Here is a 144,179-nt window from a genome sequence, read left to right on the forward strand (position 1 = left end):
CACCACACTCACTCATGCACAGATGTTGAAAACAGTTATAGTAAAAATAAGAAATATAATAAAAAAAAGGGTGTAATTAAATTATTTATTTTTATGGAATTCACTATTAAGTTTGTTATGGAAGAGCTGGGAACCCTGACAGGTTAATTAACTTAAAAAGGTTCCCAAATCTTACACATTACACATTATAATGTAACTCCAAGTTGCGTTAAATTAAGTTATGTTAATAGTACCCAATAGGTTTCTACAGAGAAACAAGGCCTTAAAAGAAGAACCAATATCGTGAATAGGAGTTGGTCTAATAATCTCTTTAGCCTATTCATTTCATATATAGACCCAATAATTATATACTACTTACCAATAAAAAAGCCGAACGAGCATATGAACCTTAACAAAGCAATTCTTCATTTAATTGTATCAATGTTTCACGTTCAAATACACAACCTTGAGATAGTACCTACTGGTGTGAAGGATAAAATTTAAAGTAGAGCTTTCATTTAGCGCTTAGGTAACCTGGCAATGAAGAAGTAACAAATAAGGTGTTTTCTGGTGCAGGTGTGAATATCGTTTCATAATACGTAAACAATGTTTTGAATTAGTTCAACGCAAAATGTTATAAATTATTTATCTAAAATGTAAGAAATAAAATACAAATTGTGTGGGTGGAGTCCAAAACCCTAGGCAACTGACAGACTAATTCTTTGTTGAAAAATCCCTGGCGGATTAGTGGTAACGCAAGGAAATGGAAAACACTTATGTGCTTGCTAAGTAAAAATGCCGGAAATACGCCAAACTATTTGGGGCATATACCTACCCATAATTCACGGCCACGGTCATAAAATTATATCTACCTATATTCATTATGAAATGACAACTTGTCGCAAAAAGCAAAAAGATGATCTTTAAAAAAATCTGATTTAATGTTAAATAACTTAGCGTTTTACCTGTTAATTAAATAATGATGATAATCTAAATCATTACGTAAATTTGTCCTATAGGACTTCATAAAATTATTTATACAGACTACTTCCAAGTGAAGTATACTCAAGCCATTCTATATTATTTTTATTTTGTTCATACTACGTAGTGGAAATATATTGATCGCTAAGACGACCTACAATCACATTGCCATAATTTTATGTAAGGTGCTTATACTCCATCAACAGATAAAGAAATTCCAATCCTAATATTGTGGCGGGAATTGTTTTTCTGTTTTTACTTTGTATACCATAGCTTACGCAAGTGGAAAAGCAGTGTCTTAGACATGTATTTGATTTGTAAACATTGTTACATACTTCGAATTGTTTTATGTCCCTTATAATTTCTTTAGTTCCCAGTTTTATTTTTATGTTTCGTGATCATTTGCTTTTTCTAACAGGCAAGTCACTTACTTTCAGCATTTGTACCTGACACACACCGTCGACTTTTTAGGTCTAAGGAATGCCGGTGTGCTCACGATGATTTCCTTACCCTACAAGAGAATGTTGAATGCGCACAGATACATTTTTGTACCATATTCTTGCAATAAATTATTATTATTATTAGAAAGTTCAGTGCACAGCCGGGGGTCGAACATATGACCTCGGAGATGAGTGTTGAATAAGACGCTGAAGCCACTAGGCCACAGTACAAGTTTTATACAAGTATTTATATTAAAAATCACATTATACCTTTTTTACTTTCTTTGTACTGTTCACAACCTGTTTCCTGAAAAATTAAGTAAAACCTTTAAGATATTTTTAACCATTTTTTTATTAATTTATGACTAAAGGTTCCGCGCCACGCGTTTAATCATCTATTATTTGTTGACAATACGAATTCATAGTTGCATTATCTGCTGATTAATCGTGAGAGAGTCCCTGCAATGGTGATATTTGTAGACAATGTAATTTTTTCTTATTCAACAATGTGTGGTTAAGAAGTTTTCTCTATATACTTACCTCATATAGAAAAATGAAATAAAAAGAAACTAATTCATAAGGGGCAGTAAATTAAAATTCAGAATACACCTATCTTTTCCAGTATCTTCACCAAATTCAAGGTAACCTTTTGCTTGGTAGCTTCATATACGTAATGACTTCACAGGGTATAATTATTATAACAATCATATAGAGTTTAATAAGCTTTGTATCATGCATAATTACAAAACTATATAATACTAGATGACCCGGCAAACGTTGTTTTGCCATGTACCTATATTATTTCTATGAAACATTTTTTAGTTCAATAAAAATAACTATCTGCTATAATAAAAAATAAGGGGTTAATCGTAGATGGGTGAAAATTTACACACACATTATAAAAAAATAAAAAAATTGTCCAAAAAATTTAAATAAAATGTTAGGGGTGGACAACCCTTATCACTTAGGGGTATGAAAAATAGATAGTAGCCGATTCTCAGACCTACTGAATATGCATATAAAATTTGATAAAAATCGGTTGAGCCGTTTCGGAGGAGTATGGTAAGTAACATTGTGATACGAGAATTTTATATATAAGATATATGTGTAACGTTGACTTATTCATTCATTGGCTACAGTCTGTCAGTCAAGAATATAACTGTAATATTCTTATTATGTAAACATAACAAAATATACCTTGGTAGTTAAAAGAACGTGCATAATATAATATAAAACATATATCAATATAATAATAATTTATAGGAAAGGGTTATATTTAAGGTTAAATCGAAAATTTTAAAGGACATGTACAATCCGGAAGTCTATACTATGACGTTTACAAAATTTCCAAGAATTGCAAAAACTCTTCCTTCTCTTATACTACGTCTATACATTTTTCACTTGCATTTGCGGAAAGTTTTGGTTGACTCAGCAGCATTACTTACCAAACTTTTCGTGACAATTATCAAAAATATTTTGAAAGGCGTTCTATAAAGTTCTTGCGCAGATATAATTGAATAATTAAAATTTGTATTGTATCGCATATGACAGCTTCTATGAAAAGTATAAATACCAAAAAAAGTAATAAATAATAACATCCTTCCTATTTTAGAACCTACTTCATAGTTTTTAGGCACACGTCGCATTAGTGTAATCTAATTTAATTCGAAATGATTTTATTATATACTGCGTATTACCCCCGTCTACTTCAACCAATATATTAGGCAAGATTATGATACTGATTTTTTCGCCACAAGGGAATCCAATCTAGTAAGAGGCAGTAAAAGTATACAATTACTACTACTAATATTTTTCTTTTACTTATTAAAAAACACTAAACCAACGCGCAGCTTGATTGATACAATATGTGAAGTGGAAAAGCCTTTCAGTAGGGGCACAGCTGAACTTGGCTCAAAGTTATTCGTAGTGCGAACCGCGCGAAACGCAATCGTCTTTTCGCGTCAGGATATTTACGATTATTTTTAGCGATCTTTTAAACGTATCTTCTTGCCTGAATGTTGGATTTCATAAGTCACTATGGATCGTTGGATGCTAATATTATGCGGTATGTATTTTTATAATCTTTAACAATATTATCCCCATTAATTTAAATAATTAGTAATTTAGTAATTAATAGTAGAACAGCAATGATAAATAGTGCCTTTATTTGCAATAGTTGAATAGTTATTTTTTATAGATTTAAATTTTATTTTAGTTACCAAAAAGTCGTTTATCAGCGATAAGGTTTTTATACAATTTTACCTGATAATACTAGCCTTAAACAGAGTAGCATTATTCAAATATTTGCCTATACTAAATTTCTAATAAATGTATGTTATGTACGAATTTGTTGATTTTAATAAGAGATATATCGATGTTAAGTCATGCTACATGGTCTGATTAATTTATGAAACTTATACCTTAGGACTGCAAACTTACTTATATATGTATTTAGACATAATATATTTAAGTCTGATCTACTTAATATTTAATTTTCCAAATGAGTACAAAATAAGGTTATTTATGAATGTTAATGATTTTTTAAACTCTCGTTTTATGTAAGACGCATCCACGGCGAGTGAGAAATTAGAATAAACTAGTTTAAATATTGAAATTTGTGGCAAATTTTTGGCATGACATTGCTTACGACAGTAATTGATTTTACGGAGGTAACATTATAGTTTTTAACGAAGTTTAAGCCAGCAATATTAATTTTACGATAATATATAATTTATTATTTAAATCCCTCATAAAAAAATCAATGTATTACAATAGCCATCTCTTTCACTAATACGAAGGCTATCAATATTATTGAAAAATATAAATATTCTTGATATTATATTAGTTAACATTCTTAAGGTCTTTACTCAAATTGCTACTACAAATACATAATTGATAAAGTAAGTGCGCTGTTACCTTGTTCCAGATTTCTTTTAATGGCACATTGCGTTTTTGTCAGTTTTATAAATAAAATTAACGAATCTAAATCGAAAATAATTTGGCCGAATTAAACTCAAAAATGTTTTGTAATATTTGTTGACACGATCTTTTACGTAATTTATCGTTCAATGGAATAAATAAACAATATATATAATATACATATATGTAAATGCAAAGCTTTAATTTAATCTTTGTCCTTATAATTAGCACCACTGCCTCCGATGTATTCGATAAAAGGTTTTTCTAAATTATAGAAGAGACAAATATGATTATCAAAATAATCTTAATTCGTTAAACAGCTCATGCTTGAAGTAATATAACGAGACAAGTACTTAAATGTTACTTTTAATCTATAAACGCAAAATTAGCCCAGTGTTTGTATTGCAAATAATGTTGAGAATAATTTTTGTGTGCAAAAAAGCATATGTAACAATGTTAAGTAAAACATCGAAATAATGATCATAATATGGTTACTATAAGTGGTAACATAGCATGAAGAAGCTTCATTTAATATCCAATCACTGACCAATTAATGGGAAAGTATGGAATTATACAATGGAATCGCATAATAATTAAACGTTAGAGTAATTTGATTAAAACAAGTCGGCCAACTTGCTCTCCACGCATTTATTACAGCATTGATTACGTTATATTACAATAAAGGTATTATCCAATTCGATTTGCGATGTGTGGAAATGTTTTTAAAATAACTTCACTTGACTATGATTGATCTATGTGATGAAATATATAGCAGAATCATTATTTATTTCCTTTTATTATACATGTTATGCGCACCAGGAACTATTGCAGACTAAAACGCTTTTACAGTTGGTCTTGTGACCAAATAATCTTTAAAGATAAATTGCAAATCGGTTTGATTTAAGATTGAACAAGAGGTGTGAAATTCAAAATTAAATACACCTTTACAAAAATAGACTATCAATTAATCAAGTATCAAATACAAAATAAGGTTTCGTTACTATTTTTATCACATTTTGACTTTATAAAAACCCGGAAACGGACATATTTCAAAATTAAAATAGATAATTACACTACAAAAACAGAATCTTAAGAATTTGGAACTACACATTACATAGAAGAAATTCCTTTATTCCTTAGTTGAAAGTAAATTGGCTGAAAAATCCTAAGGCTTTTAAGATTATTTAATGATTTACGGTAAAAACTATATATTTAAGTATTATTTACGTCGTACAAAGTAAATTTGTGAGAAAACGATTGATAGATATAATTGACTTTGAGAAACCTCCGCTTTCACTGTTCATAGCAATATGCGACCTCCATAACCTCCGCGATTATCATGACGGTAATGCGTTATTTGATACGTATAATCTTTTGCTAATGCTTGTAATTTGTACTTTCAAATTTTCATATTTATAATACCGTTCTAAGCATTAAAAATAAGTATTTTATTGATTAAATTAAATATACATATAATTTTTTTCATACAATGTTAAGTAAAACATCGAAATAATGATCATAATATGGTTACTATAAGTGGTAACATAGCATGAAGAAGCTTCATTTAATATCCAATCACTGACCAATTAATGGGAAAGTATGGAATTATACAATGGAATCGCATAATAATTAAACGTTAGAGTAATTTGATTAAAACAAGTCCGCCAACTTGCTCTCCACGCATTTATTACAGCATTGATTACGTTATATTACAATAAAGGTATTATCCAATTCGATTTGCGATGTGTGGAAATGTTTTTAATATAACTTCACTTGACTATGATTGATCTGTGATGAAATATATAGCAGAATCATTATTTATTTCCTTTTATTATACATGTTATGCGCACCAGGAACTATTGCAGACTAAAACGCTTTTACAGTTGGTCTTGTGACCAAATAATCTTTTAAGATAAATTGAAAAAACGGTTTGATTTAAGATTGAACAAAAGGTGTAAAATTCGAAATTAAATATACTTTTATAGAAATAGACTATTAATCAAGTATCAAATATAAAAATAGGTGTCGTTAATATTTATGTCACATTTTGACTTTATGCAAACCTACTAACTAAAAGGGCCGGAAACGGACATATTTCAAAATTAAAATAGATAATTACACTACAAAAACAGAATCTTAATTTGAAACTACACATTACACAGAAGAAATTCCTTTATTCCTTAGTTGAAAGTAAATTGGCTGAAAAATCCTAAGGCTTTTAAGATTATTTAATGATTTACGGTAAAAACTATATACAGTAGAACCTCTATAAGTCGAACATCAAGGGAGACGCCAAAAAATTCGAGTTATAGAGTTTTCAACTTATGGAGGATTTCGACTTAGGCGGATTTTGATTCGACATAAAGAGTTTGAGGTTTATTCTTATAAATTTTGAGTTAGAGAGGTAAAATAAATAAAAATTCAACTTGCAGAGGTGACAAACATATTTTTATTTATTATAAATCAAGATTATTTCAAATCATTTTAAAATAAAAAATATGGTTCGAGCACTTCTAATTTTTCAGCAAGACTCAAAGTTTTTAGTTTACGTTTCACAGCACTCATGTTAACTGTTGTACTAATTGATGTGTATTGCAGTAGAACCAAACTACTTCTGACAGTATTTAAGTCGAAAACAAATGACTGGCTTAGCTAAATTTCAAAGGGAATCAAAATTGAACACCTGACACAAAGCAAGCAAACACGTGTTTCCATGAGTCATAAATTTATTATTGTATACTCCTAAAATGTTTTCTAAGAAACAATAGTGTACTCACATTGTCGGCAAGTTCTTAAAGTCGGTAACTTATTTTTGTTCGAACAATAGAGATAATAAATTCCAAATGATCAAGTTGTAAAGGTTGTAAAATAACACGTTCCTATGTTCGAGATACAGAGGTCAAATTTAATTTTTCGAGTTATAGAGTGAAAATATGTACCAAAATGGCTTGGAGGGACTCGGTGATTATTTCGATTAACAGAGGGTCAAGATTTCAAGTAATGGAGGTTTTGGTGTTTTAAGGGAAGGGAACAAAACATTTTTTCGAGATTTGGAGGTTTTTGACTTATCGAGGTTCGACTTAACGAGGCTCTACTGTATTTAAGTATTATTTACGTCATACAAAGTAAATTTGTGAGAAAACGATTGATAGATATAATTGACTTTGAGAAACCTCCGCTTTCACTGTTCATAGCAATATGCGACCTCCATAACCTCCGCGATTATCATGACGGTAATGCGTTATTTGATACGTATAATCTTTTGCTAATGCTTGTAATTTGTACTTTCAAATTTTCACATTTATAATACCGTTCTAAGCTTTAAAAATAAGTATTTTATTGATTAAATTAAATAAACATATAATTTTTTTCTTGTTACCAATAACTATATTCTCTTTTATTTAATTGCATACAAATATAGTGTTTACAATATTCTTAACTTACGTAGTAATAATAGCAATAGAATTCAAAAGATTGGTCCCCGTTAGCAAATTATTTATTTAAGGTTTGTATTCATCCATTTAAAGTGTCATTATGTAGGTTAGGAGTGTAAGAAATATTTGTGTATTTTTGAACAAAGCAAGCAAGCAAATAATACATATATATTATTAAGTCGAAAGACATAAATCGAAAGTAATTTCTAAACAGAATCTGAGGTTTATTTAGACCGGTTAGAGTGAATATTAATTTTGTAACTGTTTGACAATGTCAGAACTAAATATAGAAATAAACTTTCACATCGTTAATTAAAAAACGTAACGACTGTACTCGCATACGTCCTTAAATCTAAAATAAAATATCGTTAATTCAACAAATGAATAATTTATAGATCATTGTACCATCATTATATATTTCGTTTAACGTTGCCACATAATTGGTGGCTAATAAGCTTTTTAGGAAATCTTATTAGCAAGCATTTAATTTTCTCCTATAAATAAGTGTAATTAATTTGATTTAGCAAGGTTTGCATAAACGACATTTGGTATGGACTTACCACATCCTACGTTACAGTGTTCATCAATATGCACATAATTAATAGATAATTAGATGTATGATTTCAAATTCGAAATCTAGAATTTTAGAGAACTATATCAAGGAGTAAAGATTTTGATTACTTCACGAATTCAGTTATTGTCTCAATAACTAATAATGGTCTCCAGTATCTTTATTGAGACTGCCCATACGCAGGATACATATCCGAGCGCGTGTGGGCATAGGAACACAATTCCTACACACATTATAATGGGTCCTACCCAATCTACTACTAAGTAGTAGGGTGGATTCGTTTTCGCACTTAGACGTACATTTGGCCCGTTGTCTAATTAAGCCAGCCGAGCTCCTTTCTTCCGAAACTCAGAAGTTTCCCTGGCACCTCGTAGGTTTGACTTGGCTTGGTATTTTAATGAGGACTAAATGCGGTGAGCGTTTGGTTCCAATTTCTAAACTTAGGGCTGCTATTTAACTTTTGTTTAAGAAAAAATACTCAATAATTAATTAACATAACTTAAGAAAGGACAATGTTGCATGAAAATCCTGTTGCTTTTTATGGCCCACAGACTGCGGAAGTATAAGTGCTCGTTCAGACACAGCGGGAACCGCGCGATTGTCAGATCGTGCGGTTTGAACCGCAAAAATGGCGACTGTTCAGACAGTGGCGGTTAGTTAGCGATCAGTTTCAAGATGGAAGTCGAAGAGTAACTAACGTGTCAGTGGTTGATACAGAAAATAAAGAAAAGGCAGATTCAGAGAGGATCTTAAGAGGATAGTAACACTATATCCCAATTTAAGAATGTTTGAGCGAATTTTTTTTGACTATTTGAGAATGTCAATAAAATCTTTTGATGAACTCATTGAACTAATCAGGTAAGATATTTCAAGCTCTGAAACACATATGAGGGCAAGCGTGTTATCAGAAAAAAAACTCTCCACTTTATCAATAAATAACTCACGGTCCTCTTGTTATGACGTGTTAATCGCGCGGTGCCCGCAATGCTAATGAACGCTGAGTAAGATCTTCATAGTAATAGAACCGCGCGGGAGTATCGCGATTCTATTTTCAGGCGGTTGGGTTGCGGAAACCGCGCGGGTATGTCTGAACGATTACTTAATAACTCATACAAATAAGACCCGCGCGATTTCAATGCGATTCTGAAATCGCGCGGTTCCCGCCGTGTCTGAACGAGCAATATAAGTAAAATGATTGAGATGACGTCTGGGGGCCATAAAAGCAACAGGATTTTCATGCAACATTGAACTTTCTTAGGTTATGCTAAAAACCATGCAAATACGTCGAATTGTATACCTCTTTCTGAATTTCTTTAATTTTGTCAAAACATTCTCATTTTCATGCAGCTAAAAATAAAATTGAGCCTTTAATTTCCTACTAAATGAACAATGTGATAAACTACATATTATGATTATACATACATACATTTTACAAGGAATGCCATTATTATTTTGCACAAGCGACCTGGAGCATGTATGGGTCAGCAATTTTGGGAAGGTAGGTTGCATTTTTAGTCGTCCTTTCGATTTTTCAATAATGTTGATATTTCAATTTATACATAAAACAATTTGTAATATTTTCTTTGCAATGAGATAATTTCGGTTAAACCAGTAATTAACTTCCTAACTGAAATTGGATTCTCTGAGACGCTCCGTTGTTAATGGATTTAAAAATATTACTAAATATGTAATATATGATATGTATACTTTGTAATATTAATATCACAAAGAAAATAAATACCTATTTATATCGACAGGAAACAATTTATATAATCGTGAAAGTTTTTTTGACATCCGCAGTATTAAACCTACTTAATAATTACGAATAAGTTTTGAATCTTCGCCTTCCTGCACTCTCACCAGGCTAACCTGTTCTTGACGTTTCACCAATTGCTCTTGAATTAGTATTAATGTCACTTGTTTATAGGTGAACGTAAGATTTTCCTAGTACTGAGGCTCCGTTTGACTAATAACGTTGAAATTAATGGGACTGATTACAGAAGAAACTCATTCACATAACCTTTAATTCATCATTTAACTGTTTATAAGTTATTTTTATTTCTTCATAGCTTTCTTATGTTTGGACCAAAGATTTATTAAAATACTGTTAAGAGCTTATCTTAATATATATAAATTACGCGTCACGTTGTTTGACCGCTATGGACTCCTAAACTACCGAACCGATGTCAATCAAATTTGCACACCGTGTGCAGTTCTAACTTAGTTGATCTAACTTAAAAGATAGGATAGCTTACATCTCAATTTATACCTGCAATATTATTTTATTGTAAAATATGTATTTATTATTTGATAGTCACAATTCTAACAGATAACGCTGTGTTGAAAGTACCAACGTTTCAGATAAGCTACAATTTAATGGCATTACCACCAAAAAAGCATGGTGGTCCCCATGACTGGTGTTCTCCTACCGTTTCCCTTAAATAGTTTACCACTATGTGATAAAAAAGAAGAAAAACCTTATCCACAGCAACGCTTGGCCGGTTTGCTCGTATATTATATTGAGTGCCGTCAAATCACCTTTAAGTCCCTTACGAATCGTCATCTATTGATGTTTTGGTCTATAGGTTTCACTTACTAGCTTATAACAAATGGTTTTCTTTCCGTTAGTATATAAACGAAGTTAGTTAAAAGGAATTATAATACTTTTCATCTTTACCAGAATAAAATATTAACCCCATACTTATTTTAGTATAAACTAGTTGACAGACGATGTCTTGTACACGTCTTAAATACAAACACATTATATAATTATCAAATCTAATCCATTTTCAAATACATACACTTGAGCACACATAAAATGATCGGTCAAGGCGTTTAAGAGGAATTTCATTACAAATGTTTATAATAATGTGACGTCTTCCAGGCCATGTTGATAGTGTTTTGTTTTTTTAAAATGAAGAGATACAGGACTATAGTGTAAAACAAAATAGGGTTTGTACTTATATCTATGGTAATGCAAACGTAGCTGTTAATTTCTCACGCCTTCATAGTTGAAGGCCGCTTAAGTGACTTGCATAAATTTGGATCGGACTTGACCGATATTATTATTATTTTATGCGAGATTTAAACGCTATATGCAACTATGAACAGGTCGTATTGTAAGTTTTTAGAGTCGATAAAAAATACATTGAACCAAGCTAGTGCTACTTTGGGAAATTGATAGTTTAACCAAACATTTTCGGTTTGGCTACACTATAAACGCACTTTTTTATACTGTTGGAAACCCTAAAATGTAACGACGGAAGTGTTTTATAAATGAAAATAAATAATTGTGGTAATAAATTGCTTGATTCGGTAAACTGTCTTATAAATTACTTTTGTGCAGCACGCGAGACATCGAGACAGTTTTGTGTCATTCAATTAAAAAAATAACTTTATCAACGTAACTTGAAAGTTGTAATTATTTGGAATATTACCAATTTTTGCTCTTAATACCAGTAACATGTTTGTCGTCCTCCGATCCAAGTTTCCATATTTGGATCTCTGAGTGAATACATTTTTTCCTCGCGTCTATTAGACAGCTGTAATATCCTTGTATGACCACTTGCATTATTTAACATGTCTGAGCTGAATAATGAGTCATTATTTATAGTAGGATTTAGTTGACCTAATTTTACACGTGCAATATTTACGTAAATACGCAAACTGCAAAAGTTATCATGATTCTGTATTAAAACAAGAATATAGACTTTCACTGCGTTCTTTAAATTCTATCGTTTCGCGTGCATTGAGAAATAATTCTAAACATTGGGATTTTATTTTCCATTTTTTATTATCAGTCTCATCTCATTCTTTACAACGTATATACAATAGACAGAAAGAGACGCAAGAGTGGTTTAGATTTTGTCGCCCTTGTAGTAATTAGAACAATATAAAGTCGCAAATTATTACGAACTCTTCATAGATGTAGTGCGTGGACAGCATCACGCTTGACGGAGCATGAGCCAAGGCTAAGGCCTCGGCATAGCTTAAACCACAATTTTCTTGCATATCCGCAAATTGTAACACAATATGTATTTTGATAATATATTATTCCTTAAAAACAAATGCCGACCTTCAGGTATGTGCTTAACGGTTTGTGTTTAATGTTTATTCGATTAAGTTAAAAATAGAAAGTCTTATCCGTGAATACAACTAGAAGAACAAGCTAAGGACAAAAACATGCTTAGTTAATCACAAAATTTAATTTTGGTTCTGTAAACTCTAAAAAGCTCTTAACTATTGCAATATTGCTTGTAAAGAAGCTGGTAAATTGATTGCGTTTCAGCTGCAGAATTCATTGTTGTTTTGCCAATATCCTATATTATTATTTCATTGCTATAGGCCATATCCTAATACCTCTAGTATATGGCTTTTTGCTTCGAAGGATAGAGGGAGAATTCTAAATTCTAACAATTAATTATAAATAGTTTAACTTATTATTACAACATTGTGTTGATGTTCTTTTTACAGTACTTAATGAAAATTAATATGACATTTGCATGCATATTACAGTACAGTTACAATGAACGATCTAAATGTAACACATTCTTACAATTAAAGAATTTATTATTATTAAAAGGTCATTATGTCGGATGAGAGAGATGTAGATTTAAAATTCATTATGTGTAGTCTATGACATGTCGGCTTTCGTTACGATGAAGGAACTCATTGTAAGACAGATACAAGAAAATTCTTAGTGCACAACCGGGGTTTGGATCCCGACCTCGAGATGTGAATCGCTAGTTGTACTGTTCTATAGTATCTTGTTCTTTGTTAATTAATATAAGTCAACAGTTCTCACGCGCTACACCACAATGTCATGTCAACGTAGATATTCACCTTGTCTGGGAACAATGCTATTAAACAGATAATAAGCATTCTATTATTTTATTGTCTTGAAGCATATTGTTCAATTAAAAGTTTTAATGCAGGAATTTGTAGATACACTAAAGTCTAAACCACCTAATTAGTGTTTTATCGCGGGCTTTAACTTACTATATAAGTTGTAACAGAGATTGTGCTAATGTTAATTTAACTTATCACAACTTATTATGATAGTCAAAAATAGGTATATCGTACAATTCAAGCTTCGCCTGGGCTTAGATACATAATATCTAAGAAAACTCTAGTCAATCCCAGAACTGTTGATGTTCAAGAGTCAAAGACACCGGTAGATACATTAGGTAGGTAAGTTAGAACCTTCGTCACCAATATAAGCATAGGGTTGATTTTGATTCCAATATTATATTGTGTTCAATTCTTTTGCAAAAAAAGATGCGATAGTATAATTAACACTATAAAAGGATATTTTAATCTTAAGTTGAAATATGATCAAGTGACAGGCGCTCAATTACATACATTTAGATAATAACAGACAACGGCAAATTATACACATTCAAAAAATGCTTCTAACATAACAAGCTAACATATTCTGTTGCTATCTATTAAAAAATACCAATACTGACACAATCTAATATTTATGAGGAGCAATTAATTCAAAATATAAATAACGTCTAAAAGCAAAACGGACATTTTAGCGACAGTCTCGCTGACCCACTTAGAAATTGCAACAGCACCCGCCATGCTTGACGACATGCCTCTCTCCTGGCCCTCCCTACACAATTAAAGTTACCGCAGCCGTGTTTCAATCAGATATATTATAATGGACATGTTAACAACCAGAAGTAATATAAGGTTTGATTTCGTAAGATAAAAAATGTCATTTATGTTGGGAAGGGCTTAACGTAGCGGGTACATAATTTGTATCCTCTGCATGATATTTGGCCATATTTGCAGGGCGGGGAGAACACATATATTTTGTAGAAAACTAATCTAAAAACAACAACACAAATATACAATATTTAAAATTTTCTTAACCTACAAACTATTTATAATAATAATAATTAAACATTAATTAATAAAAAAATTAAACATTTTAAAAAGTTTGGTCCTTGTGGCAATGTACCTTTAATACTGGCAGCATTCCCTCGCTGTATTGCGATACTTATTCGTTGACTGAAGATAGCACCAGCTCTGGGATCACCGGTACTATCTACCAGGTGCCATGTATTTTATTTCAATACGTTATGTACTGGAATTTAAATTATTATATTAAGGTGTTCGTTCGTTTTGTAATCCAGTTTGTACTCTCTTGAAAAATTGAATAAATAATTTCACGCTCTAAGTGTCTACGTCGATTCAGATATGTATCTGTAAACAATAGTGTTGCGATATTCATCACACAAATAATACATTTTGGAGTATGTGTTCGGAAAAAGAATACTGTTTCACAAACACTATGTGGTAACAGTAACATGTTCTTTAATTACATATTTGCAATCAATTATATACGTGTGAAGGTTGGACTTATTTAACAATGTATGAATTTCACGTGTGTTCAAACTAAAACCATATTATCTAATAATGTTTTGTTTGAGTTGTTTATTGTAGATTATTTATCAAAATTTTTGTGATGCATGTTTGGATGATGCCTCGATGGACATTTTCAGCAATTCCATAGAAATCTTTCGTCGAGTCGTTTTAGCGACGTTGCCTGCTTTGCTTTGTTGTTGCCATTTTCTTTTGCCTGGTTATATTCCTACATAATTGCTATTTATGTATTTGCATTGAATATCTGCGGATGGTCGGTGAACCCATGTGACTTCTTCGATACAGTCTCCTCGGGAGTTGTAGAGAATCCTTTAAGTATTTCATTTGTCTTGACTTAATGTCCTATAAGCCCTGGATGGGGCAAAGTACGTCAGAATTGAACCTCCATCGCGTTCGGTCTTCGCATTTCAACCGCTCCCACTACCAGCTTCGCTTTATTTTTTGGACAAGCCATAAAATAATGACAACTATAGACACCAAATTTGAAATTTAGATTTATAACCATTTATTGTAATACACATTGTGTTGCCTTGTTAGGGTATTTTAAAAATGAATAACTCTTCAATAAGTAAAGTTCAAATTCCAATTCAGATACTAAAAGTTTAGATACTGCCGTAATACCGAAAGTGTATTTTCTTTGACGGAAAGTTGTTTACCGTTTTATATACCAGGCATTTATGTAAAATGTATGTACTTTTAAAACATGACAACAAGTCACGTAGCTATCTATAATTTGGATAATATGTAAAACTTTAAAATAATTTTTCGTTATAGAAAATACACTACTACTATCACATCAGTATCTAGATATTTTCAATAATGTATAAGATAATTTGTATTATAAAACTATCAACTATTCGTGTTCCTGTTTGGCCTACCTATATGTTAATTTTATATAAATATCTATATCGTTAGAATTCTGAATCATAGAAACATTACGGAATTCCATTTCTATTGGTCAAGTTATGCGAAGAAAGGCAGTGATACGAATACAAGCGCTGCATACTGAGCTTGCGACATTCAGTGGACAGTTGCATATCTCGAGGTTATGGTGTGCTTTCAAAAGTCAATGTAAAATATTATAGAGCACGAAGCTCCTTGACTTGAAATTTAGTTAAAATATTAAGTTGCCATAACTTCAGTTCTCTCTCGACTTTATTTTAATAAGAATTTGGATGGAATATTAAACATGCCTAGGACATGATTACAATAACTATTTATATCGGCAATATCACGAGCTAAGGTGGCTCCCTTGTACTAGCTTAAAAACTTTATTACGGTAGGAACTCAACCTATCCGATATATTTAACGAGTTTGACTAAGGAAGCCTATAACCAGGTATGGATCAGACATATTTCTACATCATCAATAAAACTATTTACTCTAATATAAGAAAAAATTGTGAACCATTCATGGCGATTTTCTTATAATTTCCGTAGAAGTATATGTTCATTTTGACACAATAGTGTATATCTGAGATTTGAATGACACTTATTAAGTCTTATTATGATAAACTGTATCTCGTAAAAACTGTATCGATACCATCGAAAAAAATATTGAAATGCCCAATATGCTGGATAAACTTAGATCTTAACATACATTTGCATTTAATATTCGTATATCACTACACGTAGACAAAAACAGTATAACATCTTATTTTCTATTGAATGACAATTTATGCTGAGTGTGCACTATGCGAAATATTCGGTATAATTCGTGACCGGTGAGGCATGGCTACACAATCTCACCTAATCAGTAAACACGAATCTTACGCAACCTTTGGCGTCACTGTGTGGTCGTGTTTCGCTTTCACCCATAATAACTGCTTTCTATAATTTCGGGTGAATCGACTAACATATGACAAATAGTTGTAGTCATATTCGGTGGTGAGTTACGCACAAAGCTCATCACTTACTTGTCCCTAAAAGAAAAATTATGAAAGACACAGATGTAATATAAGACCAGTACACATTGTAGCGCCACTTCTTTAGTTTTTTTTTTTAAATAATTAAGTAAAGATTTATTTTCAACACACAAATATACAAAATTTACAATATTCTTAACTTACATAGTAATCTAATAATTATACATGGATTAATAGAATAAAAGAAATTTAAAAAGTTTGGTCCCTGTTGCAATGTACCTTTAACCACACCACCACCTTTAGCATGAGCTCTGGGGTCACCGGTACTACCATGTTTTCCAGGCGCCAAATTAAACCTTTAACCACTTGAAACTTAAATGAATTAATTTTATTATGTAATTAAAAAAAAAAAAAAATTATTTAACAAATTGAGCATTAAATCTGTCGGATGTTTTTTGTTTTGGATTTAAAAAACCTACCATTACAGAGAATGATGAATGAGCACGCTACAACAATGAAAATAGTTAATAGTTATAAAAATTATTGTCTACAAGACAATGCAATGTTATGGTCTGTAATTAGGTCGTTAAAAATATCTACAATTGCAATAGATTGTTTTCTAAAGATAGCATATCACGCTGTTTTATATTACTTGCGTGCAAATAATTTCCCGTAATACTTAAAAAGTGCAAAAAAATACCAGACTTGCAACTGTATACATTTATTTTGTTACTTACAAAAACATGATAATAATCAAATAGTAGGAGCAACGGGCGGCTGTATCGCTTGCGAGCGATCTCTTCCAAGGAATCTTATAAAGAAAAATAAACTTAAATATAAAGTACCACTTCCACTAACTATATAAGATATACAATAATTTAAAAAATAAAGAAAAGAACGAACAACGAAAACATGTAAAGGACACATGAATCATGATTAAAATTTTTGATTAAGGTTTGAAATTAGCTTAGTAAAGTTAAAGTTAAGTTGTTTTCCTACTGACTAATAATTTAGATAGAGTTGTTGCTTGTTTATTACATAAGTATAAAAATTTTGTTTATACTTAGGTATGTTAAAACAGTTTGTCAAGATCCACCTTGATTTGAGTTGTTCATACCGTTTTATAAATAACACAATTTAGGCTGCTAAAATTAAGCTATCTATGTCATCATTCATATAATCAGTTAACAAGTTTTATGGGAAGGAATCACCACCGAAATGTAACAGTTGAATATTTCTCACGCGGATTATGTAACAACCTCTTCCTCTTGGATACGCCAATCACCAATATTTATTACCCAGACGCATCCTGTACCTAATTATATCAAGATAAGGTCTGTTACTATTTATGGTTCTATACTAATCACGAACGGTTAGGTAAGATATAAAAAATGAAGATAAAAACTGGTTCGTCTTGATTGACTTGTAGATATCATAAGCATTATAGTCATAACTTTCTAGCCCCTTAAGAATACATTAGAAAATGATTATGTGTTTGTTGAATGATTTAGATCACGTTGTTTCTAATCGTTCTTAGCATACCGAACAACTTATATAAAACTTATTGTTTTTGCTTTACGCGAACATTGCACATTTAGATAAAATTCCTTATAAACTAGACAGCGAGAGATTATCTGACAAATGAATAATGTAAAGCGAAAAGGTATGTTAATAATGTAATAAATTTAATCTAAATATACAACTAATTCACTAAACATGTTATTAAACGTATTGAATAAAATTTTTATTGTATTAAAATTTTTCACGGGACATTCTTTGGTATTAGTAACATTAAGAACAAGGGAAAAATAGTAGAATGACCTACCAACTGCACTGACTTGGCTATATTTTGACTCAACTAGAACGCCCGCTTATTTCCAGATTTTACCCTTAAGAGTTTCGTGAGGGTGACGCATTTTGGTCAGAAATATGGATTTAGGGAAACAATACAAACTAAATTGTATATTTATAATAATTAGAGAAATATGTGTGCGACCATTCGGTATTTTTAAATTTATTTACAAGTTCTAAAACAACGTGTACGCATAAAGAATTACAAGAAAATATGACATCACAAACTTAACACACTCATTAAAAAATAATAACAAAAACTAAGACATCTCTAGTCGGCTAAGGAACATACATACACACTACATAATTAATGAAAAAGATATTCGTTACATCTGAACCTTAAACTAAACTAGGCCCAAGCCTTCGGACCCTATGAAACATTTTTTTATGCGCACCATTAACATTAGTTGCGTACGGCGAAGGAGAACATTGAGAGGAAACTGGCACGTCTTTGACCTTAAAATCAACGGCGTGTTCACAACTGCCTTAATCCAATTGGGAGCTACGGGACTGTAGACATTAATTCTAGAGAATGGCTTAATAAAATCGCGTCTTTTGTTTCGTGACTGCAACTCAGTCAGATCACATTTGAATGCCGTGAGGCTTATAAGACATTTACGAGTCACGATATTCCAAGTTCATGGAGTATTAAGTAATTATGATAATTTATAATCGTAAATCAATTACTGGATGCAACTTTAGTAACTTTTTCTTTATTTAAAGCTACTAAATTATTATTATTATTTCTTTATTTAGTACTATTTCTTATGTACGAAAGATTTAACTTCTTAAATGGAATATGTATATTGTATACTCTACGTCGCTTAGCTCGTCTTCTTAAGTTCTTCCTTGGAATCGACCCTGCCTCTATTATGTACACATTTTTTACCCAAAAACTAATGGTCATACATTATACCGAGACTGTCAGTTCCGTGAATAAAAAAATATCTTAGCATTTCTACTTTTGGTATAAACTCGAAAGTATTTATTAATATTAAAGCCAAGTTAAACTAGAGTAGTCTTTTTTAATACAATTAATTTCTATAACCTTTTAATATAACGTAAATCGTGCGACTGAATTCGCGTAATGTAAATGACAATCGATTTTGACAATACAATATACACTATCAAGTTTAACACTGGTGAAAGTTGTATCAAAAGCGGTTCAGTAATCTATATATAGTACAACCATAGACATTACTTCTCTACTTTGTAGTTAAAACACATAACCACATTCGTGAGGTAATATTTAAGTTTAGCCTAAATTATGTTTCGCCTCAATTATTTTAAAAAACAACATTGGGTCTAACCTTGCTAAGTCCGACAATTGTCGGTATACTTTCAATTCCGCCATTCACGGATAAAAAATATTTATTATAATTAATATAATATAGAGCACGTTAGCAGAACTGAATTAAAAATATAGACTTGAAGATTTTCTAAATATATAATTAATTTGAATAAGACTCAACGTATAGATTAGTATATGGTTCTTTAAAATGTTAGTGTAAAAACGAATTGTAATAATGGATGCCCCCTATGGTCCTCATCATTTCGATTTCACCAAACTATACTTTCCTACTGAGCAGTGTTGGCCTAGTGGCTTCAGTGTGCGACTCTCATACCTGAGGTCGTAGGTTCGATCCCCGGCTGTGCTACAATGGAATTTCTTTCTATTTATTCTTTTAACATTTGCTCGAATGGTGAAGGAAAACATCGTGAGGAAACCGGCTTGCCTTACACCCAGAAAGTCGACGGCGTGTGTCAGGCACTGGAGGCTGATCACCTACTTGCCTATTAGATTTAATAGTGATCATGAAACAGATTCAGAAAGCTGAGGCCAAGACCTAAATAGGTTGTAGCGCCACTGATTTATTTATTATTTATACTTTCCTAAAATAAATGAAAATCATTAAGAAATATTATTATTTAGTTTAATTCGAACTAAAAGTATCCTTCAATATGTTAATAAAAGTTTAAGAATTTCCTCGCTTGCTTTAATATACCATGACCCTGTTATGGAAACACCTGGGGTTTTTAAAACAAAAACTCCAATATAGAACCTACTCCTTTTGAAAATAAATAAAATAATTCCCACGGTAAATGTGTATAAATGTTATCGTTATTAGGTTGGTGACGACTAAGGTTTCCGCAACAAATGGATTGACATTTAACAACTTGGATACGGATCTTTGTATTCAGTCGCCTTTTCAAGGCTAGCTAAATTATCTTAACTATAAATATCTATGTTATATTGCGAATATTTCTAGACGGCATACGATGTAAGAAATATCTACACAATCACTAAGTACTCTACTGGCGTGACCATACTGAAAATATTGCCAGGGCCTAGGCATGGTCCAATGGTAGAGTACGAGTTATTTTATATTATCCTAAACATAAAAGCGAATATCTGAAATCCAAACTCCAGCGTTATATTTATACCATTGTATTTTTAAGGCATAACAAGTAAATCGTTCATAAAGTAACATTCGCATTCATAAAGTAATGAAAGCGTTGTTTGTTTCAGTTATGCCAGCCTTTGTGACTTCCGTTACAGTGTTATCAAACGGAAATAGTCCAGAAACTAAAACAAGACATATGCTAATAGAATCAAACAAGTTCAACCCCATAACACCAAGACCAGAAAGCGTCATCAAATACAAAACTAATAAGGTCATCAAAAGTAACTCAACCAAAATAGGAATAAATGAAAGGTATCGAAGGTTAATACCGTACATGACATTCTATTATGCAAACGATATAGCAACTCCGTCCACTGTGCCACAACAGGATCAAGGAAAGTCAGTTGAAGTCGATAAGGCAGAAATTATCGAGACTGGCAACATCAATCCTAATCAGAGAGAAGAACGAGTAATTAATTCCTTTCTAAGACATAAAAATATACCTAGGTATCAAGGAAATCGATTGACGCAACACAATATCGCATCAGCTAATCCAGGCAAATTGTACTTAAAAGAGGTCCCTACATTTTACCAACCATCAAATAAGTACACTCCAAATTATAATCCTCTTTTAGTTGAACACGATTTCCACGAAGACAGAGAGCGTGAGTATGAAAAATTCATCGCCAAACCTATCAAAGCCCCAAGTTCACCATTCACACAACAAACAAGAAAACCCTTTTTAAATTTTTACCAAAATGATGATGCTAATGTACAATATTATCTATCAGAAAAGGAGGTTGCACCAAAATATAAACTGATTCCATACGAGCAGTCACCTCCAATAAAAACTTTCACACAATATGAGAACGTAGAGCCAGTCAACCATTACAACGTTCAACATGCTCCAAAAGAACCTATTTATATTAAACCCAGGCCGAAGCCAACACCGCCACAATTTATTTACATACACGACAATGAACAATATCGGCCGAAGAGACCACCAACCACAATATCTGAAATGTACTATGAAAAACAAACTCCTGTAGCACCACTGGCAGAACCGATTATTGAAAGTGGATTTCAACCAATCTTAGCATCTAGGCCTCTATCAACCGAAAGACCACAATACACTCCAGTATATCATCAACAGCCACCAAAATTGGAAAGGCCACCAGAAGATGTTGTAATTAGAAAGCCGAGTTATCAATATATTTTAGAAGAATCGTCCTATATACCAAAACCAACGCACAACGAAAATACAAAAACAGCAAGTTTAGCCGACCTTCTGAATTCATTACAGATAAATAAATCTATACCCAAACCCATAACAAAGGATAATGTCAGTGCATCAATTACAACGTTACTTCAAGTTTTGAATACTTTAAGAGCGCAACAGAATGAAATTGAACCACCCGTTTTAAGCACACCTAAAGCTTTCGAAGCTCCACAATTAGTCCATACTACCCCAACACCTGTTTCACACGCTGCAGTGGAACAACCCCCTCAAGGCGGCGATTTTGAGGAACCTTATTTAGCACAAGTTAATTCGCCTTCCCAACATTTGGACGGTATGTATGTGAATACTTGTTTTTCATTGATATAATAAAAATGTAACTATACTTGACATATTAAATTTCAGAATACCCATCTAGTGGAAGCAGCCAGCAATTTCCTCAACCCATACATTCTGATGAAGAGGGCGGGACACCTGGACGCCCTGGAGTGGACTATCCGATTTTGACCGTTATTCCGCCAACGAAATTCGACTGCAAAACCCAACGGTATAAAGGCTTTTTCGCTGATCCTGAAACACGATGCCAGGTATGACAAAAATGCATTATAATCTTGTTTAAGTTACAAATAAGATGCTTAAATAGGTTCATAATTCCATAAGTTCATTTTACAGTAAGTGCCCGAACCTTTTAGCTTTAAGGTCCCGGTCTGCAGAAACAATACAAAACTAATCATTAATGTACTGTCTGAGTTCTGACAGAAAAATTAACAGTTTAAACTATGATTAAACGCTTTTTGCAGGTCTGGCATTATTGTGACCTCAACGGTGGGCAAGCGTCGTTTTTGTGCCCCAATGGAACTATATTCTCACAGGCTGGTCTCACATGTGACTGGTGGTTTAATGTCCGTTGTGCGTCTACAGCTCAGCTTTATGTTCTGAATGAAAGTCTTTATAAATTTATCTTACCCCATTCTCCTAAGTTTCCTGAAGATTACAGCGGTCCTTTAGTGGATAAGTAAGTTACAATTGCATTATTATGACTGTTCAAGGTAGGACACGTACAATACGGTACGAATAGGTTAACGCTTTTTGTGCACTGTAAAAAAACATCGTGAGGAAATTGGCATGTGTTAGAAACAAAAATCTCCAACATGTGTTTTATCTAACACTAGCAGACTCGGCCAAGCGACGGTAAACTCGGTAAACTATTCAAGAGAAACGGCAGGAGAACACCAATCCATCATGCTTTTTTGGTGGTTATGCCATTAAATTGTAGCTTATGTGAAACGTTGGTATTTATTTTGATAAGGATAAATACCTAGGTACGAATAAAGAGCCGTTTCTAGCGGTTGTATTTTAATAAAAAAATAAAAGGACGCTTATTGTGACGTAACTATAATAGATAGAGACTTGCTGTCGCGACATTTTTTATAGATAGTGATGTGTTCTGAAAAATTTTAATACATCATTTTGTTCTATCATTAATAGTTTTCGCAGTTCACGCGATTGAAGGAAGTTTTTTTGTTTATTTTTTTACACCTTGGATAAGATTATTCAAGTTTTAGTAAGCATCCCTAATGAAAATGAAACATAGCCTATGTCACTCGGGAATAGTGTAGCTTGGCAACGGTGAAAGAATTTTTGAAATCAGTCCAGTAGTTTCGGAGCCTATTCATTTCAAAAAAACAAAAAATCAAATCTTTCCTCTTTATAATATTAGTATAGACATGCCCAAAGATTGACTAAAATACCTTTTAATTGGATACTCACAATCATAACGTTTAAATTCCTGGTGTGTTATATTTATTGAGGTTTGACTGAATTATATTACACGTAAATGTTAGTGTTAAGTAATTTGAGAAGTGATAGTAACTTCTGTTAAAACCTATATTTAATTTAATTATACATTTGTAGATACCTAACCCTAAAATTCAAGGAGATGGAAGAACAGTTTAAGAAAAATAAAAATAAAAACGCCGCCTCAGAGAAAATAGATAACGAAGACGAACCTGACACTATGGTTCAAGAAGAAACGAGTACAGAAAACAAGAGTGATATTGAAGGAAGAGCGATAGGTAATGGAGGGGTTACTATACAATCTGCTGGGTCCAGCGGTAACGTGGAAAGATTACAAGAAAAATAACAACAAATCCATTGAGTCATTGTATAAATATAAATTTGTTTCACTTTGTAATTGTATACACTTTGAAAAGCATTTTGATACTGACCTGTTTAAAAAAATCGTTTCCAATTGGTAGGAGTACGAACTACGAAAACAAAGCTTATCAACTACTCAATCTATTACGAACTTATCAAGATTATTTAGGTGAAAATAATTTGAAAAAATAATCTTTTAACACAATTAGCCATTAGTCGTAAGTCAACTGTGATTTAGTTACAACCTATTTATAAGTTTGAGTGTGTACCATGCCTGGATGTATTGATATAGATTAGTATTAGGAATTAAACTTGCCATATTTCGCCATGTTTAATTCGAATGTAAACCTAAGTTAATTGTTTATTTACTCTTGACCTAGAATTGTTAGGTTCTATTGCCTAATATTTGCTTAATTGGATTTTGATTTTAGAACTTGAAATACAATGGGAACACGAATACGTATATATTCAAATATCTCCTTTATATATAACCTAACCATGAAATTACCGTGTGCGTCTACTACGTATGCTTCGATGAAGTTCTTGTACAATTCAGTTATTTTTAATTTCTTAGCCCTCCAACTTTCCTGATTGTATTTTTGTATTATTCTTCAAGGGAATGTTAAATAATAATTGTACGATGTGTGTTAATACTAAGTTCAACAAGAAGTACCAATTTTAAATAAATAAACTTTAACTATCGCCAAATAAACCTAAACTTTGAAAAGTGAAAAATCTTTCTTGTTACCATAATCATTTGACATACGCGAAACGTATTATACCACTCAATAGGATCCTTCATCAATGGAGCATAAAATTTTCTTCGAAGAACTTAATCTAAGAAATTTGATAGGTTCAACTGTACGAATCGTGTAAAAACTCCATATTAAAAAGTTACCCAAAACATATGCTTTGAGCAAGTACATAATCTCTTAGAAAAGAAGGCACAAACCACGATTCTATTTTTCATTTTTATATAGAGCTATAAAACAGCAGATAATCAATATTTTTGTATCTACGTTTTATTCGTTTGATTGTTAAAGTGTTATTTCTTTAAAGGAATAAGTTGTGTGCATTCCTATTTATTTTCATTAAATAGCTATAAGTAGTGTGCAATGTTTTAAAAATTGTTAATTAATTACAAACATGACGCGTGTATCTTTCCTAAATCGGTGCAATAAATTTCTGTATATAGTATTTCCTGTGTTTAAATGTTTAATGAAAACACCTTTCCATTTCTTACATTTAATGACATATTTACAAAATGCTGGTTGCCTTATAACTATTATAGCAACATTAACATAGAATAGAAACATCATCTTAGAGTTTTAGTTGACACAATTGTTTATTATTAGAGTGAAAAAAATGTTGCCTATTCCGTTCTATGAAACCTTTGTTAACTACATTCTTAGATTGGGACTCAACATTAAACACTTATTATGTATTAAGAAGATTAAATCTGACTATATGGATGTATCGAATGTAATATTGAGATCTGAGAAAGATTTATACACAAATGATAGCGCGTCACGACGCACTTTATTCTATACAATTTGAACGACATTGGACCGATATAAGCTAATACATAAACACCTAATATAATGCAGTTTTTGCAGATAATAGTTTTACAAAAATATAATTTGGAATAACTTCTTAAGAATTTTTTTGTAAAATTGCTCCGTAACACGATACGCACATTAAACATGATGTCGGAGCAAAGAGTATACATTAATTTTGATTAATTTATCTAAATATTTACAGACCAAACTCCCCAGTTTACGTCAATCACAAGTTGTTGCCGTTTCAGTCTTAGCGTTTCATTCCCAATATTTAGCCAATAAATAGTTTCGCATGCTTCAAAGTTACATGTAAAACACCGATTATACATCTGTACAAAATTAAGTTTAGTAAACTCGTGCCTATAATACAGCAAATCCTTTAGATCTAAATTAAAGTTTAAATATTTTTGCATGTATATAAATAAATTTTATTTACAATAATTATGTCCGGATAACAGAGATCAGATGGTTAATACATGTGTTCCAAGGTAAAGTACTAATTAAAAGTTATCCATATGAGATATATGTTAACAGTATAAAGTCTGTGATCCTTACGATGAACAATACAATTTAATATATCGTAAAATTTAAATAGTTTTTGCAAATCATAGTATTTTTAATAAATTGTTTAGAAAATTGCATATTTACATTTTTATTCGTGAAAATGTATTTCTCAGTTGCAAATTATTTTCCCCTTGTGAAATTATATAGCAACTCATACTCGACGCAATTATGCTCGCATTCGTAAATTTTGAGTATTCGAAAAATATAACACAGCTTGAAACACTTGTATTCTTATGTCTACTTCGTTCATAGCAACCTGTGAAGTTCACAGCGCCTTCAAACTGGTGATTAGCAATTCGTTAATTACCCTGTTAATAACACACACTTAACTACAGAACATTAAACAGCACGAAAACGTGCACTAACTAACAAATAAGCCATCAAAATTGACAGATCACTAACAAAAGAGCAAGATAGAGGTCGGGTGGCGTCGGTTGGTTGTTTAGTGTTTGAGGAGAAGCGCGGCATGTTTGAGGCGCAGATGAGAGCGCAAGGTGTCTATACGGCTGTAGGTCGCCGGGCAGTAGGGGCAAAGGGACCGCTGGGCAGTGTGCGAGTGGAAGTGATGCCAGCGGTTGGAGACCTCCTTGCCGCAAGACTTGCACCGCCAGAGGGCGGTGCTCTCGGTGGCCGCAACGAACATGCTGTGATACGAGTACTGCGCCGCTGGCACCTGAGGCCGCTCTGCAATAAACGCGCTTGCCCGTCACCACGGCGTACAGTCTTATTTCTAGGCTGAATACTTAGGCGACTTTAAATAGGACTTTTCTTAGCCGATACAATAAAACGAGTAATTTTATGAGGAATAATTTTAAAGTGTGTTGCCATTAAAATATGTACAAGATCAGAAAACTTTTGGCTATTTATTGCTCGATTCCTTAAGACTAGTTTAGCAATACCTTCAGTTGCGACATCGAATTAGGAACGCATGCATTTGTTTATTACAACTAGAAGCATTGCCGTAATTGTAATATGACGGCAAACTGTGTATAAACGATTTGCCATTATATTATGTATATACTTATATAACACTTCGCAATGGGATGGAACATGTGACACGCACAACTGAAACTACACGAATTGTAACATACCACAATTTAATGTAAAAATTAGTAATAAATACAACAGATAAATGCAGGAGTTTGCAACATGTTAAAATTGCATTACATAACATCAAACAATGTGAAATAAAAATTGCATTAACTGCTTGCATAAAACAAAATTATTTAAAATTAAAGTTTTAATGGAGGCATCAAACCAAGACATCAAAAATATTTATAAACAACAAATCGCTCATAAAAATTGAATGTAAAAATATAACAAGCCCGACTTCGTCAGAGCTGCGTAGATTTGACGCCCCCGCTCCTATTAGTATAACACTATTGTGATACACGACACTATAACAAATTGGCTAACGTTAAAATTAATAAACAAAATAGAACATAACTAGACCATTGCTATCCTGAATTACCCAGAGCTAATCCTGCACTCCATTGATTCAAACAAGATCACATCCTCGCGATATTATTAAGGTAAAGTTTAATATAATATAAATTGGAATAGTCAATTAGGTTGGCCAAAACAGTGACTAGGTCGATAAGACCATTCTCATAAGACTAATTTTAGTAATTCGTTAACCTTATGTTTAAAATTCCATATGGCATAAAGTAAGCTTTCATTAAGTTCGATTAATTGTTTATCGTATTATTAAGTTGCACACTTGCTGAAAGCTGAAAAAAGAGATCAAAGGGAGATATATTCTGAGCCAAACGATGTGATACTCCAAAATATTCTGGCCAGACACTATCATAGTATCCTAACCTAAAATATCTAAATTAATCTATGTTACTAATGGATTTGCTTTAGCAAATTCAATATTAAAAAAATTGGTCTCGAGTGACAGTAAATATTTAAAAAAATGCATTGACGATTAGAAGCGTTTAACGCGGAACGAAAGGGCAGACTCCCGACCGGATAGCTATGATCTATTCCAAATAGGATTCGACTTGCGCGATTATAAATTATTAATTAAACAACTATTACGATTGGCAGAGACAAACAAGCTAATCTTAATATTACCAGCTATAAAACCTGTACAATGCCGTAACCCAAACTTCATTCGCTATGTAGACGTAGAAATTGAGAGTAGATCACTTATATGTAAATACAAATAGGTAGGTATCCTCTTTAAAAGACATTAATTACCTTTAAAATATCATTTAGTTTGGTTACGTAATTAAATAACTAGTAATATTGCACTGAGTATGAAATGCTATCAAATTATAAGCGCCCACAATATATGAACGGATATAAAAATCTTTGATAATCTTAAAAATAAATATAAATCTTTGTGGAAGTAACATTTTGGTTATTATATATAAAATCCGTAAGGAACGTTGGAGCTTAGTGCTTATTTTCAAGTGGGCCCCTATATTTAATAGATTGTATAATCTAGGTACGAGTTATGACTATGTTAAAAAATTGCACAAGTGAGTTGTATGTTCACAGCTACTAATCCAGCAATAACGCCACTTAGCTATTATTCGTCGGAGAATCACGGCTATTTGGATGCGGTACATCAACATTCTTGGTTTGGTAAAGATCGATTTATACGAAGGGCCTCTTAACGAACAATTCATAATATGCATTAGTAAAATTCGAAGAGGTCTGAAAAAATGAATAAAATCTCGAGTGATACTGTAATCTCTAGGTGTGTAACGTATCTCTACCCGTCCAGCAAGATGCGACCTCAGTTGGATGCTAGATGCCTTACATTTACGCAAAAAAACTAATCATAAAACATTAATTAATATTACAATAGGAGTCGAATCGTAGCGTAACACCCTTGGTTCTAGCACCATTCCATTTTATCACATTTCAGTTACCGTACCACTCTAAAGTGTTTTGCTAAAAATGTAACAATCTTATACCTTAATTGAGAAATACATATAACGCTAGGTTAGTCCCAATCGTAGAATGCCGACGTGAGTTACTAAATGCAACCTCCGAAATCCAGCCTACCTTAACGTAAGACAGAGGTCTTGGACCTCAAGCACCGTACAGTACAACTAAACACCTACCAACGATTAAATTATAGAACACCTTAACATCTCCACTCAAATATTAACTCTTAGCTTCAACGCAAATAAACCGCTCATGTTACTATTAATGATGAATCAATAAAAACAAACAATAAAATTATATTAAATCAGACAATAGAATATATCTAAGTATAAAAAAACAATCTCCGTAAATAGATCAACTAGTTTAGTATAAAAAAATCTTTTCGTATGATTCCTTAGGCGCTATCCATAATACATCACAAATCCCTAATTTCTCCATCTTTCAAAGGCCTCATAGAGTTAAAAATGCATCTACACTGAGATTCAGTCAATATTTATATGTCGATGACCAACGACAGATCACAATCTCTTGCCAGTTCTTTATATTCTTTCCCGATGTCGTTCCGTACCACCCTTAGGATATATGAACATAAATATAATTAGCTACAGGAAACTCATAATTTCCTATCTAATGAATAAATATAATAAGACGTTCGGCGAGTGTCGCCGGGGCCGTCCATAGCCAGCGTCGCTTCGCGGTCGAACCGCTACTCGTATAAGTGTATATTCTTAATAGCTTAAGATGTATATATAGATACAATATAAAAATAATATGGTAATAAAATTAACATCATATTATTGCTTTTGCCCGTTCCCGTATAGCGATTGGTATAGAAAAAAAATTTGCTTAACTACTCATATAGGTCAGAGCGTCGCAGACGCCGACCGATAAGATTATTCCGCGGAGGAATCGAGTTCCCGCCGCGAAGAGTCACACTGGGGCAAGTCGAATGCACAACCAAGACAATACTAAAACGAGAGGCCACCGCCGACGAGCGATAGCACTGTAGCTTAATCCTAGATAGGAAACGCGAGACGGTCTGTTAAGAGTTTGACACGCGGAGAGTCCGACTGGCGGGGCGCGCTCACAGAGCGTCGAGGCCGAGCCAGCACATGGACAATCAGTCGAAGGAGCCCTCGAGGTGATTGGCGAAGAGCGGCGCGTGCGGCGGCTGCGTGGGCGCCGGCGCCGCGTCGAACTTGCGCGTGTCGGGGTTGTAGGCCGGGTGCTTGAACTTGCAGTGCGTGCGCAGGTTGTCAGAGCGCGTGTACGTGGCGCGGCACAGCGGGCACTCGAAGCGGCCCGGGAAGTGCACGTGGTAGTGATTCCGGATGTGCGTCACCACCTTGCCGCACAGCTTGCAGCGGTGCAGGTTCAGCGCGCCCGCCACGCGCTCGAACGTGAGCCGCATGTGCCAGCCCTTCGAGCCTGCAACCAGCCGACTGTCACTCCACCGAACCCCGAACCCCTCAGGCTCACCCACGCCCGTCGCGTCCCGCGCCCCCAATGCCGCAGGGCCACGCTTTTATTTTATACGATATTCGACTTTTGTGTTGGCCCTGCCGCACTTTAAGGGGAGCGGATATTTAATTTATAACATTATTTATATGTTAAACACGTTATAAGAAATACAGTAGAATTTAGGGAGTAAAATTTACATATATCAAAATGATTTCCGTTTAAATTCTACTGTAAATGAACTAGTGAAATGGAAATATACTTAAAAATATAACAAAATTAGCACTATATGAAAGCGTTAAGAGTATTTTGTTAGAGCTATGCTATGATTCTCCTAGCGCTATGAAGCAGTTTATTTGTAGTAAGAGATTCAAATATTTAGCTGTACTTAGCAGTTATTGTTTAGAAATTATTCAAGATTTTCAATAGATTCATGCAGAAATGAACCGATAATGCTGAAGAAATGGTGTTTAATTGTCTGTGATAATTGTTAATTATGAAACATTATTAGTAGCTGTCACCAAGCTGAGTACACAAGGCAGCTCTCGATAGATCTGCTATCAAAACAAATAAAAGCATGGAAATAAGGATGAAAATGAAAAGAAAAGATATAAATAAAGAGATATATTTGCAACGAACACACATTAACGATTGTCTTACATACAAACAAATCGTAAAGTAATGATAATAAATTAATATTAAAAGGTACCTGAATACAAAAGCAAAATCAGTCTTTGACACAACCGAAATATAGGTGTCTTTGTTACAATCACTACGAGGAACAGAGAGAGATCATCATGATTAATACTAGGGGGCCAGATTTCATTATGTATATTCAATTAAAAATTAAAAATCAATAAAATATTCAAAACCCAAAAAATCTTACTCGAATGATATCAGACCCTCTTTAACACGTTGAGTTTGTACTGTAAGTATCACATACAATAATTAATTCTAAGTTACATAATTAACATTGGTTTAGAAACTTTGGAATTCAAGGAAATTATCGCTTTATTTGGCATGATGAATATTAGTATTAAAGCGAATAAGTTAGTCACGTGAAAACCTATGTACAATTAATTGGTTAGTACATGAGAGAGATAAATTTTGCTAAAACAAACCACACCTTACATCTAATAATTATAATTAAGTTTAAGGCTGACGAAGGACTCGATTAGTACCAAACAAGCCGAAGGTTAGAAAGTTAAATTTTTGGTTTCCCACAATGGTAACTGCCTACCTAAGAAATTATTCCTATCAACTATTGGTCTGTATATTGGCAATATTATTCGAACCTAGAACAGAACAGTGTTTCATACGGAGATGTCGTTTGAGATTATCAGCCCGCGTCAGTATGATGGGACACAAAGGGCACTTGTGCTTTTCGGGATTGTGAGATTTCATATGTTTCTTTATATTTGTGACACGTTTACCGCATACTTTGCACGACATCGGCATATTATATGATTTGTGATTCATTGCAATTTTAAACGACTTCACGATATTCTCTATATTTGTCGCGTTCTGGGCGAACGCGTCACGTGGTTTATAGTTTTCGTCGCCATAGCTTTCACCTGCAAGATATTACGGTGCTTGACTGCTGCATAGTAACTGTATAGCATGCTAGCACTTCAGCCTACGGATAGGCTTCTACAAGGCACTCCAAACGTTTCAACTCACTTCCCTAAACCTATCTACATGCAGAAAACGCTTTGTCTCGTGAATTACGACCTACGTCCCTCGGGGGCGCCAAATCGACAATCGATATGAATATTCACACCGATTTCTTCAATTGTTAAAAAAAGCGAAAGAAATGAAATTAAAAAGCGCTTAGTATGGTTAGTGCAAATTAGTAAGCAATGGCAAATCATGCGAAGGCAGAACATGCGATTACAAATGTTTAGGACGAATTCCTAATCATTTATAAATTAATGCAAATAAAAATCATAATAAGCGAGATATCTTCGTTATTGGACGTTCCGTATTGCAAATGACGGTCAAGTAATAAAGCGATAAACGGAACGTTATAACGGAGCGATCTCATTTCAATTCTACATTTATCGACCACCAAACAAGCTCGTTTACTTCAATATACATAATTATTTTGACTTTGATGGTAATTCATTTAGCTTTGTACTGTCTATTTCAAGGGATATTGATATTGTGTTTATTAAGCAGCGTATTTAAAATATTTAAATTAACTAATTAGCTATTATTCTTTCCAAGATTTATTATTTATTTTTTCCGGTAATAAATTATGAAATATAGATGAGAATTATGCATGTTAGTTCATTCCAAAATTATTTTATTTATTTTTATTTCTCGTAAGATTTATAAGATCTCTTTAGACTGACTAATTTTTTTTTTATATAAAACATATTTATTATACATTTAATTTAAAATGATTAAGTGGGTAATTGGAGGTTTTACTTGCCAAAAACTTAGGATAGTGGAATATAAAACTGCACATGATATTTCCTTAGCAATTACTAGAAGTATATAATGATTTAGAACCATAAAGACAGCACAAAGCTACAGGACAAAAAGGTATGTTCTCTTAGTAAACGTGCTTCGGTAGATGCACTTACCATCAATGGTGTCTGTTTGGTCAGGGTGAGGCGGCATGATCTGCTCTGTGTCGTTGCATTCATTCGCGAGTTGGTGTGGAGTGAGCACCATAGCCATCTCGTTTATGCGTTCCATTGTCTGGAATGTTTTATGGCAACCATTAAGCCGCTTGTGAATTATAAAGATACCTTTACTGCATTTTACCATGGTAAATTTTAAAATGTATTGACAAATTTCACGAAAAATTCAATTAGACATTTAAATAATACGTATGTATATTGCATAATATATTTATAAAACATAAGTAATTATGAAATTAAAAAACGACGATCCAATTATCACGTATTTTTTTAAATAAAGGTATACTTAACTAGAATTTTTAAACATACACATTAATATTTAAATAAAGCTGAAATTACAGACGACTGATTTAAATAATTATTTATTCATATTTGATTTGGCAGTTCTTGAATTGACATATTAAGGTTATTAATTTACTAATTAAGTCAGTTTTGTACTTTATAAATCACCAACACTGAATCTAATTTCAGACAAGCTCATTAATCTTTACTTAAACACACAGGATTAAATAGGTCAACTATATCCAATCGGAAATTATGCAATATAATTTAAATTAATAATTATTATACAGTTAGAAATGGATCTGCAAGACAAGTTTTGTAATACGTGTAACCAGAAGCAAGTCCGCATCTTACCGGCAGATGAGTCTGGTCGTAGTTTGGGGGGTGCATCGTGTGATGGTAGGGCGAATCCGGCTCTTGTTTGACGAGGGGCGTGTGGGCGGGCGATCTTGCCGCGCGTCCGTGCAACGCGTGGGCGGGCGGCGGCGTCGAAGGCTCCGAGCCACTGCCCGTTGAGCCTTTGCTGTTCTTCACTTGACCCTTGACACAGGCAGAAATTGTAAGGCCTTGTAAAGGAAAAGACTGCGCGCCTTGGAGCGAAATCATAACCTCAAATTTTGTAACATGCTTACATCTCGTTTAGACATCCATATAAGAGAGATTTTTTTTAGAGAACTCGACAACGGTCTGTCTACTTCTCGTAAATTAAATGCAATAAATTATCGCGAATTCAGCTGATGCTAAGCGGAGATAGGACCTTATAGGGTGCCTATTTACCCGCTACATAAAATAATCTACGCTAACTATGGACGTTATGGACAACGCGCCGGATGCAAAAAGCTTATTTAGTCACGCGTGACTTACACCAAAGCTTGTTTCTTCGAGTGCAATGTTATAAAACGATATTATGTTATGAAACGATATAGAGACATGTATAAGGGCGAATCTAATGCGTGATTCTTTAAAAACGGCTTTGTGACGTAATGTGCATTTTAGCAAGGAATTTGTTACTCACATTTCATAAAAACAAAAGCTAAACGACCTAAATCCGTTCTAAAATTACAGCAATTAAATTAGGCCGCTATACACTCAATGTATCTTTTATTTGGGTTTATATAAGAGCTTTAATAAAACAGTTTCTTTGTATATAATAGCCTAATTTGTGTTATCGTTTTGAGAAATATCATGTTTTTAAAGAGAAGAAGAAAGAAGAGAAGAAAGATAATGTGTGTTACGTAAGATAATGACGTTAAAAATGCCATCCTAATTTATTTTAATGTTGAATTAAGACTACGTAAAATTCTACGAAATATTGTAATACAATGTTGTACGAGTCTATTTCTGATCCTAGATTTTAAATAGAACATACAGTTAGGTACTTTTCTCGATACTGTTATGCTATGTAAAAACCAGTTACATCCGCATCTAGCGTGTACCTTCGCTCAATAAAAAACTGAGAGATTTATTTTACATATTAAAACCAAAGTGGAAATGTTATCTAAAATATGGATTGCAAAATGCAAATGTGTTATTCCAATTCTATTAGTTGTTTACTTAATTTCAGAACGAGTTTAACGGTCGTTTTTAATGGATTTTGAAATGGGAAACTGTCAAAAGCAAATGTTCTATATAACTCGTAATTTTCGAATTTCGAATTTAAATCTCAATAAATTTCCTTTTAAAATTGCCCTATAATTTATATGGAAGAAACATATTTTTATTTGTGTATACAATGTAGCAGATAGAAACATATCTGGAAGGTACCGGAACTAAAAAAACAAATACATCGTGGTCGTGAAATTCTTGTCATTAACCACTTACTTCGTATGGACGATAAGATAAATCGATATCTTCTCTTGGCACAGTGGAGTTCTTCCTCCGTCTCTTTTCGGCATGGGGCGCGTGGAGCGCGGGCTGCGGAGCCCCAAGAGGCGTCAGCGGAGCCCCCGCCGCATGCGCAACTGGCGGAGTGGCGAAGTCCCCACGTGATGACAGGTTCTCCGCACTCACGGATGGCGTTGACCGCTCTTCCGTCTATAAATATGAGTTGTTTGGTGTACATTTTATTTGAAACCTTGTTCCTTTTTTTAGCTAAATACGTTAACGTTTGGCCAAGCTCAATTCTAGAAAAGAAAAATCATACTGAGCTGAAATTCAATGGCTTATAGCGGATTTCGCTTCGATTTTAGATTTCGATTCGATTAATAGAATAGGTTCCTACATGTACTACAATACGTTTAGACTACGCTTTTCAATCCGAACGCGAACGCAGTCACGCGTGTAATAGTCCAAAATATATCTCAATATACTTATTAAACAAATGAAGTACGAAATATTGTGTTATATTCATTTCTATATGATGTTTGCATACCGTTAAGGGCAATAAAAAAGGATACAAGAAAAACATGTACGAGCAATATACGGTATTTTGAACGATGCGAGCGGTAACGGCACAAATGCATCTTGCGCCGGCATCACGAAATCTACGTTCTTTACGCTAAGCTGTAACTACGACCGCTTGTTTAATACACATAACGGATTTTAAACATACTTTGATTTAAAACGGCAATAACTTCATTACTGGCTTAGGTGTAATTTAGAGCTTTTTCTAAAACGGGAAAAGATTAAATTGTTATACACGAACATTATCAACGTTTTATGTTTTCGATCTTCAACAGTTTAGCTTCATTTATATTATAAATAAAAAAATATAAATATTTTTACTTATCTGTGACAAACTAAACATTAATAAATAGATATTTTCCTAAAAAAGTGTACACTCAAATCGTTTCATAATATTTATCAAGGGCAAACGAATTAATTCCTAAGAAGGTCCGGTTGTGTTAAATGGCAAATTTTAAATATTTTTGCATTAGGCAAGAATTAGAGACGATTTCGTATAAATATTAAGACAAGGTTTATTGCAATACACGAATCTTAGATCATACTTATTCGTACCAATTACAAAACTACTAAGTTTAAGTTATTATAAGTATTATTTTCTATGGTAACTGAATTAAAAGTAAATTATTTTCATATAGAAATAAAATCGAAACAAATTATTTAACTATAATCTATGTTTTATAACCCCGCGTGTTTTCAAAACACTATTTGCTTGCGCATTGATTCAGTAACGCTAGGCTACTGATTATTTGTCTTATGTCTCTAACTCCTGTCAATTTTTTTAGATTGAATTTTGACATACTTAGCGCAAAATCTCTGAATTAATAACCTGGCAGATTTTTCTACCTATAAATGGAACGTCTTAAAAACGGACGAGATGTGTCAAATAAAGAAGAATATCAAGCAAACAGATGCTGTCTTCTGAGGCCAAGACTCATTAAGGGTCGAAGCGCCAATGGGTCTATTATAGCGGGCCAAGTTTATTCTGACCCGCATCAGGCAGGCAACTCTACCTACCCTCAACTCTCAGTTGGTATTGAGATAAAAATTACATAGAAAAACTCGGTATCGTGATCGTACCGGCACTACATAACCATCAGTAAAACCAAATCATCAGCGACAAAATTAGACGACGCTGTCTCAAGAGGCTCAACTTGAAGTTTAAAATATTATTTTTAACTTTTTTATAATAATAGATACACATTACACCATATACACGACGAACGTTATGTACTAACGACAATATACTAATAATTTGCTTGTTGAGGTGTGTGGGTATGTGCAATGTGTGTGTGCGTTTTTGATTAAAAAACTCCTAATTTGCTTATTTCCTTCGAAAGAGATAATCTAGAAAGTCGAGGCTCACGTACTGCTTATTATATAGATTAAAAATTTATTTAGAGCATGGTTCGTACCTAAATATGAGCACAGACGAATTCTATAATCGGGTACAATTAAGTTTAATATCTTAATCGATTGGGGCAGTCAATATACCATGTAAACCATATAGAAACATTATCTCTGCTCTTATCCTAATTAATACAAGAAAGCGCGAATTTTAGCGACATCAAATACGACAGTCACTTGAACCGGTCCACAAACGAGTCTGTAGTAAAATGCACGTGTTTATGCATATACTTTGCATACTATCTGCTTGAAAGCTATCTACCATAAATTATAGTTTTTTTATATCGATCAGGTATAACTGTTATTGACCCGACATTCTATTGGAAGATTGTGAAGTCCCCGATCGCATGTGTCTTTATGTACGCGATTTAATAAAAAACTACTGGATTTATCACTAATAGATATTCCTCCTAGGAAAGTTGCAGTCTATAATCCATTATGGTTTCATTTAAGTGTTGAAAGGTCGCAATGCATTTTGGCAAGGTTTATTATCCAACGTACAACGGTATTTTTTAAATTAAAAAAAAAAAAATACCACGCGGGCCGTGCTTAATAACATGGGTAACATATTGTATGTATTTGAGAGTATTCTAACGTCTCTCGACTTTCTAAAATGCGCAAAAAACATTTGTTATCTGTCACCAGACACCACTAAAATAAAACGATATAGTGAATATATTATTTATATTTATATATAAATATTCCTCATAGTAAACTCTTGTTAATTAGAGTAAACGATGTTTAGTACTTCGACTAACCTAACATCATGTTTTGTAATAAATAATAACTCATCCCATGTCATGTGCAGCAAAATGGTTGCATTTCCTTACAAGCATTGATTAAAACAAAATAGGCGAGCGTAGCGGAGTTTCGTGCCATTTCTTCTAGACCGTTCTACGCCCTTGATTTGATAATTGGCAGTGGCGATTTATAACGGTAAACATTTACAAAACTCTACATTAATATCTGATATTTGTTTTGAATAATCACATGTGACAAATAAATATTTAAGTATAGAAAAGCGATTTACTATTCAAAATAGGCCGAACGCTATTAAAATATTTAACTACAAACTGTAGCAATAAATTCGTATAAGGGTCATTGTGCTCTCACCAAATCTTCAAGGCCACTGTACCTACGAAACAACGCCAGCGTGCCAGACTCGTCTGTCTGGCACGCACTATTCTGCAAATTTACGTACACTCGCGTGGAAAGTAAATCCATAATTTCACATTAAAATTTAAAAATATAATAAAAATTTAACATTAATTTCACGAATTTAATAATTTTCATAAAAAACAATTATTATATATTTAATGTGTGTATAACTCAAATGTTTCTTTGGCAGAATTAGGAAAAGCTAGTATCTAGTACACCTTAGCTAGCCCTTGAAAATATTATTTATATTTGTACTGAAACTATTTCATTCTTCATGGCTTTTGTCAACGTGTCCAACTAATTTATTTACAATTATAACATACAATTACGCTGAACAGTTATATTTTTAAGCTACAGCCGATGCAAATGAATGGATTGTATTTAACTAAACAAACACTTTTTAGAGGGAAGATAATAACATTATTACAGTTTATTTCAATGACGAAATCACGGGTTATACGGAAAAGTCCTTGTAAAAAAAAATTAGCATTTTGTACAGGACAAACACTTTTGTTAACGGCTGTACCAAGGCAAAAAAATTAGAAACCTCGTCCTATCAATTTGACAAATAGACAAAGGCGCTACATACAATACTTAAACATGTTCGATTCGTCGTGGCTTATTTCTCTTAGTTATGCTAATAAATTCTGTTCAAAATAATGTGTCTTTGTGTTTGTCTCCTACGCCCTTTTTAATTACGTACAAAAGTTTATGACCAAATAGTAAGACAAATTGTATAAAAATCAAAAGAATTCTGGCTTTAAAAAGGTTATAAGAGTTAAGTGAACAATCAAAAAGTTTTCGCGCCTAAACGCCGATTATGACGTCATTAAATCTGTCATCGTGCAGAAATCAAATGCCGTTCAAGAATCTGTCAAAACCATAAGCAAATCAAACAATTTTTTTTAAGATTGTTTAAGGTTGTTTATGGCCTTAAAAACTTCAAAATTTACCAAACAATTATTAAGCATTATTTAATTTAGATTAAAGAAAATTAAATAAAGAATTCCAAATCCCAATGTACACCGTTCGTTTGTTAATAGAAAAAAAATTGAGACCGTCAAAAGAAGTTTATAAATGTGTAACTTACCTTAGGGTGTAATGTATTATTTTCTGTTAAGCCCCGTACTTGTAAGCTTTCTGCAGTCTTTAGGAACATCGGTAGCATATTTTGGCCAACATTTACCTCTCCCTGGAACAAAACAAAATATTAACTTACAAATAAGAAACTTATTTGTAAACTAATTAAATTTCATACAGATTCGTCATTTATAGTACAATCTAAATAAATGCATTGAACAAATTTAAAAATGAAGAAATTGAATTGTAATCGATTTATTTATATACGAAGAACTAACAGAAAGCCCATATAATTACTATTATACATAGCTGAAAGTTGAATGAAACTTTGTAATTATAAGTAGAAACAGTTACCTTGTACATGAAGTCCAGTAATGACTTTATTTCTGAGAATTTCACATCTTTTAGGAATATAATTGGATGCGGATGTGAGTTTTGCATGAATATACTTTCGAAATAGGGGGAGCATGCTGAGAGTATCGTCTGGTGTGCCTAGAACAAAATTGGAACATATTAATACTAGTACCTAAAAATATTGTCTCAAATGAAACAGAAACGAATTAAATCATAAAATAAATGATGATCAGTTAGTTAAAAAAATCGGTGAAGACGTAGATCTTCCGCTGTAGTCAGCATAAATATTAATACTCTGTGATACAAATTGGATATCACTTAATTTTACATGATACAGTTTTCGATTCCCGTCGAAACAATAATAGTATAATTGAATAGAAGTAGGATTTTTTCACATGCTTATCGGTCGGTTACGGAACGAGACCATTGCCAACGATCATTGCCAGTAATCAAGTCATTATTGTTGCTTTAAAACCTTAAATTGTACTAGGACCTATGTCTCCATTAATTATAATTGGTTTCCGTAAAGCTGCGCATGCGCAAGCACAAACGCTAGCTTCCTACCTACCTAGAGATCCGGAAAGCAATAAATTATTATTATATTTACTCGTTTTAGAACATGCTTAAAAATTTAAGATTTCTTTGTTTTATTCCTCAATAGTGTATATAATTGATTAAAATTATAGTATATCACCACATCGACGAGTTCCGTGAAGTGTTTAATATTATGTATTTAATCCTTGTTTTGAAAGTTTTTAAATATGTGGAAACAAATATCTCCAATGCGGCCTTAATACATCCTAAATTTTGATTAAGTATGAAGTTATTTCTAGCATACAGAAATAGTATATATTATAATTATTATAATTGTAAGCTACAGCTACAAAATAAAAAATACTTTTTTATTATTTATCTTTTAATATTATGTGACTAAACCTACCAGAATAATACTACCTTACCAAATGACTTACTTCTATTATAGGTACGTTTATAATAGTATTTTAAGTTGATAAATGAAGCCTTAAAAATGATTAGTTTATAAAAAATTTTGGATGTCAATCTCTGGCAGTGTTAAAATGTTTTTTTTCACTATTTAGGAAAATGTTACCAGTTTATATACTTAAAATCATTTAAATTTTGGAATCAGCCTCGGCCAATTGTCAGTATATTAATACAGCATAAACAAACAAAAATTAAGACAAACTATGCATGAATATGAAGGTCTTTTCTGTTAAGAACATTATGGAGACCTTGTCTCTTAAAATATTCCTTTTGCACACATTCATATTATAATTAGGTAAGTTTAGGAAGTATATTTAAATATACCTATTTCATTTTTTTTACAAAAAATTATTAATGAGGCATAGTATTTCAGCATACAATGAATGATAATCTAGAAACACTAAGTTTTGTCCTTGTCACTTGCACATCTATTATTCAAGGTTTTGTTATTTAAAATTGAATACAAATAACCTTGGGTATAATGGGGCATGATATATTATTGCGTTATTCATTATGTTCTAAGACAAGTGGGTGATCATCCTTCAGTTTGCCAACCACAAATAATTACTATTCAGCAGGAATCAAACCTAGGATTTGTATATGCCAAGTTTGTTAACCACTAAATCACAGAGGCTTCTTGAACTGCTTGTTTGAATTTTTTTTTAATGTATTCACTAGTAGTATCTTAATTTCCTCTCAAAAAGTATAACATTCTTGTACACAACATTACATGTTAAACTTAGTCATTTGTAAATATAGAAAAAGAAATGACTGCCAAGTGTCTTAGTTTACAGAGAAGGAAACAAAAATATTTTCTCAAATTATTTTCCTATTTATTAGGAAACTGCTTATTACAATCAAGCATTTAGAAAATACATGTATCATACAGAGAAAGTTAAGACATGTTGCCTTCTAATTGGGGCTCAATTTATCTTAGATGACTTTACATCAATTTATAGCTCTAGACCCTAAAACTTGCCAAACATGTGGCATTAAAAATTAGAAAGTAAAAACATGCAAGTCTTTCGCAGACTCCTATAACTATTCACTGATGACCTACAAAACAAATTGCATTTTATTAGCATAAACTTTCCTTATAAATGAGTTTAAGAAATGATCTTACATATCATTCATGAAAAATTTTATCTGCCAGGAAGCTAGTAGTTTTGATGTGGTAGCTAGAATACAATCTTGTAAGAATAACCTTGTACAATTAGCAAATATTTAAATCTACAACGTAGTCTGCCTTGACTGGAATTTCGGTGATTTCTTTATTTTGATACTTTATTGCAAAATTGTTACTATACAATCAAATATATTAGAAGTAAATAAAAAATGTTTATTACAAAAGCAGTCATGAAAATATTTTATCTTATTCTTTATTTAATAAGTAGTAGTAAAAATATGTTAACAACATTAATCAATGTTTGTTTACTATTGAATGCAATTTGTTATGACATAATGATTGTAAACAAATGACATATTATAACAGTATTTCAATTATCTACTAATTGATTAATATAATTTTAAACTATTGTAGCCAAGAAGTTTAGGATTAGTGTAACAAAATATGTTTTTATAGATTAGAATATTACCTTGACTGTTTCACCATCACATGCCAGTGTGACATCACATAGTGCTTCTCTCTGTAAAAGGCTTGCTAGGACATCAGTGAGGTTGTTTGGGTGATTGTTCCAGCGCAAACAAAATTGCTGGTCCATTGTTGGTGCTAATGTCAGTGACCGTGCTGCAAAAAATGTATATATTAGCAACTAAACATTACTCTCATCTGATACACCAATCGCAAATGCCAAAATTAAGTAGAGCCCCAAACCTTCACAGAACTGAAGCCAGCTAGCTGTTAGATATGTTACGAGATCTAAATAACTAGGCACGTACCTATGTTGGTTATCAAATTTGCACTGTAGTCATTAAGCAAAAATTGGCGGCCATAGGGCCTAGATAGTGGAGCGAGAGATAAGTGACATCAGCGGCTCGAATTAATAGGGGCCGCGGGCAGCGAACTTACTGTACTCCACATTGACAGTTAGACCGCCGAGCGCCGACACATATCTACTTGTTGCATGCACTAACCGAGACCCATACATTATGTAATTTAGCTTCCAATGCTGGCTGCGGGGCCACCGACCCTACAGGACGCTAAAACCTCTAGCTGTCTATAAAACGAGTTTACGAAAGTAGTAGTACCATTAGCCAAAAAAATCGCAACATGCTGACACCGTTATTTTCGCCAAGCTGGATGGGCCAATTGATAACTTTGAAGCTGGTTTCAGAAATTCCTCGAAGCACCACTAATAATATTGTCACTAAACACTCCGCGTGCCTGAAAATTGATGACGGAAGGACGAACGGGACTTCTGATCGCGTAGTTGTGTCAACTTTTGACTATTAGTAGCGCCATTTGTCGATCCCGTATCTTAGATCTTAAAAATATGAACAAACAGCAACGAAAATTTTTATAACACACAATTAATGCACTAACACGAGTCGAAAACAACTGCTAAACACACTAAGTCAATATTTCCTAACTCACCATTTGCAAAAATTTTGCCATCACAAACGCCACCCGACCCCTACCTTGCACTGTCTTTTTGACCACACACACATCTCGATTTCCGTGTTCACTCACGGCACCTCACGGCCTTCGGAATATCTTTCACATCATAATCGGCCACTATTCGCAAAGCGAACTTCATACGTAACTATGACGCGGTAAATTTAAATTTTGCACAAATTTTAAACAATTTAATTAATGGCATAAAACTTAACTATATCTTTATTAGTAGGTATTTAGAATTTTTAATCAACTATTTGATGAAAGTCGTGTGCTACAGGATATTTGCAACGTGTGAATGCGTTTACCTTGACGATAGCCGACAGATTAAAATATAGGTTATGTTTGATGTGCATAAAATCAAAACAAATTTGACACTAAAGATCTGAATATGTTGTAAAAATATTAGTTTCTGATTAGTAACATTAAAATGAATCACACTAAACTTACATTAAAAAACATTTAAATTACGTATTAAAACAATTTATTATAGGTTAGATTGCCTAGTGTTGTGGCCTTGACATTTTTGTTATCGCGAAAGATTTGCACATCTCTCGAGTTGATCCGATCTAGTTGTTAGTACTCAACGCCATCTATACGCAACAAGACTAAATGTTTCTAGTACACAGACTACATACTTTTGTTTTATTTTTGGACAGTTTAGATAGATGGCGCCTCATGTACGGAGAATCTTCAAAGTATTAATTACCATTTTTATATTTTATTTATAAATTTGCCTACTTTAAAAAGTAATTTGTGTTAATTTATTATGGTTTATTGTAAACAATATGTTTTTTATAAAACATGATACCATCATTAAGCAAACTTTTATTACTTTTGTAAATATTTGTTTCATCGTATAATAAAAAAATAAACAAGTAACGGGCACTTTAAGACATTTCTTTAAATTGACTAGATTTAGAATTTTTCATAAGTTTTCGATGAAATTATAGGTAAAATTAAATAATAATTTCGGCGGCTGTTTGGACATAGAAACCAGATTGGTGACCTCATAATTACGGGGCAATGAACTAGGCAATAAATCAGCATCTGGCCTTCTAGTCCTTTATAGAATCCGAAAACAAGCAACTAATCAATAGGTACGTACTACTTTTTTTTGCCGCGTAAGTGAAATACGATTATTTACACAAACATGTGTTATAAGCCACATTCGTTTAATAATGTACCGTTGCTAAATTAGATACCACTTTCATCTTATAAAGAAATTGTAGAGATTTTTATCGCTTAAATGCAATAAGTTCATCAAGGGAATGAGAGTGGTGTATCGTGTCACTCGGTAATGTAATGCAGTGCAAATGAGTCAATCTCGACGGGCCGGGTCGGCACACACTGCTATTAGGAAATCGATTCGTTCTCAACCCCATCGACATCTAGCCTCAACGATTTCGATTGTCCCCGTAATGGGCAATGTTCATTTAATCAATTATTAAATTCCCTTTGTGGTTGATACGTTCCTAATTCAAATACGAATAGACAATATGCACACAATTCTGTCATGACATTATCTGCATGTATTATCTGTGATACCTGCAATCTAATAATGACGTGAGAGGAAAGTCGTTTCGATGCACTTAGTTTTCCAATCTAAACAATAGGAATTCAACGGGTGCTCGGCCCGCGGGACACCAATCTATCTCTATGTAAATTATGCTGGAAATATGCGACTTGCGTTCATCACGACTCCAGGGCACGCGGTGACAGAATGTTTCAAATTAAAAGGTTTTTGACTTCAACTTAGATTGCAAGGTCGTATGGATAATCAGCTTAGTAACAGTAACTGACGAAAACTACACCTATGTATAGAAGGAAGTTCCTTTCCAAAAAGACAAAGAGAAAGAAGAGCAAGAGAATTAAAAACTATTTACGGCCAAGAAATGTTAGAACCAGTAAAAATAAAATTATTATACTATTAACTTACCAATTTGGAGTTGAGATTAAGAAACATTCGCAAATGCAACGCAGGCGCAACATAATTAAGTGGTTGGTCTTGGAAAGCGTATTTTGAAGTTTCATTTTCTTCATTCTTCCCGGGTCTTCACTCTTGAGTACTAAAGCTAGAAAATAAAAGATACATTGCGCACAGCATACATTTAATAACATTTGTGTAGATTAAGATGTGTTCAAGTATTTTGTTATCTGTAGAAGTTATGAATGAAGAATATATTGTATATGTTTAACTTTAATTGAAAACATGTCAAATTCAATATATTTCGAACTGTGTAAATGATAAAAAATAATACAAGCTACTTATTTAATCAAAATAATGTCTCCGTTATTTAACGTTATTTAACAAAGAGTAAAAATTAAATATATTACAAAAAATCTAAGTAGTAGGTCTATATTTTGTAGGAATGTGATAATATGTCCATCGAATAATTCAATAACAATGATTATAACGGATGTCAAAAAGAAATATGATTATTATCTGTCGGCGCCAATTAAGAAAAATAATATTGTTTAATTAATTAGTAGAAACAGTATCACGACGTATTTAATATCAGCTGACCTGTTTCTTACGTCAGGTTCAAACTTTTTCTAAGCTCAAAACTCAGTACCATTAAATAAAACCTATATCTAATACGAGTACCTTAATCAAGAGCGCGCATTAGGCTAGCAAAATTCATAGTTTCACCCGCGCGTCTCCCTTCGCCCACTCTAGTGACTAGTGAAACAAACGTATGCCTGAGTTCGCGTGAGATGAGAGGTGCTTTTTATTTGAATAACTCGTAAAATATACAGTATTTAAAAAATATGTTTTGGCTCAATAATATTCGCCATAATTGAATAAAAACGAAATTAGGCAACAGTTAGAGGTGACTTTGTGTTTTTTTTTGTATCGGGGAATTCATATTGTATTGTGTTTTTAGTTAAAGTCATCTAATGAAATTATAGTGAAGGATCAATACAAATTTATTGTTTTTAGTTAAACCATCACATCTAGCCCACAATCAAATCTACGATTAGTGAATTTGGTTCAGGTTAGGTTATTATTTATTCCCTAAACATAATGTATTTGACGATGAGCAATATTTGATTGCGGCTAAAGATTTATTTGAGATACGGTCGACGGTACACGGTCTAAGCCTTGATTCACAGTCGAAAGCCGAGAACTAGTGCGGATTATGACGCCTATATGAAGTATTGAGACTGGCTGAAAGAAAACTGCACTATATGTAAACTTGTAATTAAATTGTAAACCTTTTTCGGGATTTTTGAAGTCCGTTTTTCCGTTGTTTCTTTCTTGGTTTATATTTTCGTTCTGATTTAATAATTAAAATACTTTGTATAAATAAGTATACTGTATTCCAATTACATTGCATTTACTATCACATGTCAAATTTTTAATTTATTAATTTCTCCGGTAATAAGGCACATTTTTTTTTTTTTTGTGATTAAACATTTTAGTCCAAGTATTCTCATTGGTTACGTAACTATTTCTCTATGAAATTAATATTACAAATGTGATGTAAGTGTATGTATAGTATGTGCAGCTGTGTCATGTGTAAAATATTTATTCGCATCGCAGTCTCCATTGAAACCTGAAAATAAACAAAACATTAATCATAAAGTCAATACCTAACAATTATTGTAATTGATAACTGCGTGTTAAACTACAATTTGTTGTTAGTACAAATAATGACGGGTCATAAAAAAATATTACATTTTACACGAAACCCGTATTTAAGCAAGTTTAAAAGATAACCTGCAATTATGGTCAATATTTAAATATAGAACCTTTTTGGATATTGACGCTGAATAAAGTTTTTTATCAAATTACTATTTCATACGAGTCCTAACGTTGACGCCATGTTGTCTAATTTACGAATATGCAATTTAATTTTGAATTTACGATAAAGAAAATACAAAACATTCCTTTTTTTTTCTCGTTGATACTAACAGACACGAGCGGTATTATTATAAAACGTTCCGAACCAAGCCTAAGTAATATATAAGTACATAATATATATTATTTAACAAAACTAAGTAATATAAGTCAATATCTTTAGTATAGCGGTAGAAGTCTTTTTACAAAGTTTTTTTCTGAAATGGTACATATATTATTTTTGGTTAGAAACATATAGAACGTATTAAACACTTTAAAAAAGACAAATGAAACCGATAGGCGACTTTGTTTTCTACTATGTAAAGTTGAAGTTTACGAATTTGCGAACTAAAAAATAAAAGAATTCACACTAGTTATTATTTCATATAGTGTTTTAGTTTCCTGTGTAAAACAATAAGAGAATGCACTTCATAAGATCTCAAAAAATATTTACAGCTAAGACACAGGACGTAGAGTTTGCTGGCATGAATTTTTCATGGCGATAAGGAAGCCAATGAGCGCGTCACTGCGTCTAACACACGGAATAGCAAAATCTTTTATTCTAAGCTTGAAGCCCTTAAACTTGTTGAAATACTTAAGAGTACTATTGCAAAGAAAATATGCTTACGCCTTATTATTGTCATAAGTTAATCTTTAATTGTAATTTGATACAAATTAAATATACCTACCTATTTATTTGTAAATATGAGACGTTACTGTTAGCCGTTGGTTTGATAATCTATGGACATGGGATGCTCTATCGTCTATGCTATGCATTTCTGATTGCGTTTTGGCGGGAACGGGAATGAAGAGGCTCGAATGATGGACAAATAGTTTTTATGACTACTTTATTTAACGAGTTGTAGAATTTTGCGTTTCTTCGCGCATCACTATGTTCTTATTTTTTTTTGCAGTGAGGCATTGTAAATGATTTATCAAGACTTTAAATCTTTGTATTGGTATTAGATAAAACAAGCACCGTTTAAAAATATTGCATTTTCTTAACCCTCATTTTTAACAGGATTTTTCAATAATAAAATGAGGTAAAGTTGATTACTGTGTTAACTTTTGTAATTGCTAACTCGTTAAAAGAAATAAAGGGGTAGGTGCAGCATTCAAATTGGCTTATTTAAATTAGATACTAGGGTTGAGAGTTTAAGACAAAACCTATTGCGCTTCTGAAACGCACTTGAAAGTTGAAACGACGGACAGATTTATACTTTAAAAAACTACATAAATATGGTAAATTGACACATATAATAAAGAAATTTTTTTTCAAGAACAATTTGCAGTTTTGATGGGCGAATATAAGGTATTCACGTTGAACTTAAGTTCTTTACTATAAAAAAATTGACAACTATATTTCTTTAACAGTATTATACCTACTCATTGTCCCTTCTATCATATTTGGTAAAATCTTTGTGTTACTTATCTCTTCTATTTTTATTTTTACCTGATATATGATGGAAAGTATTTATTAATATAAACGCACTAATAAGTTTTTGGACTAAGACACGTTTCCTAAGGTATACCTTATCCGTACAAGATCTTAAATGCGATTATAGAAAGAAAAATCCAGTCAGAACTCGAAAGCGTGACCATAGGGTTGAGAATCGCACGCCTAAGCCATACTTGGTGCGAAGCAAAAAGACCAAAGTCCGAAATCAACTGGTCTCAGTGGTTATTCAAAGCGGTAACCGGTACGTACTTTGTACGTTTACTCGACTCTTAATTTACAAATTAAATTTACACTATGTAGAATTGAAAGCAATTAAGGCTTTATGTAACCAAGGTTTAAAGTTAGTTAAAAGAGCCTGCTAAGCTAAGGCGGCTCGACGGCCTGCTTTTAAAGAAATTCACTGACATAATTTAAAAATGTATTTTGCTCGTTTTAATAAAAGACCTAGGGTATAGTAAAACATCTCAGTGTAAATTCAAAAGACTACGAACAAATTTTACACTTTTAGTTACCATTTTTCGGCTACAGAAATTAGTGGGCGACTTTGTCTGACAAAGCTTTAAAACTGACATAAGATTTTGTATCGTATTGTTGTTATAATTTCATTAAAATTGTACAGTGTTGGGCACTGCGAAGTTTACTTTGAAAGTTTTACGTAAATTTGATAAGAGCGCGTTCAATGCAATCTTTCAAATTTTTATGATATTTTGTTTGATTATAATTATAATAGGTATATTAGAATAATATACATTAATGTGTTCATTTCAAATCCTTTTTTAGGGAATAACCATTATTAATATCTTATCATATAATTAAAAGAGCGTATAGTTAATTAATATTAATTATTTACATTTAATCTGCTTTAAAAATCGCGCATTTTGTCTGATGACGTCACCAAAGCAAAAATTATAAAACTACATCCTCAAGATTATTTTATTATTACTTTTAATTCTCGTTATTACAAATATTACTTTGTATTACGAGGTAATTTACAATCCACAATTTTTTTGCATTTTTATATAGATTTTGTTTTGACTGTTCTTCAGTCGCGCTGGTGGCGCTGCACTACTTCCTCCACTCTCCCCTGTCTTTGGCAAGCTTCTGCGCCTAGGTGATGGCAAGACCTGAATGGGCCTTTACTTGATCGGTCCAGCAAGTAAGTGATCGGTTTCGAGGTCTGGTGCCCTCCACTCCGCATGTCACGATAAGTTTTTCTAAATGTCAAAAAAACAATCCAGGATGCCGACTATCCAATGGTAACGACGTGTCGTAACACGATTTTTATCTGTAACCATCTATGGACACATTTTTTTTACTATTAGGAACCCCTAATTATGATATTTCCAACTTACAAATTATATACTTCAACAATTATTGAAAGAACTAGTCTTTTCAAAATTCAATAATACGTCTAATTCAAATTCACGTCAAACTTGTCTAAGACCTTTGAAAAGCAATTTAAAGACAGACTGATTTATAAGTTGTAAAGATGTAAGACATTTTGAAGAGTTCATTTGCTAATAGTTTTTAACGGAACTAAATTTTTCTTATAGATGCAAGTTCTATTCAAAAATGTAATTAAAGGGGTCACAGAATTGACAAATTAAAATTATTTATATACCTGTGTGTATCTAGAGTAAAATTAAAAATTCTTATAAGTTGAATACCTCAAATTCAAGCAATATAATTATCTTTGCTGAATTGCGATATTCATACACAAAGATCACTTTGTAATATATCATCTAGGTATTTCCAAACCAATGCCATTTAGTGTCCTTCTAGAAAAGAGAGTACCAATTCTTAAAAGGCCGGTTACGGACTTATGATCCCTCTGGCCTTGAGAGTATCCATGAGAGGCGGTATCACTTAACATCAGGTGGGCCTGTTTGGCCCCTGTTCTATAAAAGCCCCAATTTGTGACTGTTATTTAAGATTATATAATATGATAAGGGCTAAGTATCATAGATACAAAAGTGGTCGACAAGAATTGCAGATCGGAAGAAAACCTAGCTTGTGCAGCTTTTTTAATACTCATCAACTCACTAGGAAATAATATTGGGTTGCTACCCCAATATTATTTAGACCTACTCCTTCACTGTTTTGTTAAAACCACGACCATCAATCGTCGGTATGGCTTTGGGAGATTTTTGGGACCAAAATTTAGCTTGTGTTAGTAGAGTAGATTTTATTTATGGTATGAAACTATTCTAAAATCTAGGTTGTAAATAAGAGTTCGATATTTGTTGAGCTATTCGTTTTTAATACTAGTAGGGCATGTCTAAAACACTAATTGCTATTAATTCAACAAAACGTTGTTGTTTAAAAAGACAATTTTGTATTACAGTCTGTATTTATGCTATTTGCTTCGATAAAATTTCATCGAAGTAAGTGTCAAACTTTGAAATTAATACCTTCAGTTTTTCTTTTGATGCATTTATTGGTTTTAAAACTTGGAATGTGTTCTATTATTAATTATAAAGTGTTACTAGTTAGACTATAACATATCTAAGTATAACTTCTTTAACGGGACTGTTAATTTTTAACAGAACTTCAATTTTGTTTCCCTTGATACACTATGATATCAAATAGCGTTTCTAGTTTCATGTTAAAATTTTTTATTATAAATAAATATTATAAATAATTATATATAAATATAAATAATTATTTTCTAGAGTGCCATAATTTGATAAATGGACAAACTGACGGTAAACTATAATCTATAATTTATTTTTGGTGTACGCGGACACATTTAAATTTAAATTATTATGTCAACGTTTGGAGTGCCTTTCTTAGCCAGCCATAGACTGCCAAATCAAGACCGATGTTTGATATTTTGATAAGTTTACTGAAATGTTGCTATATAAACATAGATCTCTAATAACTAAACTAACTAAATAAAAATATCTCTACGATGCGAGAAAAGAAAATTTCATTTTTATATACAGTTTTTATTAATATGCAAATATTACATGTGTTAGCCTTGTGGCTTCAGCGTGCGACTCCCATCCCTGAGGTCGTAGGTGTGAATACTTTTCTTTCTATATTTAACACTCGCTGGTACGGCAGAAACATGGCTATTCCTCACCATATTTTCCTGCATTTCTTCGACTCAAAAAGTCGACGGCGTGTATCAGGCACATAAAGAGGGTGTGAAGTATACTGACATATAAGAAGTTGTCTTGGTAACAAACTTGTTGTAAGAAACATATGAAGTTGATTAAAAAAATGTCTTACAGAAAAGTATTATATTTTTTTAATATAAATAAATCCTTAAATCTTGATCTATCTCTTTTATCGACTCGATAAAGTTATCACCTCCTTTTAGAAAAAACCAATGATTACGAATCAGATACGATAAGATTTTTATATTATATTATCAGGTTATAATATACAAAAACTATATACATTAAAACATGTCTCAGTGTTTAGTTTTACATTTTGTATGTAACAATTGAGAGATAGAGTTAGCAAGTAGACCGTTTAGTTGAATAAATATTGTTCAAACTGAAAATGTCCTGTAGCGTTTGAGCAATTATTCAAAACAGCCACAGTAACATTCCGTTACATTTAATCGCTTATATATACACATATGTATTATACATATGTATTGGTTTAGGTACCATTTAACCGACTAGCAGTAAAGCAGTGTTAGCCTTGTGGCTTCAGCGGGCGACTCTCATCCCTGATGTCGTACGTTCGATTCTGGCTGTGCACCAATGGACTTTCTTTCTATGTGCGCATTTAACATTCGCTCGAACGGTGAAGCTAAACCGGCTTGCCTTAGACCCAAAAAGTCGATGGCGTGTTGCCTGTTAGATTGATCATAAAACAGATACAGAAATATGAGGCCCATACCTAAAAAGGTTTTAGCGTCATTTATTTATATTTGTATCATTTATCCGACTAGGAAAAAAGAGGTTATATTGATGTATTTAGGTGGGATGTAAATTACATTTAGCCATGTACTACTAACTATACGTAACTATACTTCCAAGGACGTATGTACTGAAAATAATCAAGTATAGTGATTAATTAAGGGAACATACAAGTTTAATCTTAAGTAGATTTTATAGTATCCAAGCATTATTTACAAGGGACATCGGAGATCCTAGACCAAAAACAATGAGGTAGATCCAGGGTTATAAAATATGTTTTTGTTTTACCTTCAGTATAGACTGATAATTAAATGTTTTGTACGTAAAATGTCGCTTAATTAGGTATTTAATTTCAAGTTTATTTTTAAAGTGTATTAAATCACCGTTGATAAGCTGAGTTGGGACGAGTCATACAAAAAAGCAATTTCATTCTGTAAGTCTCAAAGCGGCAAATAAAGTACTTGACGAGAAGCTGTTGCAATTTTAGAAACAAGATATTTTATTAACTTACTTCACTTTCAGGCTAGAAGAACCTTCCTCAATACGATTGACACATTTCTATATCCATTTCTAACAGAGCGATTAGCCTATTTCCCGATACTAAGGAACGACTTGCGGTCAGAATAAATTAATAACCTTAAAAGGCAATTGCAAGTAAATCGGTAAAAAATGGTTTATCTAAAATTCTTATATACCTACATACTGTAATAGATGATACGAGGACTGTCAAACGAACACTGGCTGTGTAACAATTTTGTGCATTGTATAATTTACTTTGTGATTAAGTAATTTAAATGTAATGCAATTTGAACGTAAAAACGACGCCATCTTATTAATAATGGTCATGGAATAGACACTAGGTACCTACTCTATTCCTAATTTAAAAAAATCAAATTACGACTATCTTTGTGTTGTAGTTTGTTTTTATTGCTTGTTTGATTTTTAAAAATGGAATAACTCTGTCGAAATTTCATTGTTATTTAAATATTAACGTCTGTGGAAAGTAGGTACCAATAGACCGTGAATGTTTTATAATTTTACTTGAAACTGGCATAAAGTTAACTATTGCCATAATATATAAAAATATTTTATAAGCCTCATTTGTAACTACTATGTGGTATTAAAGGAATCTCGATGTAACAACATCATAAGCCTGCTTTAATCCATAGAGTGGGTAGAGCATGAAGAGCGCTCATTCGTCGCAAACCATGTAAACCACAGTCGAGTTGACAACAGTTAATATTAGAGCTTAGTGGGAACTTTCGTTCGAATTTGGCAAAATCGCATAATATTCTTTGGATACCGGTTTCATACGTTCTCTCCGTTACTGTATTCAATACAGCAGATTATGTAACAGAAATACACTTCTGCTCTATTGGGCCTGAGTTGCTCCTAATCACTTAATACATTATTATTATTAGATAAAATTACTTCTAACGTAGCTTCATATATTTGAAGAGGTTAGTGCTTAGTGGTGACTATTTTATAAGAAGATAAGTAAAAAAATTAAAAGTGGCGCAGTTTTCTAATTTAGTCTTTTCTCAGTAGTAAGAAATGAAACTGTATTAATAAGACTTTATTGTCCAACATATTATATTAAACAAAAGACATAGAAACTCTTACTTCTAATCATAGTTGAACCCGCGTAGACCAAGGATTTTAATTTTACGATGCGGTAAATGTAAACAATGAACTTAATATTTCTTGGGACTACAAAACATTTAACTATAGTCTGTGGAATTTATTATTCTTCTGTGTACTAACGTCATTTCTAGACATCTATGACAGGTCATAGATTATAATATAAATACATTTTAAGTTACTCAATTTTCTTTTTATTTTATTGTCTGTTAAGATGATTGTCTCGATATTCCCTTCTTGCGATTCCTACATAAAAACATATTGCTCTGCGCAAAGAGTGTATCAAAACAATTGTTTGATATACTCTAATATATAGTTCTAACTTCTAATTACAATTTTGTCTAATACTAATTTAAATTGTATAATTAGTAGTTTATAATTGATGACTATGCTGTGTAGGCTCATAATATTAATTTTTAATTAAATTGCATTTGTTTTGTTTTCGTACAAAATAAATTATAAAGTCATTCGCTAAAGTACCAAGAAATTAGGATTTTCTTACCCTTAGTAGTTAAATTCATCCGCTCCTCTTCAACGTGTGCAGCCAATCAAGGCCGATTTGTGTTGGGAGCTTATTAATTTCGGTATGCAGGCTAATTATCCTGTGAATGTGCGAAGTACTCAGTCAAGTGTCTCGAATGTATGTTGTTAAACAGAAACAAACCTCTCGATTCGAGAACTCTCAGTTACAACGGATAAGTACCAGGCGAGCATAGTTTAGAACAGGTACAAATTTAATGTTTAGGCAAAGAATATGCTTTGTTCCAAGGCTGTACAGTTTATTATTGCATGAGGTTACACGCTTTTTGCTGTGACAGTCACAAGGTCCATGATTTTGAGTTTATTTAGAGTTTAGCAAATAGTTTCAGTGCAAAACAGTTAGTGTAGGGTTTGTGAGGTAATCAAATCGTGATAGTTTAGCGTTGTTAGATATTATGTATACTCACGTTTGCTTTGAAGTTTCCGTTTGTGGATATCTGAAACAAAAAGTTGTCTATTTAATATCACTAATTGTTATTAAATAAAATACATATAATGCATTTTTGTGTAAACTAATGTTGTAACATTTATGAAAACTTTCATTTACACTGATTCTTTGTTATTAAACAATATTAAAAAGTATTTTATATTAAAGGCCTAAGTTCGATGCTTGGTTACAAAAAATAAATCTAGGTCACCCTGACTGACGGATATGTACGTTTAGCCCCATTGTAGATACGTATCTCCAATTTATTAACTAATTCATCATATTGAATAAAAATTATATATGAACTTAATATCGGCAAAAACATATTTATTCCCATATAAATCGCATCATTTCCTATATTTCACGTTACATCTATCAAAAAGGAATCGGGTTACTGTATCGGTAAAATACTGAGATTGAATGAAACATTCCTTTCCGTTTAAAGTATGTTAAGAGCCTTGAAATGGTTTATTGAACTATATCTCTATTTATGAACTAAAAAATCGATACCTATTACTTCATTAGTTTACAAACTCTATGTAGTATGATCATGGGGCATGCTTTATTATAATAAAGTATTTTAAAAAGCACTGTGGAACGGCATGTCAAGGCGGTACGGATCTATAACATTTTTAAGATAATTATCCGATCAATCATCGCGTACGTTCATGTTTCGGCCGGTTCTCTTTGATAGTTACATCAATTACCAACCCTTGTTCCTGTTAAATAGTATCATTTAAATTTGCATGTCATAGGCTGTTTCAGCCATGTGGGGTTAGACTTTTTACTCTAGTTGCAGTATGGCCGCAATTTTGTAAAATCGCGTTTCCAAGTAGGTATACAATATACATAATATATAAAGCATAATATGGCGAAATGAGTTAAATAAAATATATTGGATAAATTATTGTTATTAAATATTCATAGCCTGTTGTAGCATCGATGCGATCCACTTTTGAGAAAAATACTATACATCTATTTTTGTTATTTTACTTTTGCGAATCGTTTTTACGAGAGTACAACAGCTTACAAATCAGCTAGTAGTAAGATTATTTCATTATTACTTTTCCTTTTCCAAGTATTTTTCAAAATGCACAAATTGTTTGAGTCGTTGCCTTTAAAAATGCGGACGAACGCGTTATAAAATGCGATATCCTGACTTTAGATCTTTTTTAAAATGTCCTTTAAGCGCGAACGAATAAAACCTGATAACTAATTACAAGAGTTTCTTTTATGACGTTTTTATATGTATCCAGTGTGTAAAAACCATTCAGCGACCTACGGATTACGACAATAGTGTTCCGGATAAAAGCAAGAACAATAAAAGAATAGAAGCCTCCATTTTAATCTTACATGGAGAAAACCACATAATCTGAACCTGGCATACGTTGTTGTTGTATGAAGATGCAGGTCATTATGGCTTTCAATGATAGAGTTTTAGAAATTTTATGCTTTGTAATATTTTGCAGCGCTTTTTTCTATTTTTTGCATATTCTGCTTGAAATTCATTATTATCGAGAGTCAAAATTGTCACCGGAAGACTTTACCTTAAAAATAGGGAGGCATTTTAGTTTTAGATTTTCTTGCAGACTTTTCCTTCTTTTGTTGGTATTAGACTTATAGACGTAGGTACCATTAAGATCGTATCACTTGCATAAATCAATAGTATTTTAATTAATACGTATTTCAATGCGAAGTCTGTTTAGCCGGAAGCATGTTACAGTTTCAGGATAGCCCTCAGCAATCCAACAGATTGTCTCTCACGGATATAGGCACATTTGCATAACAAAGAACCACCTGTGATATCGAACGTATACCGATCGAAATTATACGATTTGCTTTTCGATTCACACAAGAAAACTAACAAGCTACTCGAGACTAGTTTGCTAAAAACAGCGTGTGGTCGCTGCCAAGCAATGTCAGCACAAAACCAATGTAATCCGAGCCCATACACTTTAAGCATTTCAAATAGTTAATTTACCGCTCGAAATACATTCGCATAATATTAAATAGGCGATATTTATTAATGCAATGCATGCGTAATAAAGTCGACACTTAAAAAATGTCGTTGAAAAGTAATGAATAAAACAGTTTTATTTGCATACACTGTGATTAACGGTAGATGCGTAGTTATATGTTAATTAAAAACCACGAACAACTCTATAATGTAAAATTGTTATTTCTGTCACGTGCGCGTCTAGCGAAATGAGAATCCGCGTATTAAATATCCAATAAATGATACACAATATGAGTGACAATTAACACGCCTGTGGTATATACATATTATTATTAATTAAACATAGTCTTAGGTATAAGTTTAATAACGCATATAGAAGTTGTATGTCAGGTTAGTGAGGATTGAACAAATTACAAACAGGTGCTATGATTAATTGTTTTATTCTTCTGCATCAGTTAAAGATAAGGAAACCTAAGGTTAATTTTATTTTATTAAAAAGCATTGTTAAGTGCCTATCTGATTAGGTATGATATTAATTTAGTAATTTTTATTTTTAGAAATATTTATGTTTACTGTAGATATAGCATTATGTATGATGCGGTAAACTTTAATAAAATAAATAAATCAACTGTAAATTAAATCTAAAGTGAGCAGTGTTGGCTAAGTGGCTTCAGCGTGCGACTCTCATCCCTGAGGTCGTAGGTTCGATCCCCGGCTGTTCACCAATGGACTTTCTTTCTATGTGCGCATTTAACATTAGCTCGAACGGTGAAGGAAAACATCGTGAGGAAACCGACATGTCTTAGACCCAAAAAGTCGACGGCGTGTGTCAGGCACTGGAGGCTGATCACCTACTTGCTTATTAGATTTAAAAATGATCATGAAACAGATTCAGAAATCTGAGGCCCAGACCAAAAGAGGTTGTAGCGCCACTGATTTTTTTAAATATTAAATCTAACTTGAAAAAATAAATAAATGCAGTTTTGGTTAGACAAATGAGTAGGCATACATTGCATTGGTTCAATGGATCGAATGTTCAATAATTTTTAATGTTAGAAACACAATAAACTATTCCAATGAATAGAAAAACTATGAATAGACAAACAGGTGATTACAAAATAAAGCTAGAAATATTTTCTTATTAAAAAGGCAACTAATTAATCGTCACGGATTTATACAAGGCGCGGTCGTTTTCAATTTACAATAACGAAACGTGTATTGATATTACAATAGAACAAATTGACCGCGGGCCCGAAGCGGTGAAACAATGGGCACAATCATGAATACAGTTTGTCACTCCACAGTACAAAACAATTATTATACCCAATTAAAGTAGCCTTTCCTTTTTTGCTTTTATATTTTTTTTATGTATATGCCTTCCTAGGGGTATCAAAAATCTACTAAAGAATTTTATACGAAGACTCGGGGTGCAAATCTAAGAATATAAAAAAGAATGCGTGCCGTATTTTTGTAATAATTTCATCTCCAAATGCATATATGAGTTGTATAATCACTCCAATTCGATGCCTTCAACCTTGATGATTTTCTTACCATTCTGGACCCACTATAGTGGTGATATATATGCAATAGGTATTTTGTGTCCATCGCTCCGATTATTTTATGTGCCAAAGGGATATTCGCAGCGCCGTTTGCGGTGTGAAGTGCCATAACGGATTACACCTTGCATCATTAACGAAGGCATTTACTATATCTGTAGCTTTTTATAATATTAGCTGTTAGACGAAATAAATATAATGTATATTGTTGTAACACAAACCGCATTTACAGCTCAGTAGGGATTTTGTGGGGAGATAAGCTCTACGGAGAATTCTGTCTCCAACGCAGTCGATATTTTTATAAGTTTACTAGCTGATCCGGCAAACGTCGTTTTGCCATGTTTATCATTTATAATATAAAATAGGGGTTGATCGTAGAGGGGTGAAAATTAGGGGTTGTATGTATTTTTTAATGCTGTATCATAAAAAAAAATTATCTAAAAAAAAAAAATAGGGGTGGATTACCCTTAACATTTAGGGAGATAAAAAATAGATGTTGTCCGATTCTCAGTTATACCCAATATGCACACAAAATTTCATGAGAATTGGTCAAGCCGTTTCGGAGGAGTTTAACCACAAACACCGCGACACGAGAATTTTATATATTAGATATATATTAGATACCATATTTATTTTCTAAGTAATATTATGTGATAACTATTTAAAATTATTCTAACGCATAACTTTAGACTATATAGTAGACTAGATAGTGTGTAACTTAATAATATTCTTTACTTATTATATATCTTATTGTAGGTAAATAAAATGTCTTATTAGGGGATAAATTTATTTTCCTGTTATGAAAACCACGATCAGTTGTGTAACAGAAATAGTTATTGATATTTATAGAAATATAGTTTGACATTTGATTGGACAAATGCCGTATTTTTTATTGGTGACAGCGGAAAATTAAATAAAATTACGTTCAAATCACTTCAAATGGTTGCAAATGTTGTATTTCCCGGACATTTTAACCCAAAAAGTGATAATTGGCGCGAATATAAAGACTTTTTGTTGTGTGCACTTGACGCGTCGGGCCACGAGGACACGAATTTGTCCAAAGCGCGTTCTTTTTTATCACAATGTGGAATAGACATGCACTTATTGCTCTATTTTTAGTAACAGTTCAACCTACAGAAGTCTTTTTAACGCATATTATTGGTATTTTGAAGCAATTCAATGAACCTGAGGTAGATGATATCAAGAAAGAGGGGAGAGCGTGCAAGACTTTGTTGCCGTTATAAGTTCGCTCGGTGTCGGTGCTAAGTACAGCTATAAAGCGTCAGTTAAGAGAGCTACAAGAACCCTACAAAAGATCCACAACTGGATACAATCAGTTAAGCCTTAGAGTCGGTTGCATGTTAATTTTGCTAGACCTAGGTAGAAACCTTTCTAGTGTGATTGACAGTTTTAGTAAATGGATCGAAGTAGAAATGGTATTTTCCATGAATAGCAGTGCAATTATTATTAAATTAAGAAATACATCCTGGTAGTCCAACAAAAGCAGATATACAATTGAACACAGCATCATCAACATTAGTGATGTGGAATCTGAACGATCTGGTGCAATCCCTAGTGAAGTCCAAATACCTGATAAAGGTTTATGGCCCAATATGATAGGAATGCCGTTACAAGTGAATCTGGTTATTCACCTTAACTATTTGTAGTTTTTTATGATTGTTTGTTTGTGTTACTAGTTTAATGTTCTTAGTTAATTGCTTACTTTAATTCTTGTTTATATAAGAAATATAATTTGACTTTTGATTTGAGAAATGGCGTATATTTTATTAAGAGGGAACATAGTCACGTTTTATCTATGACCAACGGTAACTGAGTATTCTAAAATACTTTAACTGCTTTCTACAGAAAAGACTAGAAACCGTAGTATTAACCAGAGAGTATAAAGCCTGGTCAAAAGTATACGCACAGACTAATTAAATATAAATATAGTAACACTCGGCGAGGGTTCATTGATTACACTTGAAAAATTATAGATGACAGGTAATTTCAAAGCCCGGTGGTATTCCCAAGTTGATTGCACTAGGCACGAGTACTGGTATTAATTGCATCTTTATGAATACTGTATTATATAAAATTGTTTAGTTTTTTTTAATGTAACAAAACGGGCAGGAGACTCATCTGTAATACACCCCCCCATAGGTACTCACATTGCCAGAGGGCTCGCAAGTGCGTTGCCGGCGTTTTAAGAATTGTTACTTTTTCTTGAAGGACCCTAAGTCGAATTGCTTCGGAAATACATCGGTGGGCAGCTGGTTTATAGTGGTGATGCGCGGCATTTGTCTTCTAAGACAAAATTGGACGAATCTAACTAACATAATCAAATCAAATCAAAACAAGGTCCGGTTTTGTAGCGCTTACATTAAATAGATTTTATTTGAATGTGCAGTACTTGCGTCAACCATAGACTATGTAACTGTTTTTTTATTGTATTAAATCGCAATTTTGAAAAATGAGACGTTAAATAATAATTAGTAAAGCGACACGAGTATGATAGGGACTTATTAAGGCTTATAGCAAGTTTATCAATAAGAAGCGTTCCCTTTTATATTAATATGACCTTTAAAATATCAGTTTTTAGGTATATGACTTATATGTGTTAATGGTATTACGACATAGACTCAGGATCATACGAACAGATTATTTTGCTAAGCCTTCGCGATAGAACTGAAAAAGCTTAATTTCATTACTTGACGTGATGTAAGATATTTATATTAAATTAGATGACTGCACAAAAAATTGTAATAAAACAGAATTGTAAGCATCATGTGAGAATTACAGAACTTTATTTATCATTTTATTAATTATATTTAAAAACAATACGGTGACGTGAGCATATCCTTAAACACGCTAAGGATATATACAACATCTAAATATTAGTCGCAGAGGCTTTCGGTCCAGTCAGTGGTTATACTGGTCGAGGATACTCTCATTAAATCGAAGGAAGAGCAGCACCTTCCTCAGCAGGTTCTAGGAATTTTAAATTAAGAATGAGGTGTTATACTAATAGACAACAGAATAATTCACAAATAAAAACTATTTCATGAGAGAAGAATAAAAAACAATGCATTAAGCGTAGTCATTCAATTTGCATTCGTTCTGTAATCAAAAGCGTAATTAATCTGTATTATTGGAATTTACTGATTGGTTATCTAGGTTGTAATCACACAACTTATTCAGTCAATACAGTCGGTGTTAATTCAAATAGTCATGAAGTGTCATTTATTATTTGCCAATTGGACTTATTACGCACGCAAAAAGCCTAATTATCCAATCATTGAGAAGATATGAAATAAATTATAATTACGCAACTAAAAATATAGACATTGAAGACACAGTATTCGAATATCTAGAATCTATTTAAGTTTTTTAATTGATGACTGTTGTATATACTTATTGTGACGTCATACCCGATTAGCTAGTAAAGAAAATCGACTAATATTCTCCCTATGTCCTAATGCTATGAAAGTCTAAATATTTATATAAAATTGATTATAGCGTGTCTAAAATGCATTATAATCAATATTACAAAGGGAACCGAAAACCTTTCAAGTTTAAGAGGCTGTCTACATAATAGCCATTTATTATTAGGACTTTTAAACAACTAAATAATTTTATTTCACCTGGAATCTTAATAAGTTTCTCTAAGATCCTCCGCCGTATGCGACATGATACACACAATTGTTCCATGTGCCTCGTACGAACACGAATTATCTGCATCATTCGCCAATTCGGGCTTTATCTGACACTAATTATGAGGATGTTGATATTTTCCACCTCATCAAACAGGATGTGAGGAAATATTTGAAGAGACGGGAAGACTTTGACTTTGTTTAGCAGTAACAATTTAGTTATTTCTTTGAAATATTAAGTATTAATTATGGTTTGTTTAATGTTAAATTTCACGAATGCAACCCATGGAACAAGCTGGATTCAGATCCGGATTCTCAACTGTAGATCATATACATGTTATAAAACAGCTAATACAAAAGTGCAAAGAATACGGAAAAGCACTATACATCGCTTTTGTAGACTACAGTAAAGCATTCGACTCTATAAAGCACGATTCCCTCTGGAGAGCCTTAATACAACAAGGTATACCAAAAAAATACATACGTATAATTAGAAATATATATACAAGTAGCACGGCTTATATCAAACTAGAGACAACGGGTGAAGAATTTCCTATAGCCAGGGGTGTGAGACAGGGCGATCCTTTGTCCCCAAAACTCTTCTCAGCCATTTTGGAGAGTTTATTTAGAAATTTGGAATGGGATAAGGTCGGCATAAACATAAACGGCAGACAACTGAACCACCTAAGATTCGCAGACGATTTAGTGATCATTTCAGATAACGCAAAGACGCTTCAAACTATGCTGCAACAGCTGACAGAAGCAAGCAAGATAGTTGGGCTTTCTATGAACAAATCTAAAACGAAAATAATGACAAATAGAGAAACTATTATGATACAAATAGGAGGAGATGCTATCGAATATGTAGATCACTACGTATATTTAGGGTAAATAATATCATTCCATGACCAAATGGATCTTGAGATAGAAAGAAGAGTGTCTAGCGCCTGGAAGAGATTTTGGTCACTCAAGGAAGTACTTAAAAGTAAAGACTTCCCAATAGTAGCTAAGAAAAAGGTGTTCAATCTATGTATCCTACCATGTGTTACATACGGCTGCGAGACTTGGGCTTTATCTCAGAAACATCTTCTAAAGTTGAGAACATGCCAAAGAGGAATGGAAAGAAGCATGGTGGGTGTAACACTGAGACATCGAAAAAGAGCAGAAGAGATCAGATCAACGACCAAAGTAGAAGACATTATAAAGAAAATAAGGCAGTTGAAATGGCGCTGGACTGGGCACATGACGAGAGATAGCAGGTTGAAATGGACAAAAATAATTACAGAATGGCAACCACGTGATGGAAAAAGGAAAAGAGGAAGACCGACCAAGAGATGGGCAGACGATATTAAGATAATAGGAGGCACAACTTGGACAAGAAGAGCTAATAACAGAAAAGAATGGAAACAGCTGGAAGAGGCCTACGTGTCACAGGACACGCTGATCACCAAAAGCGGGTCATATGATGCATTAGATTAAGTTTTATTTTATTTATGTGTTAGAATTAAGTCTTTTTTATGTAACTTAAATAATTGTTATTACATTGTATGGGGGTCAGCAATAAAGGCTAATCAATCAATCAATGTTAAATTTCAGTTTTCATTTGTTTTTCATTTTGTCTATTAATGTAACTTACCTCTGTTTTCTGTTTCATATATATTGTTCATCTATGTAATCTGTTTTGGCTTTGTATATTTTATAAGTGTTTTGTTTTATAATATGCATGTTAGCTGTACGGACGTACACAGTTTAATAGAGTACACTTAAACTAAGCATAATGAAACAACGGTACTATATGGAACCAAGTAGTCCACATGACAATAGCAAATCAAGTTAAACTATTACCAAGCGTTTGTAACTAAGTTTATGATTGACTGAAACCAAACATCAAAGGCTCTTTAACGTTTCTGCAACGTGTATGTGTGTTACACGTGGAAACATAATGTTTACACGCTTACAATTATTAAGTTAAGTTTTTAAGTTCTATATTGTATCTTCTGTCTGTATTTTACACATGGGTTATCTGTAAGAAACTGTGTATTATCAGTTATAGCACCCATTTCCATCTTTGTTTTATTTATCATGTCTTGTGTTATTGTGATCTAAATCAAGTGTATTATTATTAAACGTGAAAGCGCGTAAATGACCATTCGATAAAAGTAAATGTCTTAAGGTGCGTACAGACTATATAACATAACATGTTATACAACATTGCTATACAACATGTTTCAGATAATGTGGACACTGAATGTTATAAAACATGTTATAATAACATGTTATTGATATGTATGCTAGGACGAACCCAGCATCTACGTTTTTTTGTTTTTCTTTTGTTATTTAAAATGGTTATATAACATTGTTATATTGCATTGTTATTCTAATGTGTGCAGTATTGTTTTTTGTTATAATGTTGAATAACAAGGTTACATAATGTGGACGTGTTATAAAACACAAGTTATATAATATGTTACATAGTCTGTACGCACCCTTAAAGAACGGTGAAAAAATTAGTTTCCAGACTTATTGGCGTAGAGCCATTCACGGTCGTTTCTTTTTAAAACAATGCATGTCATGTCATCTACAGTCATTATAAAACTGTAACTGTAACTAGTGTTACCCTAGTAGTGTGCAATTCTTAACCTCAAGTCGGTCATTCAAAAGCCAGCTGTGCACTAATGTATTTGTGTGCGTAACAGCTATACGTACGAGAAAAGAAAACGTATTCAAAGTCGAAACTTAGCGCAAACTTCGATTTGCTTTGAAATTTTAAAATAATTGTCCTCAACTTTAAGAAGAATTACTCTTCAGCCGTATTAAAGCATTATACTAATTTCAGATAACAAGTAAGGATATAGGTATGTATCAAAATTTTTTAGGTAACGGGTATTTAATTTTTTGTTTTTATTTTATTTTTAAACATCACACATGTTAAAATGATTATAACTAAGGAAATATGTTACAGAATACCAGCTGTGCCATGCCACTCTTCGCAGTGGTTTAATTTTGCAATACTTGTGGAAAAAAATATATATCATGCTAAAATTTCATCAATCGGTGCAGAACTATTTGAGTTTTTGAAGCGTACACAAACCAACATAACATTTTTATAGATATATATAGACGTGTATATCCTACGTGTGAAAATTACATGAGAAGTAAAGAAGGCGCAGCGGTAGCTAACTTCCTCACAATCGAGTAGCCCACAATATCGCTGCACACAACTCACTAGGGGACTCTTTGTATTGAAGCAGTCGCATGGGTCCGCCAAGCCTCCATATTATTTATCCTCTGATGAAAAATTGATTACAGCTTACACTGGCCACAAAATGACTTATTCTATTTTCTAAACATGACCAATCCCTAATTACACTTTTAGATAAAGTTCTATTTGAATTTCGTTTCATTTTCATTGCACCTCGACGATTGAATAGAACAAATCGTGAAAGTGCAATAACCGTATAAAATTACCATGGAACCTCATGTAAGAATCTTTAATATCTCATTGAATTGCAAAATTCATCATGTAATGAGAAGCTTCGACGCATAAGCAGGCTAACCTTTCTAACGAGCTTACAGAGGCGGTTTTGTCAACATTAAAGTGGAAAACATTTTTAGGTTAAGGGGCTTGAAATTGTATAAAATTTTAATCTACTTAATTGAATTTATCAGCTGATTTTTGTAAAAATAAGAGGGAAAATACTCCTTTTATATTACAAGATATATGCGTAGATTATATCAATATTCCTTAGATTTCCTAGAAGCATTTGAGTGGAACTCGAGAACTGTAAACTACCAGTCACCAATTCCGCGTATTGTTTCGCTTAACCATTTGCTCAGTTCGCACCAGCACTTGATATATTTGCGGTAAGTTTGAGAAGACTGGGAAATGAATATATAAAGTTTTATTTTCAAATAGAAATTTAATTTAGTAGTAGATTAAAGTGGTATATAAGTATTATTGTTTTCTCTTAATAAGTTAAAGTTTATTTCCAATAATAAATTTAATAACGTTTATTACAACCTAAACATAACAATCAAATATACAGTATTTACTAAATCATTATAAAGATTTTAAGATATTTATATAATAGTTATATGGCAGTCATGCCAGAAAAAATAATTACTTGTTACGTATCGAAATAAAATTACTTCTATCACTTTCATAAATGACGTAATAAATTTGAACTTTAAACTACCTTGAAAATACGATTTGGTGTAAAATAAAGGAAGTATGTATTATTCAATATATGCGTTTTAGGACGTTGGCTTCGATTCAAGAAATCAACGAGAGGGTTCCCACGTGTGTTTGTCTTTAATAAAAGCCTCAGAATTTTAAATTCGTGGGCTGAAGGTGCTGTAATCAATTTATCTTCAGAGTTCTGGTAAGCCAACGATTATATAAAATGAAATAAATTCCCTGTATTCTACAACCAATCAAAATATTAATCGCTCAGTCAATCAAAAGGATTTTGCGAATAAATAAAATTGACAGTGTTACTAAATCTTTGTTTTTAAAAATTACGGGTTTCATTTCTGTCCATCCTCTAAATAACTCTTTTAGGGGTAATGAAATATATCAATCTGTTCTATCATCTGTGGAAAAGGTTCACCGTCGAATCCATGTCTAGCATTGACAGTAGTATATTTACATAATTATGTTATTGAAGCCAATGTGAACAGCTGTGATATTGTAAGTGAAATTTGTAAAACTTAGTAGACCGCGACCGCGATTAAAATTTTTTGCACACCAATCTTATCAAATGGATGAAATGGGAATAGTAAAAATTTGATAAAAAGACGGGGGTGAGAATATAAATAGAAAGATGAAACGGCCTAAAGTTTTATCATGATTGGTTGATCAACAGTTTCTTCACAGATACACGACATGATCCCTCTTTCCGTTTAATTACATTAGAAACATATGAAATACACACCCATTCGTCTTTTGTTTCTTAAACTGGGATTTCTCTATCAATATGAGCTATTTTGAGTATTTGAAAAACATAAGTAAAACAAAAATTCGTGCTTTCCATACTTTTATCATATATATTTCCGAAGATGTGTAAGAATAAGAATATTAACGTCCGTAAACTACCCAATGGGTTTATAAAAAAAGACGGCACTTTCCTACAGATGTAATCTAAATTTTATATTATTTTTTGTAAAATTAAGTTGATTTTTTGTTAAATAAGACTTCTGAAGAATAATTACGTATATATAAGTTTAACTGACGTAAACTCTTACACATCTACCATATTATACTGTAATGTGATAAAAAATACATAAACACACGACCATATACTCGATTAATAATATTTATTGCGCATTCGTTAATTTAAAATACACATATTTATTGAAATAATTTTGAAACCGTTTTTGTTGTTCAATGAATTATAAAAATTGGCACAATTGAGGTCTGCGCAATGTGTAATATTTAGTACAGAGATAAATTATAATAATTTATACCAACCCTATATTTTACAGTTAAATGTGCGGAGTTCTGTAATATGTTATGCGACTACATACACATGAATTTCATCTACTTGAAATGTAGTTTTTATCTATTTTACATAATGAATATTCCTCGAACTTAGCTAGAAGAAACATCGTGTTTGTTGACTTTCCTTATCAAGTTAGGCTTCCGCCAGTTTTCCTTTACCCCTGCAATAATGACGCATGCAAATTTTAACAGCTGTGTACAGTATTAACTGATGTAATATGCCTATAAAGCGGATTATCGAAACGCTATATGTATACTATTAAACGGAACAGTATATGTGTGTGTGAATTATTGTATTGAAGATTGTTTTTTTATTATGCTTTTAACGTACCAAAAGTCACTATTTGTATACAATGTATTGTAGAGTTATCTTGTAAACTAAACAGCTTTTGTAATGAATTTGATAAAAAATTTGACTGAACCTTGTATTGCATTTTGGAAGTGATAATTAAAAAGTGAATTGGGCATTGAAGAGGCGGAAATTGGTCTACTCCGGAATACTGCCAAAATGGCTGTTTAGTTGGCAATTTTTAGTAGGCCACTCGATTTGTGAATTCTAATACGTTTTTGAAATAATGTCTAACCATTTTATAACCGCAATTAATGGATTGCAGTGGCTAATTAAGTATCTGTGAAAACTTAAACCTAATTTTTGTCCATTAACTGTTTTTTTTTAATATAGAAATTTCGGTGACGGTCAAACACAAATTGGTGACAATTTCTCCGTCCACCGGGGAGTCGACATTCATTACAATTAGATTACAATCCTTAAAAACGGAATAAACTAATAGAATTAAGTACTAATTTCTTTTAATTAAATAAAAATATCACCATGCATGATTACGCTTGCTTGGATTTCTATTTTATATGGACCAAGTTGATTTACAATCTTAGATCCATATTCCAATTCGAATCTGAAATCATAATATCGCCATAATATCGCTTTCTAGAATACGGGTCTTAAGGTGTAAAGTACAAAGTGTGACATTAGAAACCTGTTATTTACAGCATAATTCTTCACATAACACGTTTTTTTATACCTAGTAAACTTTATTCAAACGGCCCTCTTGCAATATCAAACAAACATAACCAAAACTGTATCTGACCGTAGCCTCTACGGCGTAGAGGGGCGTAGGGAAGAGAATGCGCGTCGTAGCGGAATGTAGCGGTTCAAGGAATTCACCTTGTTAGACATCCTTCTGTAACTCTGTTGTAGTTTTAATTAAACTCGCCAAGAAATCAGCACCTCAAAGTCGAACTACTTATTAACTTAAACGCTCAGTTGCACGTATGATGTTGTTTCATAAATTTCAAACCTCAAGAAATAGACAACCAAACATGTTTAACATTGGCCTATTACTTAGTATCAAATAACAACCACTCGCGATTTATTTTTAAAAGTTCAGTGTTAATTCGTTTAAATAGCATATTAGACGCTACAATAATTTTTAAATACACATTTTAACGAATGTTATTTTATTTTTTAAAGTGCTTGCATTAAACCAGCGGTTTGACCTCAATTGTAACCACTTGAGTACAAAATGCGTCACGTTACTGGCTGGAATTCATTCGACTAAAACTCTTTTGATGGAAATTGAAAAAATCCAGACTATTAATATAGAATCATTTGAAATACGCGCCACTGGTGATCGATCTGGAATGATACTCTTTTAATGAATATTGGAAGAGGTGCTAGATTACCAAGCTCGTAATTTGTAATTTTTATTTTAATGATAACGATAGACGCTAGCAATAATTATCTCCAATAACTTGAGTAGGTTTATTACTTTGGAATCAACGTGCCAAGTGCCCTAGAGTAACAGTTAAATAAAAACCAAAATAAAGCTGTATTTAGAACACCGGAGGCTCTGAACCATTTTTATGTAACTTTTGGTTATGCTATTGAAAAAATATAGTGTAAAAAGTACTGAAAATTTTGCTTTGTATTGGGAGCTGGCGTAAAGTTCAGATGTATAACTATGTTACGTAACAGAACCGATTCTAGGCCGCTTACATAGTTACAAGTATAGCGTTCGCTGTGATCATTACGTAATCTCGCCGTTGCGTCCGTGGACATTTTTAAAAGTTCATTAAAGTAAGTAAGTAGTCGGGTGTTTTTACTAAGCTCCTGTTACTTTGGATGTATCACTAATTAATATAACATTTTCAGTTTTTAAGCTAAATAAAGAAACATATCTTATCATAGATATTACCATTGTTTTGCTGTTGTTCATTGAATTTTATTAAGACCAAAAAATTTAATAGTAAATACAACACTAGCATTTTTATAAAAAAAAATTAAAAGCGTTAAGTCCTCTTTGCCATTGAATCTGAATCAATTGAATTATTTAGAAATTATATATTTATAGAGAAACCTAAAAATTAGCAAACCAATTCGTATGATGATAGAGATAAAGTTCCACTCAAACGAGATCGCTTACAGCGCCGAGAGCAAAGTACTAGGCGAGCAGCTGTTGATAGGAGTTTATTGCGGGCCAGCTTACACGTGGAACACTCACACAGATGCAACGTTTGTGTAGGCGCAGCGTGCATATTGTGTACAATTACAAACGTGGCAGACTGGAAAACGCATTTAGCCGGAAAAGATGAACAGATCAATAACTTCGTAATAATTCCGTTTACGTGTAAACACTTATGTAAGTTATATTTGTTACATATTGTCCTCATATTGTATTTCTAATAACCCTCTACTTGCAACTATTACCTTCACAACGCATTAAATTCGAATGCACAACGAATTTCTCTGTAGATTTCAAATAAACGAAAGCCTTTGGCTGAAGGTCTTGACTTTCTTTTCTGAAGCGCTATTAACGAATTTCCAGTTGCGTTCAGGTTTTATTAAGCAATGTAAGCTGACAGAACGAAACGGAAAGCCTAATTAGTAATTTGATTTCAAAATTCCTGTCCTAGTTTCAGTTTAGAAACATTTTTCGATTATACAACGTTTATCGCGTTGATGGAAACAGGTTTGTATGCCTTAAGAAATGCGTCCAATAATAACCTCGATTAATTTTCAATTTTGACTCGATATTAGCTTTCTAAGAAATTTTTACTTAAGCTTTAGAAGTGAGTTTGTATCAAAGGGCCTCATAACGAGAGTGTCTCGGGCGATTTAATTTAGTACTTGTCACTTTGAACAACAACCTTGAAAGTTTAACGCGTTCAGTTCAGTGTGAATCGTAGTCGGATTGCGCGATGAATTGCCTGATATTGCTGCCTATTTTTACCAATCTGTATCGGAAAATTGCATTTTGCCTGTGAGACATTACTAATTGGCCGATACGAAGCTCCCTCAGTTGAAGACTATTCAATTACAACGCAATACAATTTTACATGGAATGAATAGAGGCAAATATTGTCAAACTAAACAAGGTTTGTAACAAAATTTACTAAATATAACGGGTCAATTCAGGTCGGGTCAAAATTTATTATTTGTAACATAATTTACTAAATATAACGGGGATAATTATCAAAAAGGTATTCCATAAGCTTTTCCTAATAAAAGGCAATTATTAAAATATATCTCAAGCACAGTGCCACTCAACTTTCAACTCAACATAAATGTAAAATAATTTACTAAATATGTCAATTCAGGTCGGGTCAAAATCAATTATTTGTAATATAATTTACTAAGTATAACGGGGATAATTATCAAAAAGGTATTCCATAAGCTTTTCCTAATAAAAGGCAATTATTAAAATATATCTCAAGAACAGTGCCACTCAACTTTCAACTCAACAAAAATTAATAATTAGTTATCGACTGACGCAGACTACGTATGGCAGTAAAGAAGTTTTTAGCATTCCAGTGGACCTCAGGTAAATGTAAATTATAAAAAATAATTATAAATTTACTTAATGGCTAATTAACTTTTACTGAGTATGGTATAAGTCAGATGGTGTACGAGTCCACCACACAATACATTGACACGGTCAAAATTGTTGATCGGCACACAGCCCATATGCATTACGGGATATTGGCACGTGCGGGAAATAGGATATGAATGTATGGAGTTGAATCAAACCCTTCCAAACACATATCACGTCCACTCGACGTTTTTGATTCCACAATCCAGTAACTGACCCAAAATCGACCTCAAATCTTGGATATTACTTTTCTGCCCACATGTATATAAATTAACAAGGGAAATGTAGCAAATTATGTTAAACTAATAAGTCCGCTTTGTAACAAAATTGTGTAAAAGGAAAAACATTCTTTATGCAAGAGCGTTATTATTTTAGAGTCGCCCAGTGTCATTCTGCAATGTCGCAGTTATAAACAAGCAGGGGAACAAAATTAACAAGTTACAGTTAACAAGCCGCCGTGTTTGTGTAAACTTCCACTAACTAGCTGCTTTTTAGTATTGTCTAGATGTTGGGAGATGGACCCGCTTGGCCGTACGTGTCTCGGGTACGTTTTGCATTATTGAAATGAAACTATTATACGCGATAATGGTATTCATACATGCCGTTTACTTTTAATGTTGACATGTAGGGTTTTACTGAGAATACGTGGAGTGCTAGCGAGTGGGAACTAATCACGACGCTTTGTCTAACTTACTAGAAACAGAACTCCCATAACTATTTATAAGTCTTAGATCTTTTGAAGCGAGAAATCTATTTTAAAACTAGAAAGAAATATAATAGTTGCTAATGTATGACGACGTCTATGGGCTGTCCGTTCTACGCCTTCGATTAGAACTGTGCAGTGGACATGAATTTGATTCTTTTATGTACGTTTAATCCAGTGAATATATGAAATTCTTGTAGATGAAGCATGGTGTTCTGTTTCTCCAGCCTAAAGGGAGTCAACTAGTCTGACGACTGACCGAAGGCCGAAGTATTTCCGAACCAATTCAACTTAGTGTACTTCAAGAAAAGGGCGTACCAATTCTTAAAAGGCCGGCAACGCACTCGCGAGCTCCCTGGCATTTAGAGTGTCCATAGGCGGCTAGTGGCTAGGGTCGAAAAGTATATCCTTAGCGGCCGTAATAACTTCGTTAGTGCGTTTCATGGTATGACGTCATCGCTGTGATTTGTAAGTGCATTGTAGGTGTCGCTATAAAGTTATTATTTTAGTTTATTTTATTGTAAATTAAATAATTCTTTTTTGATAAATACGGAATTATTGCTAATATTATACACGAAGGTCCCTTATTTCATAACATACATTTCTCTTCTTCAGCAGCTTTCCTCATTATCGTGGTAGGGCAAATGGGTTAGGGGCTTATCTTAGTCAGTCCATTGATTAGAGAAACCTCCTTCGGGATATTTTGCAGTCGGATAATAAGATTCATATTTTTAAATTAGATTAAGGCCTGCATGTATATTCAGTTCTGCATTACAGTTACTTAACTAAAACGCATTAACGTAATTCAGAGATTTCCAATAGTTTCCGCAGTGTAATAGAGAAACCGAGAATTTATCGTAAGCGACACTAAGCAAATTCGATATCGGTTAACGAAACCGTTCAGATGGTGCTTTTAATCCGCGCTCACTAATCAGGTTTATTTGTTCAACTTATTGAACCTACGTCATCAGAAATTAACGTTTTAACTACTTTGTATGTATATTTGGTGTACAATATTAGTGAGTTCGCGTGTTTATTTTATAGATTATATTTACATTTTCACATGTTATTTATAATTTGATGGTAGTGAGAAAAGATAGATAATGCCATGCTATGTAATATTACTTGTGTTATATAAAAATTTGATTTTTTTTTATACTTTGTGAGGTGTAAGTTTTCTTTTATTATTAATTTAAGTGTAAATTATTTTTCTTTTTTAAGCTTTAGTACATGCCTCGAACAATTGTGTAGTGTACAATTATAAGGTAATATAATAACAAAATGGCTTGTTATTATTTATGGTTACAAAAAAAACCTTTATATATTTAAGTAAATTTAAGATGAAGTTTGGTTTATTACAGTTATTTTATTAAGTTTATATTTGTTGTTTTTAATCAAAATAAACCATAATATATACACATAAAATGAATTTTCTCGTATCAATGTTTTGATAAGCGATTGAATAATATTTTCGCAGATTAACAGCAGTAATAAAAAACCAGTAGCGCTACCTCTACATCTTGACCTCGGATATTTGTATCTGCTCATGATCATTATTTTTCTTTATAGGCAAGTAGTATTCTGTGCCTGACAGACGCTGTCGACCTTTTGCAAAAGCATGCCTGTTTCCGGACGATGATTTCAATCCGTACGCCCGAGTATTTAAAGCACACATGGAAATAAAAAACAACGTTGCCGGAATCGATCGCCAATACGACGATACGACCTCGAGGATGAGATTCGGTTGCTCAAGCCACTAGGCCAACATTGTAAAAATTAAAAAAAAATATATACTATACCCGATTATAATACACGGTGCTTTAATTTTTTATTTATACATAAAAATTATAATACTTTTTTGGCGTGTTTCACGAAAAGCATGGGGACGTGTTGACCAGTTCACCTTTAAATATAAAAGAAATAATTAAAATTTGGCACAGCGTTTTAAACCATTAAAGTGTTTACGTGATTTAATTAATGACTATTGTAATAAGCCAGAATGTGTTTCATATCAATTGCAAATATAATTATTAATTTATATATATCTAATGTAATTACATAGAAAACAGCAACATTTAAAAAGCAATGGAATGTAGTTTTAATTAAAAAAGCAACCCGCCTTCCTAATGTAACTGGCGAAACGAAAAAAATAAAAACCTGCCCAGATAAACATTATCTGTGTGAAGTACATTACATTGATGGCTTAATTTGTTGATTAAGCCTTAGGCAGATAATAAATTGAATCAGTGCAAAGCTTACATAGATTATATCGTATCTTCATACATTTACAATCAACATTTGGAAATAAACGAAGCTTCCTCTTTACGTAAATAAAGTTTTCTAGTTAATAATATTAACATTTCTCTGCTCTTTACACTTTTGAGCTTGACACATAGTATTAAAATGAACATAGGAAATAAAAATAATAGCAAAGATAGACAAAGACCTTTTATAATATAACTAGCTGACCGGGCAAACGTCGTTTTGCCATGTATATCATTTATAATAAAAAAATAGGGGTTGATCGTAGAGGGGTGAAAGTTAGGGGTTGTATGTATTTTTAAATGCTGTATCATAAAAAAATAAAAAGAGAAAAAAAATCTATAAATAAAATATTTAGGGGTGGACTCGACTACCCTTAACATTTAGGGGGATGAAAGTTAGATGTTGTCCGATTCTCAGACATATCCAATATGCACACAAAATTTCATGAGAATCGGTCGAGCCATTTCGGAGGAGTTTAACATTAATTTTATATATAAGATTAATATACCGTAAAACAAATATCTTATAATACATGTTATATCAAAAATGTTCGTAGAATGTTTCATAGCTATTCACTCGTCCAATTTATAAATAGAAATGTCACAGAACATTCGAAAATTGAATTTTAATAAAGCACAGCTAATTTTTTCATTTATTGGTATCCGTAAATATTTATTTTATATCCAATAAAGGCTTATTGAAATCTTTTTTGCCTTTATATTAAATTTGGCCTTTTGGTTTTTGTTATGAGTTTGCATAGTTGAGTAAACTTAATGAGTATACATTTTATGTTTAAATTTTCTTCATGTTACCAGAATAGTTTGTTGATAATTGTGTTGCTTTAGTAGCTTAAGCGTGTGATAGAAACGAGGTAAGTCAAATGTTATGTTCAAATGCTGGCAGTGCAATAGTATATTTTATTTAGCAACTTACACGTGCTCGTACAGTGAAAGCAAATACAATGCATGAACTTGTGTTAGACCTAACAATTGAAGTCTGGCACAGCTTGATCATCTATAAAAAAATTATAAAAGAAACAAAATTTGACGTATTTTGTTCTAAAATGTTTAAACAATCCTACCACCTCCTAAATGAAAATGCAATTTCTATAAACCCACGCAGCAGTGTTGGCCTAGTGGCTTCAGCGTGCGACTCACATCCCTGAGGTCGTAGGTTCTATCCTCGGCTGTGCACCAATGGACTTAATGCGCATTTAACATTCGCTTGAACGGTGAAGGAAAACATCGTGAGGAAACCGGCTTGCCTTAGACCCAAAAGTCGACAGTGTGCATTAGGGACAGAAGGCTGATCACCTACTTGCCTATTAGATTAACAAATGATCATGAAACAGATACAGAAATCTGAGACCTAAAAAGGTTGTAGAACCACTGATTTTATAAACCCTCGACTTTTAATAATTACGTAGTTTTGTAGTACTAATGTCATAGGAATAAAGACCCTTAGTCTTTACATGAATGATAACAATATTGATATAAATATTTCTTTTACTCAAGGCAAAATAATTTGTGTGAGCCGGTTTGTATACAAGCACTCGATAGTTGGAAGACTGCTTCGTATTGAATACCTTATAATCAATAGCGCTGTAATCACAAGAAAAATGCTGATGACTTCAGTCCAATCATGCCATCGTTGTCTTTATATTGTATGTTTTAAATTTAGCGCTATTATGGGTATACTGAAGATTTTTCTTAGAAGTTCACCCTTGTATAACACTAACGTTTGTGATTGCGCTAAATAAGATCCAGGTATGGAAAATGTAAAGGTATAAACAGACACTTTTAGAGAAAATTTAACAAAGTTATTCTTCTCGAACAGAGGACATTATTTAATTATGTAATTGATTTTACACAACATTATTTTGATATCTCCCAGTATTTAAAATTGATTTATTAAAAACAGGCGCTTTTTAACATCAATACAATTTGTTTATATATTATATCATTTATAATTAAAATAAAACTAGCGAGTGTTGACTTAAGATCATGTATCGTACTTCATGTTAAGTAGGCATAAATTAGGCTTTCATTGTTATATTGAATACTATCTTAAAACAATGATCGTTTTGCTGGGAATCGAACCCAAAATGTCCGGTTATTCACATTTAATTATTTTATTTAAAATATGTACTAATAGTATCAAAGCCTGGATATATTATTTAAATGGGTGTTAAACCAGACAGTGCTAAGTATGCTACGTTTGCGTAATCCTTCCTAGTAGGGTTTAGTTAATATAACCGAATATATACAAGAAATACACATAATATAAAAATTTATATATTTATTTGATTTAGACGAGCACTTAAGCATCTATAATAAAGCTGCGTGAACCAACAAAAAGCTAAAAATTAATCTGATCCTTGTAAATAATTAAACAAAAGACTATTTAAATAGAGATAAAGGCACAGTAGAGGTTTAAAATCAACACAATTGAATGACCAGACCATATTCATGGAAAGCTCATTTTTATTAGAGCTGTAAGCCGCAATTCAAAATTACATCGGGGTCGTCTCATTGTGTGAGCTTTGAACGACTCACCCATAATTTTTTGCAGTAATTCACTGCCATTCAGAGATCATGAATGAAAAGATGTTTAATAATTTGTCTTTAGAATTTAATATGGCATATGTCTGCGATACGCGTTTATTCGATTGTGAAACTATTCTAACGTTTCATAGTACTCTTGTCTTCTTTAATTTTGTTTTGTAAAGTGGGAGTCAATGTTTTTTTATTCGTATTTGGGTGCGCAGTCTCAATTGCCGGTCTGTTGGGAATTCGCAATTGTTTGAAAGTTACTAGCAGCACAGAAACTATAGGATATGAATAGCACGCTGTAAGGGTAAGATAAAAAATCTCAAAGCGTTGTACAGACTTGTTGGTTCTGCAATCTTTATCTAACAGTTCGTAACTACAAAGTCTTTAAAATCTTAAGCTTAATTCCATGTAAGTACAAAAGTTATTAAATGGTCTTATGCTGTCCATTCTTGGGCCAAGTACTAGGCACTTTGTAATAATTTTAAACAAAGAGAGTTAGGTAGTTGGCAGTTCTCCATGCTTCGAAATTTCGGTAGTACCAGGAATTTAATTTATTTTATATAGAATATAGAAAATGACGTTAAAGTCTCACGTCACTTTGGTAATAAATATATTGGGCGGAAATTTTACTTTATACCCTTTGACGTATTCGTTGAGAAAATCTAAACTATTTTTTTTTTCACATTTATTTTTACTCAATATTAGCTCATTCACCTATTAATTAGTACATAGAAACATTAGTTAAATTTATCACATCTAGACAAATGAGTGGTTATATTATGATATTTACCTCCCCGTGGCTTAGTCCTGCATTGGACCGGAGTTCCTGGGTTCGATTTCTGGCGAAATATTTTTTATTTAGGCATGTAAACAGCAAAAATGATTGAAAATGACGTAGAAGCTGCTACTTTATTAATGGTCCAATAAATAATACGGCTCTTACAACTTAATTATTAACATTAATGAAAATATTGATATATTTTACAACAATCTTCCTACTTACCGTAATTTGATCACGCACGTGGTTTAAGTTTCTATTTAGTTTTAATATTTTTTTATTTTGTGTTTGCTTGTTTATTTTTTCCTTGCTAGTTTGAAATTTTTGTTTTCTAACATATTTGATGTGTACTATACGTTTGTGTGTAAAATTTGTCAAAAAAGTCATTTTAAGCATTCATGCTGTTTTTGGAATAAATAAATAAAGAAGCATCTCCTTTTTGGAGCTACGGGACTTCAATAGTAAATTACAAAAAAGCTTAGTCATAAAATGCTTAGAGAAATTACTTGGTTCATTTAAGTAAGATATATACCAAATGGTCCACTAATAGTCCACCTAAGCCGACTCAACAAGCCTGGTACTTGCGGCGCACCGAAAGCCCCAACTGGTTATAAGCCGAGCAACTTTGCTCACTTCTGTGCCCAAGACAATTATTACAATTGTAGTTTTGCCTTCACAAACAATAATGACACCAACTCTTTAATATGACGATGTCGAATAAATGACGGTAATAATAATTATGACAAATTTAAAAAGTTTGGTCCCTATGGCAGTATACCCTTAATGGCAGCATTTCCTAGCTGTTTTGCGATACTTATTCGTTGAGCGAGGAAATCACCAGCTCTGGGGTCACCGGTACTATCTACCAGGCGCTAACTTAAATCTTTAATTAGTGGCTGTGCACTCGAACCCCACGAAAAAAGTTAAAATAATAGAGTGTAATTATATATAAAAGTACCTAATACCTATATTTAATTAATTAATTAAATCTTTTTAAGGAAGTATTGTTTGTTTATCTAAAGCCTTATTACAATTAGACCATCACCGTAGTCAACCCGTGAAGCTAAGATTATTGGCGTTTCCTTTTAAATATAACATTCTTCAGCTTAAGCTTGCGATACGTTTGACATTTTATGTCATTCAGCTGAAATCTAATACTGTAAACTGTTTAATATTAAAATAGAGGATATTTGCGCTAGCGCGTATATAGATTAACAAACTCATGTTACGTCTTTTTAATCATTAACATATAGGTATTAAAATTATATATGATAAAAAAATCTAGCATTTTAATTAGTTAATTGGATTACATTGAAATAAATTTACGAAGTCGGAATATAAATTAACAAAATCTGCGTGTTTTGTTTCAGGTAAAAAACAACTACATATCTATGACAACAGCATCATACATCTTGTATAACGGAGACGATAACTAGAATCAATAGGTTCATCAAAATTAAATAGGTTCTTAATATATAGGAATGACTTCTGTAGCGCAGTAAGTCTCGACTTTAGATCTTACCGTTAAATGTTTCCGTATAATAGGTGGAGGGTAGGGACAAAACGACAGACACGGACGGTGATTGCCGTGTATTGGACGCTTTTGGATTATAAATTGTTCCTTGTGTTAAATGAAATTTTAGATTTTTGCTATAACTTTGTGAGGGGTATGTTTTCTTTAATAATAATTTTAGGGTTTAGTGATTAGAGTAATTGTTGTGAAGCTATTGGAACTGTTTTTCTTTTCTTTAGCTTAGGAAAATCCTCCTGGCACCCACCTTTATTTATTTAAGTTAATTATAAGATTTAGTTTAGTATATTTTAATTATTGTGTTATTCTAGATAACTAGTGGTTCCTTTTATTAATATCCTGTGCTAATTTTATTTTATTTTACAAGAATTACCCTTAACATCCTACTACATCCTTCATCTTATATGTTATACTATTCATTATATTACTATCTATATGTCCACAAATGCACATCATAGTTCGACTTAATCACCTAGGCTAACACTGCATTAAAAACAATTTGTAACAAATTAATACCACACTATACAACGCAATATGAAAACCCACAGCTTGAAAACTTTTTAACTTTTTATTCGGATCGTACGAGAGCTCTTTATAGTATCGAAACGCTATAAACACATCGATTTACATTCAAACTGATGAATTTTTGCTAACAAAGAGTGCTTGTATCTCACCAACAGCGGAATTCATTTTGTAAACTGCGAGCTGAGATTAAAACACGAGAACCTCAATCCAATTCACCAACAAATTACGTAAAGCCTCAAAGCTGACTTTTAACCACTACGAGCGCACGCCCACATTCTCACGTCGTGTGTTAAGCGGTCATACCTTTATACTAGTATTTCTATATGGATTCGGCTACTTAGAATTACCCAAATGAGCTGTTTATAAAGCCTTTATTCATTGAGCAGTGTGGTTTGAGCGTACGCTTGTCAACCGAAGTCGTACGTTTGAATGAAGTGTTATCACTTACTCGACCGATGAATAAAAACATCGTGACGATATCGGCATGCACCTAAAGTCGATGGTACGTCAGGCACAGAAGGCTGAACACCTACTTTCCTATTAAAAGAAAATTATTACGAATACAGTATTCTGAGGCGAACCTAGGCGGTTTTAGCGCTACCTACTGTTTAATTCTGTGACTAGAAGTAAACAAATAAAGAATAGATACAAGTAATTAAAAAGCTATGGTATTATTTTTTAATTTAGTAACCAGTTTTATAGTCCGCTTGTCTCCTGACCATTACGTTGATTATTCTATTCTTACTACTACGTCTCTTTCTTAAATTATAAACTTACTAAAAATCATAATATTTCCTAAATCTCTCTTTAAACTAAATGATACCGAAGACAAACCTACACCATATAAAATATTAATTGTTTCGGCTAAAAAATTGTAAAATAAACGAAATTAACATCAATTCATCGAAATTATCTGTTTTAATCTTATCACATCTATAAACAGAGAAAACAATGCAAACAAATCAGTTTGCTGTACTTGAAACTAATTTGAAGTATATTTGTTTGACTCTTTGCCAGGAAAGTTACATACATTAATTATTCACGAACCTATTACAGAGTTTATTTCACAAAATATGATTAGGCAAACCTAGACCATAGCTTATTGAAACTCGACAAATTTTAGTAGACTTACATTATGAAATTTAAATTATGTACCGTTGTAACTGCGCAAATTCATTTCTGTATATATTTCACAAATCATTTTATTGTTGTTATTATAAAATTATTAAAAACATAATTGTTTAACTAATAAAGCTGTGTTATGTACTATATAAAATAAGTTTTAGTCTTATCTCATATGTATTAAGATAATTTATATAGTATATTTCTAAATGATGTCCCTTAATTAATATAAAAAGAAAAGCCGTTACAACTTTCATTCTTTGCCGCAGATTTCTGTATGTTCAACACTTTAAATAGGCAATCAGCATTCTGTGGCCTTATTTTTGTGTTAAAATTTCCTCCGATGTTTTCAATATTTGTTTTCTTTTACCTACTAGCATGTATTAATTATACAAATGGATAAAAAAACCATCAGTGCGTATTAAGGGCTTAACCGTGTTCTGCGTCTGCATGATTATTACTAATACCTAAGAGTCAGCTAGGTACGAAATATAGCTAATAATATAAATATATATATATAATAATAATAAATAAACTACACATTTGTAGCAACTTTGTTAGAAGGGTTCCATCGGTAAAAAATATCATAGCCCTTATAATCGGCTTGAACACATTGTTGGTTTGAAAGATTCACATTCACCTTCATAGAGAAGACGCAAATAAAGCCGATTACACATAGACTACATTCCTTGCAGAATTCTCTATTGTCGGTATTATTGCGCAATATTCAGAACGTCTACGCTTTTAAGTTTTACAACATTATTTACCACTAAATTCACATTACGTTCCATTGCTATTTTATAAACTTAAAATAAATATAGTATTAAATATATTTTCTAAACAATTATTTGTAATAATAATCCAATGGCGGTACAATGCGCCTTGGCCTCACATTGCATCCGATTTTTGGTCATCTTTTTATAGCAAGGCAATCTTTGCCTGACAATGTCAAGATTTGTGTCATGTGTCATAATTTGTCGCTTGCGCAGGAGAAAAAAGTCATCACTACTTATAATAATAAATGTTAATGCGACAGTTTCAAAAGAACTATAGAGTTGTAATATGTATATCTCTGTTGCACCAAGGTCTTAATTCTGCCAAAATAGTGGTAATCAATCATTACGTTTTAGACATTCGACAAAATTGCCGTCGTAATGTGGGGTTACTGTGTCGTCCGTAGTTATGTTTAAACATTGAAACAATCATAAAACGCTTTTGCTCTAGAGTCTAATTAGAAGTTATTTTTAACTAACTATTTACACTGAATACATAACAACAATGTTTAAACGGCCGAAAAGGAAAAAATTGATTTCATTTGAGATATATATTATATACATATATATATAATGTATATTTAATGTACTTAGTATCCTAGTAAGAATAGCATTACATTCTATTATTTTCCTGAAAACAAATTTGTTCAAAAATCTAATAAAATATATTTAAAGTTTCGTAATACCCCAATGTAACACAGCAAGGAAAGCATTTCGCCGGGAATCACTAAATAACTGGTACCTTGGAACTTAGTCGTTCGTTCAAGATCTAATAGATGCATATTTTAATTAATTGCAACACTCAATACACATTGACGATTTCTACTTGAAAATTCGATGCCTACTTCATCCGTACAGTACTTAAATAACAATTACAATTCATGGTATGTTATTCTCGAAACAAATGAGTCGTGTAACCACTTGCGCCAGTAACAGTGAATAGAAAAGGTACAATGAAGTTGTAACAAGCAACGGATTGTCATGATTCCAACGACCGCTATTGAATCAGATTTTGTCTTTTAGTCAGAACGAATGTTCTAGTGGCTTGAGCGTGACTCTCAACCCTGAAGTCGTGTGTTTGGATCACGGCTTTGTAGACTTTTTTGGAATTTAGATTTCTCGTACGGTAAAGGAATATACGATAGAACCGTCATACCTCAGACCCAGTCTACCTCAGACACAGAAGGATCATCTACGTTCCTTTTAAGAAAAATGTATCAAGAAATAGATACAGACTATTTATATCCAAGACCAAGGGGTGCATCATATGGAATTCGTAAACCAAATTTAATCGAAAATACATACAAACCTGCTGTTAAATTCATGTAAAGACATTTAACGAATGCTCTAGGCCTTAGGCATTACACATTAAAACTGATTTATCTTAAATATAGTGTAATAATTTTCAGAGATTAATTAATTATTAAATATATATAATCTTTTTTTTTCAATTTTAATCATGTTTGCTATTACAAAGGTGCTGTGAAAATCCACTTCTGCTTCGGAATATAGGTTTAGATATACACGGGTTTATAAATGTAATATGAAGCGATTGTGCGCTACTGTGTCCTATGATTCGTCACATGCATCTTTAGTCCAAATTAAACTTCCTTTTTTTTCAAGTAAACCACTAACTACGTCAAGTAAAATAAATAACGCAATAACGATGCATTTAAATTATTTTGTTACTCGCTTATACAAAAGGTTATAAAAAGCACGAAGAATGTTTCGCATTTATGACACGAATGACAAAACATTCAATAACTGTGAAATATAAAAGCTAAATTGTTTATCAAAATACTCCTCTTTTCACTAGGAAAAAAAAGTCTATTTGTATAATAGTGATAAATGATACAGGCAGATATAGCATTGCAAAAATCTATACTATCTTTAGCATCATAGTATTGTCAGTTCTAAACCATCAGGAATACATTGACGAATAGATCTGGTAAAATTGGATTAAAATAGATTTCTAACCATTGCGAGCGACAACGCAGTTGATTGAAAGCGACAGATTTGTAACTGAATCGTGCTTTGATACTTACAAAGAGTCAAAGGGATAAACACGTCTACGAAATAAGCGAATTGTATAATATCATTAAACATTTACTTGCATTTTAGCAAAATATTGTTTTTTACTTATTTTCCCAAAAATCTTAAATTTTTCTTTACTGTTCTATACTATTTTCCAGACTGATTCTTGTTATTGTATTGTAAAGATATAAAAGACCTATATTAAAACATACTTTATATAACATAATATATTATAAACACAATAAAATATGTATTCGGTTTTAAAATTTGTATGATTAAGATGATTATGTATGGGGATTACGTAAAAACTATTGGAATTCGGACATAGTATTCTATCATGTAACTAAAAAACGCAGAAATTAAAGTGTTAAAAGCTTTTCCACTCTTACGCGAAAACCACATCAAACTCACTTTTAGTAAAGCTTAACACTGAGCCGTTTTTTGAAACATTTTACATATAAGTGAATTTTCGATGCCACCTGAAGAACAAATACCCTTAGTATTAAAGTAGATAGTAAACTGTACTTAGACGAAACTATATTTTTTATATACATGGAAAAAAGAAAGTAGGTACTGAAGACCTAAACTAGTAGAATGATAGTGTAAAAGGCTCGGCATACAGCCTTTAAAGTGTGTTAGCATAGTCGATAATTATGTAATTCTCTGGGGCCATATCCTCGAACGCCGCCTGTAAACCTTCTGTCAAATTACGCATATTACAAGAATGCGTAATTAACGCTTGCTTCTTCAGTAAACATCGTTTGGAATATGGCCCGTATGAGACATAAACATTGTCAATATGTTTTACACAAACAATTAACCTTAAAAAAATGTAGTAACAAAAGTGGACGCCATGAGGGCATGGTCGTATTAAATGTGCATTAAGTCCATTGGTGCACAGCCGGGGATCGAACCTACGACCTGCGGGATGAGAGTCGAACGCTGAAGCCACTAGGCCAACACTGCTCTTAAGAAGTAGTGCTGCTCAGTAAGAATTAGTTACCTACTTAAAAAGGTCTTCTTCAGGTACATACTTTAAATTTAACTTGCGCCTAATAATATTGTGGCCAGCACTGAAACTTTGTAATTCGCAGTTATCACAAGCCCAACTTAAGTATTCAGTTTTTAAACCTTGAGATCCAGAATTTGTACCGAGCGCTACGGATTTTATAAGAGCTACATTGAAATTTGCGTACGTAAATTAGGCATAACACATTAAATAAATGAAGTACGCAACCAACTATGCTACAACGGTATTGTTATAGTGTATATATGTAAAATGTATTCAAAATATTTCTGATTAGCCAACGGGGATTGGAATTCCTGTCATTTGAAAGCATAAACGCTTGGCTTATTACAATAAATCAATAATTTGGCTAAAATTTGGCGCTTATTATGAATATCAAACGTATAGTAAATACGGTTGAAAATATGAAAACCGACGTGTTTCATCGAAAGGTTTTCGATTATAGCTAAAAACTAGAGCGTGTTCAAAAATACTAATTAGAAATACCCGGATAATGGGGCACAAGTACCAAGGCTCTTTTAACAAATCTAAGAAATTGTTGATAGACAATATTACGATTTCCAGAGCTGGCGATTCACTCGTACAACATAGGAACCTTTCAATTGAGTAAAGAATTACTACTAGCATAAGAAAAACCCACAAGGACGTCATTTTAATAGGTATTGTTTTATTTACACACCCTCAGTTTTCTGACATCCAAACCACTTCGCCTTCGAAATGAAGTTGATAGTGTTATTTTATTTAGTTAACTATTTATAGACGTTTTGAAGTGATAACGTCTTATAAATCGATGAACGAACGAAAACACACGACTCATTGTCACGTTCCGCCTGAGCCGAGCGAGAGCGCGGAACAAGCGATAGAGATAGAAAGAGCGAAATTCAATTGTTTATTACAACATTGCAGAAAAAAGGTCAATAAGTCTTGAATTTTAAGATTTTAATTCGCGCTAGAATCTCATATATTTGTTCTTTGATTTTTAATTAACTCCTTATTTGTATTATACAAAATAATGATAATTTAGTTATAATAATTCAATTCAGTTCATGAAAGTATGCAATTATTCCTCAATATTTTCTTATGACGAAAAATTATCGTCCGTAAACCGACTTTACAGACAGCCAATTTTTTTTATAAAACAGAGGGCAAGCAGGCATGAGGCTCATATGATGTTAAGTGATACTGCCACAACGACGGACAAACACGTGATACGTGTGAAATTTAATATTTGGTCTCGACGTCCGTTCATGACCCAAACATCTACTCCGAACATTATTCATAATAAATAAAATGTATAATAAATGTATTTAATTATACTAATAGTAAATTAAAAGAAAGTACGAAGCACTAATATTATTCTTAATCCTATTATGATGAATTATTTATCAATTAGCAATCAACGTATACGCCCTTAATATGATGAAACCTTTATTATTTTCTTTTATTACCTTCATTAAAACAGTATTAAGCGATTATTTTTGACCGTTTTATTATTGGAGATTATATAATAAAATTAAGATAGGATTACGCTCAAAGACTAGAAGCAAACAGCATTAATGTTCTATTTGCTTTTTCAGTTAACTGTAGCCAGGGCTGAAAAATTATGTAACAACGCTTGCTAAAATTGGCACTACGACAAAATCTGTCCGTGTTCAACCCTAAATCCACTTTTTAAACATTTCAATAGCCAATATATCTCAGTATATTGGGGAAAAAAAAGAGCAAAGTCAGGGTAAGGTTTACCTAAACATTAGTTTAAGTGTCCGAGTCTCAACCCTATATGCAGCCCTGATGTATTACTTTATATATGCGTAATTGGTACTTGCTTGTCTCGATTTCCTCGCGATATTTTCCTTCAAGTATACACTATAATACACATGTAATGAAATTTCAAAGGATCTAAATATAGAATTGAAATCTATAGTTAGTTTATTAAACCACCAAGGTTGAGCTTTGGGAAGATATTGGATATATTATGTTTGTATCCAGAATTGTTATACAAAATAATGTTTGGTTTTTCTTAGAGACTGTTATAGTCGATAGCCATATTGCTTGATATATTTATAATAAATTTAAGCTTGGTTAAATTATCGGCTATAGAGTAATATCATGTTGGTCATGTAATGCCGTGAGCTCATTGGTTACTTGTTGTGTTCGAGTTCTATTTATGGTAACAAAGGTAGGGAATCTGATACTTTGTCAACTAAAAATGAACAGAAATTTATTAATAAGCTATTTATCATATATAGCCATTTATTACACTGCTTCAAGCAATAAAATATGTAAAGGCAAGGAGCCTCTTTTTAATTTCTAAAGCTTAGAATAATTTGTGTTGTCTAATGTTCTTGTTATGACTGCTATTAGACTTATAATATTTATGAAGGACCTTATCTTATTATTTGAAAGCCAGAAGCTTGAAATAGGCCATGACGGAGTGGTGGAAGATTATTTTCGGATCCCAGGACACATTACGTAATGCAGATGCCATTACAATACGCGATTATTTAAACGGATATTTAAAAAAAAAACTTTTTTTACCGGATTAAAGTTATGTATTATTATAAATTTACAATTATTTAACATAATTTTAAATTTATCCGACGTTTCGCGTGCTTTACAGCGTGCATGGTCACGGTGACCACGGTAAACGGATATTGCCAATATTTCTCGATATATAAAACGTATGAGTCCGCTATGGTACACAATAAGTGCCGCGATTTATGTAAACAAATGTCACTTCTAAGCTCCACACCCTACATGCAAAATTCAATTGCGAATTGTCAAACTCGATGCACTAGAGCCTACGAATTAAGACCACCTCGATGCACTTTAAAACTGGTGCTGTAAATCGGATTGCAGAGTTGAAGTGGTTCCCCTTTTGCAAACGGAGTCATGGTAAAACTTTCAGAATATACTCAAAATTTCATAAACCAATGTAGTTGCCGCCTGAGAAAATTATTCAACTTTTAAAAAATAAAGTGAAGTAGTGAAGTGAACACGGTCTTTGCCTAAACTGTTTTACGCAAAGTTTCAACTGTTGCCACTGAAAGGAGTAACGAAAGTTACTAATAGACTCAAAAGCTCGTTTCAATTGAAAGCTCACCTATTTTTATGAGTGTTAAATAAATTTGAATTTGTATAGAAGAATAAGCTAAATTACAACTGAATTCTAATTGAATATTGCGTTATTTATAAATTTAAAATTTTCTATATTCTACCTTTTTCATTCAATTTGTCATTGTTTCTTTGTTTATAATTGTTCAGACTTTTTATTCATTGAAACATTTAAATTGTTTATGATTATCTTTTTTATTAAAACGTTATTATAAAAATATACTTTATGACGCCAAAGTTAACTGAAAACTATAAAAAATAAAACCCGCTTTAAGAAGATTTCAAACACATTTTTCTAAGAGAAAAAAATAATTAAACTTTCATTGTATAAAAGATTTTCTTTAAAGCGTTGCAAATATTTTGTTAGGCTTTGTAGCTGTAATACTTATTTTCCCGATAAACACCATATTATTTTGATAGAACGTAAGTTTACATGACATAGTTTGAACTCACGCCAAATTGTATGGATGTAAACTTCACTAATGAACAACCTACTTGTATCGGTATTACGTAGATGAAACATTTTAAACAAAATATTATCGTTAAAATAACCTACATTTCTCAGAATAATTATCTTTAATCCACTTTTAATAGGACAACCTTTTTATGTTGTTTGTTTTTTATTCTACAAAAAATTGACTTAAGACGATTAGGACAATGAAGTTAACAAGAATATAAATAATAACTATTAATAAACTTGAGAATAAATATAATCACTAGAATGTTCATCAGATATCAATACGTATCAATTTCATTAAAAGCTTCATTATCACACAAAGTGATCGGAACAATCACGAAAAGATAATGAATTAAATTGTGAATTAATATCATTATGCGATGCTCAAATCATTAAGAGCTAACCGCGACCAGAATGACATTTAATTTTATGTTATAAACGAGAAAAACTGATTTTTAGTTGAGTTTGAGGAACAAGGACGAGATTTAGTGGGGTGAGTGCGTAGGCCACCCGTTACTGTGGGGAAAGCGGGCTTTGCCGCACCCTTTGCATCGGGGTCCTGAAAGCTCTTCATAATATCAGCAACCCTGGTACTATTTGGCATTGACTTGGATATATCAAGCGGCTGGTCGGCAAATCAGATTTATTACAAATTCTTGAATTTTTAAATTCTCTAGAACCGTTTTATTTCGAATAAATATCTAAGTTTATTAAGTTGTTGAAGTTTATATTTATTCTTAAATAAGATGTATTTTTGCTCTATTTATTTAATTAATTACAAGTATTATAAATTAAAGTTTTACTTCATATAATAAAACCTGATTATTGCGGCATATATTTAGTATGAGAATTTAAAATACTTAAAATCTTTTTGACTATCTATTAATGTACATTTTACTTAGTACAGCTACATTTCTAGGTCAGACTTACAGCTTAAATCTACATGTGTCGATCAGCGTACATTTCCCTCCATTATTGCATGGTAATCAAAATATGTTTACACATTGAAAGAGAGAGTTGGGACACGAAAACCCGCTTTCCCACATTCCGACAATAAAAGGGAAAACTGGTGTTGGCGGCGCCAGGGACCGAACGGGAAGGATATAAGGAGTTTATTGGAGTGCGAGCGCGTTGAAGATACAAATGTAAGGGCAACTTACCTTCTCGATGTGTCTAGGAGCCTGGTAACTTATTACAAGTCACGTAATATGACGAGGAAATGCGATCAGCGGTGCAAGCGAGCTGCTGCGACGGCTCGACAGCGCGAACTGCAATTGCATCGCACTCTGCAAGGGGTGGTGCACTTTGAGTAAGCGAGACTTCTACGCCCGCCCATCTGGCTCATGCCTCATTTTCCCGCCCTACTGTCCGTGAAATCTTACAGCTGTAAAAAGTAGCACTTGTACACGCACTAACTTTATTGATTAAACAACACTTATTATTATTATTATATTAAAACTTATTTTACGACTATACTTTGTCCAATAAAAAATTTGTTTAAAGTTTTACAATCTTTACGAAAGTAAAGATGTGTATTGAGACAAGTCCTACACGTATACTAAAATTGGAAATAATTATTATTTGTATATTGGCCTAGAGATTTAACAGAGTTGGCGCCGCCTCTGCGCGGTCGCCCGGGTGACCGCCCGTCGGCTGCGTGCCCCACGTGTAGCTTATTCTAGATATTTTGCACAATACATTTGAAATTATAAAAAAATTAATATGCAAGGCAAGTCGCCAAACACTTGTTAAGTTGCAAGTGTTTTTAACATTTTTATTGCACTCCTAATAATCTAAATAGTATTTGAACATACCTTTAATAGTGATTATTATAAATATATTAAGAATATTTCTATACCATTACGCAATTCATTAACTTATTTTAGACATAAGTTAATGAATTGCGTTTATAAACTAAAATATTTCAATTGAATTGATTCAATAAATTTAAAAATTGTTTTTTTTAAATTATTAATTATAACATGTTTATTAATTACATATCTTCCATTACAATGACCACCAGCTACGACACATAGACATCAGAATAAATTAATAATTTATCAGAATAATCACCTTTACACATCGTTTAATCAGATCAGAACAGACTGTGCCATACATTCCTATTACATTGTCTGACTTTAGGCCATGACAGTTTAAAATTTGAAATTCTTCGTGGAGTACCTTTAAGTATGTATTGATTTATGTGATGGATTTACTAACAGGTGTCCAGGTTATTTGATTTATAATTTAGTGATTTCTATTTGAATACAGTTTACATTTAAGATTAAAAATGTTTATTTTACTTTTTATTTATTTCCTTTATGGTGTGAAAAAAAATAGATGCTCTGATGTGTGGAGGCGGATGCTTAGGATTTTCTAGCAAGCTAATAAATGAAATGTATCCATACTAAAACGGTTACAGGTAAAAACTCGACTTTCGACACTTTATTACCAATGAAACGTGTTTTAGACGTGTAAACTTAACGTAGAAGCTTCAGATATGAAGGTCATGTTCATGTCATTCTTTACACTTGATTTATTCAATATCTTTTATACGGGCATCCTGTGCTTAATTACGTTATTGGAAGACTGATGATCCGTGAAGGCAATATTATATATCAATAGACTCACATGTATACAAAAATAAAATCCTTTAACTCTCGAATACTATCTAATATACTACCATATCTTAGAATATAGTAATATTATCAGTATCAGTAGTGGTGTTTTTAAATATGCTTACACATTAGCGTCGTATTAAATTCCTAGACATACGAAAGTTCCATGAAGTAGAAACGTAAAACCCTCATTCAGTGCGCCCTAACTTATAAACTTTAAAGAAACTTATTTCTACTAACATACGTAATGGCTATTGTGGTATTGGAAAGTAGAAATAATACATTTTTATTAAGAACTAGAGTGCAGAAAGCAATCGCATATATGATGTAAGTTTGTTTAAAAGTTTATCACGCTCGAGGTGCCCTCATATTTTTTAAACATCCGCTAATAGATTCATACAACTCAGAAGAAATTTGCGGGAAGACTCCGTTTTGAAGCAACTTTCAAATTTACATTTTATAAAGAAGCAAAATATGTAGACGTAGATTGGGGCTATTTTAATAAAAGTTTCCGATTTGAATATTATAATACATAAAGGAAAATATTATTTTATAAACTATTTAAATACATTATTTATAATTGTAATTCACACATTTGTATTGTGCAAATACTACCATTTTTAAAGTCATATCGCATATTGTATAACAGTTATCTTCACATAGAACTAGTGCTACGTATATGCTACGACGGCTACGATGCTACGCAACACTTGATCCACATTTCAGACGTCAGTATAAAATGTAAAGCTTTACATTTTTGTTTCTAGCTTTTGATTTAAATAATCTGTGAATGTTGTAAGAGTCAAATATAAATTTTCACTGTTTCTTCAAGTTGTATTGCTTACTACTTGGCAGTATAACAGATTTATGATTATATTAAGTGTAGGCCACATTATTACTCCTTGAATAAAGATCAAAGTTTAATATTATAATGAAGGGTAGGTAATATTTACATATCGTAAACATGTGCAGACATTTATTTGCTTCGTTACCATAAACAGAACCGACGGTGCGTGAACCGTCGATATCCAAGGGAATAAATAAATAAGTGTGCAATGAACTAGAGAAATATGTTACTTAAGACATCTTATTTCACATAGAAATTAAAGTCTATATCTAAATCCGTTTGTTTATAATAGATCTAGGATGGGAAAGATTTTACGATTATATAAATCCTACCGTGTTAAAAGTATAATCATGGAGAATATTAAAGAAATAAAGCTTTTTGATTCCATTCGGCCTATATTATAATAATTAAATATTTTACTACTTATATTTCAAAAAAGCACAAAATTAATATTATAGAAATTTATTTAATTACAGTGTTTAGAATAATTATTACAGCTATTGCACTCATTTCGGGTAAAGCAATTTATGCTTACAGAGAACTCTATTTATACGCGTTTTCGTTGGACAGTAATTAAAACCGCTGGCTTTAGCCCCTGAATAAGGCAGCTGACTCTTCTAATCAAACAAGTTGCGATGTGAGGAACAGATTACATTTGCAGATATTAATGCGCTTTGTAACAGAATTGATTGTAATTAATCAGTTGTTACTAAAGGGCGCGTATTAGCGGCAATTAGTGTTTACGTTGTATTTGATTTGGTGAATGCACATGTGACAGCATTATATATGCACTGTAGGTATGTTTAATGACCATGCCTAATTATACATATATTGGTTAATATGCTATCAACCATAAAAACATCAATAAAACTGTTAATACTCATGCATGAGTAAGAAATAACTCAAAATAAGAGCTAACGCAAAAGGTAATTTTAAAGCTATTAACGAACTTAAAACAATTGCATTTTATTTTATATTTAGTAGTCTTTGACGTCTATAAAAATCTAAGATAACTGTTACTTTTCTAAGTCTTGTTATTTCGTCTAAGTATTTTAAATGAAAATGTTGTGATGTAAATTAGGACCTTTAACAACTATATAATAAAGCCAACAGTACGTCAGTTTATTCTGCCACGGGTAAATAACGTAACTGGCTGGGCGTTTGAGTGATTTATAGTTTTACAAAAAGGGCTCAACTTTATAGGATTTTGGCATAATCCCATAGTTGTAACTGTTCGCTTTGCCAACTTTCCTAACTATACATATGTATTAAGAATATTGTAAGAAAAAACAATTTGACATTTTATAACGCCGCCGTATGCTTTAAAATATAAAACACAGGCTTTTTAGCACTTATGAAGTGTAAATACAGCTTACAAGAAGCGAGCATTGTTAAGAAACAGGCCGTTATTGTTATGTAAGTAGCTACAGAGGTAAATTGCCGTAATCACTGCCTGCAACCGACTTACTGATGGTTGGAGGCTAAACTTTTGTGAAGAGTTTTCAAGCTGAGGACGCGCGAGGACCACTTGACATGCACTAACAACTGTCATCTAAAGATAACAACCGAGCGGAGCTTAGCCTGTTTGCGCTTGTTGTTGTAATACCATTAGTCAACGTATAGAACGTTTGTCCACTATTCAATAGTCTGTCTTAAGTAGGTTATAAAAATCAGTGGGGCTACAACCTCTTTTAGGTCTGGGCCTCAGATTTCTGAATCTCTTTCATCATAATTTTTCAATTTAATAGGCAAGTATGTGATAAGTCTCTTGTGCCTGACACACGCCGTCAATTTTTTGTGTCTAAGACATGCCGGAAACTGGCATGTTTTCCTTCTCAGGATGTTTTCCTTCACCGTTCGAGCGAAAGAAAGTCCATTGGTGCTCAGCCGGGGATCGAACCTACGACCTCAGGTATGAGAGGCCAGAGACGCTGAAGCCACTAGGCCATTACTCAACAAGTAGGTTATCACTATGAAAAAATCCCTTATAAACTAAAGGGTTACCTTAAACCAAAACCGGAAGTTCTATTCATTTCAATAAACTTCAATTTATCGGTGACGTCATTATTATAACATTTTAAAATAAAAGTCTGAAGTTCACATATCATGTTTTGTTTTAATTTATGCAAAAAATGTAATGTGCTATAGAGATATTAATTAGTCAACGTTCGAATAGAATCCATTTGTAAAATTAAGTTTTTAGGAAAACAGGTATTGAACGCAGTTTGATGACATGAAACTATTATTAGAAGACCGTCATTTTAATGATATAATTCCCTGCCTATGTGATGTACTTCAATTTATGACGTGGGTCTAAATTTTGATTGGGAAAATAGAATATAGTTGCCAATTCTAGCCGATGATTCGATACCATTTGAATTTGATATAACAACAAACATCCTTCTACACGTTAGGGTTGTTACTTCGAATATTTTTAAACTTTTTATATTTTGCAAAGAAAACTGTTCAAGACATACATTATCGTTGTTCTGTTGTGAATTTTTCCACGCCGTTTACTTGAAGTTTCTTATTATTTTTGGTGTGGTATTTTTTGCGATGTTTTATCTGTTCAGAACACTTCGTGCTTTCAACAAAAGTTACATACAGATTTTAACTTTAAAAAAATTCGAGACTTATTTAAAAATTATATTAGCTTTAAGTGGTTCGTTAGAAACATCGGAAGATAGATTGGTATACATTTCAAATATAAAAAGTAAGAGTGTATTATAAAATAAAGAGAAAGTAACGTTCTCGCAGCACTCTTGCGACAATCTTCACAAAAGTTGTATAAGATTTAGCAAACATAAGTAAAGTGGTTATGAATTAGTTATTTTACACTTGCCTGGGGGTTACAGGCCGTTTTAATTATTTATGTTTTTTCTTGTTCCACTTTTCATTCGTAACACTGCGTGACCTATATATTTTATTCTCTAGGAAGTACTCTAACAATAAAACAGTCTGTATAAATTGACAAACACGGATTTTTTATTTATCACGAGAGCGGATTAAGTCATATTTATAATGAACATTGTGGAATTGTAATAATAAAATCCAATCGTTCATTTATGGAACTTCTATGTCGGAAAATAATTGTTCGTCGTCTATTTAAGATAATTTTCTTTCATTATTTAATATTAGGTTGTCGTTGATTTGAATAACAATATTTTATTTAGTATTTAGTTAGAAATGTCTTCTACTGTCTATAATATCAATAATCAAGTGTTTATTGAAGGGCATTAAAATCTCTATTCTAATGTTATGTAGTTTTTATTGCAAAACTTCCCTTCTGTTTTTAATTGAATTTAACAATGAAATTCGATAGTTTATTTACCAAATTATATAGATTACACGCTTACTAATTAATACATGAAATTAGCGTATTGGAAAACATATTTGTTAGGTTTAAAATCTTCATAGAATTATTTTATTCTATAATTATTGAAAAGTTGAGTATAATAGAAAAACGAGGTGGCGATGCTTAAATAAATAGTCTATACAAAATGAATAGATTTGCTATCGCGGAGTAAAACTACAGGGTAATTGTAAAAATGTAACAGAAACTATAATTTAAATAAAACTGTTTTATTTCTCTGTATTTATTAATAAAATATGTTGCGGACATCGAGGTTTACAACTGTTGAGATTTAAAAAATTTCCAATGAGGATGTTACATTAGATTAACACTGGATATTTTTAATACTAACAGAATTAATAAAATAGCAGTTTCGAACTTAGCACTATATATTTCGTTAAGTTTGTAAATCTAAAGATAATTGGTAATACAAAACCGAATTATTAGGAATAAATTAAGCTATTATAGCATGTTAAGTAAGTTATGTTAACTAAGATTTTGAGCATAATATTGGACATTTAGGAAGTTTAGAGGTACTAAAATAGTTGCGTAAGATTCGACAGTTGACAACCACTTGCATGCCACAACGCATAGTTCCCACAAAGATTGTGTTCATGTCCAGTTATTATCGAGTGAAATAATTAGACGATCGAGTGCTCGCGGCATTGTCGTTTATTGAGAATTGTTCACATACTTCCTAACTAAACAGTGCTACAGTCTCAACGTCCGTGTAAAAAGGTATAGAAAAATAACAAACATATGCTTAAATGTATTTATTTAGGTACATAACATTGTCTTAAGAAAGAAATATTTTCATAAAAAACGTAATTAGAAAATTATTATATTAGTAATTACCCAGATACCAATAATGATATGACACTAATTAAATTAAATATAATTAAGGTATATATAATACATATAAATATATAAGGTACACCAAGTAATACGTACAATAATTTATTTATGTTAAGTAAGTTATTATTGAAAAACTTTTGTATGGTTACAAAAAATCATACAAGTAGAAATAATGAATATAATTGTGTTATAAAGAAATATATATATAAAATTTGGTATTTTACATAAAACCTATTTATTTCTGCAGCCCTGAAAATCCATGAAAAAGCAATTTTATTAGGTTACTAGATTCACGCCTATATTGTCTTTACCCCACGGGAACTGCGCATCTATTAAAATACAGGTTATTTTAACTAACTCAATGACTATAAATGACCCAATCAATTTGTATTAAAATACTACTATAAAATAAACAGCTTATTTACTTATTAAAGTTAAGCACATCATATACATTTTCTACAGTTTAAGTTTTAATATACGTATTGTAAAATATAAGTACGACAATTATGGAGAACATAAAAATTACAAAAAATATTTCGAAAATCAGAAAAAATAACACAGCAGCTAACAATTTCTAGAAAACGCTACGAAAAGTTACAAAAATCAATCGTTTTATTATAATTAATACATGACAAGGAATGAACAATCGATAAGGTAGGGACAGCATTCGGTGAAGTTTTGAATTTGTTTTGTCCCTTCGACATTTCATTTTACATACAAAATCTATGAAGTATGATTATTGAATCACGTAGCGCGCTTTATACTGACGGCATACATTTTTACAATACTTTCATTATAGGTGATTCTTAATAAAATTATTATATTTCTGATCGATTTCATCTAGTTTGCTCAACATTAAGTCTAAGTTGTTGTGGAGTTTATTCCACTCGATTTATAGAAATTTTGCGTTAAACCGCACTTTTAAAATTGATTACTTAAAATTATAAAATGGTTCAAATTTTTAGTTTCTTTTACGTAAAGTAATAACATTACAGCTGCCTTTGTGTCTTGGTGATTAAATATAGAGTTTATCCGAGGGCCCTGAGTTCGATTTCCTACAACAAAAGCTCATACTTAATCAATAAAACCGTTTTAAAAACCTATCTCTAAACATAACAAGATATACTGAAATAAATTTCAGAAGGAATCCAATTACATGTACAAAGTTCCTAGAGTTATTAAATTTATTCAGTGTGGACGAGCCTCGGTCAGTTATGAGTAAACTGTGTCCACATCTATTCATTAGAATGTCCCCGACAAAGCAGCTTAAGGATAACGCGATGGATATGAACCCCATGAAATTATGTGTGATTAGCTATTTCGACTGTTGAGTGATTAGTTTTCATAGATAATTGCAATTCAGATTTGGTGATGTTAAGCTATAGTCATAACAAAGTTTTAGTTAATAAACCTAGTATAGTGAATATAAGTGCAAGTGCCATATCTCGGACTCTGAAATATAGTGTCAAAACATTATAGAATACAAGACTGTTAATGAACATTACCTTAGTTTAAGTAATTTACTAGTATTCTAGAAACTTAAGTCAACATAATATTACTTATTAGCCATAATTATTGTATATCCTAGATTATCATCTAAAGTCGATCGATTATCGCACAGTCCTTTGTGAACTTTATCCTAGAAAAAATTTATTGCTTTTACTGTGTAGCTGTTTCCAAATATTCCTATGTATTTACCTAAAATTAGTATATTGTTTACTGAAAAAAAAAGGTATCTATATCTAAGATCTAACTAAGATTTCTATATTTAAATAAATTACCAATAAAATGATTATTTAAATATATCGTTAATTGTTTGACATTGATTTTTAACATTACATAATTAGACTCTAATAAATCGCATAATCTGTTTAATATAAATAGTATTTTCGAAATAAACATTAGTAATATAAATATAACAACTAAATTGTACTTTATGTTAAGTAATTTTTGTAGACTTAGATTTTCACTAATTCACTAATAAATCGCAGGTAACGTTAACCAGGCACAAAAGTTCAATGCTCCTTTCAATGGGCTATTATTATCATGTTGACGTTACATGACATTAGAGAAAACTTTATACAAAGAATCCTCGTTGTGGGTATATTTTTTGTATTTATTCAATACGTACGAGTATATCATATAGAAGGGAATGTTTTGTCTAGCGATATATTTTTATAACATTCATAAATAAGTCTAACAATCAATTCTATATTTGATGCACGTCGTCAATTTTATATGTTCTAAATGAACGAGGTGTACCTTTTACCGTACGAGGTTAATTGCACACATAGAAAGGAAGTTCATTGGTGCACTGCGGGTTTGAACATAGGACCAAATGTTCAGGCTCGCTCTTAATAACTTGCCAAATGATTAAAAAGTACGGAAGGATAAATGTAAAAAGCGCCGCCTTAGCACTCTTGCAATATGGTCTAACCTTTACTCTTACACGTGCCATATCAGGTAAATAGGCAATATCACTGGAAGTCTGCAAGGTCGCGCGCCTCACGGTCAACGATATTTAAAAAATGTTTTATTCTAGTTTATTCTTGTAAAATAAAGTTTTTGTTCCCTATTTAGTTGCTTTGCATAAACATTGCGTATGACGTAGTTGCGTAGCAAGAACTACGAAATGCTTCGTAATACTGCTGAAGAACAAAGCCAAAGGGTAAAATTGACTATCTATAAGACTCTCATGTCAAAAACATATTACATTTTGATATACTTAGTAGAAGTATAGTTTAAGTCTTGACTCTGATTATTAACCTAAGACGGTTAGCTGTGGGATGTTTAATATTATATAGTTTCTATTACAGCACAAGATGATAATTTAACCTAGCTTATAAATATAAAAAAAGAACAATAACTAACCTTAAAATTTAAAAACTAAAATATATTATTAAAAGGAGTCCCTTTAGGCAGCGATCCCCCTTTGAATAGCTAGACTAATTCTTTGTCCGAGTTAGATGCCAGCTCTTCGGTCTCCTGTGATGTCGACTAACCTTTTTGATATTTCCTTAAAAAGCTTTATAGCGCTAGGACTCCACGGACCAAGGGTCTCGACACCGAATGGGACAAAATCATATTCGGAGCCTGTATTATTATTATATTTTATTTTTAATTTTATCCACATTATCGTATTGGCATAGACTGTAGGAATAATCTATGTATAAATATAAATAATTCCTACAGTCTAAATAAATCTATGCCTAAAATGGCAACGACAACTTTAACCCGATCAAAATCACTAGTTGGTTTCCAATTTACACCACTTCACTCTAGCAACAATCTCCTTTCGCTCCAATGATATTACCTTTGTGTATTGAGGGTTTCTTGTTCTCAGTGCAGCGTCGCACCTGGGAAGGCCTATCATCGAACGAGCCTATCCGACACGCCACTAATTGGAAAGTGACAATCCTATTTCAATGATTACTCACCATTCAACCCCCTGTAAATTGTTTTACGTTGATTGTTACGAATTGTCCAATCTCCATATATTAAAAATGGAGGACTGATTGACTGATTCGATGAAAAAAATTTTTGTTTTCATACAAGATTACCTTGGAAAACTCGCTGATTTTATTGAATTGTTCTCGATAAACAATAAGTAAAAAACTACTTTTAATACGATACATCACACGGAAGAGCACAGATATGAGCTGTAAATGCGGTAGATTCGAAATTAACAACCGCATTTTATGTACGCGCCAAAAAACACAAGGGTTTTTATAAAATTAATTCATTAAAACCCACAACTTTGCGATTGTTTGAAGTTTACACGAACAATTTGGCTGTTGTAATTTAGTTTGTTGATTTTACTAACGATATTTGTTTTCATTTAAATTATGGAGAGATCGAGCTGCAAAGAGCATAAGCCACGTATATTATGCGCAGGCCGCATACGAATCTGATCTGAATCACAATGGCAATGATGATGTATGTTGATTGGCAATGAAGTTATAAACATAGTGTCGCTGGCAAGCGGAGTGCCGGAGGCCACATGATATAGCCAGGCTAATTGTTAGCCCAAATGTGATGTACGGTCGACGAACCTATAGCCATCGGGGTGTGTTAATCATATCTTACAATAATATTGTTTAATCGAATTATTTATTCAATGACACAATTATCGCTTCGGTAATGCAAATCAAATAAATTGAATGTACAAATCCGAACTTTTCAGTTCAGCAAAAACAATTCCATTCGGATTTATAATAATTAAATTTATCAGTTAACAAAGTAATTGTAACAAATTTTAAAACAATGTTGCATCGCTACATCCACGTGTCCGAGATATTCAATTTCGCCTGTCTGTCGATGAAATGCGAAAATACATTTCAAATTAATAAAACTGTATAAGTCAGTGTATCGTGTCAATCATTGCTAACATAATTTAATGAAATTCATATTATAACATATTCGCTTGTTGAAATCGCTTGAAGCGGGTCAAGTTGAGCTGAATCGCATATAGGTTTTACATACATAATATGTTAATGGAATTTATTTTTAATAACATATATTTTATTTGAAGTATCTCAAATTCTCAATATTTCAAGTGGATTGTTAATCACAGCTCGTCGGCATTAGCTCTTAAAATTATTTTACGGTTGGTGTACATACTGAGGTTTTTTAATACATTTGCCTTATTGGTATATTTTATTTAGGTATTTATACATGGTATGCTTCGAGCATACCTCATGACGCGGAGACGGTTTTGTAAGACAATTGAAGTACAGTTGGTCTTTGATGTTAGTTTTTATGATATTGTATAGCCTTACCGTGGCCGTACCGTTCTTGTTCACGACGTTATGAGAAAAATGGCGACTTTATTTACGACAGAATTTACATTTATTAAAACAGGTATAGGAAGATATGATCGCCTATTTCCGTAAAGAATATTTAAGTTACATTTCACACGAATTTAACAGATTTCGTGCCTTCAGTATCGTAAAGTGACATAATATGTTGACATTGACAGCTGTCAGAGTCATTATGGTTTGACGTTTCAAAAAAAATACGCTGTCAATGTAAGCTGTACATGAAGCCGCTTTATACAGAAAGCGTTTGAACGTGAAGGAATAGTAAACATTTGCAATATAATTAGCTTGATTAGGTACGTAAAACATTGATTTTCAGGCTAATTAATTTTACAAATCCTATTGAACCTACTACAACTATCTACGGTAATGTTCTACTGACCCTATTGCCCTTACATGCCAAATACACTCGTAACTTGCAACTGAAGAAGTTTTTGACTCCTTAACTATGTATATTATAGGGATAGATTTGTATGTAACCAAAGATTTGGTACTGTAATTTTGTTCTACCTAAAACTAATGATTTAATAGATAAGCTAGTGAAAAGTATTAGTTTAAAACTACGATAAAAGTGCAAATAAGTAAATATTGACACAACTTGTAAACTATTAAAATTAATATTGCTAGTAAACACAACATTTTTCTATATAAAACGTCAGAAAAATAACATTTTTCGCTTGCAACATAGGGTTGCCATTTTAAATTCGTAGGTGAAACAAATATAGTGTATAATTATAAGCATTTAAAAGTACCTATAATATATATTGGCGTATATAAATGTACCACTAATTTTTAAACTAGATAGAAAGGGGCTTACCTTCTGGAGCCTAAAATGTTCTCATTTCTCTCTTAATCCTTGTCTTGTTTCTCTTATATTTTTAGTCACATTATTTGAATACTCGTGACATTGACACTGTAGTCGTATATTTTATAATGTGGAGACAACCCTACGAGGCAAAAGTCTTTGATATAAACCAAAGGCTTGGCAAACGATTGAATAAGATTTTCATTTTCCAATTAGCGTGCTGTTTCCATAGTTGGAATTATAAGCTATTTTGTGATACTCACAATGTAAATAATCAGGAAAATAATGGTATAGTACTATTGACTAATTTAGAAATAACATGTGCAAAATGTTATTTTTAATATCTATGGCAGGAGATATGCCTTACTTAATTCCAGGTATATCCATGGCATTCTCCTGTAAAGAATTAAATATTATACCGTTTTGTCAGCTTTACATATCGGTGTAGGGACTGTCATATTTGAAGTGGCATACTAGCGAGAAGTCGCCCCTGCTAACCACCAATACGCTATAATAAATTATTTCTATTTGCGGGGTATTGATAAGGTGTTATTGTATCATATTTATTGCATATTTAGCAGTTTACTGGATCCATGTTATCGTTCATAAGCATGTTCACAGTAATGTTTCAGGCATTACAGCGATACTACAATTTGACTGATTTAGTTTTTATAAAAGGGGGTAAAATAAATATTAAGCGTTTATTCTATGTCCAATTCATGCCTACTTCATAATAGGTCAAGTTTTTTTATGCATAGGGTCCCTACATAATAGCTTATCAGACACGCAGGCAAAGAAGCAGGGGAGTGTCAAATCTCCCCTTATCATAAAAGGGACTTTATTTGCTTAAACTTAGGTCTGGTGTGCTTGGCGTCTTCTGCTGGGCCCGGGCGACAACTACTTCATAATCACATCTCGTCATGATATTTATGGGCGAGTCAGTGCTCGCTGGCCGGCGGGAATAGGTAGAGGTAAGAAGACTAACATAATATGGGGATGAAAAAAATCTCCCGTACAAGCATTTGTATTTATTTGTTATAATTACACGTACTTTAGTAAATACTAATTAAGGATAGAACATCAATATAACATTTTTGTAATAAATTCTACGATAGGGCTCTAAAGATCGCCATAACATATTGTGTCCTAGTAACACAAGTGTGAAATATCCGAGCCACCCCAGTGCCACAGTGATGCAAGGGCCCAATTATTTGAATGTCGGTCGGTACACTTATCATAAGGGGAGAGCTGGAGTAATTAATATTGCATTGCTGTAATAAAGACAGCAGGAAACAATGAAATGCAATATCGTAAAATATCTTTTCAATTTCTGCCTTTGTTTGCTTAGATTAAAGTGACTACTTTTTATTACTTCGTGTAAATTAACGCCCTAGATTCTGTTTCTAATTTTTTACATGATTATGTATATGTATTATTAGGAAAAGAATTATATTTCAATAGTAATGTATATATATAGTAACATTTACTAAATTATTTTTGCTTGGGCCTAAATTAGTAATGCATACGGAGAAATGAGGCCTTGATTATTGGGGGTAATTTTGTAAGAAAAATGGTTTCGCATTGGAATGCACAAAATACTGATACTACATAATATCAAGATCCTGATATGTATCTAAAACATTGGAGGGTTAATAGTAATAAAATAATCCAATCTTTATAAATGTTGAATGTACAGTTTACATTTGTTATATGTACCTATATATACAGTTTCTTCTTCTTGTTACTCGATATCCTAACTTCCTTCAGTACCATTGATCGGAACCCCTTCACGGGTTTAAATGTCAGTGAAATAATGTAAAATATAATAATTGTGATGATGCGTAAGACAATTAATCAACCTATTACTATTTGTTTGGATTAAAAAAAAGATTTAATTTTGTCTGTTCATAGTACCGAGTTCTATCTAGTTAAAAAATATAATATATTTTTGATTCCCCACTAAATTACATTATTTAAATCAAAGAATTACGAATGAGGCTGAAAACTGAAGAAGGTTGAGTGGGGTTTAACAAGGTGATAGCAAAGAGGCTTGCTTTGATGTTCTTGTCAACTAATCCCATCGTTCACTTCACCCTTGTAACAGAGCAAAAGAGCTCTAGAAAGATCTGTCGAATGTTATGGTCTGTTAGCCTATATATACTTTCTTTGATCGTTGTTCGATATTTAAAGTTGTAAATAGAACATGTAACGGAGTAATTACGTAGTTTAAATTCAATACATTTAATGAATACAAGTGAGTCGAGTTCAAATACTTTGTTCATACTCTAAGCAATGTATCAGAGTAGCTTTCTTTTAAAGATTTTTGTTTTAATACATTGTTTCTGTAAAAATGCCAATTACGATGGATGGTTGGTGTTAAGTGAGACTTCCAAGCCATGGGAATCATGAACTGGAAGTACAAGGCGCAAAAGAGGTACAGATGGAGGTTTTAGCTCAAACCAAGACCCAATGGACGCTAGCGCCTCGATACTGAGGACTTGTTACTCTATCGGAACCACTTTGTATGAGTGATATTTATTACTTTAGTGGCTCACCATGACACAGTATTATACAGTAGAACCTCGTTAAATCAAACCTCGGTAACTTAAAAACCTCTATAACTTAAATAAATAATATGTTCCCTTCCCATCAGAGCCAAAAAACCTCCATAATTTAAAATACGCAACCTCTGTAACTTAAATAAGTAATCTCTGAATTGGCCTCCAGTAACTTAAAGAAATGTTTCCACAACCTCTATAACATAAAATTGTTTGTCAATGAGTCATTTTGCGTATCAATTAATGAAGCAAAAAGAGCTTTAACAACTGTAAGATCATTTATAGAGCAGTGTAGCAACATAAAAGATAATGTATTCTCTTCTCTATTTGTCACTGAAAATCAAATCGATTTAGAAACTGTGAATTGTTTAAAACAAAAGAAAATCACAGAGTTTTTTAAGTAGACACAAACTTTAATTGTTGTTTTATTTTTATGTAACGTGTGTAATGTGAATAAATAAAGGATTATTTAAATTTTAGTATTTTATTGAACCAATCCTTTTGACGCATTCGAGTAAAAATAGGAATAAGGGTACATACATACATATGAACATACCTACCTCTATATTAACCTATCTCTAACATAGACCCTTGATAACTTAAAACCACTATAACTTAAAATATTTTGTGTTTCCCTTGGACTTTAACTTATCGAGTTTCTACTGTACCTATCAGAAGTTGTTATAACTTCATGCGCAATAAAATAATGTTGTTTGTCTGGCCCAAATACACGGAATCCTAAAGAAATGTTATCTTGTAAATTGCCGTATTACAACTTGGCAAGAAGAGGGCATTCATTTCTAGAATACTTTTGTGTAATTTTGTGTTTTTTGCTAAAAGGCAAACACGCATTCATACGCTCTGTTTATTTCTGAGCCTTCAAAACGTTTGACCCACTCGCTTTCGTATCGCTCCGAATAATTTTCATCGAAATTGGTTTGTAACTTGAGACGTGAGAGTTCAAATATTGATCGGGACTTTTTGACGATAAATATTTTTAGTATGTTCATTAGTTCAAAGCTTAATTGGCTTTTTATGTATTTATAAGTATGTGCACTTATACACCCGTGCCACTACGTCCCAATTTTAATTCTTTTTTTTTGTTTTTAATTAATTTTATTATTATTTATAATCAAATAAATAACATTATACTGCTAACATAAATTAATATAACAAAGACAATAACTAACCTTAAAATATAATATTAAATACTTATAATAATAAAATAATATACATTGAAATAAATAACGAAACTTAACATAAACTAAAATATATCATTAAAAGGAGTCCCTTTAGGCAAGGTTCCGAAAATACTGGCAGCGTTCCTCCTTTGAATAGCTAGACTAATTCTTTGTCCGAGGTAGCTGCCAGATCTTCGGTCTCCTGTGATGTCGACAATTATTTTTTGTTAATTGTATTGAAGATTACAAAATAAAATACATCGTATATTTCAAAAGCTCATCTTATGTGGATGCTTTATTGAGAAAAAAATATGAATCGTTCGATATAAGTTCCCCATGGACAGACGTATCACGTCCTCGTCTGTACTTAAATAACGTATTGGGGTAATACGAATACAGTCACGTTTAACGTAACTCATAAACGGTGAACTAATTCTATATAGAAATAATTTTATTACACCTCAAGAGAATAGGTTACTTGTTTTAACGGTTTTATTCATCACTAGTCTATCCTGGCTTTGCACAGTTGAGAGTTTTTTGTAGTTATGTATGTGTGTAAAATTTGTGAAGTCATATTTTCTTGTAAATTTTAAGCATAGTGGTTTTAGTAATGAAAATAATTTTGGAAATCAGTTCAGTAGTTTTTGAGTTTAGTCGCTACAGAAATAAAATCGTAAATTATTACGGTAGTAGAACTGATAAGCCTTACTTAAAGTTGTTGCATATTTTATCGCACTTAGTTATTTGTAAAAAGTCACAAGAAAAATTGGGTTAAATTCCATACTTACGTATATATTAATTACGTTTTCGAATAAAGTGCGGAAGTATGAAATCCAGTAACTAGCTCACAGGATTTTGCCTTAAGTACGACGTATATTTTTGGGTTTCCCGTGTCCTTTTCATGTATAATGATATTCTATTAAATCAGAGGTGTAAGATTTATCCCTGACCTAAAGACCTACAGGATGGGTTAGGTCTTAGGTTCGATTCCCGGCTATGTACCAATGGACTTCCTGTCTATGTGCGCATCTTACACTCATACGGTAAAGGCAAACATCGTGAAAAAACTGGCATACATTAGGCCCAAAAAGTTGACAGTGTATGTTAAGCATAGAAGACTATTCGCCTATTAGAAAAAAACGAATTACGAATCAGATACAGAAATTTGAGGCCCAGACCTCTCGAAAAGGTAACTGGTTTTTTTCATATAATTCTTCATACTTCAGCTAATATAGTTATTATTTTTATATTTTCCTTCCTTTGTTAAATAAGTGAAAAATAAATATTTATATTATTGGACGACTAAAAATATGCTAAGTTGATCAGATAAAACTAAATTATGCATTTCCTAGCCACTAGTGCTGAAATATTCAAACTTTCATAAAATGTACAAGTTTGTCACGTTCGCAGAAATCTTATCTAATATATATAATCAAATCTCTCAATTCATATATTTACCAATATATATATTAAGTAAACGAGGGATCATCCATAATCAGTAGCCCATTTATTCATAATAATTATATGACAAAAAACTCAGCAAAAAAAATTAAAGCCTGATTTAGGATTTAAAGAAGACCTACACTGAACAAACTCTTCATTTATTTATTGATACTTACAGCTACACATTATAAAAAATCATATAGACAATAAAGTAAAGTAAAAAATCATTTAATCATATAGGTAAAAAAATATACACTTATGACTCGTCAGTAAAGAAATACATATTAATGCATGACATATCAAGTAATTAATAATAATAACATAAATTTAAAAAACAAAGACTTGTCCTCTATCAGCAGGAGGCATGGTGAAATTGGAGCACGCACTTACATTCTCGTGGAAAGAATACGCAAACACATAGTCGAAATAACCAACATCACCGCATACACGAATTCAAGTACGACCAGTCACCACAAGCAGCACCGGTTCACGAGCATGAAGCATGGTCAAAAGATAGGATAGGATACAAACCAAAACAGAATACATTGTTCAACAAAATATACGAAACAGAAAACACAAATCAGAAAACACAAATCAATTAAGTACATGAATAGATAAAAAAGAAAACTGAAATTAAACAAACTACAACTTAATATTTTAAAAAAATAAAGAAATTGGTACTACTGCTAAATAAAGTCAAAATCCTCCCGCTTCCTAAAATGCCCCTAAATTTCTTCACCCCCTCTTTGGAAAGGTGGAAAATGTCAACATTTTTGCAGTTCATAACCGACTCTGAATTGGCCCCATTTCCCTCTTGAATACTTCTGTGAATCAATGTTAATAGCACAGTTTAGATATGGCCTTGATAATGGCCTAAAGATAAGTTCAAAGACATCTCTGGCTGAATTTCAGAAACTTTTGTTCTACTTAATGACTGTCTTTTATACCGTAAAAATGGCCTATCTGACACTTTCAAGAACTTTATTAATCGAAGATAGCTCAGTAGCGATTTAGCCTTCAATTATTTGTAAGACGGTAAAATGACGCAAGCGAGGAACAACATTTTATTTTATTTACACCAAAATTACTATAACAATTTAAACAATAAATGAAGATATATTCTGGCTATGGTTTTTTATTTGTATTAATTAAGAATAAATTTTAGTCAGCGTAACCTTAAATAATAAAGCATATTTGATTATTGACTGCAGTCAATAATCAAATATGCTTTATTATTGTGCACAATAGAACAAATACGCTATTTTGGCTGATGACAAGTGACAGCAATTGATGTCATCAGCACCAAGGTTTGAGGGTTCTGACATTGAGATTACAGCGTAGGAAATATGTCAATAATAATAAAACCTTTAATGAATAACGTTGTAAGAGTACTTATGATACAGAAACAGGTCACAAATCATTAAAATGAAATTCACAGCATACATCCAAGTTGAACTGTACTGCAAAATCTTTTCATTTCCCAGTATTGCTTTCATATCTAAGTTACATCTTTTGATAACTAATATAGATTGAAGATTTTAGGAATATCTAATACATTCCTAAATGCAGATATTTTCAATATACAAGAAAGTTTGTGTTGTAACATAAAAAGGCATAGATCTGGTTTGTTAATGTGTAATACAATATTTGTCAACTGGTATGACAGACTAAACGTATCTTTCAAAATGTTATATTTTGGTTATATAAGGAAAATAGTGCTACAAAATTTTCCTGGCTTTAGTCTATTAGTTTCTATTACTATGTTCTTTCTGTTTTTGTAAAAGATTAATCTTTGTATGATAAATCTCCTACTTTCATTTTAATCTTGGAATAAATAAGTCAACAGCACTATTTATCCATTGTATTACGTGTGTATTACAAAGCAATTAAACGCTTTTGAAATTCACGATTCTATTGTAACAATTTTGCTAGTTGTCATGGTGTAGGATCAATAGAGAAATCGCCATCACACACACAATACCTAAGCATAGCTTTTCCAGCCTTAACGTCAGGTTCAGGGTCATAATTAAGCAATATTGTTATCGAAATTGATATTTTTTTCACTTATACTTCATACCTAGTATACCTAATTCACCTCGGTTTATTACCATCAATACATAGATAATGTTTTAAATACAGAATTCGTAAAATGTTATTTCATATTTATTCTTTTGTAAATTAAACATACGCGCTCATTGTATAGATATTAGAAATATAGAAAGTACGTTGCTTTGAATTTTGTAGCAGGTATTGTTTCAGATCGGAAACAATAAGTTCATCATGTATGTAGGTAGTACATAAGCTGATTAAAACTTACGTAGGTAGACATCATAAAAGTAGAAACATCGTATGAAGGATTTTATGAAAAGGTTATTCAAATGGTATCAAAGCGCTGAAAAATACTTTGTTGTTTTGTTTTTACAAACCTACGAAATGTATCTAATGCCTAGTGTTATACAATTTTACGAATTATGTAATCTCATTTTTAATTGCTATGAAGCGATATATAACTACTAACGAAATTTTATTAAAGTCCTTTCATATCCAAAATAACATTTATCAAAGCTAAATCAAGCTTATTACTGAATGTTTTTATTTAGAGCCGATTTGAGGGTCGCTTTTCATGTCGCATACCAAATAAGAACAGTGGCGTTACTACGCTTTTCGTGATATTTTTCTAATAGGCTGTGCAAACTTCGTTGACTTTGTCCAGCACCTGGCTAAGACTGCTCGATAACAATACAAATTATAATTCATACACATCTGTTTCGCTTAAGTAGAACCTGCTCAGTCGGGAATGCGGTATTGTTTCCCTAAAGTCCGAGTTTCAATTCCCGCCATTCATTGAACGTAAAGAGATCTGATTACTGAGTACCACTGATTATTTTTTATAAATAGTCAGTTTATTTTGTATAGTTTATAAATACTAAATATCGTGACTATTTATAAAAAACAATCAGTGCTATCGTTACAAATTAAACACCATTTTATATGACGAAATAGTTAGAGTTAAAGGTTAGACTGATTTAGTTTGCATGGGGGAGGTTAGTATTTACCTGAATTATGTGTTAATTTAGACGTCTATGGACACCATAGACAATACAGTTATGACACTTATATGTTATACAGATTTAGTAATTCACTTATATAATACTTGTGTACAGAAACACGTGACCGTTGTATTTAATTATCTGTTTTAAATGAAATATGGAAATCGAGAATCAGATTTTGCCGAAGGCTGTGCGTGGAAAGGTTTAAAATAAACATTGAATATATTGAAGGTACATTTTTTATGAACGATATGAGTCGCCATTAACGTTGTTTGAATTTTTAAACCGATTGGTCTTTGGTAAAAGCAAAAACCGAAATTGATACCATGGAACGATATTATAAGTAATATATTCATGGTAGGGACGACAAGTACGATTTTATGTTATTTTTTGCTATGGGTTGGTGTAAACTGGCATGAAAGATGATATAATAAAAAAATGCAAAGCAATATAGAGGGGCAAAAATAAAGTTAATATTTGTATTTTTTTTTAAATACGTAATACAGTTATTAGCTTGAATTGAAATATTGTTATTATTCTAAATTTCTTACTCGATCACGAGTGTACGGGCCCGAAGAACAGGTATAAAGCCTCCGCAAACTTTTTTGTTTTACAAAATTTTTGTAAGGCTTCACTAATTTGTAGGGAATATAGTGCAGTTTATGTTAACATCGATAGTTTAACGTCGATCAGTGTTCGCATGAATTAGTGTGGTGTTTTTACCGCCAAATACGTGTGATACAGAATATATGTTATTTTTCCGAATTATTGAACTGTTGTATGTATAAAACTGAGCAGTGTTGGCCTAGTTGCTTCAGCGTGCGACTCTCATCGATCGATATAGGTAGATCGCCATAGGTTCGATCCCCGGTTGTGCACTAATGAAATTTCTTTCTATGTGCGCATTTACCATTCGCTCGAATGGTGAAGGAAAACATCGTGAGGAAACCGACATGTCTTATGGTGGCTGTACACACTCGTCGAGACACCCCGAGACAGGCCGAGTGCGAGAGTGTACAGTAGAGCTCTCGTCTCGTCTCGCTTCCTCGCAGTTGGTCTCGCCTCTCTCGGTCGCCTGTCGGTTTTTTGCGCACGAGTCAAAGGGTCTCGCGAGTAAAACGAGAGCGACATGTACACACTCGTTCAATCATTAAATTTTGGATAATATTAAAACTTTATGATCCTAATTACCAATTTCTGTTGCGGTGTATAGTGACCATCTTCTTCTTCGCCATGGCTTCGTATTTTTTTTAATGGTTAATGTGAAGAAAATTATAATAACTCATTGCACAAAGACAAACAGCAGCAGCGGTTGCCACGTCCATTATTAACGGTGTTTTAAATACAATTAACGTAACGAGTGTGTACAGGCTGCGCTCTTCTCTCGTCCTCTCGGTCGAGACTCCCGGAGAGAAGCTCTCGCCGAGTGTGTACAGCCACCATTAGACCCAAAAAAAGTCGACGGCGTGTGTCAAGCACAGGAGGCCGATCACCTAATTGCCTATTAGATAGAAAAAAATTGATCATGAAACAGATTCAGAAATCTGAGGCCCAGACCTAAAGAGGTTGTAGCGCCACTGATTTTTTTTATAAATATTAGTATTATTAGGGGATTTTAACTTAAATTCAAGTAGTGTAAATAATATGAATTTTTCATGTCGTTCTTTGAATTGACTCATGTAAGTCGGTTATTAAATTGTGATGGGAGGCAGCTGTGATGGGCATGAGTGACGGAGTGTTGGTTTTTGAAGCAGGCGATTAAATGCCACCGGTCGCGGTGGATCCATATCACCCAGCGCTGTTCGTGGAGGCACAACTCAATCTACATATACTACATACAGGATACTCCTGACATTTAATAAATATAAATTTAACCACACATTTCACAGTCCACTGGCTGGCAAGCCGTACACCATGTGTGCTCTAAGAACGCGGTTTCTTTGTACCAATGGGATATGTGCGAAGGCCAAAGTTGTTTGCGATATCAAGGTTATCAAAGATTTTGCGCTTACTGAATGCTGTCTCCGAAGCTATCGACATAATTATATGGTAGCCGAGTGAATTCACAGTAGCGATATTGATACTTTAATCCATTTTTATTTTATTTGACATTATCGTTTTGGCACAGTCTATAAGGATAATGTTTCTGTTAATAAATAAATGTTTCGGAGCTCGATACGCCTGCTACTAGCGCTCGATATCTGGGCTAAGTAATTTTGCCTTGACTCACTGCTGTCGCAGCTATTGCGTCTTAACAGGGCTTATCGCCGTGTAGGTGGGAGTGGAGTTGGCGAGGAGAGGCTATGTGACGGAGAAGTTAAATTACATGTTATCCCCTACAGTCACCCTTAAGCCCCCCTTTTTGTAAGGAGCAGAGCGGCGGCACTAACACGACCTTCAGAAATGAAGAACGCCACTGAAGAAGAGATCAGGAGCATTTGTTGTCCAATTTATAAGTATATAATTTTCAGATATACAGCATATTTGTTTGAATTGTTTAGGGACTCGCGAGTGCGTTGCCGGCCTTTAACTACTAGGGCGTTTTCAGCTCGGCAGAGCGTCATCATCCAATGTCCTACATGCCACTAAGAAAAAATATTTTCCATTTTGTTTCGACCTTTAGTTGACTTTCCAAGATACAACCTCTATCTTTTATATGACATGATAGAAGGGCAAACAAGCCTACGGAATAGCCATAAAAGGCAGCTGTCATGGCCAACGGCCAACCATGTTAGAAATATACCTACTAGTAAGTAGCCATCCATGGACAAGCAACATTCATAAAATTGTTATCTGTAATAAAACTAAAAAACATTCTTCATTCTAAGTTTGTTGATACTAGACAGATACAAGTTTGTATATGTTTAGTCTATCTCTTTATAATCTTTCATACCAAACTCGTTGAAAATTATCGATACACATTAGTAATTCGTACATTAAATTCAGTTGTTTATACTTTATTTCACTAAACGCGAGTAATTTCAGTATTCTACCGTTTCATTGTCGGACTTTTACACGGTACTCGAAGAGGTGATCGTAAAAAGTTTTAATTATTTCGTTCAAAATAGTCTGTGAGACCACAAACATAAACCAGTGTGCATTCTTTCAGCCAGCCGCAAGCCCGCAAGCGGTAAGTGGCTTGTTTAAAAGTGTTGTAAAACAAGCGTAACTCTCAACCCTCTGTATGTTTAACCTTAAAAATAACAAGCGATTTAAACTGTTCCTTTATCATGGAAACTCTGAAGAAGACTAATATTTTGGCTTTAAATTTTTATTCTTCCTATAGCCAAAGATTCCTGTAACCCAAAAAAATCATTTAATCATATAGGTAACACATTGTACACTTATGATCGTCAAAAAAAGAAAATAATGTATATGAAATGTTTCTAAATTAACATTTAGTGCGAGTTCTTCCCACACTTGCTTCAGGTGGTTTGTTGTGATTTTTTATTACTTAGAAGAGTCCTACCTGTGAAGGGGGTTCCTTAATCTGCAACTAATAATTTAAAACAGATTACGTGTAATAATTATAAACATATATTTTTGTTATTCTTTGTATAGATCACAATTATAATCATTCATTGTATATATGTATTAGAAAATTGGCTTTAATTTGTATTTTATTTTAGTATTTCAACGAAATAGTGTTAGCAATTTCAATTCTTAAAATACAATAATTGAATTAATCAGTACTTGTTAACTTGCTAGAATGACAAAGAAAATCGATAATGAAAAAATACATAAGCGAGCGACTAACCCCCTAACCCCCCCTTTCATTACAGCTTAAACAAAATTTGTCAGAAAAAGACGTAACATTACTTTTTACGTAATCAAATACTAATCGTGTACTACGAAAAAAAACAAACACTAAAAGTTTATCAGATTGGTTTTTATTTTACATTTACTGTATATGTGTATTATCATCTTCGTTAACATGTCCATACTAAGTAATTATTCTACATAAGCTTGCAGGTGAGTTATGAAGTGTCATGTACGGCGTCCATTGGCAATCACAGTCAATAGTATCTAATGACAGGCTAGGAACACTGACTTGACTGACAGGTCACTTCGAGGTCTTGAATAGCTTAGAAATAAACGCTTAATATTCTCCAATAAAGCACCGTAGCAGTTTTCATTTCATATGCCTGGTAAAGGAAATCCAAAACTAATTGGGACTTGGGAACCATTTTCGTCTGATATATTGATGATGTTTTATTACGTTTAAGTAGGTACCGCAAGATGTACTTTTTACAACAAAACCATAAATATGCTTGGAGTTGAATAGAATACGAAACATACGTGAAAATATGTTCCAATTACAACGGGTTTACTAGGCCCCTCATAAGTAACAAGGTTTACACAAATCTGGATATTTAATACAGTGAGCCAGTCACTACTAAAAGCATTCAAATTAAGTAAAAGCGGAATAAAACGAAACTAAATTGTCACTTAATAAATTGTTAAATAGGTAAGTGATTGGAACAAAAAATACTATTCGCCCAACGACCAATCTCCGGCACATCTGACAATCAATTTAATTCGATTGCAAAGCGGGTTTAATCTTTTTACAAAGTTATTTATTAAAATAGAAAAATGTGAAATATCGTTGTTTGATTACTATTTTATTATAAGAAGTATGAGTTGAATAAACCGTAATTATTTTTCAAAATTTGATTTAAAAAAATAATTTTATTGACGTGAATATATCTCAGTTAGACTGTTTATTTTATTAATCCTGACTGACTGTTAAATAGACAATTCATTCATGAATAATAAGACCGCAATTATTAAAATTGAGTAACTTTCTGGGGGGAAATAATATTCAAAATAGGTTCATATACCCATAGAAAAGGGATGACAAACATACATTTTTTACGTCTTGGTAACTGTCACAAAGATAATTAATCTTTGTGTCAAACAAAACGATTCGTTATAAATTCACTAAAATCCGTAGAATATATTTTTTATATGAAGTTATGTACCGGCAGGAGGCTCATCTGATGTTAAGTGATACAGACATAGGCAGAAGACTCACAAGTGCGTTGCAGGCCTTTTAAAAATTGGTACTCTTTTCTTCTATTGTTGAAATAGGCGTGGAACGATGGACGTCGAGGTGTTACGGATGGTATTCGTAATATGGTTGCTATGTTGTTGTATTACTACTTAATGTCCAGATTTATGCCCAGGTCGGGTGGTCTAAAACCATGTTAATGTAAAATATGTTCGCGTTTAAATTGTCGTTTGGCGTTTTGTCCGTTAAAATATTTAGAGATAGTTAGAGTATTTTATTTTAAAATAATCGCAGTAACCAAAGACATTATTATATATTCTAATTAATAAATTTCCCTAAGTTGCAAAAACTTCTAAGTATGAGGAAGTTTAAAAGAAAAAGTAGTGAAACGTCTGCGCTACACGTTTTCAAGTGAGTCAAAGATGAAGTTAAGAAATTGTCAGTATGCAAAATTGTACAAAACTTCGCGATAGCTTTTCAAATAAATAGGTAGCGTGTTAATATTTTGCTCTATAAGAAACTGCATGTGGCGAGTGAGTCGAAGATCTTTTATAAGTTAATTCCTGTCTCATGCACAATCCGTAAACTTTGAAGAGCTACCTTGCGTGCATCGACGCCTGTCGTGAATGAGAGCACTTCTGTATTTTTATTAAGATTTGTATACATTTCAGATAATTATTTGACATTTTCTTTCGATTCACATTTTTTAATTAACTCTGATGTTTTGTTTCCATGAAAAGATGGCTGAATACAAATGTAGTTTCACAATTCGTTCTAATATTCTAATTACGAAATCACGTAATTGGTAATGTTTGACAGGTGTGGTATTCTATATTAAAGTATCGACTCCGTGCACGTGACTTGGTTTGTCGTGTTGAACATTTCAAAACGAGTAGTTTTTCAGAAAAAAACATTTATAAAATGCGAACGCAATTCCACCCAAATATTTATTTTATTACTTCGATTAAATAGCTTTATAAATAAATTGAACTTTCTTAAAACTAAAACCTCAAACTTGAAGTAGAATTCCAGCTTTTTTGAAGTCGTTTCAAAGGAATGTTGTTGTTAAAGTAAATCTTTATAAAAAATATTTAATCAAAGATGTCTCACAAAAGCAACGTGCCTTCCGGGTATCATTAACGGGTATAAGCGTGCATTTGTAAGTTCATTCGTTTGAATTCTTATTAACTTGCCCGTGAAACTCAATACGGTGTATCGGAGAAATGAGATAAGAACAAACAATTTGCTTTATCTCGCTGATCACTTATTGTTCCTGTGTATAAACTTGTAGCTAAATGAAGACTTCTTAGTAAACAGACTGCGTATAATTTGGATAAAATGAAATGTTCATGTTTTTTGATTACTGAATTATTTAGTTCCACACTAAACAACAAAACATCCCGTAAGATACCTTATTGGTCATTTCTATGGAATAATAATACAATTATCTCTATTGCTAATACAACAAAATATACAATACACATATATGTATGATTGCGGTTGCTGCCGGTACTTAAACTGGGAAAACCCGTGTCCTAACTACCCACAGCTTTCCATTAGCACGGTTGACACCACGTACAAGATATAGCCATTTAAACACAAAGACTATAATATAAACTAATTTTGAAACTATGCATATTTTTATAAGATTATACATACCGGGGCATACGAACCTATGGGACGCCCAAAAAAGGCAGTCAATGCAACCCATGGACACCCATTTTAGTTAGTGCGTTGCCGGCCTTTGAGGGAGGAGTATACTCTTTCTTTAAATAAATATTGGAGGTTGTCATTACAGTTCGCTACTATGCATATAAAGTAAGTATTTTATAATCATGTATATCTCTTATATTGTATATCTCTTATACCGCATGTGAAAAGTCGTAATAAATACCGTTGCACATAATAATGGCGTCTTTCAAATTCATTTTCTATATGCTCTCAATTTCATGAAATACATTTTGATTTTTAAAAATCTACCTCATTTACTCTTTCATCTTGTGCTAACATGTTTAACTTAATAAAGAAAAGTAACGGATTTTGAAAGAAAATTAAAGCTTTGATCTCCGAATAAGACATTTAGAAGCCTTCGACTTAAAATCCGCGTTAGTGTAGACAGAACGTAGAACAAACGCATTTTTATTCATTAACCCACAGAGTATAATAAAGTTTCCGCAGAAAAGTGAATAGAAATTATGTATCAAATTTTGATACAGTTTCGTATAAAGAGATAACCATGATCAAAGGATTGCTTTCAAAGTGGTTTACCTGGCGAGCATATTTAAGTTTTCATGAAGTGGGGAAATGGAAAATAAATTGGATTTGAATGAGTTTCTTAAAGCTACATCAGAACGTGTTTACTTTGTTTCCCGCCAGGATTAGATACCATTATTATACAAACTCCTCGAGCTAATAAGAGACTAATGCATGTCTAGAATAAAAAGAGCGAGAGAGAACTGCTTCATTTTTCCTCATTGCGTTTTAAATTAAATTGTAAGGACCGAACGAGTGTATCTATAGTAAACAATTTTTCATTTTAAAAATAATCACACTTATTTTTGTAAAGAATAAAAATATATATCAGTGGCACTACAACCTCTTTAGGTCTAGGCCTCAGATTTCTGAATCTGTTTCTTGATAATTTTTCAATCTAATAGGCTATTAGGTGATCAACCTTCAGTGCCTGACACACGTCGTCGACTTTTTGGGTCTAAGACATGTCGATTTCCTCACGATGTTTTCCTTCACCGTTCGAGCGAATGTAAAATATGCGCATATATGAATAAAGTCCATTGGTACACAGCCGGGGATCGAACCTATGACCTCAGGGATGAGAGTCGCACGCTGAAGCCACTAGGCCAACAGTGCTCCAACAACTTTGTAAAGAATAAAAATTATATTTTATAACATCGTTGCATAAAAATGTTTAATATAATAATGATAGCGACATAAAAACTTTTAAATTTTAAACCATGTCTTTTGACTTTTTTAAAAATCTAAAATTATCTTAACTCTTAAACATTTTTATGCAATACCACGGTTAATTAGATAAGGAATGTTATATTATTGACCAAGTAACGCAAGTGATAAGGGTAAACATAACATTGCTTTTTAAGCTTTTTATTACTTTACTATTAAAAATATATATTGGATATAAACTAAAACTTATTTACGAACCAATAAATAATATGACATAACATTTAAAACTTTCCTAAACCATACAAAAGTAAATAGAGTCCAAAAGGTAATCCGAGACCTACTCAATACACTTTTAACGGCACTAAGTATTTAATGCATGATACAATGAGAAACACATTAACACATCAACTTCACTCAGTCGAGAAGTTTCAAACATTTTCGCAAACTTTTCTATATGCGAAACGCTATTGAAAGCCCCTAGCAGAGATTAACACGGTTCTGATAATAGCCGTTTGAGAATTACTCGTGGAAGTGTGAAGTTCATATTAATGGACCCTCTACGCGGAATTCCGTTGTTCCATCTATCTTTTAATTTTGTACGATGTTTTGTGTCTTTTTTATCTGTAATTGTCTGGCTGTTGGTTTTAAAAGAAGTATTTAAATTCTCTTGGATGTACTGTGAAAAATAAAGGTGTGTTTAGTATTATGTTTTAGTTGGTCCCCGTCGATCGAGAGTCCTTTTATTACGCTTGTTCGAAATTGATCAGTTAAAATTATAAATTACTATCTGCCCCCGCGAACTTCGTTTCTCCTTAATGTGATTTTACTTAGCCTACCTTTTTAGTATATACCAACACGGAACATTTTGCTATGCTACCCCAGAGACTGTTCGGTTTTCTGGAATGAAAACTTTTCAGGTTTTTCTATGAATTTTCTCTATATAAACCTCTGAGGTTAAGTTTTATAATTAATTAATAAAAAATAGGGGTTGTATGTATTTTTTAATGCTGTATCATAAAAAAATAAAAAAGGTAGGGGTTTACCCTACTACTACCCTTAACATTTAGGGGGATGAAAATAGATGTTGTCCGATTCTCCGACATACCCAATGTGCACACAAAATTTCATGAGAATCCGTCAAGCCGTTTCGGAGGAGTTTAAGCAAATACACCGCGACGCGAGAATTTTATATATTAGATGTTAAAATATCATAAACTTTTCGATTTACTTATAACACACCTAGGCCTATGTTTCTAAGGACACGGCAATGTCATTAGAAACATAGGCATAACATAGGTGTTGCGCCGAGCGACGCATACTTTATTTTTCGAAAACCTAATTAGTAGTTTGGTAGTTAATTGTCACAAAATGTTTGTCTGTCTTTTTTTCAGATTTATTATATTTGGTTTGTACATAATTTAATTTAATTTAAACAAGTTAACTTTCTGTATTTTTTTTATATCTTACTTATTTTTCTCTAATAAATTATATGTACCTATGAAGATGACACACACCGAGATGAAAATACAATAAAAAGATGAATACAGTAGACTCTTATATCTATATATCTACTACACTAGTTTTTAATTAGTAAAAGTAAAAAGTGCAATTTTAAATTTCGAATAGAATATTTGATCTTGACCAACAATCAAACAGCTGTGAACGCAGCCACGCATTGTTTCCGCAGCTAACTAGATCTTTAAGCGCAGTTTGGACGTCGGTTTGATCATGTTTACTCGATGCTCACTAGTTAGACTCAATTGTGAATAGCTTCTTTGTGTTTCAGGATCACAACTTGCTAACTAGCTGCCAGTGACTGATGCCTAACTACGTAACCGCGACAAAAGTACGACCCAATTAACACTTGGGAACAAAAAGCGAATGTTTGCGTAAATTCTAATGAAAGTATTTAAACAATGGAGTGTGCTGTACGAACCTCGAATTATTATTAAAATTTGATGAAAAGCGTCTGGGTATTGTTCGTAAATAAGGTAGGTTTGGCGGGGAGAGGGTTTTGGGGTAGTTATTAATAATTGGCAATTGGTCCACATATGGGTTTACATGTGTATGATGCTGCATTGGATATCTAACTGCATTAATCGTCTTTGAGCAACATTTTGGTGTGGGAAAATTCAATGAATTACCCGACCGCTCATTTGCTGAATTGTCCCTACGTGTAAGAATTCCCTGAGTTCTATTTAGTTGCTCTTGTATTTTTTTCAATTCCTCTAATTCGTTGTAGAGATTTTTTATCTCTTGAAACAGTCGTGAAAATTTGTATGTTTCCTTTTCATTGTGGCTTGCGATTTTTTTTTCTAGTTCTCCAATCGTACTTTTGAAGTTAGTATTACTTTCATTTTCTTCATAAACAATTTGATCTATAACAAAGTCTGGTAAAATACTTCCTCGACTGAGAGGTGTTTTCGTATTTGAAACGTGCCTCATTCCTTCGGCTTGCAATGCTGCTTTAGGCTCAGCTTGTTTTTCTAAGTTTTGTAATGAGTCTATTTTTTTTATAGACCTATTATGTTCGCCCTTTCTAAAATTAGGCTGGTCATTATCATATGTATCATCGTAAACAAAGTCAGGCGATTCATTATCTTCCCTTACATTTTCGACATTACTCGATTGTCTTTTAAATATTTTAGGTTCTGTAACTGTTTTAAAATAAATAATCGAACTGCTTCCCGGAGTATTTGTTGCCGTCGATTTTATACTTTCATCATTATTATCTGAGGCTAATTGCTCAATTAACGTCTCTATATCAGAATTTTTCATATTTTTTTGAAAGGTAGTTGAAATTTTACATGACATTACCACTAAGCCTGTAAATAATTACTCATTAAATACTAAGAAAATATTGTACATAAATAATAATAAATCACTTACAAAAATAAAGATTCATTTTACCGTCCGTCACTTCTAACACAAGGTAATTGAATTCCGATTGGGCATTCGATTTAATGTCGATATCTCGACTGGAGCTCCAGAGCAATTTAATTAAGTTACCATAATTGACCATAACTCCTTTAACTATCGTATCACGGCAAAACAAAGCCGAGCGTGGTTTAATTCGTGGCGAAAATTTGAAACGCATCATTAATATTAGCTTTGTGCGTGACAGTTTAGTGATTAATGATTCTTAAATAAATCATAATATACAGGTAATTCACTCGTGATATTCAAAACTCACTACTCCGTTACGCAGCTTCAAAAACAGAGAAAAAAATTAGATAAGTTCTCCGGAGATTTTAAAATGTAACTAAAACATTTTACGTCATTTGAAATGTTTCTGAATAGAATCTAAATAAAACCATTTATAATTAAGCACTAGAGTAAAGCACTCGGTTGAAATATTATTTGTAGAAAAACATGTAATTCAGCCATCTAATTGGCACGGTGACATTTTTACAACTGTGAACCAAAAAGGCAATCTTGGTTATCGTTGGCCGGCACCGAGCAGCATCAAGTAAACACCCGGCTTCGTCCTGCATTTCAATCGACTCTATTTGTATTTTATTGGAGAAGACTCGAGTCGAGGCCAACCGAACGGCGCGGGCCAAAGCTTTATGTTTTATTGAGTTCTTTTTATGAGCTCAATAATACAGACCGATATTAACAGAAACGGCAGCTTTTAATTAGCTTTTTCATTAAATTTTTCATGTTCACAATTTACATAAATGTGGTGCAGTTTTATATTTTGTAGTAAAAAATCTATGTGTTTCCATTCGGCTTAAATAATTTTGAATCGTTTCTGAATATTGTTCTACAGTTTTTCATGAACATAATTTAAATGAAAGCCCACAAGCAAAAGCCCCTACGAGACCTTAAATAAGTTTATTTAAATCATAATCCTTTGATTTATTAATAAACTTATGTAAGTGCAAGTTCTCTTTCAATCCGTCTTGCAAATAACCTGTCGAGTCGAGTAATTATAACATACCGGCACTTATATGTTTTCAGAAAATTTTATAAGAAGTAATTAAAGCTAAATAAAGCGACGTGGGTGACTAAGTTACCTGCCTATTTGAGAATATACCTAGTATATTAGGCACCCATTTACAGATTTAGCGTTGAGATTAAAGTTTTAATTCTAAGCTATTTTGTACTAAGTAATGTTTTTTTATAAAACAAATTTAGAAACCTTTTTCAATCTCATTAAAGCCGAAAACTTCGACTAAAATATTGTTTCGTATGAAATCTGCGGCTAGACGCGACCTTTGTCTCCCGTATATCAATATGTTTTGAATATACTTAGTCCAAGTCTAAACCCCGTAACACTAGTAATAAAAAGGCTAAAAAAATCAGATCCATATTTAAAAATGTAGAAAAAATGTACGTGTAAAACATCGTTAGTGTACCATTATGATCGGTTTTGTTGACAGATGGCTATTTGTCCAAACGCAACTGTTGGAATAATTGAGGTGTACATTTTCACTTTGTTCCGTTTCCATTCGATTAAAATCGTTGTACCTCACTTGTACACAACCTATTCGGCGTTTACTAAACGATTTGAACAGTTCGACGATTTGTTCAGCCAAGCGCGCGTATTTTTTTGCATGCGCTTATGAAATTATATCGGCATAGATGTAGCGATTCCAATATTCAATGTGAAAATTGATTTTTAGATATTTCAAAGCTTTAACAATCTGTTTTGTAAAACTTGTTAACGATACGATGTTATAATAATGGTTTAAATGTTTTATTCAATAACTTTTATGAAGTGTTGAATGTAAAAGATAATTTTATTATTTGATAGCTAAACAAGGCTGTTCTTCGTCGTGAATGGATAATGCCAGGTAACCGCTTTACCGTCTGGGCCATAATGATTCAATACACTCATACACGAATAATTTCGTAGCGTAAATTACAAAACATTATGCGGTTAAAGCAGGCTTTTAATTTCGAACGGCTATTATAATGGTTAGTTACAGGGTAGTTTTAAATATATTGGCTACGGGGTCTCGCGAGTCGTCTCAGTACATTTTACGGTCGTCTAATAAATTTTTTATCGTGTAACAGTAAAGAAGCAATCAGTCTGTCGGATATTGGCCTGCAGGGTTCGTAAACACGTGCATTTTTATGTTCGCTAACGTTTATCCGGACTCTGATTGTACAGCTTACAGATTATTCTAGAATGAAGTGTGAGGACGTGATTTTTATATTAAATAGACATTAGTGTGGAGAGCGTGAGAAATATTGATCATTCATTTTTATACAGTATACGCAGTTTTGGAAGCAAAATGTAATTGAATAATCCCATTACCACTAATTAAGGATAATGTGTGTTACTCCTGTTTGCTAGTGGAAATATAGAAAAATTTAATGAAAATAGAGCAGTGTCGGTCTTGTGGTTTCAAGTCGGTCGTAGGTTCGATCCCCGTCTCAGCCAATTGAGATAATTACTGCGCATTTAACACTCGCTCATATGGTGAAGGGAAACATTGTGAGAAAGCCGGCATGCCTTAGACCCAAAAAGACGACGGTGTGTGACAGGCAGAGAAGGTTAGGTGATCTACCTTACCTATTAGAAATGATACAGAAATCTGAGGCCCAAACCTAAAAAGGTTGTAGCGCCATTGGTATTATTATGAAAATTTAACACCCTTCATGTAGTGTATTATAAAAGATTTTACGAAATGAAACGCGTCTTAGTATAATCTGGATCGGCTTAACTATAGAAATAAATAAAATTATTTTATTTCCCGAGAATATTGCCCTTGCCAAAGCGCGACCCTACCAGGCGCGCATAGCCTTGTAGTAGGTAAATAGTAAATAGTCCTTGAGTTGCAATGCGGTATGAATTGCTGGTTATGCAATCTGCGTAGCTGGACAGATCCCGTGGACGCCGGCCTGATCACGCACACCGCGTTTCGTTTGTTGAGGATTTACCGACCTATACTAATATGTTTGTCTTCCTCGCCTATCTAAACAATGCGATACACTGGATTGAGATGTTTGTTTGCAAACTACTGCTAATAAAAAAGCCACATGTATGGATTTGAGTTACTTAGGAGCTTAAAAGTTAATGGGCTTCGTTCTACTCCCTTGATTTGAGAACTGGCAGTAAATGTAAAATTAGAAGCATTTAGCTGCCTCTTAAGTGTACATTGTGTTACCTAAATGAATAAATGATTTTGAATTTAAAAGGATTGGGTTGGTAAACTTTTAATTATGATTATTGACGTGATAACGTCTTTAAAATCGTTTTAGTCGGGTGACATGTTCAGAAACTTGTGTCACACCAAAACCTCACGAGCGCGATCGCAGGTATAACGAGAGAGAGACGGACCGATCTCCCGTCTCATCTCGAGCGCTGCCAGTCATTCCGTGAATGTATGAAGAAAAATGTATATCATAGTCGAATAAGTAAACTTGTCATTTTACACCCGAAATTTATCATCAAAAGTGTGAATAAAACGATAGATGTAATTTAAAATTTGAAAAAATTGTTATCTTCATTAATTCCTTACTTCCCAAAAACTTATATCACCAATAAGACGTTATCACGTAAACATCTCGATCGTAAACCTACTTTACAAACAACCAATATTTTTTTTTACTAAACGCCCTGAATTAAGCTATAAGTACTATGTTCGTACAAGGCTAGACGAAGTCTTAGATACTATATTTATTTGCAAAAGTAGAAGTCCAGCTGTATATAGATATAGAATATACATTGTATATTCGTTGGCATTTGGCAAAAACAGTTTTATCTTAAAAATCTTTGACTTCAAATTGGTGTAAGATTTTCCAAGTTACAGTAGACTAAGTGACATAAATTGAGCTCCACTTCAATCTTTCCATGTCATGTTCAAGCTGTATCGACAGCGGAGACATTTTCGGATGTAACACGTTCTCAAATAGAGAAATATCAAGTATGAGTTTCCTAACTTTTACATATTTATAACGAATTCTATGTTTCGTAAACTAATCCTAAAGCCTCCATGGCCTACTTACTTACTAATGACACGGAGGTCCTCAGTTTGATTCGAATTGTGACAATAATTAACTGAACAGTAGTAAAAGTATGTCCCATTGCAAGAAATCTTCACAAATGTATTGAAATGGATTGTCATTTATGAAATTTGAAGACCTAATTAAAAAAAATAAGATTCGGAAAGTATATCTATTTTACAGACAAATCAATATCCACTTTCTACAAGCGTATATAGATGTTAACGTAAAATTGTAAACACCGTTAGATTGTAATCTATCTCGCGAGATTATAAACTGTCGAAAGATTGTGAACCTCAGCGTACTGCTTACAATTTAACGTATTATTATTCGGTAGATTGTACTACACTAACTTATCATTCAAACTTCTTTGGTCAATTACAGATTAATTTTACTTCCCAACAAATTCATATAACTACCGAATAATAATACGTTAATTTGTAAGCAGTTCGATGAGGTTCACAATCTTTCGACAGTTTATAATCTCGCGAGATAGATTACAATCTAACGGTTTTTACAATTTTACGGTGACATAGACAACACTTGAACAACGAAATACTATCCACCATCTAATTGTTTCAAATAATAAACTCATACCCATTTTATTCAAACGAACAAAACAGAGTGAATTAAAGGAACAAAAATAAAAGCTCGGGCTAGTGAACGTGTATTAACAACGCAGTTAATCCAACTTCACACGAGTTCTAAAAACATCGAACAAAACAATAATCCAACTTATAATAGTGTGTTCGATGCAATTGGCAGCTAATTTCTTGCTCAAGCGGCGATCCATTGTGACTAATTTTATTCCTTTTCATCTTAAAAAGCTTTCTTGGTTCCTACACACGTTCTACAATTTTTATAACGGCTAAATGTTAAGTGAACTATAATTATAATTTAAATAAAAATTAAATGGTTTTGATCGCGATGTTTTGTCTTTCGCTGTCTGAAAGCAAAGGAAATGTTGTAAAAAAGTTTTGTTTAAGATTACCGTAATTCTATGTTGGTTAACGATTTTATAATATTACTATATATATTTATAATATTAATAATACTATTAATTAACTAATTTAAGAACAAACTCCCAGGAAGGCTTTGAAATAGGTATATAATGTTAAAAAAATGCATCTAAGTACTTTAAGGATGTGTTATTTAAACCTACTAGTAGGTAGTCTAAAATATTCTGGTTCACAATGGTATGTAGGCATTTTTTGTCTTTGATTTACGTGAATTATAAAACTTGATATAACTAGATATTTTGTTTTAATAATTGATGACATAATTGTAAATTTACGTTTAAAGCCCGATCATCTAAATACTATTTACTTATAAACACATTAGATGGAAATATTTCTCGAGAAGAGTTCTGATATTAAAGTGAGATATATTCCGGCACCTAATCCCTGGGCTGGTCTGTCCGCAATGCAATAAAACTTGCCGTTATGTCATAATATTCACATGTGATAAACTCGGGATATGACGTTTTTAAAGTTACTCAAATTACTCGTTTCCCGGAAATATATTAAAAGATATTGTGGAGATACTTACGTGCGAAGTGAATTTAATTTCAGACAATTTTATTTTCCATCTTTAAAAGGCAATTTCATAGTGAATTAAAGTTAAAGTATTTATTCATATTAATGCAAAACGTATAAAAGCTTTGTTAACAGGCTTTTAATTTACAAACATGTATAGCTATCAGCTACTAGCTTGAGCAGTGTTGGCCTAGTGGATTCAGCGTGCGATTTTATCCCTGTGGTCGTAGGTTTGATTCCCGGTTGTGGACTTTCTTTCTATGTGCACGTTTAACATTCGCTCAAACGACTAAGGAAAACATCGTGAGGAAACCCGCTTGCTGTACATCCAAAAAGTCGACGGCGCTGTTAGGCACAGGAGGGTGATCACCTTCTTGCCTATTAGGTTGACAAATGATCATGATACAGAGACAGAAATCTGAGGCCTAGAACTAAAAAGCTTGTAGCGCCACTAATTTATTGTATTTTTTATATAGCTACTAAAAGTTAGAATTGGTTAACTAATAGTAGTTATAATATACGTTTATAACTCAAGCATTAACTTATGCGACGACTTCCGTAGTTGCCATGGTAACGATGTTATTTCCTTGTAAAAATCAAGGCCACTAACATATCTTATCAGTATCATATCATATCATCATCTCATATCATCAGCTCATATCTTAAAAGTACATTCCATAAGGACCAATTTTGTTTGATATTTCATTACTTAGGCATACATATTGCCTATTAATTTCACATATATTCTCATATTCATGAGCATAAAAACATTTGGTTGAACATCATCGATAAATGGCAGGTTAACTGATCCACTAATGCAATAAAGATTGCGGTCACACTACTCCGATGCATGGAGAACTCTGTTTTTGCGATGGTATTAATTTCATAAATAATAAATAAAACATATTCCGAACATCGAGCAGAGGACACGGATGAAATGCACTCGGCAAATTAACTGAAAACCGCAATCCGGAAAAGGCTAAATACCTGCTAATGATGGCGCAATCGAAGCTTTTAACTCTATCAATTTTCATTTTAAAAATGGCGGCTAAATAATAAGTGATTATGGATTGGGATACAGGAAGTTCGATAAATAGTCGTATATTTTGTTTTATAACTTTTAATATTAAACTTAACAAGACAATATTAATAATAAGATACATCGGCAAATGTTATTCTTGTGTGAAACATCGTCTTAAACAGAGTATGGGGTTCTTTTCCGCATGTTTCATTGTTGTTTTAGGAAGGTTGGAAATGTATTTTGTGTCTGACACACGTTTTAATTTAATCGGTTTTATAAATACCAGTAGTCGTATATTTTTTTGCTTTATAACTTTTAATATTAATACATATATATATTATCAAGACAAAATTATTAATCATATAAAATGGCAAATGTTATTATTGTGTGAAGAATCGTCTTAAACAGGGTACAGTTGTTTCATTATTGTTTTAAGTAGGAGATGTATTTTGTGTCTGACACACGATTTTAATATAATTGGTCTTATAAATCCTGGTTTCGGTGTTTTTCTTCAACGTACGAGCAACCTATAAAGACTGATCCATCGCTGCAAAGGGTTCGAGCGCACGACAAAAGGATTAAGATTCGCACACTTGCACACTACGTTTATTTTATTATTATATATTGGTTATTAGAATACGTAATTACGTAATTAGAAACGATAATTATTGTCAAAAATTTCAATCTTCGTAATGTGTATGCGTATAAGTAATAGTATTGTAAGTGAGATTATGTAATTCCAACAATAACTCGCTTTGCTTTGTATTAGAAAATTCTATTTGAACGTTGAAATACGATATTTGAACCGGTGATAGATCAATTCGCTCTTCTAGTCCAATTTACAATCAATGCACGCGTCGATTGTGGGTTTGTATGTAATAGAAAGTTCGCACGTACTGTGATTATTCAGTAATTTACACTGAGCGCTAATCAACTGTCATTACTGATATTGACGATCCGAATTCGTATTACAATAGTTTCCAACACTCATGTTTGGCCCAAATACCATTACCAAATCCATATTTAATTGCTTCCTTTATTACCCAATTTCATATAAAAGCTGTCGAAAATATACGAAATATAAGAACATTCGCGCTTAGTCAAAGGCTTGTTTCGATGTACGACAAATTCCTAAACATAGTTTCAAAACTAGAGGTGAGGAACAGCTGGTGAATACAAAGAAAAAGTCCGAATGCATAACCTGTTCCGAGCGGAACAAGAGAGTTGTGGAACAAAAACTATTAATGTAGAGCTCCTCACGGCCCGCTGAGCTGTCGGTGCGTTTCGTTTGATAATTTCTGTATACAGGCTTTAATCGAATGAAGTTCCCCTAACAGCGCTTTGGGCATCTTTACCCGCGATTTATTTTAACGCATTCCAATGTTGCCCAAAGAAAATTATATATTAATACTCGGAGATTTATCTCGTTGCCTATAAGCGAATTGAAACAAAAAGGATAGGCAGAGATTTTCTTCTTCTAAAGCTTTTTTACCTATCATTTTTTTAAATCATTGACAGTTGATTACGTAACTTCCGGATTGAACCAAGCGTTATGCTGTTATTATTGAATTCATAAAACCACCATCGTCAATGAAAAAACTTCAAAGCAATATTTTTCCCGTTAGTGAAGCTAAAACTATTAGACCGTGTGCGTGGACGTCGAAATTAAGCCCTGCGGCGGATCCGTATCAGTCGTAATAAAACGCATGCAAAGTTTTCTTTGCAGAGCGAGCGCTGGCCGCAGCAAACGGATGTGAAGCAACAGGCTTGATTAAAACACGTGTTTACAGAACGCAAGTCCACTCGGTTAAACGTAATAATCACTTTTCACATCGCTGCGTCTTTTACCTTCAATTTTATCGACTTAATTAGGTTGTGTAAGTGGAGTTTACGTAACTTTGGATAAAGATTATTTATTAGTAGTTATAAATTGTCACTGATTCGATTTCAGGCGGAACACTAATATTCAGTTAACGCAACGATATTGCCCGGAGTTTCTAGGCTCGATTAACGTTGGAGCAATAATCATTTTGGGTTAGTTGTCAATTCCTCAGATCCGTTTCTTTGTGATTTTACCGTTTTTTTGACAATATCTGTTTTCTCGTACAGTGATAATTTATATTTTACTTAAAATATCATAATTAAATAATATCTCCAGGCCTTTAATTATATGTTCTCATATTTCATTGTTATTGAAATTGTGCCGTTACACATTTGTCATGTAATACAATTATATTTTACATAGAATAATAAGTGAGCCACATTTTCTCTCGGCAATTTTTAGGTCTAAACATTCCATTTTGCTCACGTTGTTTACCATCCCGTTACGATCAATTATGAATAAAAACAGAAATTATCTAATAGTAGGCAAGATTTCAATCGTACACTTAACAGTTAAGTTAGAAGAGATTAGAGAGAATCGGTTTTATTTAAGTTTAAGGAAGACGGATATTGTTAAAACGCAAGTAGGTATAACTCAGCGCATTTTACGTCTGTAAATTATAGTTTTACGATCGAAAATCATTTTTATGTTTTCGGAAGAATTTAATATGACGCCAGCTATGCTCGGCACATTCGCTCTTTTATTGCGCTGTAATTTTATTGTTTTCTCGATTTTTATTAACTTTCAACTACCTATTTTAGGTCTCCGTTATCAAAGACCAATGTGGAAGGAATCGATATTTCTTTTAATTTCGGTCTTACTGCGGCTGATTTATTCATATAGGGCTGATGTTATAAACGTTCCATGCTTCGGGAAAGTCTGGATTTTCATATATGAAACTTATTTTTCTTTACAAGATAAGTTAGTAGTCTTTTATTGACATAACTTTCACACATATTTTTTCCTTTATGAGCCATAAAGTGGCACGGTTTGTGCATAAGCCAGCATCCTATACGATTTTTATAATTCGCACTTGTAATCACCATCCTCGGCCTAGAACGTATTGCTACGTTCTAAACCTTCACAGTCTCCTTTCTTAGGCAGCATACTCACTGCTTGCCTTAGAAATTCGACCGTGCCCTCCATGTACGGTTTAAGCACTCACCCGGTACCGCACAACCCTCCCAAAGGCCGAGAACAAATTTAAATTAAATTAAAACTTGCCCTCGAACCGGGGCTACCACTTAATAAGACCGCTAGGCTATGAGGCCCTTATTCACACATTTGATAATAAAACAATTTTTTACAAATACCTACAGATAAAGCAACTTTTTCTACAGCTGTGATACTTTTTGACATTCAACACCTATTGTATTCAGTCACCGTGATCACGCACGCTGTAAAGCACGCGAAACGTCATTTAAATTTAAAATTATGAAAAATAATTGTTAATACATAACTTCAATCCGGTAAAAAATTGTTTTATTATCAAAAGACAAGTTAATATAATATTAATGAGCCCGGTCTTTCGGAGTAGGTCTTCTTTTAAAGACCTTCAATTACTTATGTAATAAATTGGGCACCAGCGCTTTGCGGCGCATTTTTTGGCATTTTTGTCACCGTAGAAATATTATTGCAAACTTTAAATTGATCTCATTTAATAAATCGAAGTAAGATTATTAGTATTACATCAGATGTAAGAACTTTTTTTATCTAGATCTATTTGCCATCGGATTTTTCTATACACACTTACTAGTACAACATAATATAGTATTGAACTATATACACATACTTGATGCATTGTACCTATTATAAATAATTAGACCATAGTGGTCCAGACAATATTAATCATAATCAGAGAACAGACCTAAATCACATCCAAATAGAGATAAGTGACCATTTAATTAATGATTCACGTATAAATTGTACTGAATATTACCGCCACATAATAGATAAGATTTGATCAGTTTCTATTATTGAATTCACATACATGTAAAATAATTAATACATTGGCACTACTAAAAGATTGCATCTTTTTTTCATAGTTTTTATTAAACAAGTAGGTAGGTGTCGAGTGTTGCACATATAAACTAAAATAACTATATTTTTTTAGTTTGTAAGGCTAATATCTATTACTACTAAACCGATTCTAAACAAAATTAAAATTATACTGCCACAGGGACCAAACCATTTAATTTGTTTGAATTATTTATTAATTTTTAATTACTTTTATGATTACAACGTAGGTTAAGAAAATTGTAAATACTGTATATTTGGTTGTTATGTTTAAGTTATCATACACTGACTGTGAGTCATTTTATATATTTTAGCAAGAACGAATTTTTTTCCTCTAATGTTTATAACCGTTGTTAGTATCAGTTGATTTGTTTTATCTATCTATTTATTGACACCTAACAGTGGCAAATAAAATTATATACGCGTAAAATAAATCATATAGGTTCAATCTGTTTAGTTTACATATAAACTACGCAATTTGATTTGAAATTCTATTGAATCTTTCTTATCATGATAATTACGTATTATATTTTTTTACTAGTATTATAAAAGCGAAAGTGTGTTAGATTAGTTTTTGGTAATGGTATTTATGTAACACATAGTGAATTTATTTATTTATTTCCTCACATAATTGTTCTACCTTTACAGTTATTACTTATACGATAAAACTACACAATATCTATCATGGACTCAGTTTCCGCACTTAGGCTCTCAATAGGTCCGTTGTGCGTAAAGTCCTGCCTAACTCCTTCCAAACACAGAAGCCCCCTGGGCACTTCGCAGGCTTCACGGAGCGACCTCACTGTTTTCTGCACGTTGTTTAGCCACAGCCACGCATTCCAACACTACGTGGGTGTACATACTATTTTAATTGTACATACTACAGTTAAGAATACATTAAAAAAATGTATATAACTTTTTATATCTTATGAGTAATAAAATAACAAACAGCTCCTGTGAACTAATTCAGAGTACAGTGTAGGTACAAACAAATAGGCCTACTTCGATCGAGTGAGTGGCATCTCGCTAACAATGTTGAGCGTGCTCGCGGTGCATCCAAAAGTTTGACTTCCGCTACAGATTCTTGATTAGCACCCGCAGACCCAGTCTCTTTCTTAAATATAATATTATGAAAGAAGCGTAGAGTTCTAGTCTCAATTGACTGTCTAGTGAAACAAACGTATGCCCGAAGTTCGCGTGACATGATACCAACGTGTTTCGCGGAACAAAAATTTATTAAGCGTCACATGCTTTTATTTAAATAACTCGTATAATATACAATATTTAATAAAATCGCTAGAAACAGCTCTAGGCAAAACTAATGTAATATAATTCAATTAATTTTTGGCTCCATAATCTCCATGATTGAATAAAAACGAAATTAGACGAAAATTAGAGATGACTTTGTACCTCTTTTATAGAGGAGTTTATATTAGATTATGTTTTAATTAGAGTCATCCATTGATATTATAGTGACGGATCAATACATATTTATTGTTTTAATTCAATAATCACATACTTAGATCAAATCATATCTACGATGAGTGATTTTGATTTATGCCCGCTCCTGTTATATTGTTTGGTGCTCTTTGAAACATTAGATGCTTTATTTATCATTAGAAAATTGAAGTTAGTCGAATTAAATATCTTCTTATAGGGCCATCTCCTTTCGGAAGTTGGCGATCATCATGGCTACTTTAACTTTGGATGCCGCTCTGCTGAACAATGACTTGGAGCTTTGAAACCATTTCCGAAGATTATTGTACCAAGACGTAGGTCTGCGTGCAGGTCGCCTACCTGCCCCTTTGCCTTGAATGATTAGCTGGAAATCAATTGCTATTTCGAGTTTATAAAGATCCTATTAAGAAAAACAGCTCTATTATATTTGCTATAGGGGTAACAAACAAAGAGTTTTTGTATTATTTACGCGAAATTATAGGTAGCCAATCAGGGAAAATGAACGGTACTCTTTGTTTATTCACTTAGCAACTGTTACTTTGATAAACAAATCAACCTGAAAATGATGTCGAGTAGTTTTAGACAAACATATTTTTTATATTAGACGATTGTTTTAATCTGCTTTTAACAGTGTTGTGAATTTACACACCATGTTGCGTGTTACAGACGTAAACCCGAGAGAAACTGAAGGAATCGCGCCTGACCCAGATTGTATTAAAGGAGTGGTCGCTTGTCAATGCGAATTAGGGCGTGAGAAGCTTCTTACTGCGCCACCATATAAGAAGTTTAGTTTAATAAAAGATGATGATGCGAAATCCCGAATCCTCACTGCTCCTTGTGCAAGAGAAACGGAGCAGTACAAATGCCCAATCAGCCATATTCTGGTCACATTCAAGTCCCCATTACACCCTAACGAAGTGTTCAACAAAGTCTTCCCATCCAATACACCTATTAAATATGTCAAACGCAAGCTAGCCAAATTACTATCTGTGTCAAACAATAATCTTTTACTAACAAAAAATAGAAATGTGTTGAAGGAAACCAGTGTTCTCTCCGATCTGAAGACTGATACCCTAGGAAACCTAACAGTCGATGTTTTCACAAAGGATTCAGAAGATTTCTCCTTATCCACAATTCCAAAAGACTCCTACGTTCATGATCTCCTTCAATCAGTCATTCCAAAGAAGAAGACCATGGCATTTATAGCAATCAAATTCCGAGTACGAAATCAGAACGGAATTTTTACTCGCTCATACCATTCTATAATAAAGATTCACGAAATTAAGAAGAATCTAGGTGGTATCTTTCAAGTTGAGCCCGATAATTTAGTTTTGTTGAGAGGTGAACACCCGCTGAAAGATCGCATGGCTCTTCTGGACTTGGATTATGATAAATACGGGATCGTGGAGGTGGAGTTGTTAACCAAAAATAATGTGCAACTAAATTTGGATAAGCTTTATAGGGAATTGCCAATGAATGACGTGCTTACGGTAATGGTCCCCTTCGGTAGCACCCTGAAGCATATAAATGTTGAAATATTTTCTGAACCCATACAAAAGCCATTTCTAGGCGGTTATAGAAATGTTCGTACTGGTATGTATAGAGTTTGTGATATACTTGGTAAATGTTATAAAATAATAAATTTAATTTAAATACATTTAAGGGGCAACGTATCACCACGCGTTCACGCAAACACCACAAAAACCAGAAAAACTTCTGTCGGATGATAAAACGTGTCGCGATACACAAACAGCTGAAATGCGCGAAAAAATATACGTGAGTATCCAACGAATCGTATTGAGTAGACACGTACCCGTTTAATAAGCAGAAATACGCCCAGGTAACATATTAATTTCATTATTGGTCTACAAAACAGATGTCGATATAATTGTGATATGCAGTAGAACGTTGCCTCGTGAATTTTAGATATGTCTAATTAATAAGAAACTCCCATCATCATATTTTCTTTCAATTTATATAACAGCTCACATTTTATGCGACAGTTTAGTTATTGCACTTAAGGGTAATATTTAAAAAAACTACTAATCACTTTGCTTGGATGGAAGTTATACAACCTTACATTATTGTTACATGATCCTGAGAGGCCGTTCAAGTATTACGTAAGCAGATTTAAGCAAAGCAAAAGTAAGCAAAGCTCTCAAAAATAATAGTACATAAACGTATTAATTTTTTGTAAGAATCCTCAAAAGTGCATTTCGTTTTCAAATGTGTAAAAAAGTGTTTAATTACAATTGACGTAATTACCAAATAAGAAAATCTAAGACCCCCTTTTAGTGCTTACGAAATACTTGAACGGCCATTTAACTTAAAGTGAATCTTATTGCTAGAGATCTTTTATTTAGAAGTTAAAATAGTAATAACCGTTTATTTCTTAAACTAGTTTATGAAAACATTCTTCACATAAAAACAGTCAAGAGTAACAAAAAAATCGTAAAAAATACCTAGCATAATACAACACATCCTTCAATGAGCATGTTAACAACTCTAAGTCATATTTTTGCGGCTTTATCTTATGTTATTACTAAGCAATTTGTCCACGCTAAAAATTATATTGACTTCATCCTACGATTGTACCCTAACGAAGTATAGGTAGGTATACATGTTAAATCATTCACCGTTTGTCAAAATACTATCTCTTTGTCGTGTTTAAAAGCAAGTACAGTATAATTTAGTTCCCTATTGACACTGTCAGCCAATGGTATACCAAATTCCAATATGCTTATACTTTTCTGTTTTACAAATGACGTATTTTTTGTATGGAATAAAAAACGTAATTAGATATGCCTTCCGGCGTGTTTAAATAGTAGGCGCACGTCGATGAGGGGATGTAAGGAGGGGTGAGCTTTTAAAGTCCTCATAGCTCGATGAAATGTTGCGTTCGTATATAATAATAATAAAACTTTATTTATGACAAAAGGGTTTGTGACAGAATTCATATATCGCTAGTCCTCAAACTAGGGAGGCCCTGTGTTGTGGGTAACTAGAAAACAATTATTACGTGGTACATGTTTAAATTAGTTATAAAAAAAGATGATAATAAAAATAAAAATAATAATAATAATAGTTATAAATTTAGTGTTACAAATGAAGTGAATGAGTGAGAGTGTGAATAGGTGTTTATGCGCATTTATTTGAGAGTGTAGCTGAAAGTTGTTATGATCGTGCACTGTGTCTGTGTTAGTTTATGAAACCTCAAAGTCATACCAAGATATGTAGTAATGCCTCTGTAGATTCGAAATCCAATATTATAAATCATATAAATAAAATTTAAAAATGTTAGCTTTGAGGACTGTCTAGATTTGTTTATTTCAAAATTCTTTTCCAAATTAATGAATTCCAGGACACAGCGTACAGCCGAGCCACTCAAATGAACACAGTTCACGCTTACATACCCAACGTAACTGACAGGATTGTGGTGCCGGGCAAATATGAAACCTATGACGAAATGATCGCGAGACTGAACCACAACCACTACGCCACTATCATTCAACGAGCCTTTAGGCACCATCAGTTCAGACAGAAAGTTCACAGATGGCTAAAAGAATGCATGTAAGTATCAAAAATATTTTCTTTATAAGAACTATAATCAATCAATTATAAACGCAAAAATGAGTCATTTCGCCTTTGGTTTACGCGAGTACAGCATATTTATCGCTAACCACGAGAGTTGTAAACGAGTTAATTAAATAATGAAATAAGTCCGCGTTTATATCGGTTATGTGTTTTTAATTATTTCTTTTCTGTAGGTTAGGCTGGATTTACTATTATGTTATTATTATGGTTGATCTTCGTATAAAAAGCACCTATTTATGTACATCAGTGAAAACTATTGGGCAATTTTTTTTGTAAAGAATAAAACAAGTAGGTAGGGTTTTAGTATATCGATTATTTTATTTCAAAAAACCATGTCCAAAATGAATAAAAAATATCGAATATTGTAATAAATTTCAGGGAGAGAATAGCAAGGATGAAAGAGGAAGAACGATTGGAACGTGAAGCTATGGAACGTCGTTTACGCGGAGATCTTATCACCAAAACGTTTCCAAAGACACGAGAAGATTTCGATCAACTTTATTCAATGGTACAACAATAACCTATTCTATCAACTCTCGTCAGCTATTTGCCTTAAGTTTCCGTATAGATCAAACATAAAGAGAGATGTTCTTTTAATTGAATTTATTTGCCTTAAATTTAAGTGTAAAACAGTAGTAGGTACCTACTATATTTTTTTTAAAAACAGTAAATTAGATTTTTTTGCTAAAATAATATAGGTACCTTTCCAAACTGAAACATTTATTGTGCTTTAACAAATAAGACATAATATCTAAAACATATATTAATTATTGTTACAGTGCAGTTTTTTTTTAATCTTACTTTTCTAGGTCGATCGCTGGAAACATGCAGAAATTGCTAGAATATCTCAGTTACACTCAAAAGGACCGAAAATTGCCGAATTTACATTACTTCTTGATAAGGAGGTTGAACTGCTGCGATGTATTGAAGCTTATCGAATTCAAGTAAAGGAGGATAGCCGAAAAATAAAAGAAAAACAGTTTCTAGAAGAAATATCGAAACCATTCGCGTGGTATGGACGGGATGGGAAGCTAATAACGATGGATACTATTGAAACCCAGAAGGCGAGGAAACTTAAAGAGCTATACAACTCATTTGTCCGCGATGACATGGAGACAAATGAAAGAATAGAAATACTAGTCGATATGAAGTTTGCCCTACAAGAGTTCCGCCACCCTTTAGCTGAAGAAATTATAAACCTCCTCGACAGAGAATGTGACCTTCTCGTTCGGAGATGTGACCATCATCAATTAGAATTTTTAAGACGTAGAATTACAGCCACTCTTTTTCAACTGATAAAGACATCTGAACTTAACTCAGGCGTAACCAAATGCAAGGATATTAGAGAATATAGAGAAATGCAAAACGGCAGGCTACACTTTTGCGAAATGTGTCATCAAGTTAAGCTCTACAAAGATTTTCCGTTGAATGCGAAAATAAGCGGTTTCTTAGTGTGCACATCGTGCTCATGGAAGGACGTAAATGAACGCAGTTGGGTAGATATGACGCCATATAAGTTTATACTTAGAGCTGTGCAACGCGACGAGAGGAAGCGAAAATGTTGGGGTTCATTTGCATTTGTTTTACAAGAGAAGGACATATTTTTCATCGTTGAAAAGCTGTGGCATTCTCATTCAGCCATAAGTGAATGCGCGGATTTATCCGAGCTCAGATTATGTAGGTGGCACGTTGATGAAGACTGGTCGCCGTGGAACTGTTTCCTCGTCACCGTCCAAGAGATGAAAGCTCATCTGAGACTGGAGAGACCAGAAGATGTGTACGATGAGGAACTAGTACAAAAGGTACAGAATAAACATAAGCTTGCGAAAGCAAACTTTGAACAGCTGATGTCAGTAAACAAACGTTTCACGGAGAGTGGTGAATGGCCAGCTATTCTCGCCCCGGCTGTAGCGAGAACAAAAGCGGTTGATATAATATGAAGTCTGATGAAACATATCAAATTTATTTTAAAAGGCCGCAACGCAGTCGAGTGTCCATGGGCAGTATCACTTAACATCAGATGAGCCTCCTGCCCGTTCGCCAGTTCTATAAAAAAAATTCTTAGATGGATTGCTTATTAGTTGTCACTCATTGCATTTATTAATGGTAGCCAAGATAAACCTGTAGGCATTTCCATTGGTTTCGTAGTACAATATAGCGTAGGCTATAAAAATTCCTTTGAATAGTTTTAATTCTGTTATTTCGATTTTAAAAGTATTTAATATATAGTAATAAAAAACCTTTGTTAATTTTCATTCTTTTAATAATAATAATTACATGTAATACTTTAAAACATAATTACACATTACATTTACAATAATTTCTTAAGATATCAAACTCTCGTGATAAAACTAACAACATAATATAGAAACGTATCGCCAGTTTCTGTACTCATAATACGAATAACGATCCGTATGACGTCCTATGAGGTTTCATTAAAAAATGAATATAGAAACTGACCCATACAATACACAAATGACAACGCACAAAGGGAACCTATGATACTATAATTCAATAAATTACGTAAAATATATGTAAGAATACAACTATACAAAGATAATTCCAGTCTATACTTCACTAAAACCGACTTAAGGTACCAAATACAGCTGAAGCGGCAATGTTCGAAAATACTCCTAAAAAATAAAGCTGTCAAAAATCTTAACAATCATTCAAAGAATCCGCAAGGCAATCACACAAACTATAAATTAAACATATCTACACATTGAGAATTTGATACCCACACCTAAAACTATTAATAAAAAAGATATCTCCAAAATATGATTTCTTTAAATTGTACCTAAATTTACCCAATAGCTTTAAATACAGAAGATTATACAAAATATTAAACGATTAAGTAGGGTGCCACTGTATTAGCTAAGGATCGTGAAACTATAGAAACAAATAAAGCTGTACTATGAGCAAAATAAATTACGAATCGCGTGTCAAAGATGAAAATGTAATAAGCCTATTCAAGATTTAAATTCTTCAATTTATCCCTAATCTAATAATAAAGGCTATCGAACTATAACAACCTATTAACTAACCAATTCAATCTGATGCAATATTCAACATACATAAATTATCAATTATTTCAACCTCAATAAACACTATGAGACCTCTTTGTTCGACTTCACTTATTGGAGGTGGAAATAGAAGAATCTAGAAAAGCGAAACTATATGACGGCAAAACTCATGTGATGCTACGTCACTTAGTTATTTGTATATAGAGTTATGATTTATTATCAGATGGAATTTCTGAAAATAAAACATACAATACACGGTTTTAATCAACCCGACTTAGGGTCGATTCGACCAAAAAAGAGTAAATCTTAATCTTAGAATAAATCGTCGAGAGTAAATCAATTTTACGTGTTACCAACTACAAATTCTAAGAATAGTGGGCTTATTCGGGAATTGCTACTATACCGCCGTTTCGCACGGAATAACAGCTATTCCTAGAATAATTTAATGGCGTCAGTCAGTCCAATCAGCTGATTTTTGTCATTTCACAAATATGTATTCTGTGTTTTAATTTCAAGTCAACGCAACGCACTAAATTAATAGTCTAGCATTGTATAATTAAACGTTTAAACAATTTATTATTTATTTATTTGCTTTTAGATTTTTTATTTTCTATAATATTAGAATGAAATTCAACTGGGCTCAACATATGTTCCTTTTTAGACGAAAGCCTCAAACAAACAAGAAATAAAAACTTTTTATTGTCATTTGACACCTGTTAAAAGCTACTTTTTCACCCTATAATACGGCATAATCGAGTTGACACGATGTATGCTCTTACACTGTCCCGTTGTAGAACAACATTTATTTGCCGAGTTTTATTTTCGTTCACCATTCTCTTGCTATTCGCGTATTGTTATTCCTAGCACAATTATACTATCGATTACGTGGACAAACGACTATGGATTTACTCGAGATTAAAATCATGGAATAGATTATTCTTGGTATAGTTACTCGTGTATAAATTGAAGTTTGGTCGAATCGACCCTAAGTGCGAACTGTCAAATCTGTCATATGATGCCCATTTGACAGACGAAAACCGTCAATGCCGCCACACTTGAAGTGTTATTCAAATATGATACTATACGCAAATTACTAAGTGAAATAATGACATAGTTTTTAAACAAATGCGCTATTCGACATTCTAGTAAATTTCTGCAGAAATTGTCAATGTCAAATTGACAGATTCAAAGACAGGAACTCTTCCATCTGTCAAATGGCATTTGATTTTGAGTACACATTACTCATATGATCATACCTTTTGTAGAGAAATTCAAACCAAGTTACTATGTGTTAAACATTTTAACTAGTCTGAACCAGATATTCATGGACCAATATTTGATCACTTTAAACTGGAAGTAAAAAGGTAACATCACAAACAGATATTCTTGAATTTGCATCCAGTTTCTTACCGTCGTTCTTTAATTCAGATATTTAATGAACGCTATCCAAATTTGTTACAACTATACCTTAATTTTTATGGCAGACATTCGCGATCAAAAGTCGATCCATGAATTCAAACTCAATGTAACAATGATCGCCACACAATCGACTTGTCCCACTTTGTAGTACAAAATTATGTAAGGTCTATAAAAGGTTTATATTTGGGCCGAAGTCAACAGTCTGTATTCGTAATATACGTATAACGTACCTTGGGGTACGTAAGCACTATTGAAAATTGTAAATTGTAATTTGATAATTGTAAATAATCAAAGACACCTTTGATTGTTTACACAGCATTTTAGCATAGACAATGTATGGGTAATATACACATTGTCTATGCTTAAAAATAAAATGCATTTTTGAGGATTCCTACAAAAAATAATACGTTTATGTACTATTATTGTTGAGAGATTGTTTTGCTGACAGGGGGGGGGGTATTGCAGTAAATCTGCTTACTTACTTTTCTCCGATCTAGATTTTTAGTACTAGATAGATATTAGAAGTTTTAGACGCGCAAAGTGGAACGATAGGCCAGGCATTATAAAGCAGTTTGTACTCGATCGAACTTCACCAAACATCTCAACCGATTAAACTAGCTAATTTATTTACAAGAATTGTGCCTCGAACAATTGCAATTGCTCTGAAACGCTCGGTACTATACAGTGCGTATTCACAACTATTATACACTTAAACTATTTGCACTTTATATCGCCAAAACGGCTTAAACCCGGAAATATCTCAATTTAATTAAGAAACGATTTATTTACATGGGCGACGGGTGAGGTAAATCATTTAACAATGAGAACTAACATTACGAATGGCATGATTTAACTATACATTTAATTATTTACAAGTCGCCTCATACGTCACATGGTTATTTAGTTAAAATACATTTTCTTCAAACAAATGCATAACAGAATTAATGAGAGCAATACTTTTTTTGGTTGAGCGCAAATCCATTTGACTACATCAAACTTATTACGTAAATTGATCAGGAAATAAGATAGAATTAAGCCATTATTAAGTATAAAAAAATTAAATACCATAGTGACGTCACACTTCAGATTACTAACAAACCACAAGTGCAACAACATTCCCATTGTTTATATTTATAGAGAAAATACATTTCATAGCTTCATTAACTCGTTTCGATTTTTGTAATATGACGTCAGTGCCAATAAAAACTAACAATAGATTTTAAACGAATTCAATGAAAACGACTAAGTTACTCACGTGAGTTACTTACTCTAAGGCGCGTATTCAATCAAACTTGAATCCAGTTTCAAGAGCTGTCAAACCGTTTTTTTCTGTATGAAGATTGACATATTTGACAGCGCTCAATACGAGAGTCTGACTTGAGATACAAATTAGAAATAATATTAATAGGCGTCTACCCACAGTTTACATATTTCGCCCATTTTTTACGTCAACATTCTGAAATCATAATTAGCGCTAAGTACGACTCCCGTATGTCAAAATATTTCAGACTTTAAGTTTAAGTGTAATCTCTTGTTAATTATTCATTTATCTTATTTGAGCTTAAATATCTAAAAAACTACAAATTTACAGAAATCATATTTAGGGCTATGTCTTATTTTTGAATCTCACCGTAAAAAATACGGGGAAAAGTAGGGGAAATACGTAAACTGTGGGTAGATGGTCAATTGTAAGTCAACGAATAACACTTTATATAGTCTTGACCGTGATAGTTGTTGCCATGGTTACGACACTTTTTCCACACGCTTTATAAGGCCAAACAATATTCGACTATTAGTTGACCCGGAACTTGGCCGAAGTTCATTGAACCCGTTGGCGGACCTCTTTATAAATAAATCAAATTTATAGAGATACCGTTGCCATATACAAAGTCAGAACAACCATATTTTATAATTAAATCCACGTAAGACGAACAAAAATGGAGGACCAAGTCACTCGGCCCTTCAAATTGCTAAAACCGTCCCGCGATAGGAATTATCTAGAAAAAATAAACGTAATACAAGGCGGTATGACCTAGACTACATCTAGGCCGGAAGGCGAAAAAAGTTCAGTGGTAGCTATCGACTTCCATAGATGACGACATCCGATCAGAACTCGAACTACTGTAGTTCATACTATAATTAAGATTACTAAGGGACATATCTTGGGGCACGTCCGAGGGCGAAGTCTGGTAGTAGTTAGTCGGGTAGGCACTGGTGTAAGGCGCGGCCGGGGGCGGCGGCTCCGGGGGCGAAGCCTCCTTGTCGCTTTCCTCCATGAACTGAATTATCCGCTGCGTCGATTTCACGTGCGCTACTATGGCCGCTTCAGCCTGGAATTGTTTGCGATATTATTATTCGATGTCTTGAAATAGATATTTAACCAGCTAACAATTAATTTCTTGTACTGTGACTGACAGATGAATTTACGCGCGAACCCAATAATCAATCCACAATCTCAGATTGAAAACAATCTTAGATCAGACCGTGACAGTCGATCGATCTCCTATCTGCATCCCAATAACCAAACACTAGAAATACAAACCATTTTTGGCGACGGTTAAAATGCTCTTTATCGTTCCATTTTACCGAGTTTTCTCTCATATTTGATAATCAATGCAAAATAAAGTAAATAAAACCGTACAAATAACATTAAAATATACATGTGTATGTTTAAAACATAACAGTTTTTTTAATTATTTAAAAAACTGGTGTAAGTTAAAATCTGTTAAATAATTTTAACAGTTGAAATCGAGCTTTCGTCAATTGTCACCACCACCAGACACCGAGACGACCTCCGATAGCTTGTATGGACAGATGGTTATTACAATCCGTCGATTGGTTATTGGCACACTTGTTACAACATTTGGATTAAGATTAGTATATTTATTACTATTTTAGATGGTGGATTTCAGAGTGAGATAGGTTATTGGGTTCGGGCGTTAGGGTCTAATATCAGTTTTCATAGGTACACAACCG

At 32.6% G+C, this 144,179-nt stretch overlaps 5 protein-coding genes across 11 annotated transcripts in view; 2 read left to right on the plus strand and 3 right to left on the minus strand.

Annotated features, from left to right (window-relative positions):
- The first annotated feature begins 3,302 nt into the window (after positions 1-3,302).
- LOC125049847 lies at positions 3,303-25,428 on the plus strand. Its single transcript, XM_047649313.1, has 5 exons — positions 3,303-3,465; positions 20,963-22,408; positions 22,480-22,661; positions 22,875-23,089; positions 23,989-25,428. Exons 1-5 carry the CDS (start codon positions 3,438-3,440, stop codon positions 24,215-24,217), a joined length of 2,100 nt encoding a protein of 699 aa, XP_047505269.1. The 5' UTR covers positions 3,303-3,437; the 3' UTR covers positions 24,218-25,428.
- A 32-nt stretch (positions 25,429-25,460) lies between these two features.
- LOC125049848 (sex determination protein fruitless-like) lies at positions 25,461-90,106 on the minus strand. 7 transcript variants are annotated; one of them, XM_047649315.1, is made up of 11 exons: positions 90,003-90,106; positions 55,392-55,421; positions 54,947-55,046; positions 45,565-45,700; positions 42,646-42,797; positions 40,049-40,186; positions 39,705-39,806; positions 35,468-35,680; positions 34,001-34,186; positions 33,305-33,422; positions 31,326-32,290 (listed from the first exon to the last, which is right to left on the minus strand). In XM_047649315.1, exons 5-11 carry the CDS (start codon positions 42,769-42,771, stop codon positions 31,974-31,976), a joined length of 1,200 nt encoding a protein of 399 aa, XP_047505271.1. In that variant the 5' UTR covers positions 42,772-42,797; positions 45,565-45,700; positions 54,947-55,046; positions 55,392-55,421; positions 90,003-90,106; the 3' UTR covers positions 31,326-31,973. The 7 variants fall into 7 exon arrangements, with proteins under 7 accessions (XP_047505276.1, XP_047505275.1, XP_047505271.1 ...); XM_047649320.1 differs by lacking the exons at positions 31,326-32,290; positions 45,565-45,700; positions 54,947-55,046; positions 55,392-55,421; positions 90,003-90,106 and adding exons at positions 25,461-27,038; positions 43,605-44,141; XM_047649319.1 differs by lacking the exons at positions 31,326-32,290; positions 45,565-45,700; positions 54,947-55,046; positions 55,392-55,421; positions 90,003-90,106 and adding exons at positions 27,435-30,686; positions 43,605-44,142.
- A 29,695-nt stretch (positions 90,107-119,801) lies between these two features.
- On the minus strand, positions 119,802-121,395 carry LOC125049703. Its single transcript, XM_047649124.1, has 2 exons — positions 121,188-121,395; positions 119,802-121,123 (listed from the first exon to the last, which is right to left on the minus strand). The coding sequence occupies exons 1-2, from the start codon at positions 121,393-121,395 to the stop codon at positions 120,195-120,197; spliced, it is 1,137 nt and encodes a 378-aa protein (XP_047505080.1). The 3' UTR covers positions 119,802-120,194.
- Positions 121,396-133,706: 12,311 nt separating this feature from the next.
- LOC125049638 (IQ and ubiquitin-like domain-containing protein) lies at positions 133,707-139,012 on the plus strand. The gene is made up of 5 exons (XM_047649033.1): positions 133,707-134,760; positions 134,831-134,943; positions 136,529-136,737; positions 137,140-137,269; positions 137,571-139,012. Exons 1-5 carry the CDS (start codon positions 133,818-133,820, stop codon positions 138,699-138,701), a joined length of 2,526 nt encoding a protein of 841 aa, XP_047504989.1. The 5' UTR covers positions 133,707-133,817; the 3' UTR covers positions 138,702-139,012.
- Positions 139,013-142,826: 3,814 nt separating this feature from the next.
- Positions 142,827-144,179, minus strand: part of LOC125049480 (protein wings apart-like) — a 16,555-nt gene continuing 15,202 nt past the window's right edge. The window contains exon 14 of the mRNA XM_047648808.1: positions 142,827-143,533. Coding sequence (XP_047504764.1) covers positions 143,270-143,533 — 264 coding nt within the window. The 3' untranslated portion in view covers positions 142,827-143,269. The remainder of the gene's footprint in view (positions 143,534-144,179) is intronic.

The sequence above is a fragment of the Pieris napi genome, chromosome 5, assembly GCF_905475465.1.
Source record: "Pieris napi chromosome 5, ilPieNapi1.2, whole genome shotgun sequence".
NCBI classification, from domain to species: Eukaryota; Metazoa; Arthropoda; class Insecta; order Lepidoptera; family Pieridae; genus Pieris; species Pieris napi.

Bases quoted from the DNA above. Each gene is read 5' to 3' on its own strand.
- LOC125049847 (XM_047649313.1), top strand. From the start codon at position 3,438: ATGGATCGTTGGATGCTAATATTATGCG. The intron at 3,466-20,962 runs GTATGTATTTTT...TGTTTGTTTCAG, and splicing joins TTGGATGCTAATATTATGCG to TTATGCCAGCCTTTGTGACT. The intron at 22,409-22,479 runs GTATGTATGTGA...ATTAAATTTCAG, and splicing joins GCCTTCCCAACATTTGGACG to AATACCCATCTAGTGGAAGC.
- LOC125049848 (XM_047649315.1), bottom strand. From the start codon at position 42,771: ATGGACCAGCAATTTTGTTTGCGCTGGAACAATCACCCAAACAACCTC. The intron at 39,807-40,048 runs GTAACTGTTTCT...GTTTTGTTCCAG, and splicing joins TACTGGACTTCATGTACAAG to GGAGAGGTAAATGTTGGCCA. The intron at 33,423-34,000 runs GTAAGATGCGGA...AAAACATTCCAG, and splicing joins ACGACCAGACTCATCTGCCG to ACAATGGAACGCATAAACGA.
- LOC125049703 (XM_047649124.1), bottom strand. From the start codon at position 121,395: ATGCGTTTCAAATTTTCGCCACGAATTAAACCACGCTCGGCTTTGTTT. The intron at 121,124-121,187 runs GTAAGTGATTTA...AATTATTTACAG, and splicing joins TAAAATGAATCTTTATTTTT to GCTTAGTGGTAATGTCATGT.
- LOC125049638 (XM_047649033.1), top strand. From the start codon at position 133,818: ATGTTGCGTGTTACAGACGTAAACCCGAGAGAAACTGAAGGAATCGCG. The intron at 134,761-134,830 runs GTATGTATAGAG...AATACATTTAAG, and splicing joins TTATAGAAATGTTCGTACTG to GGGCAACGTATCACCACGCG. The intron at 136,738-137,139 runs GTAAGTATCAAA...AATAAATTTCAG, and splicing joins AGATGGCTAAAAGAATGCAT to GGAGAGAATAGCAAGGATGA.